Source organism: Pecten maximus, chromosome 12, assembly GCF_902652985.1.
Source record: "Pecten maximus chromosome 12, xPecMax1.1, whole genome shotgun sequence".
NCBI lineage: Eukaryota > Metazoa > Mollusca > Bivalvia > Pectinida > Pectinidae > Pecten > Pecten maximus.
In genome coordinates, this window is record NC_047026.1 from 32155834 (window position 1) to 32300012 (window position 144179).

Genomic DNA, 144179 nt, shown 5'->3' on the forward strand with positions numbered 1-144179 from the left:
AGACTCTAGAAAATGACACAAAACTCCAGAATCAGTCCAGAATCGGTCCAGAATCAGTCCAGAATCAAGTTTGCTGAAACTAACAGTGTATTAACACAATATCAATTGTTTAAATATAAGATATTTTAAGTGTGACAATGGGGGCAAAATTATGCATTTCTATGAAATTTCTTTAAATAAGGTTCTGGATGAAAAGGATTTTTTGATTCAATAGATGTAACTTAATTCTCACCAGCAGTGATTATAACTAGTAAGTGCTTATGTATATAATAATGTGTGATTGATTGTAAAGAGTCTATAAATCATCAAAGCAGTGTCTAGAAAATCTGTATATAGATCATAACAATAAATTTGTACCATTAAAGAATTTTTAATAAAATATTTTGATATCTATAAAAATGGTTTTGTTTATTGATCTCTGTTGAATTACCTTGATATGTTGTAAATTATTGACAGACTTTGTAATAACACATATAAATAGGTAATAATAGGGTTTAGTTAGTAATAATGATGGTATGGTCCAATATAAGTACCAGATCCAAACAGACATTTGCTGGATGTGTATTACTAGAAGTAGATGATTTGTCATGAAGTAATAAGCTAGTAGAGACAATGAATTGTCAAATTTTCGAGGCAATCTGACCCCTTTATGAAGATATAGCTATTGAACATGAAAAAAATTATGTAAGTTAAGTAGATAGACAACGAACAGTATCTTTGTTTATGTTAATTTCAGCAGATAATTTATTTGATCTAATGTAATTAATAAGAAAACATCATTGGTGTACAAATATTTATAAATAGCTAAATAAAAGGTCTAAAAAGTTACAGCACAAGTTAAAACGATAGCTAATATGTATATAAATATAACTTTGAAGTTCTCCAATGCAAATATATAATGGACAATGCCCTACAACACCATTTCCATGTTCTTACAATGTACATCACCAGAAGAATACTGAAAACAGGTATTTAAATTTCGACAAATGTATTGACATAGATAAAAGTCAATAGGATTAGACATCAGGCATAGCTTATTTAAGTCTTCTCCTTAGTAACATTTAAGGGGAAGTAACTCCTTGAAGTAGTCGGGACTTATTCAGTGTTGTGTAAGGGACTAACCCTTTGACTAGGGGTACTTAATTTGAAATACTAGATTATTATGTTATCAGTGAATGATACAAAGCAATATTGATACTCATATAAATATACTGTTAAATATAAATATTTGGTGATATTGAATTTATCCCCTCAACAGATACAGGCCACACAGTCCATATGCATACCACTGATGAGAATCAAAAGCCAATTTCAGCAAATAGATATATATTTTTTAAGTAAGGTTACACCAACTCTGTTTTCTATTTGTCAAACAATTTTGAAACCGCTTTAGTAGATTACATTTAACACAATATGATTCTAACTTGTAGAGTAGTCCATTATGCCAAACTCTATCAAAAGCCTTGCTTATGTCACAGAATATAAATCTGATTTCTTTATTTTGATCTAGGCAATTAACAATGGTATGGTAAATATATAATAATTGATTTACAGTTGAATCTTTAGGTGTAAAGCCAGGCTGATGTTTTGTTATAATCTTAAATGTAATCATGTAATTATAAAGATATTTAAAAATGATTTTTCTAACATTTTACTAAAACATGAAGTGACAGAGATAGGTCTGTAATTTGACACCTCATTAACTAATCCTTTACCCATATAAATAGCATTAATATTAGTCATCTTCCAGCTGAGGGGAATTGTACAAGTTTTGAGTGTTTTATTAAATAGAAGAGTTAGAGGAACTATGATAGATGGGTGTTAAGTTGTTTGATTATTCTGGGAATCATATCATCAGGTCCAGCAGATGCATTCAGAAGATATAACTGATCTTTTACATCCTGTTGGGTTATAACAATATCATTAATAGAATGAGGGTAATCGTTAGTAGTTTCAGGTATAGGCTCAGTATTTTCAGAAGTAGTAGATATTGATATAAAGTATTTACTGTATACTTGGTAATTTTAGCCCCTGAGGTTATTTTCACCCTTAAGCAACACAAATCATATTCGCCCTAAATGGTTTTACCTTGTTTGTAAAATCGATAAATTCTGTTCGTAATTCTCAATACAGTTGCACTCGGAAGCTGAATCTCTAAATACTGTATACCTGGTAATTTTCGCCCCTGTTTCATTTTTGCCATTTTTGCCCTTTGAAGATCAGGTGAATTTAAGATGAAGGGGAAAATTTCAAGCTAAATTGAAGGATTTATAAACCATAGTACATGGGCCAGGTGTAGTCGGATCACAAACATACCCTCTTACTTTTCAATTGTGAAATCATGTAATAGGCTAAGCATATTCAATTAAAAAAATATATAGACATACATATTAAGTCATTTTAGAAATTCAGTCTTTTTTTTTAAATTATGGAGTCCGGTCAGGATAAAAATGAAATACAGAGTGGCATCAAATTCCTGCCATGGAAAAGACTAATTTTATGAGTTCACCGTCGCTTAATTGTGACTTCCATTCATGTACATATGAACAAGAGAAAACACTGGTCAGTCATTAGTCACGGCGCGGTGAACTTACAATTGATCGTGTTTGTTTAAAATCACCCATGCATACCCGATACTACATGTACTTGAATCAGTAGGGACTAAAAAGAAGGAGAAGGATATTTCTTGAAACCCATTTAGGGCGAATTTAAAACGGGGCAAATATATTTTGTGTCGCTCAAGGGCGAAAATAACCAGGTATACAGTATTTAGACATTAAGCTTTGTCAAATAGATGTTTAATAAAAGAGTTATTGTGTTTCAGTGGGGGGATAGATGTACTTTGTTTGTACCATGTTCTGGAGTAAAGATGAAAACTTAAGATTTTTTTTATATTCTGGTTTGCAAAGATGATGAAAAATCGCTGGAATTCATACTTACTTGCTGTAAACATACTTTTTCAGATTCCTTAAAAATGGGTTATTTGAATATCATGAGAAAATTATCAAAAGATTATAATCATCAGCATTATTTTGTTTAATTTACAATAATATCCAGATTGTGATGCTTGGCTATTTTTCACAAGTGCAGTCTTTTGAGCACTTAACTTACACCAGTTTATTATTTTATCATGTTAAAGACAAAAATTACCTCAATTCCCAACAAGTTTGGATAAAAATGCGCCTGGAGAATTGAGAATTTTTTGTATGAAAAAATTTGCACAAACTATGGATATCCTTTGAACATTGAGTAAAAAAAAACCTTACAATAGCTGAAGTTGTATTTTCATGTAGAACTTGTGATTTTCTGAATTCGTAGCCGGCCATGGAATCGTGCTTCATCATTCTGTAGGTTTTATCCTGTTGGACCTTGGCACCTCTTTATTACTGAAATTTACATCAGAACCTTTCTATATAAAATGACACATGGTGTATATCTGTATAGACTTGTGTTTATGGTGATGTACACGGTAATATGTGTTAAGGGGTGGTGTATATCTGTATACATAGACTTGTGTTTATGGTGATGTACATGGTAATATGTGTTAAGGGGTGGTGTAAATACTGTAAATCTAGATAAAACATGTCTTCCCGACAGAAGATGCAGAGTGGTGACAGTGGTGTTAGTAGAGCCAGAAATACCTGTATAGTTCACGGTCTGATGTGATGACGCAGGCTACCAGCCAAGAATTTAATCTGTCAGGTATGGGAAGGGAGATAACTCATTATACTGGAGTAGATGTTAACATTGTCAGGAAGCTGACTTTTTATGGTAGACAGTGTTATACATAAAAGTTGTATTTAAAGGATAAAGGAATCTATTTAAAACAGAAAAAAATTAATCTATACCATTACCCTCCACTTGTCTTTTGTCTGGCATTGTGCATCATCCGTCGTAAGCAATTTACATTTTCAACTTCTTCTCCGAGAGTTACCAACAGTCCCAGAGACCTAATATTGGGTCTGTAGCATGTTCGGTTGAAGGGCTACCAAATTTGTTTGTATCGATGACCTTGACCTTCATTCAAGGTCACAGGGGTCAAATATGCTAAAATCTTTAAAGGATTTTTTCTTAATAACCAACATGCCCAGAGACCCAATATTAGGTCTGTAGCATGCTTGGATGAAGGGCTACTAGGTTTGTTCAAATTGATGACCTTGACCTTAATTCAATGTCATAGGGGTCAAATATGCTAAAATCTTTAAACAACTTCTTCTTGATAACTAAGATGCCCAGAGACCTGATATTGGGTTTGTAGCATTCATGGGTAAAGGGCTATAATGATTGTTCGAATGAATGACCTTAAACTTCATTCTAGGTCCCAGGGGTCAAATATGCTAAAACTCAAAACTCAGGTGGCTGTTAATGGCCTATGAGCTCTTGTTGATAAACAAATTCTCTTCAATTCCTGTTTATCAATGCAATTTGCACACAAGCAGTAGATGCATTTTATTTTCATAAATATGTGTTATACCTGTATTTTACAGATTTCTTTAAATGAGTATTGCTGCTTTTAGCGAATCCTTCGGCGGCCTTTAAGTGAACAACTACACTGTGTCTGTGGTGTGGCATCCATCGGCTGACGACTGCTGATCAACAGATGTCATAAAACACGAAGATGTTACATGTTAAGAGACAGAAGTTTTACGGTGCAGGCAGCTACCATCTCAATGTTTAGCTAACAACTGTTTGGGTCTGGAACATCTTTTGTATGTAAATGTAAATAAGATGTCCATACTCATGGAAATCATACAAAGACATTTTCATAACAACATCCCTGTAAGTTTGGTTAGCAATGTAGATATTAATACAGACATGTACTCATGTTATAGTAGGGCATATTAAAATGGTACACAGGAAGGAAAGTTCTCATCAATGTTTTATTGTAATGGACAGCTCCACATGAAGTTACAAGATAAATGACTCGTAAACTTATGTAAGAACACATGTTACCAGAGATGTAGCCATCACACGGTGAGATACACTACACATTAATCAGTGTGACTCCGTGGTGATCAGGTGAGTGGCTTTACATGGTGATCAGATGAGTGGCTCTATCTACATGGTGATCAGATGAGTGGCTCTATCTACATGGTGATCAGATGAGTGGCTCTATCTACATGGTGATCAGATGAGTGGCTCTACATGGTGATCAGATGAGTGGCTCTACATGGTGATCAGGTGAGTGGCTTTACATGGTGATCAGGTGAGTGGCTTTACATGGTGATCAGATGAGTGGCTCTACATGGTGATCAGATGAGTGTCTCTATCTAAATGGTGATCAGATGAGTGGCTCTATCTAAATGGTGATCAGATGAGTGGCTCTACATGGTAATCATATGAGTGGCTCTACATGGTAATCAGGTGAGTGGCTCTACATGGTGATCAGGTGAGTGGCTCTATCTACATGGTGATCAGATGAGTGGCTCTACATGGTGATCAGATGAGTGGCTTTACATGGTGATCAGGTGAGTGGCTCTATCTACATGGTGATCAGATGAGTGGCTCTATCTACATGGTGATCAGATGAGTGGCTCTACATGGTGATCAGATGAGTGGCTTTACATGGTGATCAGATGAGTGGCTTTACATGGTGATCAGGTGAGTGGCTCTATATGGTAATCAGATGAGTGGCTCTATCTACATGGTGATCAGATGAGTGGCTCTATGTGGTGATCAGGTGAGCGGCTCTATCTACATGCTGATCAGATGATTGGCTCTACATGGTGATCAGATGATTGGCTCTACATGGTGATCAGATGAGTGGCTCTACATGGTGATCAGGTGAGTGGCTTTATCTACATGGTGATCAGATGAGTGGCTCTATCTACATGGTGATCAGATGAGTGGCTCTACATGGTGATCAGATGAGTGTATCTATCTACGTGGTGATCAGGTGAGTGGCTCTACATGGTAATCAGATGAGTGGCTCTATCTACATGGTAATCAGATGAGTGGCTCTATCTACATGGTGATCAGATGAGTGGCTCTACATGGTGATGAGATGAGTGGCTCTATCTACATGGTGATCAGATGAGTGACTCTACGTGGTGATCAGGTGAGTGGCTCTATCTACATGGTGATCAGATGAGTGGCTCTATCTACATGGTGATCAGATGAGTGGCTCTACATGGTGATCAGATGAGTGGCTCTATCTACATGGTGATCAGATGAGTGGCTCTATCTACATGGTGATCAGGTGAGTGGCTCTATCTACATGGTGATCAGATGAGTGGCTCTACATGGTGATCAGGTGAGTGGCTCTATCTACATGGTGATCAGATGAGTGGCTCTAGGTGGTGATAAGATGAGTGGCTCTACGTGGTGATCAGATGAGTGACTCTACATGGTGATCAGATGAGTGGCTTTACATGGTGATCAGATGAGTGGCTCTACATGGTGATCAGATGAGTGGCTTTACATGGTGATCAGGTGAGTGGCTCTATCTACATGGTGATCAGATGAGTGTATCTATCTACGTGGTGATCAGATGAGTGTATCTATCTACGTGGTGATCAGATGAGTGGCTCTACATGGTGATCAGATTAGTGGCTCTATGTGGTGATCATATGAGTGGCTCTATCTAAATGGTGATCAGATGAGTGGCTCTATCTACATGGTGATCAGATGAGTGGCTCTACATGGTGATCAGATTAGTGGCTCTATGTGGTGATCATATGAGTGGCTCTATCTACATGGTGATCAGGTGAGTGGCTCTATCTACATGGTTATCAGATGAGTGGCTCTACGTGGTGATCAGGTGAGTGGCTCTATCTACATGGTGATCAGATGAGTGGCTCTATCTACATGGTGATCAGGTGAGTGGCTCTACATGGTGATCAGGTGAGTGGCTCTACATGGTGATCAGGTGAGTGGCTCTACGTGGTAATCAGATGAGTGGCTCTACATGGTGATCAGATGAGTGGCTCTATCTACATGGTGATCAGATGAGTGGCTCTATCTACATGGTGATCAGGTGAGTGGCTCTATCTACATGGTGATCAGATGAGTGGCAGTGGCTCTATCTACATGGTGATCAGGTGAGTGGCTCTACATGGTGATCAGATGAGTGGCTCTATCTAAATGGTGATCAGATGAGTGGCTCTATCTACAAGGTGATCAGATGAGCAGCTCTACATGGTAATCATATGAGTGGCTCTACATGGTGATCAGATGAGTGGCTCTACATGGTGATCAGATGAGTGGCTCTACATGGTGATCAGATGAGTGGATCTACATGGTGATCAGATGAGTGGCTTTACATGGTGATCAGATGAGCAGCTCTACATGGTAATCATATGAGTGGCTCTACATGGTGATCAGATGAGTGGCTCTATCTACATGGTGATCAGATGAGTGGCTTTACATGGTGATCAGATGAGTGGCTTTACATGGTGATCAGGTGAGTGGCTCTACATGGTAATCAGATGAGTGGCTCTATCTACATGGTGATCAGATGAGTGGCTCTATGTGGTGATCAGGTGAGCGGCTCTATCTACATGCTGATCAGATGATTGGCTCTACATGGTGATCAGATGATTGGCTCTACATGGTGATCAGATGAGTGGCTCTACATGGTGATCAGGTGAGTGGCTTTATCTACATGGTGATCAGATGAGTGGCTCTATCTACATGGTGATCAGATGAGTGGCTCTACATGGTGATCAGATGAGTGTATCTATCTACGTGGTGATCAGGTGAGTGGCTCTACATGGTAATCAGATGAGTGGCTCTATCTACATGGTAATCAGATGAGTGGCTCTATCTACATGGTGATCAGATGAGTGGCTCTACATGGTGATGAGATGAGTGGCTCTATCTACATGGTGATCAGATGAGTGACTCTACGTGGTGATCAGGTGAGTGGCTCTATCTACATGGTGATCAGATGAGTGGCTCTATCTACATGGTGATCAGATGAGTGGCTCTACATGGTGATCAGATGAGTGGCTCTATCTACATGGTGATCAGATGAGTGGCTCTATCTACATGGTGATCAGGTGAGTGGCTCTATCTACATGGTGATCAGATGAGTGGCTCTACATGGTGATCAGGTGAGTGGCTCTATCTACATGGTGATCAGATGAGTGGCTCTAGGTGGTGATAAGATGAGTGGCTCTACGTGGTGATCAGATGAGTGACTCTACATGGTGATCAGATGAGTGGCTTTACATGGTGATCAGATGAGTGGCTCTACATGGTGATCAGATGAGTGGCTTTACATGGTGATCAGGTGAGTGGCTCTATCTACATGGTGATCAGATGAGTGTATCTATCTACGTGGTGATCAGATGAGTGTATCTATCTACGTGGTGATCAGATGAGTGGCTCTACATGGTGATCAGATTAGTGGCTCTATGTGGTGATCATATGAGTGGCTCTATCTAAATGGTGATCAGATGAGTGGCTCTATCTACATGGTGATCAGATGAGTGGCTCTACATGGTGATCAGATTAGTGGCTCTATGTGGTGATCATATGAGTGGCTCTATCTACATGGTGATCAGGTGAGTGGCTCTATCTACATGGTTATCAGATGAGTGGCTCTACGTGGTGATCAGGTGAGTGGCTCTATCTACATGGTGATCAGATGAGTGGCTCTATCTACATGGTGATCAGGTGAGTGGCTCTACATGGTGATCAGGTGAGTGGCTCTACATGGTGATCAGGTGAGTGGCTCTACGTGGTAATCAGATGAGTGGCTCTACATGGTGATCAGATGAGTGGCTCTATCTACATGGTGATCAGATGAGTGGCTCTATCTACATGGTGATCAGGTGAGTGGCTCTATCTACATGGTGATCAGATGAGTGGCAGTGGCTCTATCTACATGGTGATCAGATGAGTGGCTTTACATGGTGATCAGATGAGTGGCTCTATCTACATGGTGATCAGATGAGTGGCTCTACATGGTGATCAGATGGGTGGCTCTACATGGTGATCAGATTAGTGGCTCTATCTACATGTTGATCAGATGAGTGGCTCTATCTACATGGTGATCAGGTGAGTGGCTCTACATGGTGATCAGATTAGTGGCTCTACATGGTGATCAGATGAGTGGCTCTATCTACATGGTGATCAGGTGAGTGGCTCTACATGGTGATCAGGTGAGTGGCTCTACATGGTGATCAGGTGAGTGGCTCTACATGGTGATCAGATTAGTGGCTCTACATGGTGATCAGATGAGTGACTCTACATGGTGATCAGATGAGTGGCTCTATCTACATGGTGATCAGATGAGTGGCTCTACATGGTGATCAGGTGAGCGGCTCTATCTACATGGTGATCAGATGAGTGGCTCTACATGGTGATCAGATTAGTGGCTCTATGTGGTGATCATATGAGTGGCTCTATCTACATGGTGATCAGATGAGTGGCTCTATCTACATGGTGATCAGATGAGTGGCTCTACATGGTGATCAGATGAGTGTATCTATCTACATGGTGATCAGATGAGTGGCTCTATCTACATGGTGATCAGGTGAGTGGCTCTACATGGTGATCAGATGAGTGGCTCTATCTACATGGTGATCAGATGAGTGGCTCTATCTACATGGTGATCAGGTGAGTGCCTCTACATGGTGATCAGATGAGTGGCTCTATCTACATGGTGATCAGGTGAGTGGCTCTACATGGTGATCAGATGAGTGGCTCTATCTACAAGGTGATCAGGTGAGTGGCTCTACATGGTGATCAGATGAGTGGCTCTACGTGGTGATCAGATGAGTGGCTCTACATGGTGATCAGGTGAGTGGATCTACATGGTGATCAGATGAGTGGCTCTACGTGGTGATCAGATGAGTGGCTCTACATGGTGATCAAGTGAGTGGCTCTACATGGTGATCAGGTGAGTGGCTCTATCTACATGGTGATCAGATGAGTGGCTCTACATGGTGATCAGGTGAGCGGCTCTATCTACATGGTGATCAGATGAGTGGCTCTACATGGTGATCAGATGAGTGGCTCTATCTACATGGTGATCATATGAGTGACTATGTGGTGATCAGATGAGTGGCTTTACATGGTGATCAGATGAGTGGCTCTATCTACGTTGTGATCAGGTGAGTGGCTCTACATGGTGATCAGATGAGTGGCTCTATCTACATGGTGATCATATGAGTGACTCTATGTGGTGATCAGATGAGTGGCTCTACATGGTGATCATATGAGTGGCTCTACATGGTGATCAGATGAGTGGCTCTATCTACATGGTGATCAGGTGAGTGGCTCTATCTACATGGTGATCAGGTGAGTGGCTCTACATGGTGATCATATGAGTGGCTCTATCTACATGGTGATCAGGTGAGTGGCTCTATCTACGTGGTGATCAGATGTGCTATGTTATATGGAATTTATCCAATTTAATATATTATTGTTATGCCACAAGCCTTTACTCTAGTGGTATATCACTCTGATCCTTTAATAGCCCCCTCTCAGTAAATGGGGGAGGGGGGGGGGGGGACTATAAGTATCCTCTTTCTCCATCTTGTACAGACATATGTAACACCAAAGCTTGTACAGACATATGTAACACCAAAGCTTGTACAGACATATGTAACACCAAAGCTTGTCAACGCTCTAGTGGCTTCATTCCTTGAGGACCAAAATATCTCAAACAAGTTCGAGTTTCAGGATTCAGGAAGTTCAAGGTCAGTGTTACTATTTTTAGCCAGATTTGGCTTTATCCAGTATTCTTGTTAAATCATTGAATTTATTTAATACATTCCATATAACACAGTCATGACATGAACATTTTGTATTCTAGAATTAAGACTAGCAAATTTTGACTCTGATGGTATGTGTTTCTCTACATCAATAATCATACAATTATTGTGATCTCATAGATAGTCTATGATGTCACAATAGTGTTATTACACATTACATATGGTGAATGACATAGCTGTATGACATGTTAGATATGACATAGCTGTATAACATGTTAGATATGACATAGCTGTATAACATGTTAGATATGACATAGCTGTATGACATGTTAGATATGACATAGCTGTATGCCATGTTAGATATGACATAGCTGTATGGCATGTTAGATATGACATAGCTGTATGACATGTTAGATATGACATAGCTGTATGACATGTTAGATATGACATAGCTGTATGGCATGTTAGATATGACATAGCTGTATGACATGTTAGATATGACATAGCTGTATGACATGTTAGATATGACATAGCTGTATGACATGTAAGATATGACATAGCTGTATACCATGTTAGATATGACATAGCTGTATGATATGTTAGATATGACATAGCTGTATACCATGTTAGATATGACATAGCTGTATACCATGTTAGATATGACATAGCTGTATGACATGTTAGATATGACATAGCTGTATAACATTTAAGATATGACATAGCTGTATGACATGTTAGATATGACATAGCTGTATAACATTTAAGATATGACATAGCTGTATACCATGTTAGATATGACATAGCTGTATGGCATGTTAGATATGACATAGCTGTATGACATGTTAGATATGACATAGCTGTATAACATGATATATATGACATAGCTGTATGACATGTTAGATATGACATAGCTGTATGGCATGTTAGATATGACATAGCTGTATAACATTTAAGATATGACATAGCTGTATGACATGTTAGATATGACATAGCTGTATGACATGTTAGATATGACATAGCTGTATAACATGATATATATGACATAGCTGTATACCATGTTAGATATGACATAGCTGTATGACATGTTAGATATGACATAGCTGTATAACATGTTAGATATGACATAGCTGTATGACATGATATATATGACATAGCTGTATACCATGTTAGATATGACATAGCTGTATGACATGTAAGTTATGACATGTTATGTATGACATAGCTGTATACCATGTTAGATATGACATAGCTGTATAACATGTTAGATATGACATAGCTGTATGACATGTTAGATATGACATAGCTGTATGACATGTAAGTTATGACATAGCTGTATGACATGTTAGATATGACATAGCTGTATGGCATGTTAGATATGACATAGCTGTATGACATGTTAGATATGACATACAGAAAATGTAGCTGTATGACATGATAGAACATGAGAGTTGTATGGTTAATAGAATGTTACATGGGTGTGTTCTGTAGGATATTTTAACCCCAATGTAAGAGTTGTATAGGTAATAGAATGTTACATGGGTGTGTTCTGTAGGATATTTTAACCCCAGTGTAAGAGTTTGGCTGACTTTAGGATATCCCTGTTAACTCATTATTTATCAGAATAACAAACAAAGGATAGAAATGTGTATTGTGCTGATAAACAGGTGTGATGACTAATTTGTGTACCACAAACATTGTACTGGACGACTAATTTGTGTACCACAAACATTGTACTGGACGACTAATTTGTTTACTATAAACATTGTACTGGACGACTAATTTGTGTACCACAAACATTGTACTGGACGACTAATTTGTGTACCACAAACATTGTACTGGACGACTAATTTGTGTACTATAAACATTGTACTGGAGACTAATTTGTGTACTATAAACATTGTACTGGATGACTAATTTGTGTACCACAAACATTGTACTGGACGACTAATTTATGTACCACAAACATTGTACTGGACGACTAATTTATGTACTAGTATAAACATTGTACTGGACGACTAATTTGTGTACTATAAACATTGTACTGGACGACTAATTTGTGTACCGCAAACATTGTACTGGACGATTAATTTGTGTACCACAAACATTGTACTGGACGACTAATTTGTGTACCACAAACATTGTACTGGACGATTAATTTGTGTACTATAAAACATTGTACTGGACGACTAATTTGTGTACCACAAACATTGTACTGGACGACTAATTTGTGTACCACAAACATTGTACTGGACGATTAATTTGTGTACCACAAACATTGTACTGGACGACTAATTTGTGTACCACAAACATTGTACTGGACGACTAATTTGTTTACTATAAACATTGTACTGGACAACTAATTTGTGTACTATAAACATTGTACTGGACAACTAATTTGTGTACCACAAACATTGTACTGGACGATTAATTTGTGTACTATAAAACATTGTACTGGACGACTAATTTGTGTACCACAAACATTGTACTGGACGACTAATTTGTGTACCACAAACATTGTACTGAAATGTAGGAATTCTAATAATCCGGTATCTTGGTCATAAACAACATTTGTTGATCAAATCCTCCATAGTTCTAATGAGTTATCCAGGTGTTCTAGTACTATAGGTCCTGGAAATAAAGACATTAAATATCTGAATGTACTGGATCAGAGTTAAAATCTAACAAAGAATGTATACAGGATCAGGTTTTATAGATAAAACTTTATTTACGACCTAAAAAATCATTTATTTTTCATTAAATCTGCAATAGTTCTTATTACAAAATATAGCAGGTGTTAAACTGATGTTAATTAGAGCTGACGAACTAAAAAATATAATATCAGAATAAAAATCTTAATCAAAGCAATTATACATGTCTATATAGTTGTAGATAATATCCACGTTTGACATCAGAAATCTGAGGTCAATAAACCTCAATATCAAGTGTCTATTTAAAAAAAAAAAAAAAATTTTTTTTTTGAATAAGTCTGACTGTAAGGGGAAAAAACAATGTTTTTGGGGTTAACTCTATAGAAATGTGCTGTTCAATTGTTACTTATTGTTTTTTACATTACAGCATTGTACAATGTATAAAATCGTTATCATTCACACGCATTATGTAACATTGTGATTTTGTCTTCTCAGTTAAACAGACCTATCACGATTAACATCAGATTAACAGACCTATCACAATTAACATCAGATTAACAGAATACGTGACCAGATCATGTGATACTCCTGATAACATTGTATCAAATTCGATAAGTGCTGCACCAGTTTGTAACAGCTGAAATCTGGACGTGTGCCTATGTCCTGTCAAAAGGGTGAGAAAAAATATATTCTGGTCAATTGATTCAAAGCCTTTAGTGTTTGGAGACAAAAGGCTTAAATAGAAAAAAGCAATTAATATCAATTTTGTGCAACTCATTTGAATATTGTACTTAATTGTCCACTAGGTATACTCACAGAAGATTACTCAGCATTCATAAACTGAATGTGTAATTAGTTTTCAAAATCTTATATTGCAATAATTTATCTGTTGTTGATAATGAAAAAAACCCACATATAGTATTATTTTCATCTCTTTTAAATTTGAAAATATAAAAAGACAAAGAAAAAAATATAATACAATAATGTTTTATTTAAATGTTACACATCAAAATGCATTTAAAATATAATAGAATTACATCAGATGACTCGTCGGGTGGTGTCCTGCCACATCCACCTGACGAGACACTACCCTATATCAAAAGCAATATTGAGATACATTGTCTTTTTAAATGTTACTTTTTCTTCAACTTTTATCCTAACTAGGCTTTTTACCTGTCTCAATTAAAACAATGGAATCAGGTAAGCAGATAATTAACACAGGTACAAGCAGATTAATTGCTCGTTAAGACACACCTGAACCATGCTAATTAGGTGTCAGGTAAAACAATAGGCAGGTAATAATGAGATATGTAGTAAAGAATGTAGATGGTTATTTGCCAGCTGAGGTGAAAGATCAAATAATGTACTCAACAAAAATGCAAAATCACTATTTTAAATTGCTGACACAATTTTCAAAAAAAAGAACATGTAATTACACTCTAATTATCGGTCAAATTACGTTTTTAATGCTTGATTTTACCACTTGAGTGACAACTGGATTTAATTGGAAATCATATTCAAACATTGATAATTTCTATAATATTTTCAAAATCATATCAGCAGATTCCTTATTAAATTTCCCAACAGTTTTAATGATACATTGTATACATTGTGTATATCCTAGCTGTACCTGTTATACGTCATCTCAATACAGAGAATAGCTGGTATACGTCATCTCAATACAGAGAGTAGCTGTTATACGTCATCTCAATACAGAGAGTAGCTGTTATACGTCATCTCAATACAGAGAATAGCTGGTATACGTCATCTCAATACAGAGAATAGCTGGTATACGTCATCTCAATACAGAGAGTAGCTGGTATACGTCATCTCAATACAGAGAATAGCTGTTATACGTCATCTCAATACAGAGAGTACCTGTTATAATTATACGTCATCTCAATACAGAGAATAGCTGTTATACGTCATCTCAATACAGAGAGTACCTGTTATACGTCATCTCAATACAGAGAATAGCTGGTATACGTCATCTCAATACAGAGAATAGCTGGTATACGTCATCTCAATACAGAGAATAGCTGGTATACGTCATCTCAATACAGAGAATAGCTGGTATACGTCATCTCAATACAGAGAGTAGCTGGTATACGTCATCTCAATACAGAGAATAGCTGTTATACGTCATCTCAATACAGAGAATACCTGTTATACGTCATCTCAATACAGAGAATAGCTGGTATACGTCATCTCAATACAGAGAATAGCTGGTATACGTCATCTCAATACAGAGAATACCTGTTATACGTCATCTCAATACAGAGAATAGCTGGTATACGTCATCTCAATACAGAGAATAGCTGTTATATAACACCCCATACAGAGAACACCTGTTATATAACACCCCATACAGAGAACACCTGTTATATAACACCCCATACAGAGAACACCTGTTATATAACACCTCCATACAGAGAACACCTGTTATATAACACCTTCATACAGAGAACACCTGTTATATAACACCTCCATATAGAGAACACCTGTTATATAACACCCCATACAGAGAACACCTGCTTTATAACACCTTCATACAGAGAACACCTGCTATATAACACCTTCTTACAGAGAACACCTGTTATATAACACCTTCATACAGAGAACACCTGTTATATAACACCTCCATACAGAGAACAACTGCTTTATAACACTTTCATACAGAGAACACCTGTTATATAACACCTCCATACAGAGAACACCTGTTATATAACACCTCCATACAGAGAACACCTACTATATAACACGTCCATACAGAGAACACCTGTTATATAACACCTCCTTATAGAGAACACCTGTTATATAACACCTCCTTATAGAGAACACCTGTTATATAACACCTCCTTATAGAGAACACCTGTTCCAAACAGTCCAGCAGAATTAGCAGTTAAGAATATTTTATATTATATATTATAGTATGGGCTTGCCAAAGGATCTTTAAATGTGATTTTACAACAAGAGATAATAGAGGGATCTTGGTGTCTATTATTGCTGGATGTACATGTGTATTGGTTTACAGAATTTGACAGTAGTTTTCTTCTTCTGATCAGTCCTAAAATTAAACATGCAGAATAATAGGAAAAGATAACAGTAACAAACGCAAAAAATCAAAAATCTTTCAAAATCCAAAACTGTTGGTACATTTCATTTAATGAAAATAGAGTTTGATCAAGAACAACAAGGAACCAATAAGGAGTTTATGGAAATTGATTTAGGTCCTTGAAGACCTTTTTGAGAAATAGCGATAACAAACTTTTTATGTCCAAATTCAAAAAGGCCACCCATCAGGCATTTTTTTTATGACCAGTCCCAACATTAAACATGCACTCTAGAGACCAAGGGAAACTTATACCAGAGATATAAGAAAGATTAATTCAGTACTTTCAGTGAAATAGCGACAACAAATTTCAATTGTCGAAATTCAAGATGGCCAATAGATGATCCGATTAAGTCTCAAAATTGACCATGCACAACTACAGACCAACAGGAATCCATACAGGGAATTTAGAAAATATCCTTTTGGTAACTGTCGAAATCAAAGATGGTCATCTGTTCATCAGTTGTTTTCCCTTGTATCAGACCCAAAATTGTATGTTCACAATCAGGGCCCAATTAACCTTCACCCAAAGTTCAAGTAAATTTGTCTTTCTGGTACTTCTCAAGAAAAAGTAATCATATAGCAAAATTTAACTGAAAAAATCCAAGATGGCTGCCTGTTGCCCATTTTCTTTTCCTATAATCAATCTAAAAATTAAATTGGCACAACAATAGACAAAGGGGAGCTTGTGTATGAAGTTTGAACCTTCTAGTTCTTCTTAGAAATAGTGATTATAAGGTGGACCACAGACCGAAGACAGGGCCATTTGAACACTGTGCTGCCCACCATCTGATAATGGTGAGCTAGATATTCCCTAGGGAAATTCCAAAATGTTAGCAAGTACCCTGGTATGCATTATTTTCAATTACTCTTTTTGATTTTCAGTAATATCGGTATATGTGTACTCTACACAGACAAAATCAATGTGTCAAGTACCCTTTATAGTCGATAAAGTTTATCATTCAGGATAGAACTAATCAAAAACAAACCTATCAAATTTCATAAAATATATCAGTTTTCTTTCACAATATTTGAATTAAATACCTGTTGATTTTTGTAGTCTTATCTTTGAAATTTGACACTGAAACTCCTCAACTATGTGATTTAACGAGAATCTTTTTTTATTATGAAATTTTTGGCACAATGAACAATAATAATGATGACAAGTTATTTTTGCGGTCAATGAGAACAAAAATAACTATTGAATTTTGCGACACAATTTGTGATGTGATATGTTGATACAATCAGGTGAAGGCATTAGACTGAGCAATCCTTATTTCAAACAGCAGAAACTGTTTGGGTAGGATCTATGGTGATGTAACAAAGGGTTCTATTGGTGGGATCTACAGGTCACCTAACATGGACAGACAGTATAACTCAATAAATAATCGCGTAAATTTTGGCTGTAGATCGTAATTATAAACTATTCATGTCTGATTATGGTATGATTAATATAATAAATCAATAACAATTATCAAATCTATATTATTACTTATCTTATCGATGAAGTGATCTGGTCTGTCTGCTCAACATATCATGATCTTATAGATAACTCGTAGCAAAAGGTAGCGACTCCATTTTAACCGAGATCACTGTTTTGTGAAGTTGACTGTCTGCTAGAAGCGTGACATCAAAAGGCAGACAATGCGCTATCAGAATAGTTCATGCCACTTTAACTAATCCATGTCACATATAGAATACCCAGTTACAATATCGCCTCTGGTCGCAGTCCAAAATCTTGTTTAAGAAATACCACAATTGTATTGTAAAATGACATGGGAAAAACTCTGTTTAATGTTAGCTCGCAAAAAAACTTCAAAAAGTTTTTAAATATTTTTTTGGGGTTAAATTTTTATTTTTTTCATTCAAACTGGTTCCAAAGTGTCTGTGAGATTTATTTTGAAACTCCAGATGATCAGATCATATACCTGTACAATACAGGTGTAGGAAAGTTCGTTAAGGACATTAACCGTGGCCCAGGTGTAACAAGTGCAGTCACCTCAGTCAAATATCAACCCCTCCAATATTGGGGTGAATCTTGTCAAAGCCACAGCTGTAAAACTTTCAATATTGATGAGCATCTCTGATGTCTATCAGATGTGACACTTGGAACCGACAAAGGTGAGCTCAGCTACTGTATACCATGAAACATTCATTGTGTATAAAATTGTGTATAAAAAGCTAATAAATGTAACAAATATTATTGTATGTATTATTGTTACATCATTGTTGCATGGGCTAACTACAAACGTTTGTATCCACGAAATTTGAAAGCACCAAACCTTGAGAGAAAGTATACGAAAACATTTCACGTTACACAGAATCAGTAGATAGTGGCCACTCCACATTTGTGGATATTTTACGTAATGTCCCTCCTCGTGCCAATCCTTACTGCTGTTCTGAGAATTCGTGAGAATTTGGACCATATTGTTAAAACAAACCTTTACAGAAACTCTAGATTTTACATTAAGGAAAACATTACTGTACTTTAGCTAAAGATCACATGAAAAAGTTACAACTAGAAATTGTACCGACACTCTGGGATATTAAATATGTTAAAAATAAACTAACAGTGATTTTCAAGTCCAACATCTATAAATTGCCTGCAAATTCCTTTATTCATGTCTTGTGGATTTAGTGCCAATTAAACAGGTTTGGAAGTCCTAGTAACCACCTGTTGATAAAACCAGAGTCTTTCTGGTACAGCAAGTCTTCTATTCTCTAATTTTCCATTTATCGTCCTCCTTGACATGCCAGTCAGTCCCATTCAGATCCTTGATTTTATGCATAAGTTGAAAATTTAACTGCCAATTCTTCTGTTAATGTAAATAGCTGATTTTTATCTATGTTTTCATTAAAAATTGGTATCATCATCGAAAATACACAAACTTGATGAATGTCAAAAATTAATTTTTATTTAAGCAATGAACAGTGGTTTTAATGTTGTTATAGTCGATATGGCAGCTAGATGTATGGTGGGCAAATGGCATGGGAACCCATTAGGATTTCCATATGCTACATTTGCCCACCATACATCTTGCTGCCATATTGACTATAACAACATTAAAACCACTGTTCAATACTTATATTTACATTGTCTTACCATTTCCGTCAACTTTAAAAAAAACTGAACCAACAAAAAAAAAATCCCGCCTTTTTTAATGTCACATGACCCACTGGGTGTTATAGCCTGAGGCACTGGGTGTTATAGGCGTATGGTGGCAACTGCCTCTGAGCATTGTGTCAATGGGGAAATGTGGAGCAAATGTAAATATAGATCTGTAACACTGACCCATATATCCTGCACCATAATGTACATGGTGTACATGAAGTTTATCTGGGGACATAATATATAAAAGCTGTTATCATTTGGATATTTTAAAAGTGCTATATCTCTGACAATTAAGATTTATCTCCAATTTAAATAATTCATTTAAATTAATTGTATCGTGTAGGAATTCATTTGATTTCCACCTCTATATCCTTTTGTTTTAAATACATGTAATTCATTTTAAATTTAAATTTAAATGCCCCCCCCCCCCCCCCCCCCCCTAATAGGTATCTGGCTTAAAAGATCATTTATTTTCCTTGCTGGTGTTAATAAGATATATTTCTATACCTTGTGTGAGCCATTACATGTAATTTTGTAACAAAAGCCATGTGTCAGACTGTTGTCAGTGCAGTACCTTTGAAATTTATAGAACCGACTTCCAAAATACCGGTTGAAAGTGAAAATAAAATAAAATTTCTGGTCTTCTTTTGACCAATTCTCTGAAGGAATAAACAACGAGAAAACAGTTTCATCATTTTTACACGTGTTCTTTATTATTTGATATCACTGGCATTCGCTTCATTTGCACTTTCATTTAAAATGTCATCAATTGTAACAAATGAATGTATCACTGACAGCATACATCACTGGTATCCTTGATAACAGGTTATTTTAATATGACGTCATTGATGAAAATCGATAAGTGATGACATTTCATATACCAATGACAATAATATTCCGTTATCAATGATAACAGAGATTATGATGATATTCTGTATTGTAGCGATAACAGGTGATGATTTCGTAAATAACCGATGACATTTACAAATATAACAATAAAGAAGGAAACTTAACATATGACATGACTCAACAATGTGGTGCTTAATCAAAATCAACTTAAACAAAAACAATATCTACACTTCTGTAAAGTGTGACTTTATCCCAAATCCTCAGCTTGACAATATTTACCCTTCCCAAAGTATGACGTCATCCCAAATCCCCAGACTGACAATATCTACTCTTCCCTAATTATGACGTCATCCCAAATCCCCAGACTGACAATATCTACCCTTCCCTAATTATGACGTCATCCCAAATCCCCAGACTGACAATATCTACCCTTCCCTAAGTATGACATCTTATATTCCATGTCTAGCAATTTTCCCCCTACCTCAAAGTCACAAATTCCCAGGTAAGCAAACAATGTATTTAATTTTGAAAATGACTTTTTAAATAAGCAGAAAAAATGTTTATGAATAACATTCAGTGTTTTGTTTTTCATGTTTATGGTCTAAACAATGTGAAAATTAACTTTTTGGTTTCCCTTATATATTTTTGCAGAGACTTAATATTTTGACACAATATTACAGATTTTAAGAAAAAAAGCTACCTTTCTTTACAAAATCAATATGGAACAATGACAGAAAATACATACATGGTTAGCATGGACACTAAAGTTGTGACTATATGTTTAATGCTGTGATTTCTAATTTTACTGGCAGTTTGAAGCATACACATGATAGGGAGCATTAGAGAACATTCTGGTTTACACTTCAACTACCATATCACCTACATATAACTCACGCAATAAACATTGCGCAAAATTCTAAAAAATATACAAATAAACTTTGTATATAACATGAGGTAGATTTATATCGATGTATCTGTCTAAACTGAAAAATTGAATGGTGATGTATGTATTGTTGAATTGAATATTACCTAATTAATTTTGGACACCACTCCCCCACCCTTCCCTCTCTGGAAAAATATATTACATTGCCTATACATATATGTGTTTGTAGTATCAGTCTTTTTGTTGCATCATAAACATTACACGGGGTAGTGTTCATTTTAATTTGTGTTAATATAGGCTCCAAATACATGTACAGTTAAAATTTTTGAATTCACAGAAATAATGATTCTAACTACATTTTTTTCTGTATTAGGAAATGAGATTTCTACTTTACCTACAAACTCAGAATATACATGTTCAGCTATAGTTTATCTATAAACATGCAATGGAAATTTCAAAATATACATAAATATTTCAAAATAAAATTTCATAATTAACAGTTAGAAATTTCAAAATATACAACAAATATTTCAAAATATAAAATGAAAATTTCCTTCATAATTTGCATATGAACATTTGAAAATATGCCCTGGATTACAAATGAAGCAGTTTTCCCAATTCCTAGTATTTCAACATTGATGCTTATTGCATAAGAATGTAATAAGGATGGTACAGGATTTTCTAGATATTCTTCAGACATTCCCGCCATGTTGTTCCTATGGTTACGATGTGATTATGATTGCAATTACACATGTATTCCTGTTTCTCAAATTTTGTCCCTGGAGTTTGTTCAATGTAGCAGAAGAATATATGTTCATTTCATATGGATAAAAAAAAATATTTTCATTTTGGATTCATAAAAAGTTAGATTTAGAAAAACACAAACATCATTTTCTCCCACAAAATTTCAAATATCAAAAAATAAGACATAATTGAACTGCTTCCATACCTGTTTTCTTAAAGTGTCACCTGTAACCTAACACTTGAGAGAATGGTCTACATCAATCATTACCTCACAACCAGATACAGTATATACACATAAATATCGTTATAATTACACAATAATCATTTGTCTGCATACAATACACATACAACATTTAAAGACTGATACATATATTATTACTTGTCATAGCCTCACATCACCACACTCTTTTGTTCCCTAGCAATATTTCAAAGGACAACAACATAGTTTCATCATATTTAACCTCAAACACTAGTAAGTTTTAGACATTCTTTAAGTCTACACATTTAAAGATACACAGTACATTGTACATGTATATAAAATAAAAATAATTCTATGTACTGAAACAAAATTTATGGTGAAATTCAGGAAGTTTGTTCTCCCTTGACTGACAAGAGTTATGGGACTTGTTTGTAGATGTATATAAATAAAAGATTATTTACAAGCTTTTTACAGACTAAGAACACTGCTATATTTACACACAGCCCTTCATATATTGTCTTTGAATATCTCTTATGAACACTATATCTGATAGGTACTGTCACAGACAGGTACCACTTCAGTCCGTGGCTATACCACTCTATACCCTACAGCACGGCAGATCTACCATTAATGGAGGTTACACATGGAGACAAAGTACTTGGTTAGAAGTTCTGAGCCACAGGTAACATGGCCACCAGAGATCACTTTACTTTCTCGCAAAGCAGGTATCCGTGGCAACCAGAGGCCACTTTACTTTCTCGCAAAGCAGGTATCCGTGGCAACCAGAGGCCACTTTACTTTCTCACAAAGCAGGTTTCCGTGGCAACCACAGGCCAGTTTATTTCTCACAACGAAGGTCTCTGTAGTTTTCCACAGTTTCTGCCATTATTATCATTTTCCATTTACATGTCATGGCTTAAAGCTTCCTGTCAGCTCTTTGGATTTCTTTGATAGGCAGAGATCACCAAACATTGTAGGTAATCTTCTTCGGGTTTAACAGAAAATCACAACTGTTGAATTTTCACACTCATGAAAAAGTGTTTTTAGCATTACAGGTATTTGTTAACATTGTTTTTCATATCAACAAAAAATCCAGCTATTTTCTGTTTCTGCACATGAACGGTGGAGTACATCTTATCAACATTTACTTGTTTATGGATCCATGACGTTTATGAATCCACGACGTCCCATGTCATATCACTGTGTGTTTATGTCATAACGATCACATCTTCAATGTCATGATACACTGTCCATTTTAGAGATTCATAATAGTTGACTGCGGTGTACAACACCAACCACAAAGAGTCAAGAATACAAGTACGGACATGTCATCACGATGGTGGGTTGTGTCCTTTGGCAGCGATTTGAGCGATTTATCACAAATGGTCACAGGAAAGCAGATCTCATCGCTCCGTTCGGTTTAGATGTGATAACTTCAAACTTTCCAATACTGAAATGAAAATCAAACATTTAGTCAACAAGAGTTATCCTTCCTGGAACAAGTTATGGCCAACTTCAACAGCTTTAAATCTTATTTAACATGTAATATAAGATATATAGCGTAACCAAGTAATACCTGACACGGTAACCAGTGTGATTAGTAATACTTACAATGTTGACATGATTAGCAATGCTTACAATGTTGACATGATTAGCAATACTTACAATGTTGACATGATTAGTAATACTTACAATGTTGACATGATTAGCAATACTTACAATGTTGACATGATTAGTAATACTTACAATGTTGACATGATTAGCAATACTTACAATGTTGACATGATTAGTCATACTTACAATGTTGACATGATTAGTAATACTTACAATGTTGACATGATCTTCCGTGGTGTGTTGGCCCACATTTGCACTTTCCTTTACGACAGCGACCACCGTTTAGACAGGGAGTTTTACAGATGTGTTTAAGCTTGCGCCGACATCCCTTGCCTGTGAACCCTGGCATACATTGACACTTCTCTGGCTTGATGCACACTGCTCGTGCTCCACAACTCTTACTGCAAACAGCTGTAAAACACACAACCCATTATAGTGGGGCAATATTTCAATCACTGACGTTAAAGAGGAAATTCATCAGAAAAAAATAACTCTTTAAATTAGATTAAGTCTAAAATTAAAACAATAATATAGCGTGGCTATTATGAGAATCTTTATAAAACATAATATGTAAGAACATTTAGTAAGAAATTTTGTTTACAGACCAAATGTACTTACGATTCTGACACATGGCGCCTTTGTATCCCTGTGGACACCGACATGTGTTGTGACCAACACATTTACCGCTGTTGACACATGTTGGAGTACAGGTCGCCGATGGTAACGGCTTCTCTGTTGACAAAAGTAAGATCCCGTAAAACAACACATCAAAATGAGTCATGATATTTACAAACACTGGTGGTAGGTTTTAGAAGTCTACTATAATTCTCTGTTGAATTACTTAGTGATATACCAAATGTGTGATCAACAATCCACATTATATCCCACAAAATCTATATAAGTTAAACCTTTAACAGACTTTAAATAATTTGGTATAAATTGATGTAGGACTTACGTGCTGGTGATTGGCTGGCTGACTTTTTACAGCAGAGGACCCCCGATGTGACTCCCTCTCTATAGGAGCATCCCTTGGTCTTGTCTTTCACCTTGAACACATCTATTCGACCTTGAGATAAGCACGATTGTTTAGAGTATCGTAGTTTTCCGCATTTCCTCCCGAACCCTGCCATGTTTCCCTTTTTACATCTGTGAAAATGAAGGTAAAGAAAAATGAGAATAAAAGTTATTAAAAGACTTCCATGTATATAAATCTCAATTAACACTCATTTTCATGCAAACATCACATCCATATTGTACCAGAGACTTAAACACAATGAGGTCTAGAATTTGAAATGTAATAAAAGGGGTACTACACTACACAAGCATTTAAAACTAACGTCAAAATTTCCAACATGGACTTCAAATTGTAATGAAACAATGAATATTACCTGCGGCAGGTGCCTTGACGACTGGCAGCATTGTAAGCGTAACACCCGTTAACATCAAATACGTCCATCCAAGACAGGTCCCGGAGAATCTCCGAGTCAGTTGGACTACACACTTTCCAGCCTTTCCTACATAGACTCCGGCCTTTCCTGACATGCCCCGCCCACTTTCCAGCACAGGCATGAACATACTCGTGGGTTTGTAATCCTTCCGTGGAACCATCGCGACAGCCCGACAGGTGCTCTGTAACCATACAGGAACAGAATTTATATTCATGTCTTAACAATCGTGATATACCATAATACTATGATCACACTCTGAGGAATGATTTAAAATCAATAAAAGTTTTTCGGTAAGTCCGCCTTAAGTAGATTTAACTTACTTTTTGGCCTTTTCAACTAAAATGTGATCAGGTGTTGGCCATAGGACTGGTCAGACTTACCTCGAATGACCACTATAGAGCTGGCCATATCAATTCCCTCACTGTTGATGACCTCACAACTGTACAGGCCAGAGTCCGACCTTCTCGCCATGGTTACCAGAAGGTCACCTGAACAGGTTAAAGGTCGAAATGAGTACAAGGCATAACATTGATATCAGAATTAAGGAATTATGAATTACTAAATGTAATTTTTCCATTAGAAAACACTCAGTTTTAAACAAAAGCAGCCAAATGATGACTGTTATCTAATCTTCTAGAGGACTGGCATTGATATGGAGCTGTTTGAAGTAGACAATTGTTTATACCTATAGATATAATACTGTTGGTGATTATACTGTTATAACCACAGGTGCTTGACGTGGTGCTATGTAACAAGATTAACATAAAACCTTTAACAAAACATAAAGTACTTCCTGTAGAGGTGCCAACGTTCGCCTAATTTGTATATCACAATGGTTAGTTTGAGCATGGAAATCATACACAACATACGATGTGTAACTGGCTGAAGTGTGAAGAACACAATTTCTTTGATGAAAGAATAATCGAAATAATTGCTTCTAATAATATCTTAACTTTTTGAAAGACATTTTCAAAGTGGAGAATGATGAGCAGACTGGGTCTATCACCACATCAGATAGGATTGGTGTGTTTGAGGAGGTGATGTGGCTATTAGATATAAGTGGCAGGCTTCTGTAAAGCATTCTTTTCTGTTATACATGCTAAACATGATAAAATATCCCATACAATGTGTAACCGAGATCACAGACAATATGTTACCAGGTTTAACCTATGGTATTCAAGTATAAATCTTTTGAAAATTTTTACTTTTTTTTTCAAACTGAATCACAATGGACAATTTTCTTTTGAAATTTACTTTTAAAAATCAACTAAATACTCCAATTAGGACATTTCAGCTGATTCAGTCAAAATATGATGGCTGCCAGATTAAACATTTAATGGACACATGGAACATGCAGAGTATGTGTAAAGCACACTCCTGTTAAGTGCTTCCTGCTCGTTAATCATGAAACAGACACCATATATCCCATAACAGTATAATCACAGACAGCCTACATCCCAATAATGCTATAATCTGCTATCCTGTGCTATCCTGGTTTCTATCCGACTTGTATGGTGATGTAATGGTCGATCCTCTCTAGTTGACCTCACTACATGTAAAGCCCTCCACACAAGCCCCAATGAAGAATTTATATCGCACTACCGACCTGCACTTGAAACAGGCATTTATCTCCTCATGATTGATGGAATGTGCACCAAAATTTCACAGCTTCTGATATATATAGCTTTTATAGCTACAATGTTCCGACCTTCAACCTTAAAGCTAAAATCATATTCTTTCTTTCCTGATCAATTGATAATTCAGTAACTTCCGTTAGATGAGTGTGCATGCTTTATATATCACAGGCTACAATGTACAGTGTGTCTTTTTTTTATTGACAAAATTTTAATTCAATTATGGTTTATTACAAGGTGATTCCCTCCTATCATGTTGATAACCCTGTTAAGTTTACCTTTCCTACAGAAACTAGAAAATGTCTAAGACAAGAATACCCAGGACCTCAAGCTCCTATGCAAAAAATTACATCATGTTCCGAAGGGATCAAATGTGACCTTTGACCCTTTCACCTTGACCACAGAATATGATCATGCAGTTGTAGAACTTTATATTATTCTACTGTGGTAATGTATTGACTGACCAGCAGTGTACATGTTTACTGTCATATTTTACCTGAGGTGAGAAGCTGGATGCGTTTGCTGCCCTTAGTGATCTGTGTCCCATCCTTGTACCATTGGGTGCGAGGGGGCGGGGTTCCACGGGCCTGGCAGGTCAACAAGAAGATCTGACCAGTGGTCACTTGCATCACCGGCCGTGGTCGAACAAGGATCCTTGGTTTCTCCACTAAAACACAACCATTAATCTTTATAGAGTTTATAGTCTATACAAAGTTCATCACAACGTAAAGTTACTTTTCACACACTGGTAATCAGAAGGGACACAATCAAAGTCTGGGAAACAGAAGTTTTTTTTGTTTGTTTTTTTGTCGTTATTATGATCTCTCAATAAAAAATTTGCTCAACTCAGATACCAGGTAAATAATTTATTTTTGTTCATATATTTGTTTCTTCTCTTTAAAACAAAGACTAGACGTTTCCCTTGTGAGGAGAAAACCTGCATGCTACATCCGGAGTAAAATTAAGTACAGGACTATAAACAGCTGTGAAGATTATGAACTATAAGAGTATTGTTATATTAATTTTATAACTTTAGGATGTGGGTTAACCATTCTTAACCTCTCTGTTCATCCCCAATATGGCTACCTGTTCTTCATGAATTAACATAAAAGGCATGTACTTCTCTGTTAAATTACAAGCATCTTCTTCCTGCATTAAATATTTCATGATTCTCCTTTGCAGAAGAATGTCAAAGATTCAATGCCTTACATTTTTTAATACATTTTTGCCATTGCTATTTAAATCAGGCATTCTTCAGAATCTTTTAAAAAATATTTTGACCAAATCAGACAATCATCGGAAGACAAAGGCAACTTAAAATACAATGTTGTCTTCAGGTAAAACATCCATTGACTCTTTATCAACAATTTGGTCCTGTATATTTTACATACTTCCAACTCACTACAAGTCAGTAACTGTATTTTGTCTAATGGTTATTACCTTATCGGTAATCTTTCAGGTTAATAAGTATCCCTTGCTGTGTGTCAAGGTTAATAAGTATCCCTTGCTGTGTGTTAAGGTTAATAAGTATCCCTTGCTGTATGTCAAGGTTAATAAGTATCCCTTACTGTGTGTTAAGGTTAATAAGTATCCCTTACTGTATGTCAAGGTTAATAAGTATCCCTTACTGTATGTCAAGGTTAATAAGTATCCCCTGCTGTGTGTCAAGGTTAATAAGTATCCCTTGCTGTGTGTCAAGGTTAATAAGTATCCCTTACTGTATGTCAAGGTTAATAAGTATCCCCTGCTGTGTGTCAAGGTTAATAAGTATCCCTTGCTGTGTGTCAAGGTTAATAAGTATCCCTTACTGTGTTTCAAGGTTAATAAGTATCCCCTGCTGTGTGTCAAGGTTAATAAGTATCCCTTACTGTATGTTAGGGTTAATAAGTATCCCTGACTGTGTGTCAAGGTTAATAAGTATTTCTTACATTGTTAATAACTAGTACAGCAGGCAGAAAACCGTAGTGTTTACCTGCTTTGAACTCACTTGGCTTGCGACAACACAATACTCCAGACATGGTAGGACGATAGTGACATGCAGTGTTGAAGTGGGCATCAACGCAACAACTCGCATCAATCCGACCTCCGGAGATGCACGATGTCTGACCAAAGTTTTGGTGAGGGCAGCCCACTCCAATTCCAGCTAAGTCGTCCTGTAAATTCAAGGTTTCCGATAAATAAACTTTTCTTAGTTTTAATCTAATGACTCAGAGTGAAATCATGTATTGTACAAAGTATACCACATAGAGTATATAACATATGTTGAATATTGACTAGGTGATCCTATTTAAGTAGAGTATTATCTCAAACGTTATCAGAAGCAAAACAATGTCAGGGCTTAGATATTAAATCAGTAGTTGAGGGTTTCGGCAAGATTGTTGTGTGGGAAGGATGCCATTCTCAGGAAAAGCTTTTGTCTCAGTGTGTATCAGTCTTCAGGAAAAAATTGTATTCCAACTCTGCCCTTTAAAAGGCAAACTGTATCATAAAACAGTGATGGGGCCATTAAAATCCTGAACCATTTAGATGTAGGTGAAGGAATGGGGTCAGATCACCTACAAACTGATTACCTGTAAACGGTCACAAATAATGAACGCCACATTAAACATATTTCTCAACCAGGTTCTAAACTCGTAAAGACAGTGTTTTATGATGCGATAGGCTACCAACAAGTGAATGACAAAGATTTCAATACAATTCAATGATCATAAACAGAAATCTTTATTGAATTCTCAGGAAAATTATCTTTATTCTCACGAATAGTTAAACTACCAAAGATTTGAAATGTCTGGGGCCGTTATACCTCACATTAAGTTTGAAATCTCATCGACACCAACTGAAGAATTTGTACAATTACCAGTAGGTGATTGGTTCTCTGTTTATTATAGCAGACATTGCCTACACAATTATAGTCTTACAAAAGAAAAGGCAAGAGATGGTATCCCAAACACCTATATCCATACCAACCAACAGGTGAAATACCATTTATACAGGTAGAAAGTTTACAGGTAAACTCTCTCCATACCAGGTAATGTGTTAGAAGACAAAGCCAAATCAACCATAAACAAAAAAATGTCAAATGAAATTTTAATTTACTGAATCTTGTACTGAACATAAATAAAGCCCCATTAAACTGAAAAGGACCCAGCTTATTATCATACGAAATTATATCAAATGCAAGTGCTGAATAATTTATAAATTCTAGGGCATTGCTTCTTTTTTCCTGTTTACGATCTGAAAATTATGTATTTCTGATATTTTAGATATTCTGTGCTGACAATTGAAGTTCCACCATATAAATTTTAATTTACACTTTCATAAAGCCCCCTATCCAGTATATGATGGTATATGTTACACTGAGATTTCTTTGGTAAACTTTTTAGCCTGAGACTGTGACCATAAATCTCTACATGATTAAGCGGTTTCTTTGTTACAGATAATATCCTTTTTTTGTAATAACTGCCATGGTTTTTCTGCTGCCAATAATTTCAGAAGCTGTTTGAGTACAGGGACCCCTGTGTGGGGTGGAGTATAGCTTTTACATTGTTAATCTAATCCAGCAGGACAAACACAGTTTAACTCCATTTTGTTAGACATCTTCTTCTGGGGAGTGCAAACAGAGACCCGTAAAAATCGTAGATAATTGTTGGGGGACGGATGTTGTAAGTAGGTACACATGTGGACGAATCAGGAACAATGTTAGATATTTCTTCTAGGTGTCGTGTATGTTGTTGGCCATGTATCGAGTGTGCGTTTGTACGCCAACATAGCGTACCTGTGAGGTTGGTAATCAGGTGGTTTACAGGTGTATAGACTTATTACTACCTACATTAGTGTCCATTAATCTGACATAACCCAGACATTGTCATACAGGTACAAACCTACCAGGCATTGTTATAGATACAAACCAAAATGCAACCAGGCACTGTCATACAGATACAAACCAACCAGGCACTGTCATACAGATACAAACCAACCAGACACTGTCATACAGATACAAACCAACCAGACACTGTCATACAGATACAAACCAACCAGGCACTGTCATACAGATACAAACCAACCAGGCACTGTCATACAGATACAAACCAACCAGACACTGTCATACAGATACAAACCAACCAGGCACTGTCATACAGATACAAACCAACCAGGCACTGTCATACAGATACAAACCAACCAGACACTGTCATACAGATACAAACCAACCAGGCACTGTCATACAGATACAAACCAACCAGGCACTGTCATACAGATACAAACCAACCAGGCACTGTCGTACAGATACAAACCAGCCAGGCACTGTCGTACAGATACAAACCAACCAGGCACTGTCGTACAGATACAAACCAACCAGGCACTGTCGTACAGATACAAACCAGCCAGGCACTGTCGTACAGATACAAACCAACCAGGCACTGTCGTACAGATACAAACCAGCCAGGCACTGTCGTACAGATACAAACCAGCCAGGCACTGTCGTACAGATACAAACCAACCAGGCACTGTCGTACAGATACAAACCAGCCAGGCACTGTCGTACAGATACAAACCAGCCAGGCACTGTCGTACAGATACAAACCAACCAGGCACTGTCGTACAGATACAAACCAGCCAGGCACTGTCGTACAGATACAAACCAGCCAGGCACTGTCGTACAGATACAAACCAGCCAGGCACTGTCGTACAGATACAAACCAGCCAGGCACTGTCGTACAGATACAAACCAGCCAGGCACTGTCGTACAGATACAAACCAGCCAGGCACTGTCGTACAGATACAAACCAGCCAGGCACTGTCGTACAGATACAAACCAACCAGGCACTGTCGTACAGATACAAACCAGCCAGGCACTGTCGTACAGATACAAACCAGCCAGGCACTGTCGTACAGATACAAACCAACCAGGCACTGTCGTACAGATACAAACCAGCCAGGCACTGTCGTACAGATACAAACCAGCCAGGCACTGTCGTACAGATACAAACCAGCCAGGCACTGTCGTACAGATACAAACCAGCCAGGCACTGTCGTACAGATACAAACCAACCAGGCACTGTCGTACAGATACAAACCAGCCAGGCACTGTCGTACAGATACAAAACTATTACATTCCAGTCTTATGATACACAGGTACCACACTGATTAAAATTGAGAAATGTCAATCAATCAAGATTATCAGATGAAACACAATCAGAAATATATCATTAAGTGTAGATATTTGATACAGACACCCAAATATTTCAGCTTATCTGCAATAACAACTCTTTCAGTTTCTTTACTGTAAACATTTACCCCCAGTAGATATTTGGGTTTCTGTACTGTTTACTCCCCAGTAGATATTTGAGTTTCTTTACTGTTTACTCCCAAGTAGATATTTGGGTTTCTGTACTGTTTACTCCCCAGTAGATATTTGAGTTTATTTACTGTTTACTCCCCAGTAGATATTTGAGTTTCTTTACTGTTTACTCCCCAGTAGACTTTGGGTTTCTTTACTGTTTACTCCTCAGTAGATATTTGAGTTTCTGTACTGTTTACTCCTCAGTAGATATTTGAGTTTATTTACTGTTTACTCCCAGTAGATATTTGGGTTTCTTTACTGTTTACTCCCCAGTAGACATTTGGGTTTCTTTACTGTTTACTCCCCAGTAGATATTTGGGTTTATTTACTGCTTACTCCCCAGTAGATATTTGAGTTTATTTACTGCTTACTCCCCAGTAGATATTTGGGTTTCTTTACTGTTTACTCCCCAGTAGATATTTGAGTTTATTTACTGTTTACTCCCCAGTAGATATTTGGGTTTCTGTACTGTTTACTCCCCAGTAGACATCTGAGTTTATTTACTGTTTACTCCCCAGTAGATATTTGGGTTTATTTACTGCTTACTCCCCAGTAGATATTTGGGTTTCTGTACTGTTTACTCCCCCAGTAGATATTTGGGTTTCTGTACTGTTTACTCCCCAGTAGACATCTGAGTTTATTTACTGTTTACTCCCCAGTAGATATTTGGGTTTATTTACTGCTTACTCCCCAGTAGATATTTGGGTTTCTGTACTGTTTACTCCCCAGTAGACATTTGAGTTTCTGTACTGTTTACTCCCCAGTAGACATTTGGGTTTATTTACTGTTTACTCCCAGTAGATATTTGAGTTTCTTTACTGTTTACTCCCCAGTAGATATTTGAGTTTATTTACTGCTTACTCCCCAGTAGATATTTGAGTTTATTTACTGCTTACTCCCCAGTAGATATTTGGGTTTCTTTACTGTTTACTCCCCAGTAGATATTTGAGTTTATTTACTGTTTACTCCCCCAGTAGATATTTGAGTTTATTTACTCCCCAGTAGATATTTGAGTTTATTTACTCCCCAGGATATTTGAGTTTCTGTACTGTTAACTCCCCAGTAGATATTTGGGTTTCTGTACTGTTTACTCCCCAGTAGATATCTGAGTTTATTTACTGTTTACTCCCCAGTAGACATCTGAGTTTATTTACTGTTTACTCCCCAGTAGATATTTGAGTTTATTTACTGTTTACCCCCAGTAGACATGAGTAAGATCACAGGTTACAGGTATTTACTGTTTACTCCCAGTAGACATGAGTAAGATCACAGGTTACAGGTATTTACTGTTTACCCCCAGTAGACATGAGTAAGATCACAGGTTACAGGTACATCATTCACAGAACATGTGGCTTCCTTGAACACCAGACTATAAACTAAAAAGCCAGGAAATATTAAATCATAAATCATTTTATTGTGATCCATCTCGCTGCCGTTAATTCTCCATTACAGCTGATGATGGAAGATTAAGACTATCTATGGCAAGGAAAGACCCGCCACTGGTGAGCATGCCAATACCTACGACAAAAACATGTACTTTTGGCAAACAGTGGTATGTTCCCTTCAGATGACTACAAACAAGTAGTAGACAGTGACTATATATATACTAGTTAGCTTTCAATGATATTTTACATCATCATTCAATGAAAAATGAGTCTTATATAATCCAAAGTGCATTTTTGTATAATTTCTATTTATTTAACCAACAAGTCTTCACTTTTATGAAAAATATACAGTCTTTGTATACATTAGATTTGTGTGGATACCTTTTACATTAAGCCAGTAGAATATGCGAGGAAAGGATATGTAGATAACTGTTAAATACGGGGAATGGCCTATCTGATGTGGACGGAACACATGACGCGGGTAACTCTGTGTTGTAGACTTTCCCCTCGTGTGGCCGAGTCACTGGGTATGAAATTAAGGAATATCTTTCACAAGACTGCTTCTTTATAAATGAGATAATTAAGGTACAGATTCCTTAAACCTACTGTCCTTTCAAAGTGTCTGGTGTCGCAAGTACAACGACAGGAAAATGATGTGTGATCTTTATTGACTATTATACATGAAGTAGAAAATGTTTTCATTCTACTTTATAAATATCTTAAACCTTAACTTATAAAAGTCCTCCATATTTCTGTAGTGATATATTTCTCCAGAACATGAAGGGACATTCAATATGTTATAATAATTGAGAATTACAAACAAAATTTGCTGATATGTGTAAGGAAGAGAAGATATTCTAAAAATCTGACCTATGACATAAAGTAATTGAATTTGTATCATTACAGTCGTGATAACTAACTGAACATTGTTCTCTGTTGATCTGGATCCATCAGCTCCTACCGAGTGATGACAGGTCTAGTTAGTATATACAATACATACCAGCTCAGTGATTTATGTAACACCTAACCACTACGACCTTATGTCAGGTTTAACATGTCATTAGTCCACCAGCTTTTGTCTTTACAACTTTGAAGTTTTTTATCCATTGTATCGACCAATGTCCCCTGCCGGAGGTGTTGGCTACTGTTATTGTTTATGTACCATGGAGCTGAATACAAAATTCTGCCATGTAATAGCGATACAGCATATTATATTTTAATTGTGTGTATTAATTATTACTCAGTCAACACAATTTGAACAGCTATATATATCCGCTGATAAAGATAACATATTTTTACACATAATGAGATCTAAAGATACAAGGATTACTTGAGGAAAATATAACAGAAATCGTGTTGGCGCTATGTCGAAAACTTCGCCGATCTTCTATCTGTGGGGTAAATAAACAGGGAGATAAGACCTTATATAGAGGCATTTGTTCCATTCAATGTTAGATAACACTGGTTAGTTATTTACAGGTGTTAACAAACAGTCCGGGGGCATCCATACAAGCATTCTCTTAAACTCATTACGTACACTTCTACCGCCATGTTTTCTATAGATTTTATTTTGAAAATTTCTTTAAAATTTTTGTTCATTTTTCTATGCATGAAGGATACAAATTAAAACGACAAGACAGTATAAAGACAACATAGGTGTGAATAAGTCAATTTAACAAACAAATAGTTTGCGGTAGGAGGTAAGAACTGAGAGGTGGGGGTGGTAAATAATTGAGGTGTATGATGAGGTAATATCGTAGCTGATAAACCCACTTCCATGACACTTCAGCAATGTTCTGTACAACTTTTGTCCAAATTTCTAAACCTTTGAGAAGATTCGGATGCCAGGGGGTGTGTAACACATTATCAACGTGTCAGGGTTTTGTTTACTTAAAAACTTAATATCATACACCTCAGTATATTACACAAGGCCAATCTTTCTCTGCAGGAGTTGTAGTAATCAATGACAGTCAATAATCGATCATCACGCCTTCCTTATAATTCTCCACAAACATTCACAAGGAAAAAATGACTTAACAACAAAAAACTGACACTTATCGTGGAAATATGGACACTTCACTTGGGAATTCGGACATTGCAAAATTTATTATGGAATTTGGCCACAGAATTTGCATTGTCACAAAGTAAAACAAATCTTGTAAAATTTACAGATGCTTTTAGCTATAAAGCCCATGTTATATATCTTTTCTTTTGTGAATGTTTTACAGTAAACTATTTAAAGACAAGAAGAAATTTACCCTCAATTAAAATAAACACTATCATTTACTGTTCAGCAGTACTAAAACCTGGTAAAAGGCAGTATAATTTATATAACTATTGACGGGTGATGTATCATACGGTACAACCATAAAAAGTAAAAATTTCTTCTCCAATCTCAGAAATGAAAGAAAAAATTCTATACCAAACTGTTTTATTTATATATAGTAATATGTCATATCTATAAATTTTAAATCGTTTTAATGGATTGCTCTTGGTGTATACTGTTTTTTGAAGTGTTGAGTTAATTTTCGGTAACCTATATCCCTGTCAGACCATTCCTTAACAAAGACCTAGTTATATAGACATCAAAAGGTCTGTAATTACAGGAACAGTCAAGTTAGCGAGAATGAAAGTATGCACACGACGGGCCAGAGTCGTTACCCCCGACCTACAGGTATGCAGCAGTTGATACACCTGCCCACCAGGTTGTAAGTTGAACATAAGATTTTAAAAGATCTATCAAAATAAGTAATTCCCCTGATAATAATGAACTGGAAATTTTCTGTCTTCATCAATGAAACAGTGTTAAATCAAACCCACATCTGGTCAGCTGTGTAACAATGAAATCAGTATCCAAGTTTCTGAACAAACAAGATGATATTTCTAAGCAAAAAACCATTTCCTTATAGCAAACAACTTTAACGTTATAAAGGTCCCTCTTCATACTCTACAGATAGTATACTAAACTGTTGGGCTACAGATTTACGAGGTTTGATATTGTCGTAATAGCTGAATAGGACATTTCAATGAGTTTGGAGTTTCGTATTGGTGTAAAAGCTAATGAAGATACTATAATGAGTTTGAGGTTGGTTTGATAGGTAATTTCCATGCCTTTATGAGTTTGGGGAGAATCAATATTGGTGTAATAGCTAATTTAGATATTGTAATGAGTTTGAGGTTTGGTATTGGTGTAATATCGTTATTACTTACACTTTCCATGTCATTGTCACATTCACGACATCTTCCGCCATCGTTGGCAGCATTATAGGCGAAGCAGCCGTGCACTGACACAGCCTCTTCCCATCGAACACCGCGTAGACGTCCTGCATCCTGCCATGAACACACACCCCAACCTGGGGCACACAACTCGCTACTGTTTCTGATGTGGCCCTGCCACTGTCCACGACACGTGGCCATGTCATTGTGGCCAAAAATATATCCAAATGAACCATCTGAACATCCTGAATCTGAAAAAGGTAATAAAATGGTCTCAGGAAAAATTTTACTTACAAAAAAAAAAGATACATTAGCATAAAATATTTGCGTAATTATCTCTAATAAGCTTCAATTAAATTAGATATTATACTGATATGGTACTGTATCTTGCTAAAACAGTATTCCAAAATCTACAGAAAAATACATTTTCATAAAAAAGTACCTAAATATCTACAAAAATTAAATACTTTTCCATGAAATACACTATTTATTTAAAAAGAACAACAGGAAAGATAGTTAACAATTTTTGGCTAAGTCATCAGTGACACAGTTTGTGAGAAGTTTTGACTATGAAGTCACCAGAGGTAATCTGTATGTATTGTGTATAGAGTGATAATACGCTGACAATGAGCTTCTAAAACTACAAATAACTCAAATATCTGTATCATAACAATATAAGGCCTGGGCAGAAGGGTGTAAACTTGAGAACCAAATTTTATATGAATTGATCTACACAACAGTTATCACATTACGAGGGCTACAGGTACAAGTTTTTGTTAGAGTACAGATACCCACATACCAGGTAGTCATAGCGTTTCTAGTTGCCTTAGTCTATAAATCTTACACTGTCAGGGTGATCTGGTCTGTAACCACACCCATCCAGCTGATACATCCACCCTCACAGTTGTCAGTTACTGTAGCAGGACTCACAGAGGGAGACATGCTCATAGCTACCGATTATACCCGAGAGGTGAAGATATGCGACTGGCGAAGGACTACCCCATAACCCTAATTAACAGGTGTGCAGGGTTAAATTTACCTTACTGACCACTAACTTACTGTACACTCTGTAAGTACCTACAGACTCGTGACCACTCGCGAAAACTTAACAATGACCACTAAGGGCCTTATATGTCCCCGCCAATATTACTCACATAGGCATCGATAGTTATTATAATAAGCATCTAGATATTTGATTAATATACATCTGTGGCAGGTTGAATGTTATTGAAAATATAATGAATGATCTTATTATCATTTCAATGAGGAGATCCTACAATTCATATTCCTTGTTGTCCTATTCGCTCCCTCCCTGGTTATCTGACCTGTGTACGTCCAGGTGAGTGGTGGCCAGGCATTTTTACCTGTACAATATGTCGTTACAGGTGGCGTTACAGGTAAGAAGTTGATGCCCTGTTGAGGGTATCAACTGTCCCTAACTTAGCATGTCGCTTGTCTTTACACAATCTTATACATACAAAAACACCTGAATGTGGTTTTGTTCTTACAACTCTCCTGTTCTCCGGTAACATACCATCCCCCACTATAACACACTACATAAGGTCGTCTAAATTCAGCTGCTAAATCGGGATACTTGTGGTTTAAAAACACTTCCTATGTTTCTATTTTTTGTAATTCTAATTCAAGTCAGCCTCGTAGGGAATTAAATACTTTGTCTGTTACCTAATTATGGGTTGATTGTAACATTGTTTTTACCTAATCACTAAACAATACCGATATGTCTTATAACTGTGTTGATTTCTTTCCTTCTCTAATCAATAAAATCCAGTGGCACACTTGTAACATATAATGAAAACATCCAATATTTAATTATCACGCACCTGTTTCACAGTATAGGTGAAAGCTACAGCATAAAGTACACCCGCTATTTCTGGATTATATAATGAAGTTCTCTGTATGTCAGGACAGGTACCAGCTTTACTGTAAAGTCAGGACAGGTACCAGCTTTACTGTAAAGTCAGGACACGTACCAGATTTACTGTAAAGTCAGGACACGTACCAGCTTTACTGTAAAGTCAGGACATGTACCATCTTTACTGTAAAGTCAGCTAGGACACGTACCAGCTTTACTGTAAAGTCAGGACACACACCAGATTTACCATAAAGTCAGGACACGTACCAGCTTTACTGTAAAGTCAGGACACGTACCAGCTTTACTGTAAAGTCAGGACACATACCAGCTTTACTGTAAAGTCCGGACACGTACCATCTTTACAGTAAGATTTTATATTGTTGTGATATATAGAGCTAAAATGGCATTCTGTTTAAATCAATAAGTCACTAGAGTAATGGCCAATGACAATAACAATGACATTTTGAATCAATTCTGGTAAAATGTCAGCACGTACAGATACAAACTGATGATATCAAGCCTTAAAAAAGTACTTTAATATCTCTTTGTTATAGTCTGATTATGAAACAAAAAATAATCTCATTAAAAAAGGGCTTTTTGACTATAAAACATCTGTTATGTCTGTGTGAACTGTTGTGTGTCTGTGCATTGATGGTTTGGACTAATGACAAAAGTCATTTCCTCTCCTCGGCACCGAAACACTGAGCACTGTTTAATATTGGTCCTCATTAATAAACCAGATATGTTATTGTGGTTTAACAGTTGGTATTGTGAGATTTTCAATCATCTCTCAATTTGAAGATATAAACATGTTGTTTTCCTGAGTATGTGGTAGATTTATCCTGTGTTATGTGTACTGCTATGGTAAGAGGTCTTGGCTGCCTGATCACACAGATTTTGTCTGGGTACACCCACCATTAAAGGCACTTCCATCACTGGCAAACAAGAGTGCTTATATATTTTTTCCATGTTTATTGTAAAACATATATGCAGTTGATAATTATGGTAAATATTTTGGCCTGGTTACTTTTTCTTATACTGTACCTTTTCTCCATGACTGCAGTGGCTGGACAGTGGCCAGAAGACTAAGAAATACTGCTGACCATGTGAGGAGATAGCATCGACCACAGAATCCCATGTTTATTCTCGTACCGTCTTCCATCATTTCTCCGAAATGTTACCACACCTGAAACAAACCATGGAATATCTTCCATTATTGAGGGATTATTAATCCAAATTAACTCTACCACGTCAGAGACAACAAGAAGCTCTGTATGTTACTTGAAGATATTTTCCTATATTCTTACACTTAAACTTCATGAGAAATCTTATGAAAAACTGACCATATCATCCGTATAACTTACATAATTTTATGTTTTTTCTGGAGACATGATTTTGTAATTTATAGTAGTAAAACTTTCTCTAGCATACATTTTAGTTTATGACTCTACAGTCTGAGGTAGCTTAGAGCATCTGAGTGTTAGTTGTTAGTAAAATTATATTTCTGAACGTGACCATTGAATAAAGATAACAAAAGGTCACATCTACTAGACGACATAATTTATTACTATGTACTGGTGATTCTGTGTGATATTATGTCTAGATTAGCCGGCCAGTCAATTAACAACAAACATTTATTAATTAAGCATAAATTCTTATAGTATTGATGTGTAGTGATCGGATTACCTGTCGGATACCTGTCGGCCTAATTAGATCAGATGCACCTGTTAATTGGTAACCTGTACACCTGTGTATTACCTATGTAACATAAGAACTTCAGCACCAAGTGTTTGTGGCACTGATAAGAGATCTGATAAACATCTCCGCCTCGCTATCAATACTGATCAAACCAACCCTGGTATTAATGCTTCTAAGCTTCCTTGCAGGGAGTAATTGAGATTTAAAGAATTAAGACATTATCTGTAATTAATGATGGACACATTGTCACATAAGTTTGTTGATAAGTGAAAATCCCTAAATTTGCTAATAACATGACAAGTTTTATTAGACGCAATCTCCACTTCGTTAAGATAATTTATGATGTTTAACAGTGTACCTGGGTATACGTAGCTACAGGAAAGTATTTCGAAACTGGACAAAACAGGAGTATCTAAGGTAATGTGTTAGATTTATAATCTCCATAGCCTAAACTTGCATGGATGTCAACCCTCGGGTTCTCTGCACCGATCCCTGCCCTCCCGGGGCGACAGCAAATCCTCACCCTGTGGAGTTAAGCTGTTACCTTTCCTCGGGAGATCACAGATACACCTGAATACAAGTGTTACATTTTTACCCTCAAGTATTGTTCAGGGTTTAAATGTGACACAAATTTCACAGTTTTAAGACTGAAGTACGTGCTGATGGACAGTAATAATGATGTATATATCGGCTCAGTGTGGGCCTCCTAGTAATATCACTAAATCCTTCACACCACTCCAGGGAGGGAGCTTGTCGATCGTTCTCAACCCTCTGGGAGGGAGGTTGGTAGGTACAACTGTCTTCTGATTCCAAGGTTAGCTAACGATGTAATGCAGTTAATAGTGTCACTCTCACTTTGTATATTACAAAACAGCATTAAATATAAATCATTGTGATATATATAGACTTGTACTCCAGACTTTGTGATAAAGAGAACCTGTTTAAGTTGATACTATCACTTTTTAAAACATAGTTACCTTGAATAGCAATTAATTATATTTACTAACAATGCTACAAATTGCTGACAAATGGAGGTACACGGACCTGGCAGATAGATTAGGTTTTCTCCCATTCTGTGAGTTGTAAATCTCCCTGGGTTTTATCTTTAAGTTTAGGTGAGGTAAACGTTGACAATAGTGGGGAATTATCTGTAAAAGACAGCCTAATACCAGGATTAAGTAGCAAATCTAAATAATGGTCACACCAACCACCCAAGAATTTTGAAATCGTGACAAATGTCAAATTCTTAAGTAAGGCATTGACCTTTCCTCAAAAGTAGTTAGACAGAACATTAAACCTAAGTCTATGGTATGCTGGATTTATCATTAGAATCACTTAAATTAAGTTAATAGCATGCTGGGCAAATCATTAAAACTCAAATCTATTATGTGCTTAATTTATCATTAAAACCATTAAAACTAAGTAATAGTATGCTGGGCATTTAAATTAAAACTAAGCAATAGTAAGATGGGCAAATCATTATTACTAATTAAAGTCTATGATATGCTGAATTTATTATTAAAACCATTAAAACTAAGTTATGGTATGCTGGGCAAATCCTCAAAACTACATGTATCAATAATTGTATGCCATCAAATGATTAAAACAAATTAAGTCAATGGTATGCTGAATTTATGATTTAACCCATTAAAACAAAGATTTGATAGGATATGTACTGGTAGGACAAATAATTAAACCATGATAATATTCTGACTAAATAACACAAAATATAGACTAAAACTCGGTCAGTAGTACTTTTAACTCGTTTTTAAAAGTAATTCTCAAAAAACAGTTCACATACAACTACATGTATATGATAAGTAAAAACTATGTATGGATGGTTGTAGCCATTCACATAATTTCTTATAATGCAATAAGTTATAATAATCTTTTGAAATGTCAGATCAGATCTGCTTTTAAAACCGTTTCTTTATTTTACAAAACAGGAAACACTTGAGTAGCTTCAACAAAACATAAATAATTTCCCTGACCTTGTAATGTTTGAACAAGCTGCTAGTTATATAGACCGATCCTTGATGCCATAATACACTGGGGTTTGATTTATAGTTTAAATTTTAATTTTATAGATGAAAGACTTATAATTGAAATTTCAACTCTTGTAATTAAAATATCAAACACAAATCTCAACTATTGAATGGACTACTCATCTTTTTTGTTTTATCTCAATATCCTTATACAAACTATAACTTTATGACACTGTATAACATGTTTTTTCTTTATGAAGTTGACCAACATGTCAATAAGAATGTAGAGATATTGGACCAGCAGAGTGGGAATTTTATCAGAAACCATGTTTACCTCACAGTAGTTCCACTCAGAGATATAATTAAGATTTTATCTATTATATTGTGTACACAGAAATCAAGAAAAGTCATAAATCTAATCTCTTTTAGTTTCTGTTTTCAGGATTTTTATTTTATATAAATAAAATGATTCCAGAGATTGGCATACTTTTTGTTGTTTAGAAAAAAGTCACAGTAAATCTGATTTTTTTGCTTTAAAAATTATACTTAATTAAAAATATTAGAATATTAAAACCCTATTAACAGTGAAGTTTAATTGACTAAGTGTTCTTCAGTAGATCTATAAATATCTATAATTTAGTGTTGAGGTCTGCCAGCCACAATGTACCACATCTTTTACACTAAGAGTGGAATACCTAAAGCCTTATTGGGATCGTAGACGAGATGTTGGTTTTGTACTGGAAAGATTAACAATGGCCTCATGATGTGGCTAATTCCACATGAAAGAGAAAATTCTTATGAATTTAAAAATTTAGTTTACTTATTTGATGAAAGGCTGTGTTATCTGATGGAGTGTGTTATAGACACCCACAGCAGACAAACACTTCTAACCTAAGTCAATATGTAGCCGTCAATTAGCTCATATCAACCAGATATGACCATCAAAATAAACAAATTCAAATTCAAGTCACAGTTACAAAATAAAGAGTTAAAAGTTATACAACACCTTCACAAAAAAACATGTGCAAAATATTTAATAAGAAAAGTCCTCGATGCCTATCTGGGTCTGGTAGGATTATGTAACTCAATCTACCCGCACCATACATCTCCAGCAATCCAACATAGTCTCTTCTCAATATAATTTGGTAAAATTCTACGATAAAACTTCTCCGTATAACATTCCAGAATCCTGAACATCAGTTATGACCAGTTTCATTTATATAATTTTGACATATAACATAAGAATTTGATCACACAAGTCATTGTTAAGGTTCCACACATTATTTGAGGTGTTTTTGTTCGCTACACACATTTTTTTTTTCCACAACACCCAAATTGAATTTAACATGTACATATATATTTGTTATGAAATAAATTGTTATTTCATTATTTTTTATTGTTATTGAAACATTTGACTGTTTTAATGTGCTTGATAAATTTCAATTTTCCTGTAATGATAAATATACATCTATAAACTGCATCAAGACTTTAAGGATTACAAAGAACAGCTGTGTAGAATGTAAAGCAGGGTCACAGATATAAACAATGATATTCTATATCACCACCTCGCCTGGCTCAGATCTTACCTTTTACTATAAAGCTGTAAGTTGTTGAGATAAATTCCACGGTTTCTGTAGAAAACTTGTAAGATTATGGCAATCTATTTACAGGTGTACAACTGACTGGTACAGTATCTTTTTTACATCCCAAAACACAATCCATTATAAAGTCTTATAATCCACAGAGAAAATGATCAACACCATTTCCATCAACGAATTGTGAAGAAATGTTGAGACAAAAAAGAAGTGAAATTTATGTAGAAAGTAATTTTTTTCACACCTTCATTATATCAACGTAAGTTTGATAATAAAGAAATTATTTCTTTTTTAGTAAATCCTGTATTATTTTTGAACAAATGTTATAAAAAATATCCTCAAGAATATTTGCACTTTTTTTCCGTAGCTCTGTATGCTGTATAGTTAGGTGTAGTAAATGCCTTCTATATACACTGTAATACCACACACTTGTTGCCTGTCCTACAGTCCTGGTAGGTATAGTAAGCTCTGGGGTATACCTTTAGCACTATAACAGGCAGCCAGTATGAATGAGCCAGTTGCTCTGTAGTAATACTGCCCTACTATAGGAGGGCTATCATTGGCGTAGACACTTCTAACACTCTAGTGGGTATAGCTGTAATACACAGGCCTACAGTAGTACTACTAGTCAGGTGTGTAGGAGACAGGTATGGCCTACCTATGTCACAGAGCACTGTGTATGTCCCGCACAGATAACAATCACAGAGACATGCAATGCCCGTGTCCAGCTATCTGTCCCTGTCCTACCCTAATAATGGAACAACAATCACTGATCGCACGCCTTATTAACCATTTACCATTCAGAACTCTTGTTAATCGGAGATAGATATGTACCGGTGAGCATACAACAAACCTCAAAACCGACTTGATAGTGTTACCGTACCTTTAATGAAGGATATACAGACATGGGGACAATCAGCGTCGGATCGTCGTGGAGCCACTGCCACAATCACATGACACCTTACATTGAGGTGTTTACGTTTTGTCAAATTTACGATGCTATCATTAAGAAAACAACACGTTTAACAAGTACACTTAATTGTTGTCTTTAAAAAAATAATTAAAGTCATTATTTGCTGTGTCATTACCGAGCATATCGTGAAGGTCTTAACGCAAGAGGGGAAAAAAAGCTTGGAATTCCTCAAAATCGGAAAATCTTCAAGGTGTACTCGTCATATCTGCCCGTGATCACGTCAAATCATTGTTCAAACAAATCGTTAAGAAAAGTTGGAAATTCTTGCCAAGCATCCAATCATTTACCACCCTGATCTATCGCGACAGGACGAACCATGGCGGGACAACTGTGAATGCTTTAATTTGAGTTCCTCAGGTGATTTCACAGAACACTTGTACACCTTTACACATGACTGAAGGACTTAAACTAGAAATTAATTTCAGCAATCATTCATCTTAGATCTTTGCTTAATCGGAATTCATGTATTTCTTAAACTTCGAGGTTAAACTTTCTCATTTTTATGGATGAATTGAGGAATATTTTGCCCACATTTGACAAAAAATTTCAAGGACAAACACAAACATTCCCTACGTAACTATAGTAAACTCCCCCCCCCCCCCCCCCCCCCCCCCCCCTCCCCAGGGGGAAATGCAAGACCTAAAAGACCTTAATACCTTTCTATCTGTGAAGAGTATTTGATTCTACCATATCTGGGAGTTGAAAAGATGATTTTTTGAAATTTTATTCAATTTGACCCTTTTTGACTCCTCCCCTCAGGCCATTGGGGGATGGGGACCAAACAATTCACAACTTTCGTTGACATTTGGCTATGGAAGCTTCCTGCCAAATTTCATTTAATTTGGTTCAAAGGTCTTGGAGAAGAAGTCGAAAATGTAAATTGTTTATGGACGGACGTCAGATGATGTTTATGATGGACAAAAGGCGATTGGAATAGGTCACTTGAGGCTTCTCCTCAGGTAACCTGAAAAAAACCTACAATATCATATAGGAACAAAACCTACAATATCATATAGGAACAAAGTCTACAATATCATATAGGAACAAAACCTACAATATCATATAGGAACAAACCTACAATATCATATAGGAACAAAACCTACAATATCATATAGGAACAAAGTCTACAATATCATATAGGAACAAAACCTACAATATCATATAGGAACAAAACCTACAATATCATATAGGAACAAAACCTACAATATCATATAGGAACAAAACCTACAATATCATATAGGAACAAAACCTACAATATCATATAGGAACAAACCTACAATATCATATAGGAACAAAACCTACAATATCATATAGGAACAAAACCTACAATGTCATATAGGAACAAAACCTACAATATCATATAGGAAATAAGTCTAAAATATCATAAAGGAACAAAACCTACAATATCATATAGGAACAAAACCTACAATATCATATAGGAACAAAGTCTACAATATCATATAGGAACAAAACCTACAATATCATATAGGAAATAAGTCTACAATATCATATAGGAACAAAGTCTACAATATCATATAGGAAATAAGTCTACAATATCATATAGGAACAAAACCTACAATATCATATAGGAAATAAGTCTACAATATCATATAGGAACAAAATCTACAATATCATATAGGAAATAAGTCTACAATATCATATAGGAACAAAACCTACAATATCATATAGGAAATAAGTCTACAATATCATATAGGAACAAAACCTACAATATCATATAGGAAATAAGTCTACAATATCATATAGGAACAAAACCTACAATATCATATAGGAACAAAACCTACAATATCATATAGGAAAATAAGTCTACAATATCATATAGGAACAAAACCTACATTATTATATAATGTGTATTTATTCATATTCTCATTGGCTAAATCGCTTACACGTGACTTTTGATAAATAGCGATATTAACTGGTTTCCAAAGCAAAACCAGTTAATATCAAAAAACCAGTTAATAACACCGCGCTAAAAATAGATTATGAAAAACCAGTTAATAACACCTCCGCTAAAAATAGATTCTGGAAATACCCTACCGGAAGTTACGTAATACCATAGCAACGCATAGGAAATGGCTGCGTCTGCTGTTTCGCCGGCTTCGAGTCCTAAAAAAATGCGGTTTGCGTCTCTAAACGATGAGAACATTAACAAGTTAATGACAGAAAAGGATTCCATAAACACAAGAAGAGCGACAGACTCGGCTGTAAAAATGTTTAAGGAATATTTAAAAGAAAAGAACGTGGCAGAGGACGTTGAGACTTTGGACAGCACCGAACTTGATAAACTCCTGGGAAAGTTTTATTTGGAGGCCCGAAACAAAAACGGGGAATTGTATAAAAAGGCGTCTTTGACGGCCTTTCGGCATGGCCTAAACAGACATTTTAAAGACCATGATATTGTCAATGGACAAGATTTTAAATCTTCACGGGAGGCCTTTATTGCCATGTCGTCCGAACTGAAACGTCAAGGCCTTGGAGGTGTTGACCACCACCCACCAATTGAAAAAGCCGACTTACAAAAACTGTATGCCTCGTTTGATATAACGGACGCAGCATCCTTACAACAGAAAGTGTTTGTTGACATTTTGTTGTATTTTGGAAGGCGTGGCAGAGAAAATGCTCGTCAGTTGAAAGTGTCAGATTTTTCTTGTTCAACTGACAGTGAAGGCCATGTTTACATCTATCATGAGAAAGATGAACAGACAAAAAATCACCGACATGACACAAATACTGCTGATGGACGAATGTATGTAGTACCAGGTAAGAATTGTATTAGTTTAAATAACTTTCACTGTTGTTGAATTATTTGAATTTTAAAGCGCAAATAAGATACAAACTTCTTAAAAGACCAGTACGTTGTATAAGGTTATTCAGTTTTGACTACGACTCAGTGTTTTTGTTGGTTACTTTCTTTCAGATGCTGATGAGCGCTGTCCAGTGAAAACTTTTGTACGGTACAAAAGGATGTTGCCTGTCGGATATGATTGTTTATTTCCAAAAGTTCGTAAAACACCAAATAAAGATGGTTGTTATTTTGACTTAGTCCCAATGGGTCACAACAAACTTGGAGGAATGATGGCGTATCTAAGTGAAAAGGCGGGTTTGTCCAGGAAATATACCAATCATTGCTTACGTGCGACATCAGTACATTTATTAGATTGCGCCCATATTCCAACTCGTCACATAATGACAGTCACCGGTCATAAGGCTGAAAGTAGCCTTAAAACCTATACCGGATACACTGATGGAGAATCAAAAAGGAAAATGTCCAACACAATCAGCAAAAGTCTTGGCATTGCAGGGAATAGTGGGGCAAGCGATACTTGTGGTTTTCAGGATACAGATCTTGGAAATTTTGAGTTGAAACCTTTGTCAAATTCACAGATGGATAATTTAATAGCCAATTTTGATGACGACGAGTTTGATAACATTATAAGTTCTCTTCCGGATCTAGATGTGTGTATGTCAGAATCTACCATTCAAACTTCATCGAACAACAATGTTTCTGCTCTTTCCAATGTACAAGCTTCTGTTCACAATTTCCCCCACTTTCCAACAATAAATGCACAGACGTGCAATGTTGTTATTAACTACAATATGTACAAGAATTAAATTACACTTACCACTCTGCTATTGTCATGTCATGAACTGATATGATTTGTAATTAATCGTGAAATAAAATGTTGACTGTTTTCTTGAGTTGAGTACGTTTATCATTTCATCATATATACTTTGATTATATAATAAAACAGTTATGGACTTTTTACTTGGTTAATATGCTCTGATATTAACCAGAATGTAACCATATTGACCTCGGCTTCGCCTCGGTCAATATTAGTTCCATTCTGGTTAATATCAGAGCATATTAACCAAGTAAAAAGTCCATAATTGTATAATATTATATAGGAAATAAGTCTACAATATCATATAGGAACAAAACCTACAATATCATATAGGAAATAAGTCTACAATATCATATAGGAACAAAACCTACAATATCATATAGGAAATAAGTCTACAATATCATATAGGAACAAAACCTACAATATCATATAGGAAATAAGTCTACAATATCATATAGGAACAAAACCTACAATATCATATAGGAACAAAACCTACAATATCATATAGGAACAAATTAAGTCTACAATATCATATAGGAACAAAACCTACAATATACAATATATATAATGGACCAATGATAAAGTTTTTTTTTTTACCTGAATGAGATGTTGGGGGACACCTGTTTGAGTTGTTTATGTGGCTAACGAGTGATACAGTGGAGGGACTGACATATATAATTATTATAAAGACCGTATAGGGGGATGACTTTATAGTATCTTATTATAGGAAATATCCACACACCCGTCACCATTACGCTGTCTAATTATGTTTTATATCCCAGCCATAAAACCACCTCTGATCATTTTCCATAGTTGACTTTGATTGCAGACCTTTTGTGGCGAATCATCATCCATAGTGGAAGGTCAAGAACGTAAGCGGTCCAGGTGGGACTTAGTTACAAACCCTATATTACCTGTATGTTCTTTTAACCTTCATGTAAAACTTAGAAACGGATGATCATACAACCTACTGATGTATTTGTTTTACCTGTACATGTGATAACATGGTCGAGCGATGATTACAGGTGTGTTTCTTTCATCACCATCCATGTAATAGCTTATAGGTCTTATTTGGAAATAAAACTCTGTACCTGTGCATGTCTTGGACTAGTATGCAACATATCAGTCTTGCACTAATTACAGGTATTACATGTGGAACGTTCGTTTCACCTGCATCCATGTTATAATGAGTAGACCTGTAGATAGCACGGCATATCATTTCTTGTATACATGTATATTACAGTACAATCTTAATAAGAAATGTTCCAGGTGAGATGAATTATGATCACAGATAATTTACTCTGGACAGATACTGACACCTGGGATGGAACAAAAGCCAGGTAAGAATGACATTCAACAAAATACAGGTGTTACGCTGGGTATATCGCTAGCAATGAAAGATGATTTTAATTTGAATATAAAACAAATATCATATGCCGGTGCATGTCTATATTTCCACCATACTATTATACAGCCTTGATTTACGACGCAAAGCTTTCATTTGTCATATTATGATAGAAAAACATGTTCTCAACCATCCGTATCAAAAATAGCACAATAAATATACCCCACTACAGTGATTTCAATATTTACCCCAAAGATATGATGTAATTTATATTCAAATCAACATCACATGAAGCAATCAAAAATTAATATCCTGGAATGTTTTGCTACTAGACAGCATCACCACAAACCTTGGTATCAGTCGATCTATTTAGCAGCCATTGATAGCCAGAATCATAAATAACAGACTCTGTGTTAAAATTACCGCTAAATGAACGCTAAATAAACGTGTTCTTGTGAATCATTTAGAGGTTACATAGGTTTCTGCAAAATAAAAAGAACAACTGTCAAAACAGGAAACTTTTGATGGATAGGAACATGTGATGGGAGCATTATCAACAGTTGTATAAAGATAGGTATTCCTGGACAGGTAACCTGCTGATGGAACACTGGATACCTGAAATAACACAGAAGGTCTGTCCTCATACCCAAACCACAACGGCCCTCTCCAGTCCTCTCCTCATACCCAAACCACAACGGCCCTCTCCAGTCCTCTCCTCATACCCAAACCAACCCACAAGGTCTGTCCTCATACCCAAACCACAACGGCCCTCTCCAGTCCTCTCCTCATACCCAAACCACAACGGCCCTCTCCAGTCCTCTCCTCATACCCAAACCACAACGGCCCTCTCCAGTCCTCTCCTCATACCCAAACCAACCCACAAGGTCTGTCCTCATACCCAAACCACAACGGCCCTCTCCAGTCCTCTCCTCATACCCAAACCAACCCACAAGGTCTGTCCTCATACCCAAACCAACCCACAAAGGTCTGTCCTCATACCCAAACCAACCCACAAGGTCTGTCCTCATACCCAAACCACAACGGCCCTCTCCAGTCCTCTCCTCATCATACCCAAAACAACCCACAAAGGTCTGTCCTCATACCCAAACCAACACACCAGTCCTCTCCTCATACCCAAACCAACATACCAGTCCTCTCCTCATCATACCCAAACCAACATACCAGTCCTCTCCTCATACCCAAACCAACACACCAGTCCTCTCCTCATACCCAAACCAACACACCAGTCCTCTCCTCATCATACCCAAACTAACACACCAGTCCTCTCCTCATACCCAAACCAACACACCAGTCCTCTCCTCATTATACCCAAACCAACACACTCGTCCTCTCCTCATCATACCCAAACCAACACACCAGTCCTCTCCTCATACCCAAACCAACACACCAGTCCTCTCCTCATCATACCCAAACCAACATACCAGTCCTCTCCTCATCATACCCAAACCAACACACCAGTCCTCTCCTCATACCCAAACCAACACACCCGTCCTCTCATCATACCCAAACCAACATACCAGTCCTCTCCTCATCATACCCAAACCAACACACCCGTCCTCTCCTCATCATACCCAAACCAACACACCAGTCCTCTCCTCATACCCAAACCAACATACCAGTCCTCTCCTCATCATACCCAAACCAACACACCAGTCCTCTCCTCATCATACCCAAACCAACACACCAGTCCTCTCCTCATACCCAAACCAACACACCAGTCCTCTCCTCATCATACCCAAACCAACACACCCGTCCTCTCCTCATCATACCCAAACCAACATACCAGTCCTCTCCTCATCATACCCAAACCAACATACCAGTCCTCTCATCATACCCAAACCAACACACCAGTCCTCTCCTCATACCCAAACCAACACACCAGTCCTCTCCTCATACCCAAACCAACACACCAGTCCTCTCCTCATACCCAAACCAACACACCAGTCCTCTCCTCATACCCAAACCAACACACCAGTCCTCTCCTCATCATACCCAAACCAACATACCAGTCCTCTCCTCATACCCAAACCAACACACCAGTCCTCTCATCATACCCAAACCAACATACCAGTCCTCTCCTCATCATACCCAAACCAACACACCAGTCCTCTCCTCATCATACCCAAACCAGCACACCAGTCCTCTCCTCATCATACCCAAACCAACACACCAGTCCTCTCCTCATACACAAACCAACACACCAGTCCTCTCATCATACAAAAACCAACACACCAGTCCTCTCCTCATCATACCCAAACCAACACACCAGTCCTCTCATCATACAAAAACCAACACACCAGTCCTCTCCTCATCATACCCAAACCAACACACCAGTCCTCTCCTCATACCCAAACCAACACACCAGTCCTCTCCTCATCATACCCAAACCAACACACAAGTCCTCTCCTCATCATACCCAAACCAACACACCAGTCCTCTCCTCATCATACCCAAACCAACATACCAGTCCTCTCCTCATCATACCCAAACCAACACACCAGTCCTCTCCTCATCATACCCAAACCAACATACCAGTCCTCTCCTCATACCCAAACCAACACACCAGTCCTCTCCTCATACCCAAACCAACACACCAGTCCTCTCCTCATCATACCCAAACCAACACACCAGTCCTCTCCTCATACCCAAACCAACACACCAGTCCTCTCCTCATCATACCCAAACCAACACACCAGTCCTCTCATCATACCCAAACCAACACACCAGTCCTCTCCTCATACCCAAACCAACACACCAGTCCTCTCCTCATCATACCCAAACCAACACACCAGTCATCTCATCATACTCAAATCAACACACCCGTCCTCTCCTCATCATACCCAAACCAACATACCAGTCCTCTCATCATACCCAAACCAACATACCAGTCCTCTCCTCATCATACCCAAACTAACATACCAGTCCTCTCATCATACCCAAACCAACATACCAGTCCTCTCCTCATCATACCCAAACCAACATACCAGTCCTCTCATCATACCCAAACCAACACACCAGTCCTCTCCTCATACCCAAACCAACACACCCAGTCCTCTCCTCATACCCAAACCAACATACCAGTCCTCTCATCATACCCAAACCAACATACCAGTCCTCTCATCATACCCAAACCAACACACCAGTCCTCCCTCCTCATACCCAAACAACACACCAGTCCTCTCCTCATACCCAACCACACACCAGTCCTCTCCTCATACCCAAACCAACATACCAGTCCTCTCATCATACCCAAACCAACACACAAGTCCTCTCCTCATCATACCCAAACCAACACACCAGTCCTCTCCTCATCATACCCAAACCAACATACCAGTCCTCTCCTCATCATACCCAAACCAACATACCAGTCCTCTCATCATACCCAAACCAACATACCAGTCCTCTCCTCATCATACCCAAACCAACATACCAGTCCTCTCATCATACAAAAACCAACATACCAGTCCTCTCCTCATACCCAAACCAACATACCAGTCCTCTCATCATACCCAAACCAACATACCAGTCCTCTCCTCATACCCAAACCAACACACCAGTCCTCTCCTCATCATACCCAAACCAACATACCAGTCCTCTCCTCATCATACCCAAACCAACATACCAGTCCTCTCATCATACCCAAACCAACATACCAGTCCTCTCCTCATCATACCCAAACCAACATACCAGTCCTCTCATCATACCCAAACCAACATACCAGTCCTCTCCTCATCATACCCAAACCAACATACCAGTCCTCTCCTCATACCCAAACCAACATACCAGTCCTCTCCTCATCATACCCAAACCAACATACCAGTCCTCTCCTCATACCCAAACCAACACACCAGTCCTCTCCTCATACCCAAACCAACACACCAGTCCTCTCCTCATACCCAAACCAACATACCAGTCCTCTCATCATACCCAAACCAACATACCAGTCCTCTCCTCATCATACCCAAACCAACATACCAGTCCTCTCATCATACCCAAACCAACACACCAGTCCTCTCCTCATCATACCCAAACCAACATACCAGTCCTCTCCTCATACCCAAACCAACATACCAGTCCTCTCCTCATCATACCCAAACCAACATACCAGTCCTCTCATCATACCCAAACCAACACACTAGTCCTCTCCTCATCAAACCCAAACCAACATACCAGTCCTCTCCTCATACCCAAACCAACACACCAGTCCTCTCCTCATCATACCCAAACCAACATACCAGTCCTCTCATCATACCCAAACCAACACACCAGTCCTCTCCTCATACCCAAACCAACACACCAGTCCTCTCATCATACCCAAACCAACATACCAGTCCTCTCCTCATACCCAAACCAACACACCAGTCCTCTCCTCATCATACCCAAACCAACATACCAGTCCTCTCCTCATACCCAAACCAACACACCCGTCCTCTCCTCATACCCAAACCAACACACCAGTCCTCTCCTCATACCCAAACCAACATACCAGTCCTCTCCTCATCATACCCAAACCAACACACCCGTCCTCTCCTCATCATACCCAAACCAACATACCAGTCCTCTCCTCATACCCAAACCAACATACCAGTCCTCTCCTCATCATACCCAAACCAACATACCAGTCCTCTCCTCATACCCAAACCAACATACCAGTCCTCTCCTCATACCCAAACCAACACACCAGTCCTCTCCTCATACCCAAACCAACACACCAGTCCTCTCCTCATCATACCCAAACCAACACACCAGTCCTCTCCTCATCATACCCAAACTAACACACCAGTCCTCTCCTCATACCCAAACCAACACACCAGTCCTCTCCTCATACCCAAACCAACACACCAGTCCTCTCCTCATACCCAAACCAACACACCAGTCCTCTCCTCATCATACCCAAACCAACACACCAGTCCTCTCCTCATCATACCCAAACTAACACACCAGTCCTCTCCTCATACCCAAACCAACATACCAGTCCTCTCCTCATACCCAAACCAACATACCAGTCCTCTCCTCATACCCAAACCAACATACCAGTCCTCTCCTCATCATACCCAAACCAACATACCAGTCCTCTCCTCATACCCAAACCAACATACCAGTCCTCTCCTCATACCCAAACCAACACACCAGTCCTCTCCTCATACCCAAACCAACATACCAGTCCTCTCCTCATACCCAAACCAACACACCAGTCCTCTCCTCATACCCAAACCAACATACCAGTCCTCTCCTCATCATACCCAAACTAACACACCAGTCCTCTCCTAATACCCAAACCAACATACCAGTCCTCTCCTCATACCCAAACCAACACACCAGTCCTCTCCTCATACCCAAACCAACACACCAGTCCTCTCCTCATACCCAAACCAACACACCAGTCCTCTCCTCATCATACCCAAACCAACACACCAGTCCTCTCATCATCATACCCAAACCAACACACCAGTCCTCTCATCATCATACCCAAACCAACACACCAGTCCTCTCATCATCATACCCAAACCAACACACCCGTCCTCTCCTCATCATACCCAAACCAACATACCAGTCCTCTCCTCATACCCAAACCAACACACCAGTCCTCTCCTCATACCCAAACCAACACACCAGTCCTCTCCTCATACCCAAACCAACACACCCGTCCTCTCATCATACCCAAACCAACATACCAGTCCTCTCCTCATCATACCCAAACCAACACACCCGTCCTCTCCTCATACCCAAACCAACACACCAGTCCTCTCCTCATCATACCCAAACCAACACACCAGTCCTCTCCTCATACCCAAACCAACACACCCGTCCTCTCCTCATCATACCCAAACCAGCACACCAGTCCTCTCCTCATCATACCCAAACCAACACACCAGTCCTCTCCTCATACCCAAACCAACATACCAGTAGCCCTAGACTCCTCATCATACCGTGACATAGAAATTACACAGTCAAAGATGAGAATAATGGTGACTCCTTTGCTCATGAATTCCTTGATAAAATGATCGAGAGAAAAAGATGAGCAACTGATTTAAAAATTATGGATTTGAGAATGTAATAAAAAAAATCACAAAAAATTTAATCATAAAAGTTTAAAACACTTTTTAAACAAATTTAAATTTTGCTTTTGATATAATTCTATACATGAATAGACTGATTTCCCCTGAGTGTGGTGATAAGCTGTCTGTGAATCTCGGCACTGGTGTGACAGGTCTAACACTGTTGTGATAATGTACTGGTACATGTATACATTTAGGAGCATTAAATAGGCAGGCTTATCTGCACACTCTTCAGGGTTGAGGCTTCACAAGCAACTTTTGAAATGTAGGTGTGAACTGGTTCCATTTTTTTCCCCTCACTTGATCTCTGTGTGTAACCTTAATCCTAAACGTTTGATAGTTGTTTTTTTTTTTATTCCTAGACATTTTATAATAAAGAACAAATATTTGTTGTTTTTCTTTTGTTCTCTTTAGAAATACTAATATATATAAGACAATGCCATCTTTGGCTGGTATAAAAGCCCTATGCTGTTTAAACAAAAAATGTCATATGGTATATCTCCTGAACTTGGATAACCTCCCCCTGATCTTTGCTTATTCTTTACTTCAAATGACGAGTTATCCTAATAAATCAGGCAACTCTGTGTATACTTTGTTTGTGCGCTTTTTTAAATTAAAAAAAAAAAGAAAAAAAATCACAAATATTATTGCAATGATATTATGGATATTTATACCTTTGTAACATTTTTCTAAAGTTTTTTTTTCCTATTGAAAGTGAAGGTTGTTTACTGAAGCCGCTGGATAATGTGCCCTACACATGTTTTCGTTCTCCGACATTTGGCATGATGCGTTCCAGTGTTGTATTTCTTTTTAAAAAAAGTACTTTCCGTGGAATAAATAATTATCAGTTTCAAGAACATTGTACCAATGCATCATCTTTTTTGACAATAGATAAACATCTAGTACGGATGAGGACATAATCTACGCGTATGGTGCCAGTATTGTTAGCTTGTTAGCCCTATTATACTGCTATGCCTCCAATAAACTTTATTTAAATAAAAAAAATATAATAAAAAAAAAATAGCAAATGAATTTGTTGTTTAAATGATACAAACAGAACATAATTGAGTTAGTGACAGTTAATAATCCACTGATTTCAAAGTAAATTTTTAAGAACTTTAAGCTGACAATACAATACAAGGGCCCAATGGGCCCAAATCGCTCACCTGCAATGCAGTGATCTTTTCATATATGGATCCTGCAGTTATTTGAAAGCATGCTACAGGACCAATATAATGTCTCTCTGCACTTTGGCTTTTCACTAAAAGTCATTTAAAGATTTAAGCATACTTGATCGACGTGACCTTGAATGAAGGTCAAGGTCATTCATTTGAACAAACTTGGTAGCCCTTCACCCCAGCATGCTACAGACCCAATATCAACTCCCTGGGACTCTTGGTTATTGAGAAGAAGTTGTTTAAAGATTTTAGCCTTTTTGACCCCTGTGACCTTGAATGAAGGTCAAGGTCATTCATTTGAACAAACTTGGTAGCCCTTTACCCCAGCATGCTACAGACCCAATATCAACTCTCTGGGACTCTTGGTTATTGAGAAGAAGTCGTTTAAAGATTTTAGCCTTTTTGACCCCTGTGACCTTGAATGAAGGTCAAGGTCATTCATTTGAACAAACTTGGTAGCCCTTCACCCCAGCATGCTACAGGCCAAATATTAGGTCTCTGGGACTCTTGGTTATTGAGAAGAAGTCGTTTAAAGATTTCAGCCTTTTTGACTCCTGTGACCTTGAATGAAAGTCAAGGTCATTCATTTGAACAAACTTGGTAGCCCTTTATCCCAGCATGCTACAGACCAAATATCAACTCCCTGGGACTCTTGGTTATTGAGAAGAAGTCGTTTGAAGATTTTAGCCTTTTTGACTCCTGTGACCTTGAATGAAAGTCAAGGTCATTCATTTGAACAAACTTGGGAGCCCTTCACCCCAGCATGCTACAGGCCAAATATTAGGCCTCTGGGACTCTTGGTTATTGAGAAGAAGTCGTTTAAAGATTTTAGCCTTTTTGACTCCTGTGACCTTGAATGACGGTCAAGGTCATTCATTTGAACAAACTTGGTAGCCCTTCACCCCAGCATGCTACAGACCCAATATCAACTCCCTGGGACTCTTGGTTATTGAGAAGAAGTCGTTTGAAGATTTTAGCCTTTTTTGACTCCTGTGACCTTGAATGAAAGTCAAGGTCATTCATTTGAACAAACTTGGGAGCCCTTCACCCCAGCATGCTACAGGCCAAATATTAGGCCTCTGGGACTCTTGGTTATTGAGAAGAAGTCGTTTAAAGATTTTAGCCTTTTTGACTCCTGTGACCTTGAATGAAAGTCAAGGTCATTCATTTGAACAAACTTGGGAGCCCTTCACCCCAGCATGCTACAGGCCAAATATTAGGCCTCTGGGACTCTTGGTTATTGAGAAGAAGTCGTTTAAAGATTTTAGCCTTTTTGACTCCTGTGACCTTGAATGACGGTCAAGGTCATTCATTTGAACAAACTTGGTAGCCCTTCACCCCAGCATGCTACAGACCCAATATCAACTCCCTGGGACTCTTGGTTATTGAGAAGAAGTCGTTTAAAGATTTTAGCCTTTTTGACCCCTGTGACCTTGAATGAAAGTCAAGGTCATTCATTTGAACAAACTTGGTAGCCCTTCACCCGAGCATGCTACAGACCCAATATCAACTCCCTGGGACTCTTGGTTATTGAGAAGAAGTCGTTTAAAGATTTTAGCCTTTTTGACTCCTGTGACCTTGAATGAAAGTCAAGGTCATTCATTTGAACAAACTTGGTAGCCCTTCACCCCAGCATGCTACAGACCCAATATCAAGTCCCTGGGACTCTTGGTTATTGAGAAGAAGTCGTTTAAAGATTTTAGCCTTTTTGACTCCTGTGACCTTGAATGAAAGTCAAGGTCATTCATTTGAACAAACTTGGGAGCCCTTCACCCCAGCATGCTACAGACCCAATATCAAGTCCCTGGGTCTTTTGGCTATTTAGAAGAAGTCGTCTAATTTTTTTTTAGCCTTTTTGACTCCTGTGACCTTGAATGAAAGTCAAGGTCATTCATTTGAACAAACTTGGTAGCCCTTTACCCCAGCATGCTACAGACCCAATATCAACTCCCTGGGACTGTTGGTTGTTGAGAAGAAGTCGTTTGAAGATTTTAGCCTTTTTGACTCCTGTGACCTTGAATGAAGGTCAAGGTCATTCATTTGAACAAACTTGGTAGCCCTTCACCCCAGCATGCTACAGGCCCAATATTAGGTCTCTAGGCCTTTTGGTTATTGAGAAGAAGTTGCTTGAATGGAAAGTTGACGCCGGACGGACGGCCGGACGGCCGGACGGACGACGGACGGACGACGGACGCCGCGCCACGGCATAAGCTCACTTGCCCTTCGGGCAGGTGAGCTAATAACCAGGTGTTTTTTAGTTATGATATACACAACATAAACATATCACAATAAACACACTTTTCTGGTTTTGTAATATATTCTGTACTTTTGTACATTCATTTTGAACAGTTAAAAATGTTCAACCATTAATTTTGACAATATCTTGATTTTTTCCAGTTATATTATTATCGCTCTGCCTATATCTCTAAAACAGAAACTGCTCATGGACAAATAAAACATATCCTAAAGTACAATATCTATATACAGTCACTTAGCCCCTATTTTTATGCTGTCCCTATTCTTAATTTATGTTGTCATATAACCTGTTTCATTTGGAAATAATTACAGCTAATAAAATATATCATTTCATGATCAATCAAAATTTGAACCCATTATGGACTTTTAAATTTAATAATACTAAAATTGAAATAGAATTGTAAGGTACAACAGTAGCAGTGGTTGTCATTCAGATCCAAAACGATGTCATTATTCGGCAACTCGTCTGTGTATGTACAGCGGCTACGCAGTATGAGGTTCGAGGTGCAGTACATTAACTACAGAATGCATTATACCCAGCTATTTATAAATCTTAAAATAAAATAAATTATTTTTTTCCAAATCTGTATTAATGCTTTTAAAGAATCTCACAAATAAAATCCATGATTCTTATTGTAAAGTTACAGTTATATATTTTTCTGAGAATGTTCCATGTGGATCATTAGAAGCCTTTTTTTGGTAATGATTGTCTCCAAGATAATAATTGCCATGATAACATGTACAGCTAAGTGCCACCAGAAGTTACACAGACAAAAGTCCAGTTGGACCTGTATTGTTCAATTGTTTTTTCTTCTGTCAAATCTATTCAAAAAGTTTCTGTATTTCTGATAAGGTGAGATCGCGTGTGGTAGCCATTTTCATTTTGTTTCCTATGAAAATCGCCTGGCTAAGGTTAATGGTGATCTTAAGTAAAATAAAGCCTTCTTCTCCTAATCAGTAAATACATTTAGACAATCTCATTAGCACAATAAAGTCCCTCCAAATCTCAAATTAAAATCCTTCACCAATATGGTCTGTTTATCCATCTCTCCTCTCCAAATTTCGGAAACAACAGAAATTCTTTTTCATGGTCTCGATCCATTCATTTACCTAAAATTGACTTGTTCATTGAATCCCAAGCATCCATGAATAATCAAGGCCAAACACAATCAATTTCCATAGAGCTGTGCTGGAAAAGTAGACTTTTAAAACAAAATCTGATGATAGTAACTGGTTCAAGGCCTTTGAGGGCAGGGATATCAAGTATATAGAAACCTGACTGGTACAAGTCTGTAGGTGGTTTGTGAGGAGTGAGCTGTTTGGAGATACACAAAGTTGGTGGGAGGGGGTGGGGAGGAGGTGGGGAGGAGGTGGGAGAGGGCTTGTCAGTGGTTGTGGAGATGATTACAAACCCTGGCCACTATCTATATACACACAGACACCAAAAATGTGTGATCACTCGCAACAATCAACACTTATTTATGATGTACCTGGTGTAACCTTTCCGATTGTCACATCCATTTAACATAGTGTTTCTATTACAGAGCCTCTCTCCCTCCCCACGATCTCCTCACCTATACAACTCTCCCCCCTCACCCCACCTATACAACTCTCCCCACTCACCCCGTCAGTATCCCCTACCTTGTAAGCCCCATCCCTCCCCCATTCCACACCGACACATTCAGATCCTCATTTGAGTGCCTGTGCCACCTTTACTAAGTCACAAACATTACCCCATTTCACACTCGTTAATCAACCTGTCTTGTCCCAATACTGTTCCATCAGGAGTGTCCTCAGCCCCTGCCAATACCCCCTCTACCCCTCATTCCATCACAGGTGTCCTCAATCTCTAACTCCTGTCATACACCAGCATTCCTCTCAATGCTGTCCTGAGTCATTTCTTTCTTACATACAAATCTCTAAATGCCACAAGAATAACTGGGAACATCATCCTCTGATTTCTGACAGTATAATGTAACATAGATTTACCAGATTATAGGACTGAACACTGTTGGCCAGCTACCTCACATGGTTAGAATGTCTGTCTATAGGTCCAGGTTTGAGTCTCAGTCTGGTCTTTGCATTTTCCTCTCCTGTTAAATTTATTTTTAAAAGGTGTAAGTCACATTCAGGCACCCCGATTCCTGACTGATTATCTGCTCTCTATGATATCCTCAAATTTGTGCTACACTTCTTTTCAAGATTTTTATAACTTTTTACACTTAAACCAGCCCACACCTAATCCAGCCTACACCTCAACCAGCCCACACCTAAACCAGCACACACCTCAACCAGCCCACACCTCAACCAGCCCACACCTAAACCAGCCCACACCTAAACCAACCCACACCTAAACCAGCCCACACCTAAACCAACCCACACCTAAACCAGCCCACACCTCAACCAGCCCACACCTACACCAGCCCACACCTTAACCAGCCCACACCTAAACCAGCACACACCTAAACCAGCCCACACCTTAACCAGCCCACACCTAAACCAGCCCACACCTAAACCAGCCCACACCTTAACCAGCACACACCTGCACCAGCCCACACCTTAACCATCCTAGTACACCTTATTCACACAATCCATAATAACACCAACATGATTTAATGAGATAAATACAAACTATGATCCGCTGAAAATTTACTATACAGCTAACTGTTTACTAAAAGTTGGCGTTCCTTCAAAATGAAGTTACAAACTCTTAACTAATTTGTACAGAAGGAAACACCAACGCTCCAATGACACCCGAGCTGAACTCTATCGTATGGTTTAGAGATATGTACTATGTAACATTTATTTGAAATCACGTTTACATTAAAAATTAATTCATATTTTGGGAGAAAGAATACAGTCGATGACGTTCAAACCTAATTTGACCAATAAACTTTTCTAAAGTCTATTATAAAGTTGTATGTAGTATCCCCTTATAAACCACAGTATACAGAAACTCTACACAGTCTCCAATTATCTTCATACGCAAACTTATAAACATGTACGTGGTATTCAATTATACAAAATCAAATTACATTTAAAGATGTACTGAAGTATCTTATGACTGGTTGTTTTAGCAGGTTACAGTTGATCATCCTGAACTATTGACGAGAAACATCATACATATGTCTCCGGAACCGAGGAGACAGGGTTCATGGAAATGTAATAAGCTGATGTTGTTTGGATGTATGAGAATAACTCTGAGATGATTGTAACTGCCCGCAAAGCTTGCAGAGCACTTACCAAACATGGTGATCTCCTTCACATATCAAGTGAGAGTGAAGTAGTGTCAAATCCAAACGGTCACAAGAGAAAGTTCAGCTTTAAAAACACAAGTCATTGGAGAAAGTGTGGCTTTAAAAACAGTCATTATATAGTCAATATACTTCATAATTTTGTCAACAATGACTGAAAGTATATGCTAATTAAAAAGATCTGGTTTCAACATATGGAAATCTAGACACAGCAGATTAAATGCCATTGTGTCCTGTTTAAACATATCATTGTCAACAGTTTGTTATAATATGGTCAACAATGACCTGAAATTTTTAGTCTCAAAATTTTGAATAAGGTCACTTCAATATGGAGCAGATTCTGACACACATCGATAACCAAACAGAATGTTACAGGGCCCAACTTGACTGACCAGTACAGCCCCTAATTTATACACTACACTATCTATCCCTAGACTGACCAGTACAGCCCCTAATTTATACACTACATTATCTATCCCTAGACTGGCCAGTACAGCCCCTAATTTATACACTACATTATCTTCCCTAGACTGACCAGTACAGCCCCTAATTTATACACATTATCTATCATTAGACTGACCAGTACAGCTAGCCCCTAATTTATACACTACATTATCTATCCCTAGACTGACCAGTACAGCCCCTAATTTATACACTACATTATCTATCCCTAGACTGGCCAGTACAGCCCCTAATTTATATACTACATTATCTATCCCTAGACTGACCAGTACAGCCCCTAATTTATACACTACATTATCTATCCCTAGACTGTCCAGTACAGCCCCTAATTTACACACTACATTATCTACCATAGACTGACCAGTACAGCTAGCCCCTAATTATATACACTACATTATCTATCCCTAGACTGGCCAGGACAGCCCCTAATTTATACACTACATTATCTACCCTAGACTGACCAGTACAGCCCCTAATTATATACACTACATTATCTATCCCTAGACTGACCAGTACAGCCCCTAATTTATACACTACATTATCTATCCCTAGACTGGCCAGTACAGCCCCTAATTTATACACTACAGTATCTACCCTAGACTGGCCAGAACAGCCCCTAATTTATACACTACATTATCTACCCTAGACTGACCATTACAGCTCCTAATTTATACACTACATTATCTACCCTAGACTGACCAGTACAGCCCCTATTTATACACTACATTATCTACCCTAGACTGACCAGTACAGCCCCTAATTTATACACTACATTATCTATCCCTAGACTGACCAGTACAGCCCCTAATTATATACACTACATTATCTATCCCTAGACTGTCCAGTACAGCCCCTAATTTACACACTACATTATCTACCATAGACTGACCAGTACAGCTAGCCCCTAATTATATACACTACATTATCTATCCCTAGACTGGCCAGGACAGCCCCTAATTTATACACTACATTATCTACCCTAGACTGACCAGTACAGCCCCTAATTATATACACTACATTATCTATCCCTAGACTGACCAGTACAGCCCCTAATTTATACACTACATTATCTATCCCTAGACTGGCCAGTACAGCCCCTAATTTATACACTACAGTATCTACCCTAGACTGGCCAGAACAGCCCCTAATTTATACACTACATTATCTACCCTAGACTGACCAGTACAGCTCCTAATTTATACACTACATTATCTACCCTAGACTGACCAGTACAGCCCCTAATTTATACACTACATTATCTACCCTAGACTGACCAGTACAGCCCCTAATTTATACACTACATTATCTATCCCTAGACTGACCAGTACAGCCCCTAATTTATACACTACATTATCTATCCCTAGACTGGCCAGTACAGCCCCTAATTTACACACTACATTATCTACCCTAGACTGGCCAGTACTGCCCCTAATTTATACACAACATTATCTATCCCTAGACTGGCCAGTACAGCCCCTAATTTATACACTACATTATCTATCCCTAGACTGGCCAGTACAGCCCCTAATTTACACACTACATTATCTACCCTAGACTGGCCAGTACTGCCCCTAATTTATACACAACATTATCTATCCCTAGACTGGCACTGAGTACAGCCCCTTATTATATACACAACATCATCTATCCCTAGACTGGCCAGTACTGCCCCTAATTTATACACAACATTATCTATCCATAGACTGGCAGAGTACAGCCCCTAATTATATACACTTCATTATCTTCCTTAGTATCAAAATTCAGACAAGACACCAAAATAACAAGGCATTGCGGAACCATATTAATCCCCTTGAAGCAAACTCTGAGGATGACATGAGTTATGAATTGAACAGACTGACACAAGTGGAATATGATATGTTTTATCAACAACAAATTGATACTCAACTGCATTTGTATTTGAACTCCTGGTGTGGAAGAAAAGATGTGAACATATATGGTGACATCAATGAAAGTGATATCATGTAGTACTCAGATAATTTATCCAACAATTTATCAGGACTCCATGCTGCATTTCAAGTATTGTCAAAAACTGATATAAAAATGAAAATTTTGCATTTCAGTGGTTGTTTAAAATAATCTACATTAGCTTACTAACCCAACTTTGTATACTGCACTGTGTTTTCATATCCTTTGTAGAAAAACTTGATGTAAGTAACTTTTCAATAAAGAGGAAAAACCAAAGTGTGAAAACCGGGGTGCTGCACTCAGCCTTGAGGTGGTCTTGATGTGTCTGAAGTTTGATGAAATTATCATGCATGGTTTGAAAGTTATGCTCTGAACAAGGTAAATATTGTTTTTTTTTCAAAAAGGAGAATAGCTCTGTGAAAACGGAAGCAAGAGTTAAGGTTCTTGCACACTGCACTTCGCCTCAATGTGGTCTTGATGTGTATTAAGTTTGATGAAATCATCATGCATGGTTTGAAAGTTATGCTCTGAACAAGGTAAATATTGTTTTTTTTCAAAAAGGAGAATAGCTCTGTGAAAACGGAAGCAAGAGTTAAGGTTCTTGCACACTGCACTTCGCCTCAATGTGGTCTTGTTGTGTATGAAGTTTGATGAAATTATCATGCATGGTTTGAAAGTTATGCTCCTGACAACCCCTGCGAAACGATTATGAATAATTCATGAACATTCATGAATAGTTCATGAATATTCTTGATTTGTTCATGAACATTTTCATGAAATTCATGAACTTAAAACTTCATGAATATTTTTTTGAAATTATGTTCATGAACATTCATGAATTATATCAAAAAGTTTTGGATTCATGAAATCATCATAGTTCATGAATGTTCATGAACATTTCCATACATGATAATTCATGAATCCTTCATGAATATTCATGAACTTAAAAATATGATGAATACTCATGAATGAAATATTCATGAACATTCATGAACCCTTTATGAATATTCATGAACTTAAAACTATGATGAATACTCATGAATGAAATATTCATGAACATTCATGAACCCTTCATGAATATTCATGAACTTAAAACTATGATGAATACTCATGAATGAAATCTTCATGAACATTCATGAACCCTTCATGAATATTCATGAACTTAAAACTATGATGAATGTTCATGAATGAAATATTTCATGAACATTCATTAATCCTGAAATCAAGATTTTCATTCATAAAATCATCATGTTTCATGAATATTCATGAACTATTCTATTCATGATAATTCATGATTAATTCATGAGTTATGAACTTATTTAGAAAATGAATTTGCATGCATTTTACCACTTAATTTCATCAAAATTTGTCATGAACTGTATCACTATGCATGTTTGACAATATCCTTGTAGTCCTTCCATTAAAAATTGCATTCAAATGGATCCATCACTTGTTTCAAAATTCATAACTGCTTGAAATGAGTATATTTACACAATTATTTGGATGGAAAATCCTTTAAATATTCTTCAGATAAGAGTGATTTATTTTCATTATTGCATTAATTCCCATTGCACATTATGATGTGTGTTTGAACAATTTAGTTAAATGGGCAATGCAATTTAAGAAATGCCAAAGCTATTTGAATATTATGTGCACTATGTAAATTTAGGTCACATGCATGGTGATTGATTTTAAGTTAATTCTTACCTATAAACAGGTTGACATATTTCCAGAGTTGAATATTTCATTTCCTGGTAGTGTTGTATTGATCATGAGACAGGTATGAAAGATAAATACTTGCCTTCATTTGTAAAATAACATGCTATTCATCTCTGTGAGAAAAGCCTCATGGCTGCCATGTATTGGAACTCTCCTGCTAGAAGTTTTTGGGCGGGAAAATTTGGCGGGAAATTTGAAGTTTTCTTATTGTTTCCTTATTCTTCTTTAAGCCAACATCAAAATTGTAATATAGACATGGAATTAAATTTAAAACTTTTTAGATATTAAGTTTGTTATTCAATTTAAAATGTAAGGTATTTTTTAATTCAAGAAAATGTTCAATTTTAAGGTCAAATTCTCATTCATTAAAGTTCTTCAAAATTCATTACTATTTTATTCATTTTGATGAATTTTAATGAATATCATCAATGCATGAAAATTCATGAATAGTTCATAATTACATAATATTCTCCTTCATTAAAGTTCTTCAAAATTCATTATCAACTGTTCTTACTATTTCATTCATTTTGATGAATTTTAATGAATATCATCTATGCATGAAAGTTCATGAATAGTTCATAATCACATATGATGAACTATCATGAATCTTAATGAATTTGTAAAATTATTCATAAAAGTTCATGAAGAGTTCATGAGAGGTATTTGATGAATATTCATGAACATTTTTTCATGAATCAAAAACTTACAGTATTCTTGAAAGTTCATGAATGATTCATGAACATTCATGAACTCATGAATATCATCTCGCAGGGGAAGGTAAATATATTTTTTTAAAGGGAAATAACTCTGTAAAAACAGAAGCAAGAGTTATGGTTCTTGCACACTGCCTTGACTTGGTCTTGTTGTGTATGAAGTGTGATGAAATTATCTTGCATGGTTTGAAAGTTATGCTCCGGATAAGGTAGACATTATCTTTAAAGGGGAATAACCTCGTAAATACGGAAGCAAGAGTTACGGTTCTTGCACTCTGCCTTGAGGTGGTCTTGATGTGTATGAAGTTTGATGAAATCGTTATGCATGGTTTGAAAGTTTTGCTCCGGACAAATATATTACGTTCGCCTGTACGTACGTACGTACGTGTACATCCCTATATCCCCTCGGCAGCTCGTCGTGCGAGGGGATAATAAAGCTCGAGCTAAATATTCTAGAGACAGCAGACCAGTCTAAATGTATGTGTATAGAGAATAACTATGTATATAGAGAATAATTGTATGTGTACAGAGAATAACTGTATGTGTACAGAGAATAATTGTATGTGTATAGAGAATAACTGTATGTATAGAGAATAACTGTATGTGTATAGAGAATAACTATGTGTATAGAGAATAACTGTATGTGTATAGAGAACAAGAGGCCCAATGGGCCTGTATCGCTCACCTGGCTCTACAGCAACTTTGAAGTTGATTGAGGTCATTTCTAAAGATACTATGTTGATTACCTCTTTATTCAAATATCATTGTAAGCTAGTTTTATTCATATTAAAAATTTTCTAGTCCTTCATTCCAGCATTCTATTGGCCTAATATCAGGTCTTGGAGGCTCTTGGCTATCGCAGAATTATTGTTTACAGATTTAAGCCGATTTCAACCCTGTTACCTTGAATGTAGGTCAAGGTCATTTATTTGAACAAAATTGGTAGCCCTTCACCCCAGCATGCTACAGGCCCAATATCAAGTCCTTGGGCCTCTTGGTTATTGAGAAGAAGTTGTTTGAAGATTAAAGCCTATTTGAACCATGTGACCTTGAATGAAGGCCAAGGTCATTTATTTGAACAAACTTTGTAGCCCTTCACCCCAGCATGCTACAGGCCCAATATCAAGTCACTGGGCCTCTTGGTTATTGAGAAGAAGTCGTTTGAAAATTATAGCCTATCTGACCCATGTGACCTTGAATGAAGGTCAAGGTCATTTATTTGAACAAACTTTGTAGCCCTTCACCCCAGCATGCTACAGGCCCAATATCAAGTCCCTGGGCCTCTTGGTTATTTAGAAGAAGTCGTTTGAAGATTATAGCCTATTTGACCCATGTGACCTTGAATGAAGGTCAATGTCATTTATTTGAACAAACTTTGTAGCCCTTCACCCCAGCATGCTACATGCCCAATATCAAGTCCCTGGGCCTTTTGGTTATTGAGAAGAAGTTGTTTGAATGAAAAAGTTGGCGCCGGACGGCCGGACGGCCGGACGGACGACGGACGCCGCACCACGGCATAAGCTCACTTGCCCTTCGGGCAGGTGAGCTAATAACTGTATGTGTACAGAGAATAACTGCATGTGTATAGAGAATAACTGAATGTGTATAGAGAATAACTGAATGTGTACAGAGAATAACTGCATGTGTATAGAGAATAACTGTATGTGTATAGAGAATAACTGCATGTGTATAGAGAATAACTATGTGTGTAGAGAATAACTGTATGTGTACAGAGAATAACTGTATGTGTACAGAGAATAACTGCATGTGTATAGAGAATAACTGAATGTGTATAGAGAATAACTGAATGTGTATAGAGAATAACTGCATGTGTATAGAGAATAACTGAATGTGTATAGAGAATAACTGTATGTGTACAGAGAATAACTGCATGTGTACAGAGAATAACTGTATGTGTATAGAGAATAACTGCATGTGTATAGAGAATAACTATGTGTGTAGAGAATAACTGTATGTGAACAGAGAATAACTATATGTGTACAGACAATAACTGTATGTGTATAGACAATAACTGTATGTGTATAGAGAATAACTGTATGTGTATAGAGAATAACTGTATGTGTATAGAGAATAACTGTATATAGAGAATAACTGTATGTGTATAGAGAATAACTGTATGTGTATAGAGAATAACTATGTGTATAGAGAATAACTGTATGTGTATAGAGAATAACTGTATATAGAGAATAACTGTATGTTTATAGAGAATAACTATGTATATAGAGAATAACTGTATGTGTATAGAGAATAACTGTATATAGAGAATAACTGTATGTGTATAGAGAATAATGCATGTGTATAGAGAATAACTGTATGTGTATAGAGAATAACTGTATATAGAGAATAACTGTATGTGTATAGAGAATAACTGTATGTGTATAGAGAATAACTGTATGTGTATAGAGAATAACTATATGTGTACAGAGAATAACTGTATGTGTATAGAGAATAACTATGTGTGTAGAGAATAACTGTATGTGTACAGAGAATAACTGTATGTGTACAGAGAATAACTATGTGTATAGAGAATACCTGTATGTGTACAGAGAATAACTGTATGTGTACAGAGAATAATTGTATGTGTATAGAGAATAATTGTATGTGTATAGAGAATAACTATGTGTACAGAGAATAACTGTATGTGTGTAGAGAATAACTTTTTGTGTATAGAGAATAACTGCATGTGTATAGAGAATAACTGTATGTGTACAGAGAATAACTGTATGTGTATAGAGAATAACTGTATGTGTATAGAGAATAACTGTATGTGTATAGAGAATAACTATGTGTATAGAGAATAACTGTATGTGTGTAGAGAATAACTGTATGTGTATAGAGAATAACTCTATGTGTATAGAGATTATAACTGTATGTGCAGATGACTTATCAAAGTTCAAGGCAATGTATTACTACTTTAATGGTTTACATTTATTTTTATTCAAAATAATTTTAAGAAAAAAATTAGGTACAAGTTTTTGCAGCTCCTTTAATACCATCTCCAAGGTCATGAAACTGTAAAGTTATAGTATAAGCTCACAGATCACGCCTCAAATCTATTGAAAAACTAAGTCAGTAAAAAACGCCTAACTCCTGTATATTATACAGTGGCATCTGCCTAACTGTGTACCCTTCACTTCCCACATGTATTTATACATCTGCAGATTTGTGGCGATCTGTCCTCCAGCAGTTGATCAACAGGAGGGACTGAATAGGACCCAAGGGAACTCCAGGATTTATCACAGACAATACATCAACACCAGTACTGTAATAATTCTCACCATTGCTTCATCTTTTTTTTCTATGGTCTTCCCTTTTTTTTTAAAGGTAAGTATCAAAAACACATTGACACATACAAAGTGTTTTGTAATGATAAAAACTTACAAAATGAAACAAGACAGATTTCATTTCTAAAGTAGAAACATTTACATCTAAAATCTGATAAACTTTGATTTGAAGAAAAAACCAACACATATTCGGGAGGGGGTGGGGAGGCTCCAAATGAATAGGCAGGCCATTGATACTGAACAGAGAATGACACATCTACATATACCCAACATATTTATAGATATTCATAAAACTGTCATGGATAAAATGCAAGAATTTTTTTCACCAGAATACATCAACATTCTCCCCTTTTATTACAAACAACAATACTACAGTTTGAATTCTGTACTTATTTATTTTTTATTTGGTGTATGTTTTACTCTGTCAAGGCATCATTAACAACACTTCTGACATCATTTCTGATAAAAAAGTTGATCTATTTTGAACTCTTCAAGTTCCAATATCTATAAAAATCAAATACCCTTGTAGGACAGTTTTAAAGGTTCTCAGCTTTCCCGTTCCAGTGGTATAAAAATATTATCTTTTTTTAGTGCTTTGAGACTCAAGTTGGCCAGCAGGAGAACCACTCGATAGGAACTTAACAGGATTCTCTTGGTAAGGCAGGCAATGTTGTCATAAGTTGTTAAGATATTCCGTAAAAGTTTGATACAAATTAAAATTCAGGTTTTACAAATCAGGTGAAGAAAATGGTGCACTTTTATCCCTGGTCGAACGTTAAATATCGTAATATCTGTAAGCATCTACATACATTTGACAGCTTCATCTAAACGTTTAATAAGGAGTTAATATTTCCATGCTTATTGCAACGGAAGAGGATTTCTTTTACACAGTAAAAATAGATTAAAAGAATTAAATACTCATCAAAAATTATCAATTGGCATCAGGCCCATCCTACTTTAAAAGTAGATTTTTTATTTCATAACACTCTGATTAAAAAAGGTATGTTTGATGATTGTAGCAATTCAATGTTTTGACAAAATGAGCTGAACACAAACCCTCATGGAAAAAGTAACCAATCAACAAAGTTTTAAGAAGAATATTATATCATTGTAGATCACAGAATCTCTTGATGCTGTCGTGGTAGACGTTTCCTAGGTACCTACCTTGATAGTATATAAGACACACCTGTTGTGGTCCTGTCCTAGGTACCTACCTTGATAGTATATAAGACACACCTGTCGTGGTTGTGTCCTAGGTACCTACCTTGATAGTATATAAGACAGACCTGTCGTGGTTGTGTCCTAGGTACCTACCTTGATAGTATATAAGACACACCTGTCCTAGGTACCTACCTTGATAGTATATAAGACACACCTGTTGTGGCCCTATCCTAGGTACCTACCTTGATAGTATATAAGACAGACCTGTTGTGGTTGTGTCCTAGGTACCTACCTTGATAGTATATAAGACACACCTGTCCTAGGTACCTACCTTGATAGTATATAAGACAGACCTGTCCTAGGTACCTACCTTGATAGTATATAAGACACACCTGTTGTGGTCCTGTCCTAGGTACCTACCTTGATAGTATATAAGACAGACCTGTTGTTCTGTGAGGTGTCACCAGCTACTACAATGCTGTTCATGGGGCAATAAATGCAGTAAACAAACAAACAGGTCATCATTTAGAACTAAACTTTCAGAACCTGAATCATGTGATGAGATATCCATGCAGGTTTTGTGGTTTTCCTATCCGTAGTAGTTGTCAAGAAACTTGAACTTGTATATTAATCTTTGTGCTGTCGTTGTTAGATAAATTAAACATCTTTATCTTACTACATGATGGCTGACTTCTCTGTCCATGTTGGCTTTCCGTAAATGTTTTGTTGGCAATTGTCTGACAGGAAGCTGATAAACGCATCATCAAACATTTGTGACAGTGTGGACTAATACCATAAATGCATAATCGACAAAGTTACGATACAAAATCAATGTTTCATCATAATCTTCCATGACATATCACTAAAGCCGCGGGATTGAGTAAGCACTCAAATATTTAGGATATGGATATGGAAAATGATGACAATGAAACTTTGACTTTTCACCAATGTAAACTACACTCGAACATAAATGTCACAATACAGAAACAAATTGGCTCAGATTTGTCACCGAGGTATTTAGGTAAAATGTCGGGGTGGACAGACCAATGAGGGGGACTATGAGGTCATGTTGTGTGGCTATTACCGAGGTGGTTAGAGGTAAGTAGCTCTCTGTTACCACCTTGGCAACTGTACTGAAAATCATATACCATAAGGTCACGCTGGTTGACGTAGGTGGCCTGTCAGGCTTGTCAGTGGTAAGTGGTTAAAATCTGACAAAGTCATTCTCCTTTCTCCAAACTTAAACCAAAAATGTGCCAATAACAAAAACATGTAAAGGTGAAGTTGGTCTACCTTTTACTTAATATCTTTCATGATGTAAAATTCTATGTCTAACATTTAAACTGAAGAAAGCTTTGGGTAGGACAATCACAGATGTCATCCCAAGGTCGAGATTCCTAAAACATATTCTCAAGAAAGGGGAATTGACAATTCCAAGTGTCCAGCTCCTTACACCCTGAACTGAACTGTTGTAAGATAGATCTTGTGTCCAATCATGTACTGTTTCTACACGTATTTCAATAAAATGTTAATATGGCCAAGTCGGTATGCCTACACATTAGTATGGTCGAAAACTCCCTAACTGACATTTGATCAGAAAATATAAGTATGCCTTCTCATAACCCACACTCCTTCCTCTCAATTAAACCCAATCAATGAGCCTGGTGCACTACAACTACTAGACATACCTGCCAGTACAACACAACACCAAGGGTAATTAAATATACAACGTAGACAGAAGTCTCCGACCAGCTGTCCAGCACGGGAAGTGACTGTTACCGGACAGGCCAAATTTCACCCACACACCACAAAAATGAGTCTCCATGACCACACTTAAGTAGTTTTTATTTATTTTTGCATGCAACACTTTATATTTTTTGACTTAAGTAGCTGTGGACACGATATGGTTCACCAAGAACTAACATCAACTACATCTCTCAAATTACTATTTATAAACATGTTGTAAACGCCCATAAAAACATATCTAAAATATCAGTTTTTGTATTTTTCTTTTCTTTTTTTTTATATACAGTGTATATATAGAATGCCTTTCACTGAATTTCTTCTCCAGGCTAGATGACAAGGCATCAACTTTGAATCCTTACTTTAACTTCCCAGTATCATCACCTGCTGCTGATTTTGATCATTGGAACTCTTCACAGTAGGAGGTAGATAAGGTGATTAGTAGCATTACTCCTTAACTGTACTAGTGTTGCAGTAACCCCTGGGAGGGTGCTGACTTCACCAATATAACACTGATTACCACACAATAGGACACACCTGATAAGGGGCTCCCCCAGGGTGGAGAGGAGTCACTGAGCTCCCTGTCCATCCCTTTCAGAGAAACTTGGACAAGGATGTGGGGGGAGGGGGTAGAGGTTCCAAATTTGCCACTTGTGTACAAAGTCATCCTATTAGCCCCAGCATACGTTACCACTTATCAACCCTGTTTAATGTTACACCAAGTCAAGTGCCTCAGTTCTAAATTATGAGTGTTTTATGCTTTTAGCAATAAAATTTAAAATGTCAAAAATTCAGGGAATCATTCTGGGATATTTTCATCTTTGAGTTTTTCCTATTTTACTGCATATAATACATGTAAATCAATTTGTAAAGGAAACATCTTTGAAGAAAAAAGACGTTTTCATTAAATAATAACAAACATTGTGGGAAAGCATTTCTTGAATCAAGAAATCTGTCTAAAAAATGGAATTTATCACCATAGTATCAGCTGCCTCGACGACAGAGGAAGACAAAGACGGGAGCGAATGAGAGTCTTTCTTCAATACTGGCCTTGTTTTCAATATTATCTTTACTACTGGTGGAATTTAAAATGATGATGATTGTGATCTCTGCATCTATTAATATGATAATTGGTTGTATACCAGGTAGTGTATTACTGTAGACAGATTCCCTCGGGGAGAGGATGCCTACATCATTAAACATCATCCAAGGCTGCTGTACCACAATTTTGATAGCTAAATTTCAGTAATTCCATACCCACTTTTTATTACAACAACAGGACGTCCATGAATGGAATATATACAAAATTAGAAAAATCTTATTTTTTCTTGGTTGAATGTTATAGTTGTATAATTTTTCCTTTAACATAAAAAATAAACAACTTTGATAACATAACATTCACATCTATCATGATTCCTTGACATCTACCACATGTAGTATATATCCATGATTAGGTAATCAAATTCTGCACCAAAATTTTTTGATAATGTCTTAAAAAAATGTGTATCAAGTAGCCAAGGGGTCTGTTGTAATCTAAATTAAATTTTTCAATAGTGGAGCCAGATAGACAGTGAATCCATTTTTACATCCAGCATTAAGTTTTCTATAATGAATGTCTGGTCGATTTTAAAAACAGATGTCTCAATTGCCTCATAAAAACTCAGTTATATGTGATACTTTGCATATTTATAAGTTTTCCATATCTGTTACAATCCGTATTGTTTTTGCCATCCCTGCAAGCCTGCAGATATTAATGTTCTGGCTGGTATGTGGAGTTCTGAAAACAATGACCTTCATGAGACCCTGTCATTGATATAAGGAGACAAGTCATTAATGAGACTCTGTCATTGATATAAGGAGACAAGTCATTACTGAGACCCTGTCATTGATATAAGGAGACAAGTCATTACTGAGACCCTGTCATTGATATAAGGAGACAAGTCATTAATGAGACTCTGTCATTGATATAAGGAGAAAACTCTTTTTCATAGCAGGACAAAAACCTTACATTTTACGCATGGTTTTGAGATGTAGACTGGAGATTTATTGTACAGACCCTGACCATTAGACAATTTAAAATGTTCAATCTAACCAATTTACAATACCTAATTCACTAAAATACCCTGGTGGTTCTAGAGTTGTTACCATGTATCTGCTTTTCATTCCTCTGATCTGCATGCAACATGAGTTTTGACCATGTCTCCTGATTCGGTGGTGTTGGTGACCTAGAGGTTAGGTACATAGAGGATATCTAACAGTGTCTTCAGTAATACCAAATACATTTCACTCGTGTGGCTAATATTTTGATATTTTTCACTCGTGCTGCGCACTCGTGAAAAATATCAAAATATTAGCCCCACTCGTGAAATATATTTGGTATAACTGAAGACACTGTTAGATATTCTGTTTATTACATTTTTTATCAACGAAAAACCTACCCCGTATGCTAACTAGGCCTAACGTAAACAAAAAACTAGTTCCCCCATGTCTAGTTGCTGACATATATGTCGGGCTTTCTGCTTGGTCAATTATTTTGGTATTTTCTAATCATTAATTTGATTGGTCAAATCAGCAAAAGTGATATTTTTCACTAGTGAAAAATATGATATTTTTCAATATCACTTTTATAGAATGAATAATTTTTGATATTTCACTGGTAAAAATGTAATAAATTGGTTTATTTTGTTTAATGTTTAATTTTGATTTAATTAACAGCCAGGGTTAGGTACAGCTTACACACAATCATGAATTATACCAATAGTATCTTAAAAACTGCAGAATTAATTTTTTTTTTATAATTTTCTAAATTTTCTTACTAATATCATTATATCTTCAAATCAATACCAACCATTTCAACTTGTTGTTTGTAGGAAAACTTACAAAAACAAATGGCTTCCAACACTGTAGACATTCAACCAAAGATTGATTTTAACACTGTATACCATGAACCAAAGATTGCTTCCAATACTGCAAGCCATTCTATCAAAGGTTGTGTTGAACAGTGTATACAATCAACCAAAGAGCTTCCAACACTGGTTAGCTCCTAACAATGGACAGCTTCCAACACTGGTTAACTCCTAACAATGGACAGCTTCCAACACTAGTTAGCTCCTAACAATGGACAGCTTCTGACACTGGTTAGCTCCTAACAATGGACAGCTTCCAACACTGGTCAGCTCCTAACAATGGACAGCTTCCAACACTAGGTAACTCCTAACAATGGACAGCTTCCAACACTGGTTAGCTCCTAACAATGGACAGCTTCCAACACTAGTTAGCTCCTAACAATGGACAGCTTCCAACACTAGTCAGCTCCTAACAATGGACAAATTCCAACACTGGTTAGCTCCTAACAACAGACAGCTTCCAACACTGTTTAGCTCCTAACAATAGACAGCTTCCAACACTAATTAGCTCCTAACAATGGACAGCTTCTAACACTAGTTAGCTCCTAACAATGGACAGCTAGCTCCCAGCACTGGTTAGCTTCTAACAACAGACAGCTTCCAACACTGTTTAGCTCCTAACAATAGACAGCTTCCAACACTAATTAGCTCCTAACAATGGACAGCTTCTAACACTAGTTAGCTCCTAACAATGGACATCCTCCAACACTAGTTAGCTCCTAACAATGGACAGCTTCCAACACTGGTTAGCTCCTAACAATGGACAGCTAGCTCCCAACACTGGTTAGCTTCTAACAATGGACAGCTTCCAACACTAGTTAGCTCCTAACAATAGACAGCTTCCAACACTGGTTAACTCCTAACAATAGACAGCTTCCAACACTAGTTAGCTCCTAACAATAGAAAGCTTCCAACACTGGTTAGCTCCTAACAATAGATAGCTTCCAACACTAGTTAGCTCCTAACAATAGACAGCTTCCAACACTAGTTAGCTCCTAACAATGGACAGCTCCCAACACTGGTTATCTTCTAACAATAGACAGCTTCCAACACTAGTTAGCTCCTAACAATGGACAGCTTCCAACACTAGTTAGCTCCTAACAATGGACAGCTTCCAACACTGGTTAGCTCCTAACAATGGACAGCTTCTGACACTAGTTATCTTTTAACAATGGACAGCTAGCTCCCAACACTAGTTAGCTCCTAACAATGGACAGCTTCCAAAACTGGTTAGCTTCTAACAATGGACAGCTTCCAACACTGGTTAGCTCCTAACAATGGACAGCTTCTGACACTGGTTAGCTCCTAACAATGGACAGCTTCTGACACTGGTTAGCTCCTAACAATGGACAGCTTCCAACACTGGTCAGCTCCTAACAATGGACAGCTTCCAACACTAGGTAGCTCCTAACAATGGACAGCTTCCAACACTGGTTAGCTCCTAACAATGGACAGCTTCCAACACTAGTTAGCTCCTAACAATGGACAGCTTCCAACACTAGTCAGCTCCTAACAATGGACAAATTCCAACACTGGTTAGCTCCTAACAACAGACAGCTTCCAACACTGTTTAGCTCCTAACAATAGACAGCTTCCAACACTAATTAGCTCCTAACAATGGACAGCTTCTAACACTAGTTAGCTCCTAACAATGGACAGCTAGCTCCCAACACTGGTTAGCTCCTAACAATAGACAGCTTCCAACACTGGTTAGCTCCTAACAACAGACAGCTTCCAACACTGTTTAGCTCCTAACAATAGACAGCTTCCAACACTAATTAGCTTCTAACAATGGACATCTTCCAACACTAGTTAGCTCCTGACAATGGACAGCTTCCAACACTGGTTAGCTCCTAACAATGGACAGCTAGCTCCCAACACTGGTTAGCTTCTAACAATGGACAGCTTCCAACACTAGTTAGCTCCTAACAATAGACAGCTTCTGACACTGGTTAGCTCCTAACAATGGACAGCTTCCAACACTGGTCAGCTCCTAACAATGGACAGCTTCCAACACTAGGTAACTCCTAACAATGGACAGCTTCCAACACTGGTTAGCTCCTAACAATGGACAGCTTCCAACACTAGTTAGCTCCTAACAATGGACAGCTTCCAACACTAGTCAGCTCCTAACAATGGACAAATTCCAACACTGGTTAGCTCCTAACAACAGACAGCTTCCAACACTGTTTAGCTCCTAACAATAGACAGCTTCCAACACTAATTAGCTCCTAACAATGGACATCTTCCAACACTAGTTAGCTCCTAACAATGGACAGCTTCCAACACTGGTTAGCTCCTAACAATGGACAGCTAGCTCCCAACACTGGTTAGCTTCTAACAATGGACAGCTTCCAACACTAGTTAGCTCCTAACAATAGACAGCTTCCAACACTGGTTAACTCCTAACAATAGACAGCTTCCAACACTAGTTAGCTCCTAACAATAGAAAGCTTCCAACACTGGTTAGCTCCTAACAATAGATAGCTTCCAACACTAGTTAGCTCCTAACAATAGACAGCTTCCAACACTAGTTAGCTCCTAACAATGGACAGCTCCCAACACTGGTTATCTTCTAACAATAGACAGCTTCCAACACTAGTTAGCTCCTAACAATGGACAGCTTCCAACACTAGTTAGCTCCTAACAATAGACAGCTTCCAACACTGGTTAACTCCTAACAATAGATAGCTTCCAACACTAGTTAGCTCCTAACAATGGACAGCTTCCAACACTAGTTAGCTCCTAACAATGGACAGCTTCCAACACTGGTTAGCTCCTAACAATGGACAGCTTCTGACACTAGTTATCTTTTAACAATGGACAGCTAGCTCCCAACACTAGTTAGCTCCTAACAATGGACAGCTTCCAAAACTGGTTAGCTTCTAACAATGGACAGCTTCCAACACTGGTTAGCTCCTAACAATGGACAGCTTCTGACACTGGTTAGCTCCTAACAATGGACAGCTTCTGACACTGGTTAGCTCCTAACAATGGACAGCTTCCAACACTGGTCAGCTCCTAACAATGGACAGCTTCCAACACTAGGTAGCTCCTAACAATGGACAGCTTCCAACACTGGTTAGCTCCTAACAATGGACAGCTTCCAACACTAGTTAGCTCCTAACAATGGACAGCTTCCAACACTAGTCAGCTCCTAACAATGGACAAATTCCAACACTGGTTAGCTCCTAACAACAGACAGCTTCCAACACTGTTTAGCTCCTAACAATAGACAGCTTCCAACACTAATTAGCTCCTAACAATGGACATCTTCCAACACTAGTTAGCTCCTGACAATGGACAGCTTCCAACACTGGTTAGCTCCTAACAATAGACAGCTAGCTCCCAACACTGGTTAGCTTCTAACAATGGACAGCTTCCAACACTAGTTAGCTCCTAACAATAGACAGCTTCCAACACTGGTTAACTCCTAACAATAGACAGCTTCCAACACTAGTTAGCTCCTAACAATAGACAGCTTCCAACACTGGTTAGCTCCTAACAATAGACAGCTTCCAACACTGGTTAGCTCCTAACAATGGACAGCCTCTGACACTAGTTATCTTCTAACAATGGACAGTTAGCTTCAACACTAGGTAGCTCCTAACAATGGACAGTTTCCAACACTGGTTAGCTCCTAACAATGGACAGCTTCCAACACTGGTAAGCTCCTAATAATAGACAGCTTCCAACACTAGTTAGCTCCTAACAAAGACAGCTTCCAACACTGGTTAGCTCCTAACAATAGACAGCTTCCAACACTAGTTAGCTCCTAACAATGGACAGCTTCTGACACTGGTAAGCTCCTAACAATGGGCAGCCTCTGACACTAGGTAGCTCCTAACAATGGGCAGCTTCTGACACTAGGTAGCTCCTAACAATGGACAGCTTCCAACACTGGTTAGCTCCTAACAATGGACAGCCTCTGACACTAGTTATCTTCTAACAATGGACAGCTAGCTTCAACACTGGTTAGCTCCTAACAATGGACAGCTTCCAACACTGGTAAGCTCCTAACAATAGACAGCTTCCAACACTAGTAAGCTCCTAACAATAGACAGCTTCCAATACTGGTTTGCTCCTAACAATAGACAGCTTCCAATACTGGTTTGCTCCTTACAATAGACAGCTTCCAACACTAGTTAGCTCCTAACAATGGACAGCTTCGGACACTGGTAAGCTCCTAACAATGGGCAGCCTCTGACACTAGCTATCTTCTAACAATGGACAGCTCCCAACACTGGTTATCTTCTAACAATAGACAGCTTCCAACACTAGTTAGCTCCTAACAATGGACAGCTTCCAACACTGGTTAGCTCTTAACAATGGACAGCTTCCAACACTGGTTAGCTCCTAACAATGGACAGCTTCCAACACTGGTAAGCTCCTAACAATAGACAGCTTCCAACACTAGTTAGCTCCTAACAATGGACAGCTTCCAACACTGGTTAGCTCCTAACAATAGACAGCTTCCAACACTAGTTAGCTCCTAACAATGGACAGCTTCTGACACTGGTAAGCTCCTAACAATGGGCAGCCTCTGACACTAGTTAGCTCCTAACAATAGACAGCTTCCAACACTAGTTAGCTCCTAACAATAGACAGCTCCCAACACTGGTTATCTTCTAACAATAGACAGCTTCCAACACTAGTTAGCTCCTAACAATGGACAGCTTCCAACACTAGTTAGCTCCTAACAATAGACAGCTTCCAACACTGGTTAGTGTCTTACAATGGACAGCTTCCAACACTGGTTAGCTCCTAACAATGGACAGCTTCCAACACTGGTTAGCTCCTAACAATGGACAGCTTCCAACACTAGTTAGCTCCTAACAATGGACAGCTTCCAACACTGGTTAGCTCCTAACAATAGACAGCTTCCAACACTGGTTAGCTCCTAACAATGGACAGCTTCCAACCCTAGTTAGCTCCTAACAATGGACAGCTTTCAAAACTGGTTAGCTCCTAACAATAGACAGCCTCTGACACTGGTTAGCTCCTAACAATGGACAGCTTCCAACACTGGTTATCTTCTAACAACCGACACTGGGACAGGTATGACACAGCAAACCTAAGGTTTCCAATAAGTCAGCTAGTGTCATTCAACCAATGCAAATTAAATTTAAAACCTCTGAAATTTATTATTTTGGATTTGTAATGAAAAAGTCAAAATTTGAAAAGAACAATAACTTAAATTCCTTCATGCATACCTAAGTCCCAAACCATTTACCACTTATCTCAATCCGAGTTGTCGTCAAGTGGGGTCACTTGGTGCAAATTTGAAACTATATTAGAAAAAAAGTAAAGATGGTCTGGCCATCATAACATTCATGCATTATTCATTTCTACAGTTATGAGTTTAATATCAAATTTCCTCACACAATATCATATTGTGCCCCATGACATCATGAGAGACCTAGTGTTGTTTTGTCAGAGAATATCATCACTTAAAAATTATATTCATGTAATATTTTGCAATGTACAACATCAAAAAGATGGTGAAAGGGAGATAGGATGGTAACATAAATAGTTAATGTATATAAAATCACAAGAACAAGTGGATTCTGGTTGAGGGGGATGTGACAAGCTATGGTATTTATATATACCTTCAAAATCAACAGTTCTGAGTGAAACTTGATACAATCACACAACAGCATTTAAAATGTTTAATAAATAATTCATATTTTACAGAAGATCATCTGTGGAGATTTAAAACTATAAAATGTCATTTCATCAGTTATGCACATCAAAATTGAGAGTTACCTGAATGAATGTGAGCAAATCACCAATACATAATGCATTCCAAGTATATATTGTAATATAAGTGTATTCAAGTACCATGTTGGTGATAGTTGAGCAACTGACCTAGAAGTTGGCTAGAGGTTTGGAAGCAAATCCCCCCACCCCCCTTGGGTCAAAATTATGTCGGTTCCCTGGGATTTTCATTGGATCAAATTTGTAGATGATAATTGGTACAGGTCTATTAATGAAACAATTATGAAAACAGTGGATCTATATTAAAAACCAAGCTACCCATGTACTCTTTTATGAAAATAGACACTAATTAACTGATATGAAACAATTTTTTTTTAATTTTCTATTAACATTACTCAAAACTGTTTCTAAATCATTGTGCTGAATGTCTGTCATGGTATCTACTACATACCAACAACATTTTACTAACAAACAGCTTTAGTTACAGGGAATTTTAGCTATTCGTAAACTTATAACCATGAGCTTCACACAAAAGAATTCTGAATTTTAATAAGACTTGAATAAAAACTGTACAACTATATGGAACTTCAGGATCACCAATAGAAAACAGGATCGTCTCAAGTTTTTTCTGTAATAAAATGCAATTTTGTTGTTGTGTGGTGAATATATATGTGTAGAATTTGTCAACACCTTACACAACTATACATCCTCTCTTTCAGTCCATTTAACAAAGTACTGGCCATGAATACAAAGCAAGCTAAAGCGTCACAATTTCCACAAGGTTCTTCCTAGTGAATGGGGCATTCCTTAGAGGTCTTTGAGGAAATCATACGCATGGCAAACTCTTTTAACAAGGAGATAGTAAAATCAGGATATAGCATACAGCGACAACGAAAAGACAGGTTAAGTTCATATTCTCGTCATGATCGGTCCTCGGAGGATGATTGGTGGTGGGACGGTCCATGCTTGTCCGTGTGGAAGACCTGGGCATGCATATCCTTCCATTGTGGTAGAACCACTGTAGGGGATAGGGACGGATTGTATACCATGTTGATGAGCACAAAACAAACATGATTGAACCCACATTACTGTCATGAACTGCTCACAGTGACTTATCATATACTATATAATACAACATCTATGTATAAAAACAGTGCTATACAACATGTTAAATGTAGAAACTAGGATTTGAAACTAGAAAATAACGAGGTAGTTACAAGGATCAAAGTTAGCAATGTGTGGTTAAATGGTATTTTGACATATAACCCTATGAACTTGGTGTTATTTAGACATATCTGAACTTTGACCTTGACCTTGGCACAATAGTGACAAGAGTCAAAGTTTAAACATTATGTGATTGAGTGGTATTTTGACATCTGACCCTATAACCTTGGTGTTATTCAGCCAGATTTGAACTTTGACCTTGACTATTGAATGTGAAGGGGCCGCGGTGGCCGAGTGGTTAAGGTGTACCGACACGTTATCACTAGCCCTCCACCTCTGGATTGCGAGTTCGAAACCTACGTGGGGCAGTTGCCAGGTACTGACCGTAGGCCAGTGGTTTTTCTCCGGGTACTCCGGCTTTCCTCCACCTCCAAAACCTGGCACGTCCTTAAATGACCCTGGCTGTTAATAGGACATTAAACAAAAACAAACCAAAACCAAACTATTGAATGTGAAGTTAATCTAGATAAGTGAAGCTCTGCCAGGCTCAATGACTGAATTAGCCATATTCAGACAAAGAAGTTTCCAATTTGTAAGTTATAGAGATTTTTTAATCTTTGAAATTTTTACATGATTTTATGATAGCAGATTCCCTTTCTCCAGGTGAAGACACCATTTGATCTGATTCCTTTTGCTCCATAGTGGGTGTTCAGAAAACACCACATGTACACCCATTGTTTTTCATCTTCTCTATTTATCTACAAGTTTACTTACCCCTCCCATTGATCGGGAAGCATAATCACGATTCAACTACGCTTGTTTATCCTTCACATAAGAGCCTTCTTTATGTAAACAGAGTTGACCTTCTGGTCTTACAGTCGATACTGTATTTATCCTGATGAGATTAATATGGTTACCGGGTAATGGAAAGTGTTAAAAAAAGTCAGAAATCCAGATCTTTTGTTCTGTATACTTCAACATCTTCATTTTCAGCCTTCCAGTATGTTTCATATCAGACACACATTTGTTGATTATAGTGTCTAAGTCGTTTACGCCTTCAGAGTATGTAACATGAATATAATTACCTTAATATCAACGCCATGTTTTTATTTATTTCCCTGTATTACTTGTCAGCTAAACCTAACCCCTGTACTGGTGTTAATAAGAATTTAGAGGGTACTGCACCCAAACAACTGCTAAATACCTTTTCATATTTCTCATCACACAAATATGAAAATGCCTTTTAAAAGAGTTTTGAAATTATTTCATTTTGCCAATTAGCATACTTCACACACATCTTACAAGCAACACTAATTATCTCCTTCTTAGATTTTCAAAATTCAAATAAATATCAAAGAAATATTTGACTTTATAATTCCACCCACATCAGCTTAATCAGTTACTACATATTTTGTTTGTTTTTGTTTGTTTTAAGGTCTTCCAATGAAACATTTTTCACATAGTTCCTTTAATCTAGTGAGAACTCTAAATAAACAGTCTAAGCTTGTAATATCATTATTTTTAACTTGCTGGACAAAGTCCGGGAGAGCTCAATAAATTGCTATACATGTGTGTTCCTCATCAAAAGACTTTTCCATTGGTACTACATTCGAGGACCTGCTGACCTTGACCGGGACCTGCTGACCTTGACCTTGACCACTGACCTACATTTATAAAACTTTAACCTTGGCAACAGTATGTTAGTTGTATGAGACAGGGCTTTCATATTTGATATGTGTGTTCCTTGTGACAGGACTTTTCCATTGGTACTACATTAGTGGACCTCCTGACCTTGACCGTGACCTTTGACCTAACAACTTCTGAATTTCTACCCATTTAGCAAGCTATGTTGTCTTCTGACAACTCTTGCAATCTATTAAATTGTTTTTGATTTTTATAATCATTGTTTACTTTTAGTTTTGTATTGTTTAACATCCTATCAACAGCTATGACCATTTAAGGATGCCCCCTCCCCCCTAACATCCTATCAACAGCTATGACCATTTAAGGATGCCCCCCTCCCCCCTAACATCCTATCAACAGCTATGACCATTTAAGGATGCCCCCCTCCCCCCTAACATCCTATCAACAGCTATGACCATTTAAGGATGCCCCCTCCCCCTAACATCCTATCAACAGCTATGACCATTTAAGGATGCCCCCTCCCCTCTAACATCCTATCAACAGCTATGACCATTTAAGGATGCCCCCTCCCCCTAACATCCTATCAACAGCTATGACCATTTAAGGATGCCCCCTCCCCCTAACATCCTATCAACAGCTATGACCATTTAAGGATGCCCCCTCCCCCTAACATCCTATCAACAGCTATGACCATTTAAGGATGCCCCCCTCCCCTCTAACATCCTATCAACAGTTATGACCATTTAAGGATGCCCCCTCCCCTCTAACATCCTATCAACAGCTATGACCATTTAAGGATGCCCCCCTCCCCTCTAACATCCTATCAACAGCTATGACCATTTAAGGATGCCCCCTCCCCTCTAACATCCTATCAACAGCTATGACCATTTAAGGATGGCTTCCCCTGTGTGCAAGATGCATGGGTGTTGTGAGTCCATGTGTTTTGGGAGGCTGATGATGATGACACTGTTAAATGAACAAAGAAACCACTCCTACATGTCTGTTGTTTACACCTGGATTCACAGGACTTTCACAGAAATTTCAGAACTAGAGGTTCAGAGAATGGAGTCGAGGTCATTGGAGTCAGAGTTGAATGACACTGCATCAGAATCAAATCTCAACCAGTTCCTGCTGGTCATATAATGTACAACAGATACCATCAGGTAAAAGGACTAACTTTTATTGGCAGTTTTCCCAGGAACATTAATTTGTCAAATGTAAAAGACCCATCTACTCATCCTAAACACTAATCTAATGTAATAAACAGAATGATAGTAATTCTACACAGCTGGACTTGCTGTCCTTACATGTCTGTAATCATCTACTCATCATCAGTGATATAGATGGTCCGCTTTACCAATAACAGCTTGGAAACGATGACATCATTATAATTAGTATCTAGTGTAAACTTTACTTATTTTACAATAATTGCCAAACAAAATATATCAACTTATATTAATCACACTTGTTGGCCCAAATGGAAGCTAATTAGGCATCTTACTGTGTGAAAAACCCAGAGTACCTGGAGAAAAATCAGTATCTGGAGAAAACCCGGAGTACCTGGAGAAAACCCGGAGTACCTGGAGGAAACCTACGTTGTTAGGCAGGTGACCCATCAAATCCCAATCATGTTTGATTGGGATTCAAACCAAAGCTGCCAGTGTGAAAGGCAAGTGTGTTAACCATTGTGCCAGCCAACCACCAGCCCACCACCAATTAATTGTCTGCTAAAGGGCGTATCTCACTGGCCTGGAGACTAACTGGCGACCTACTGGCGACTCGAGTCTCCGCTAGTCGCGGCGTCGTCTCCTGGAGACTAACCGAGTCTCCGTGGAGTCGCGGGAGAATCGAACATGTTCGATTTTTTAGGAGACTTTTTTTAGTCTCCAGTAGGTCTCCAGCAAGTCTCGGCGACATCTCCGAGACGTCCCTGCAACGTCGCCGCAACTGATGGAGATTGATTTTGTCTGCGACTAGAGAGACGTTTTCGCGACGTTGCGGAGACGTCTATGCGACGTCCCCCGCAACGTGTCCGCGACGCTGCTTGACGTATTTCAGAGACCACGTGACACACCCCAAGCTCACATCGCCGATACTGCCGCGACTAAAGAGACGTCTCAGCGACATTTCCGCGACATCCCGGCGACTTTTCGTGCAAATTGATCGTCAACTTCTCGGAAGTCGCCTTGATGTCGTCTTGGTGAGAGTGCACAACATTTTTTTCTCCCGAGTCGCCGCACAGTCGCGACGACTATCAGTCAGGGCAATCGCGGTGACGTCTCCGCCAGTGAGATACGCCTTTAACCCAACATACATGTGTATGTAGTTGTCATAGCATAATTAACTTAAAGTATATGTTCAAAGTAAATGTGAGAATCATATAACTTGCTGATGATCATCCTACTAAATACATTAGGACCTGAATTTTATAATGTTATAGAGATACCATACTAAATTTGGTTTATTGGTTTATTTTGTTTAAAGTCCTATTAACTGCCAGGGTCATTTAAGGACGCGACAGGTTTCGGAGGTGGAGGAAAGCCGAAGTAGTTAGAGGAAAACCACCAGGCAACTGCCCTACAGTTGCCTTTTACAATAATAAAATACTATAAAGAGGCCAGTTAATAGTCTGTAATTAGTTTATATACAGGTCTCAATTAGAGGATATAGAACTCCTGAGCACATTATAAGATCATGATAACTAGCACATAATTAACTAATCATATATCATCATAGTTATCATAGTTATCATAATTAACTAATAATATTTCATCATAGTTATCATAATTAACTAATAACATGTATTCATCATAGTTATCATAATTAACTAATAACATGTATTCATCATAGTTATCATAATTAACTAATAACATGTATTCATCATAGTTATCATAATTAACTAATAACATGTATTCATCATAGTTATCATAATTAACTAATAACATATATTCATCATAGTTATAATAATTAACTAATAATATTTCATCATATTTAAATTAACTACATGTAATAACATGTATTCATCATAGTTATCATAATTAACTAATAACATATATTCATCATAGTTATCATAATTAACTAATAACATATATTCATCATAGTTATCATAATTAACTAATAACATATATTCATCATAGTTATCATAATTAACTAATAACATATATTCATCATAGTCATGTGATACAAACATTTCCTAGGAATTGGTTCAAAATGTAAGCAGCATTGTAGGAATAGTAGAGAATCCAATGTTAGGAGTATAGGTATATAGACCTATATAGTCCTGAGGATTTATATACCTACATGAGGGGGAGGCTAGGAGGATTGGGAATGTAAGATTGGGGTAATAACCAGTATCACTGTCTGGAGAGCTTTATATCAGCGTTCTTATCACTCTACCTTGGTGGTCAGTATCAGCCATTAACACATCGCCTTGTCTTACCGTGGGGCTTAGACATTCCAACACAGAAATGGTATTGCTCACCATAATGCTCAAAAATATAGGAAAAGCTCATTGGATCTACCAAAAAGCTTTCATTAAGTTCATCTCCATGAGGAGACCTCACTTTGTGGTATAAAGATCACTCCTAGTTTTATAGTTTTACTGTTAATACCACCGTTTATCTCTCTATGTAGCATGTATCCTTCCTCATTAACCAGTGGTGTCCTCAGTCCCCATCATTTCCTAGTCTCTATTGTTGTCGATGTCCCCTTTCTCCAATCTGTCCCTTTTCACTGATATTTGACCCTTTCTACCCATTTTCAGCAATGTTCTTCACTTCCCATCCCTCCACCTTCTGTAAGTGAGATCTCCATTGACTTCCCATCCCTCCATCTTCTGTAAGTGAGATCTCTATTGACTTCCCATCCCTCCATCTTCTGTAAGTGAGATCTCCATTCACTTCCCATCCCTCCATCCTCTGTAAGTGAGATCTCCATTGACTTCCAATCCCTCCACCTTCTGTAAGTGAGATCTCTATTGACTTCCCATCCCTCCATCTTCTGTAAGTGAGATCTCCATTCACTTCCCATCCCTCCATCCTCTGTAAGTGAGATATCCATTGACTTCCCATCCCTCCATCTTCTGTAAGTGAGATATCCATTGACTTCCCATCCCTCCATCTTCTGTAAGTGAGATATCCATTGACTTCCCATCCCTCCATCTTCTGTAAATGAGATCTCTATTGACTTCCCATCCCTCCACGTTCTGTGAGCAAGATCTCCATTCACTTCCATCCCTCCATCTTCTGTGAGCAAGATCTCCATTGACTTCCCATCCCTCCATCTTCTGTAAGTGAGATCCCCATTGACTTCCCATCCCTCCACCTTCTGTAAGTGAGATCTCTATTGACTTCCCATCCCTCCACCTTCTGTAAGTGAGATCTCCATTGACTTCCCATCCCTCCATCTTCTGTAAGTGAGATCTCTATTAACTTCCCATCCCTCCACCTTCTGTAGGTGAGATCTCCATTGACTTGTTATCCCTCCACGTTCTGTAGGTGAGATCTCCATTGACTTGTTATCCCTCCACCTTCTGTAAGTGAGATCTCCATTAACTTGTTATCCCTCCACCTTCTGTAGGTGAGATCTCCATTAACTTGTTATCCCTCCACCTTCTGTAGGTGAGATATCCATTGACTTGTTATCCCTCCATCTTCTGTAAGTGAGATCTCCATTGACTTCCAATCCCTCCACCTTCTGTAAGTGAGATCTCCATTGACTTGTTATCCCTCCACCTTCTGTAAGTGAGATCTCCATTGACTTGTTATCCCTCCACATTCTGTAAGTGAGATCTCCATTGACTTGTTATCCCTCCACCTTCTGTAAGTGAGATCTCCATTAACTTGTTATCCCTCCACATTCTGTAAGTGAGATCTCCATTAACTTGTTATCCCTCCACCTTCTGTAAGTGAGATCTCCATTGACTTGTTATCCCTCCATCTTCTGTAAGTGAGATCTCCATTGACTTCCAATCCCTCCACCTTCTGTAAGTGAGATCTCTATTGACTTCCCATCCCTCTATCTTCTGTGAGTGAGATCTCCATTGACTTGTTATCCCTCCATCTTCTGTGAGTGAGATCTCCATTAACTTCCCATCCCTCCATCTTCTGTGAGTGAGATCTCCATTGACTTCCAATCCCTCCATCTTCTGTAAGTGAGATCTCCATTGACTTCCAATCCCTCCACCTTCTGTGAGTGAGATCTCCATTGACTTCCCATCCCTCCACCTTCTGTAAGTGAGATCTCCATTGACTTGTTATCCCTCCATCTTCTGTGAGTGAGATCTCCATTAACTTCCCATCCCTCCATCTTCTGTAAGTGAGATCTCTATTAACTTCCCATCCCTCCACCTTCTGTAGGTGAGATCTCCATTGACTTGTTATCCCTCCACGTTCTGTAGGTGAGATCTCCATTGACTTGTTATCCCTCCATCTTCTGTAAGTGAGATCTCCATTAACTTGTTATCCCTCCACCTTCTGTAAGTGAGATCTCCATTGACTTCCCATCCCTCCATCTTCTGTAAGTGAGATCTCCATTGACTTCCCATCCCTCCATCTTCTGTAAGTGAGATCTCCATTGACTTCCCATCCCTCCATCTTCTGTAAGTGAGATCTCCATTAACTTGTTATCCCTCCATCTTCTGTAAGTGAGATCTATATTGACTTGTTATCCCTCCATCTTCTGTAAGTGAGATCTCCATTGACTTGTTATCCCTCCACGTTCTGTAGGTGAGATCTCCATTGACTTGTTATCCCTCCACGTTCTGTAAGTGAGATCTCCATTGACTTGTTATCCCTCCACGTTCTGTAGGTGAGATCTCCATTGACTTCCCATCCCTCCACCTTCTGTAAGTGAGATCTCCATTGACTTGTTATCCCTCCACGTTCTGTAGGTGAGATCTCCATTGACTTGTTATCCCTCCACGTTCTGTAGGTGAGATCTCCATTGACTTCCCATCCCTCCATCTTCTGTAAGTGAGATCTCCATTGACTTCCCATCCCTCCATCTTCTGTAAGTGAGATCTCCATTGACTTCCCATCCCTCCATCTTCTGTAAGTGAGATCTCCATTAACTTGTTATCCCTCCATCTTCTGTAAGTGAGATCTATATTGACTTGTTATCCCTCCATCTTCTGTAAGTGAGATCTCCATTGACTTGTTATCCCTCCACGTTCTGTAGGTGAGATCTCCATTGACTTGTTATCCCTCCACGTTCTGTAAGTGAGATCTCCATTGACTTGTTATCCCTCCACGTTCTGTAGGTGAGATCTCCATTGACTTGTTATCCCTCCACGTTCTGTAGGTGAGATCTCCATTGACTTCCCATCCCTCCATCTTCTGTAAGTGAGATCTCCATTAACTTGTTATCCCTCCATCTTCTGTAAGTGAGATCTATATTGACTTGTTATCCCTCCATCTTCTGTAAGTGAGATCTCCATTGACTTGTTATCCCTCCACGTTCTGTAGGTGAGATCTCCATTGACTTGTTATCCCTCCACGTTCTGTAGGTGAGATCTCCATTGACTTCCCATCCCTCCACCTTCTGTAAGTGAGATCTCCATTGACTTGTTATCCCTCCACCTTCTGTAGGTGAGATCTCCATTGACTTGTTATCCCTCCACGTTCTGTAGGTGAGATATCCATTGACTTGTTATCCCTCCACCTTCTGTAAGTGAGATCTCCATTGACTTGTTATCCCTCCACGTTCTGTAGGTGAGATCTCCATTGACTTGTTATCCCTCCACCTTCTGTAAGTGAGATCTCCATTGACTTGTTATCCCTCCACGTTCTGTAGGTGAGATATCCATTGACTTGTTATCCCTCCACCTTCTGTAAGTGAGATCTCCATTGACTTGTTATCCCTCTACATTCTGTAGGTGAGATCTCCATATTTCCACCATCATGTTGGTGTCTCATTAAGCTGGTATTCACCATTACCATCTTTATTATTTATAGAAAAATCTGTGTTTACATTATCAACACCTGATCCTTGTGTTTTAACCCATCTTATGAGAGAGGTCAATCATATTGGTACTCAGCTATCAAGGCATCTTTAGAGAGTGACAAAGCAGATGTAGACTATGGTTTTAGTTAAATCATAAAGAGAGAAACAAACAAATTTATTAGTGACTATTTAAATTAAAAATGAAATAAATTTGAATAAGTCTGGTACTAAAATTCAAATTTACTATTAGTTCAGAATATGTTAAAAACTTATATTACTGAAAAATTTACATGCACCAGATGTCCAAACTTCAAACCCACAAATTCTGGGAAGTCTGCCATGATGAATTTGAAATAAATCTTAATTAAAGACTGGAATCTTGATAAACGTCCAATAGAACCATCTGGGAGGTAACACTACCAGATACATCTACATGTCATTTCCATCACCAGGTTTTAATATCCCACTAGAAAACATGTAAAATTGCCACAGTTCTGGGATATCAAAGACTCTTCAGATTAAACACATACCACCATCATAGATTTGGTTTCCGTCATTTTCTGAAGGATTTCTCCATTTACAGTAGGTCCGATACCAAGTGACTTAGTTATTAGCGAAGGTCAACTGACATGATATATAAAGCTAAGAAACACTTCAACATCACAACAAAAAATGTCGGCACTAATAACTGTAAGTAACTCACAACAGAACTTCTTAACATATATGTCAGATAAACTCATCTCAAGTACCCATCAACTCATTTTTTTCTCTATTTTTTCCTCATCTGGTTAAGAATGAGGTTAAAAAAACTGAAAGAGGCAAGAAACTAAAAATTTTGTACATGATTTTGTTGATAGAATCTCTTGGCTTTACACATACTTAATGATATATAAATCCTTAGGAATTATGCTGTAACTGTGTGTGCCACAAAATATATTTGACTAATCAAAGACCAAAAGATGAGGGCTAATTTCTCAGTTTTTGTGATGATGTCTTGTGCACTTTTATCTGAATCAATGTATGTTCTTCTAGTTAGGAGTTCCACCTGAAAAACCTCATTGCTCAGAAATATCTTTCAGAACTTTGTTTTTGCAATTTTATTGAAGTCAACCTTACATCTGGTAGGAAAATATAGCCCAGCATTCTTTCAATGTCATACATCAAATTAAAACATGTACCTTACAATATCACCGTCTGTAAACCATATCTCAACCAGCAAAAATGAAATATGTCTCAAAAGATCAGACTTCATCTTCTGTCAACCAAAGTCATATATCTTAAAATTTGGAAAACCATGTATGCATTTCCCCCAAAATTATTTGTAAACTATACATTAAAAGAAAAAAATATTATTCTACTAACAAACAAAGTTAGTTCTGGTACAATATAAAGTGGAACTAGAAAATGTCTGTAAGACATAATGCCCCCTCTGCCACTTGAGACCCCAAAACTTCAGAAGTTCCTGAGGTTAGCTTGTTACATCGCATTGGGACAGGACGGGATAGGACTGGACGGACGGAACGGGACGTACATGGGGAACACAATATGCCTCCCATTTCATAGCAGGGCATATAAATGGGCAGGATAATAGTACATCTGACCAGAACTTTAAGTGTATACTAATTATCTTAATTGGATAAGTATCTACTCACTGATTGGTCAGTGTTTCAAAGCTATCTGCTCTGTGATTGGTCAGTCTACTATCAGTGAATGGCCAATGATTTATGTCTGAATGTTATCTGCTCAGTGATTGGTCAGTGTTTCAAAGCTGTATCTGCTTGGGATTGGTCAGTATTTTATGCCTAGAAGTTATCTGCCCAATGATTGGTCAATGTTTATGCCTAGAAGTTATCTGCCCAATTATTGGCCAATGTTTATGCCTAGAAGTTATCTGCCCAATGATTGATCAATGTTTATGCCTAGAAGTTATCTGCCCAATGATTGATCAATGTTTATGCCTAGAAGTTATCTGCCCAATGGTTGATCAATGTTTATGCCTAGAAGTTATCTGCCCAATGATTGGTCAATGTTTATGCCTAGAGATTATCTCTGTGATTGGCCAGTAATTTATGTCTGGAAGTTATCTGCGTAGTAAAATAACTGTCCAGTGATTGGTCTACTTCTTAACAAATGGAACACATGGAACCAATCAAATGACATATCATTCAATTTTGTCAGGAATAACAATGCTATATCAATGAAGTTATAAAATGTGTGTGAAAAACTTGACTGGGAGTGGAAAACATGAAAATGAAGCAATGCTTACTCACTGGGAGTTTTCTGGCAGTATGTCAACTGACGAGCATTATGTGTAAGTACACCCAAATCAGATCATCAAAGTCACTTGTCCGTACCTCTCATTAACCGTGAGGTGTTCTCTATGTTGGTTGGAGCTGACAGGTTGTTGTAATCATCAAATTACAGTTAACTGTCTGACGTTTTAGTAGCGGACAATAATACACCTGTAATGTTTTATATCAACATTAAACAAACACTATGATAATTACATAATAGCTCTTTCCTAGTCTGGTGTTCAGTTAAAACATGTACCTATCAAAATCTCCTCAAAAGTAAAACCGGGCTACCTGACTAACGATCTGACTCAGGACCATTAAGATACAGATCTACCTTGACATTGTTAATTCATTTAGCAAAACTTTTCTGAGAAATTCCCAAAATGTGTTGTCAGGAAAATGTGGGAGGGGGCTCTTCAGAGGCCTGTACATGGATTGGGATGTGTAGTACGGATATATATCTACGTACTTGTTTAGGCACTTAGCCATTTTGTAGAATATGTATGAGAAATTTTGCCAAATTGCAATGATATTGAAGTAAATAACTGTATATATACATTACTGTTAATAAGAATTCCTTTCAATGTGAGACTACTTACATTATGTATAACATACTACTGCCTCCACACCAATTTACATTGATTACCTAACAGACCCTGCCACTCCAGCCCTTTAAGTTTATAAAAGACTAAATTCTGCACTGGGATACCATAACTGCACAGGTCTTGACCTAAATGCCAAATTTGTATGCATATTATGTTGCCTTTCATTTTTAATGTTTTATAATGAAGTTGTTGTCCATCCCACTTATAAGATAATTCAAAGATCCGCTGTTATAAAATTGATTTGAAGACACAATGCAGGAGGATGTTTAGAGGCCCACAGGTCTGTTGTCTATACCTGGTGTACTTCATCACACTGACCTCCTCCACATCATCTTCTCTTTAATGTTGTAAATATTCTTAAAATTTGTACAACATTTGTACTTTTTACCACTCATGTAGTAAATATTCTTCAACATTGCAACTAATCAAATTCCATCTTAAAAAGCTATATTTCATTGAAGTTAAAACAATTTACACCAGCCCTGACATCTCATCTGGCCATCAAAGTTTAAGAGTATTTACACCAGCCCTAACATCACATTTAGCTATCGAGGGTGAAGAGTATTTACTACACCTCAGGGTACCACACCCTTAGAAACATTTACACCAGCCCTAACATCACATTTAGCTATCGAGGGTTAAGAGTATTTACTACACCTCAGGGTACCACACCCTTAGAAACATTTACACCAGCCCTAACATCACATTTAGCTATCGAGGGTGAAGAGTATTTACTACACCTCAGAGTACCACACCCTTAGAAACATTTACACCAGCCCTAACATCACATTTAGCTATCGAGGGTTAAGAGTATTTACTACACCTCAGGGTACCACACCCTTAGAAACATTTACACCAGCCCTAACATCACATTTAGCTATCGAGGGTTAAGAGTATTTACTACACCTCAGAGTACCACACCCTTATCAACATTTACACCAGCCCTAACATCACATTTAGCTATCGAGGGTTAAGAGTATTTACTACACCTCAGAGTACCACACCCTTAGAAACATTTACACCAGCCCTAACATCACATTTAGCTATCGAGGGTGAAGAGTATTTCCTACACCTCAGGGTACCACACCCTTAGAAACATTTACACCAGCCCTAACATCACATTTAGCTATCGAGGGTGAAGAGTATTTACTACACCTCAGAGTACCACACCCTTATCAACATTTACACCAGCCCTAACATCACATTTAGCTATCGAGGGTTAAGAGTATTTACTACACCTCAGAGTACCACACCCTTAGAAACATTTACACCAGCCCTAACATCACATTTAGCTATCGAGGGTGAAGAGTATTTACTACACCTCAGGGTACCACACCCTTAGAAACATTTACACCAGCCCTAACATCACATTTAGCTATCGAGGGTTAAGAGTATTACTACACCTCAGGGTACCACACCCTTAGAAACATTTACACCAGCCCTAACATCACATTTAGCTATCAAGGATTAAGAGTATTTACTACACCTCAGGGTACCACACCCTTAGAAACATTTACACCAGCCCTAACATCACATCTGGCTGCCTTGTTAATTACTAGAGAAATGTATAACACCAATTGGGTGGCCCTTTCCAACAACCTCTGATACATATGGTACTTTCCTGACCCAAACTCTCACAAATTTGTGCAAGAAATTCTGAAGAAAACATTTAGTATATGTTGATGAAAGTCATTAATGAGCTACATACCTGGTATATAATATCATAACTTACTGAGCTACATACCCGGTATATAATATCATAACTTACTGAGCTACATACCTGGTATATAATATCATAACTTACTGAGCTACATACCTGGTATATAATATCATAACTTACTGAGCTACATACCTGGTATATAATATCATAACTTACTGAGCTACATACCTGGTATATAATATCATAACTTACTGAGCTACATACCTAGTATATAATATCATAACTTACTGAGCTACATACCTGGTATATAATATCATAACTTACTGAGCTACATACCCGGTATATAATATCATAACTTACTGAGCTACATACCCGGTATATAATATCATAGCTTACTGAGCTACATACCTGGTATATAATATCATAACTTACTGAGCTACATACCTGGTATATAATATCATAACTTACTGAGCTACATACCCGGTATATAATATCATAACTTACTGAGCTACATACCCAATATATAATATCATAACTTACTGAGCTACATTCCTGGTATATAATATCATAACTTACTGGGCTACATACCTGGTAAATAATATCATAACTTACTGAGCTACATACCCGGTATATAATATCATAACTTACAGAGCTACATACCCGGTATATAATATCATAACTTACTGAGCTACATACCTGGTATATAATATCATAACTTACTGAGCTACATACCTGGTATATAATATCATAACTTACTGAGCTACATACCTAGTATATAATATCATAACTTACTGAGCTACATACCTAGTATATAATATCATAACTTACTGAGCTACATACCCGATATATAATATCATAACATACTGAGCTACATACCTAGTTTATACACAACACAACAAACAGAATGAAAGGTCAAAAATTTATTGAATGGAACCAAAACTTGTTCAGGCTCATATTGATGATCTAAAATGTTTGGCTTTCTCAGGGGCTGCTCATTCTTACAACTAAATTATACAATTAAAATTGACTCACTACCAAAAAGATACACTAGTATATTACATCATAACTTAGCTGTGTTCTTACACAAACCAGGATATGGTGAAGTCCTAGTGCTGCCTTAATCCCCTATAAAATATCAGTCTATTGTATGCGTTAATCTGGGTTCAACACACTCATTCACACTGATATCCACGAAGTAGATCCCTTACATAACCAACATGGGTTCCTTGAAGGACAATGTCCCAGAACTATTAGTGAGACAATGAGGAGTTCTAAATTCCTCCGTCAATCTCTATCCTGTATGATGGGAATGGTTTGTATTTCTTCAGGAAGCAGATCTGATCATAAGATCCCACACTGTCCTGCAATATTATGGTTATGTCCTTGAAAATGTGGAGGGACACTCGAGGAGGGACACTCGTGGAAGGACTCTCATGCAGGGACTCTTGTGAAGGGACACTTGTGGAGGGACTCTTGTGGAGGGACTCTTGTGAAGGGACTCTTGTGAAGGGACTCTTGTGGAGGGACTCTTGTGGAGGGACTCTCGTTGATGGACACTCGTGGAGGGACACTCGTGAAGGACACTCATGGAGGGACTCGCATGGAGGGACACTGGTGGAAGGACACTCTTCGAGTGACTCTAGTGGAGAGACTCATGGAGGGACACTTGTGGAGGGGCTCTCATGGAGGGACACTCGTGGAGGGACACTTGTAAATGGACTCTCATGGAGGGACACTCGTGAAAGGACACTCGTGGAGGAACTCTCGTGGATGGACTCATGGAGGGACACTTGTGGAGGGACTCTCATGGAGGGACTCTCGTGGATGGACTCTCTCATGGAGGGACTCTCATGGAGGGACACTTGTGGAGGGACTTTCGTGGAGGGACTCTCATGGAGGGACACTCATGGAGGGACACTCGTGGAGGGATTCTCATGGAGGGACACTCATTGAGGGACACTTGTGGAGGGACTCTCATGGAGGGACACTGGTGGAGGGACTCTCATGGAGGGACACTCGTGGAGGGACACTCGTGGAGGGACTCCCATATATTGTTCAGTGAAGTAGCCACCATCGTAATCTCACCTCAAAATGACCTTGGATATTCACAGGATGATAAACCCAAATAACCTACCAAGATACATGGTCCAAGAAGATATGCTGTAAAGTTGTTACTGTCACACAGTCAAATCAGTGTATTATAATGTAATAACTACCAAACACTACCTACTGAGCTGTCCAGTCAATGACCATCAACCCAGTAAGATCTGGACAGAACATGCTCTAGAGAATGGGTAATGGGCAGCATCACTGGTGCACTAAGCAGTAAACAGGACTCAATTTCTTTGCCAAATATTCAGAGGATAAAACAACTTTGGGGAAGATTTATAGTTAATTTGTGAAAGAAAATGTCAGTGATATTTCTGTGGGATTAACTGTTCAGTAATTACCTAAATCATTTCAATGTCATGTATGAGGACACAATGTCCGAGGCAGAACATAGTGTATGTCACCACCGACTGACGACAGGGTGACGAGAATGTTGTTTGTGACACATTTACCTGTACTGTTAGTTTGTCTCCTTGTCTTGACCTCCAATCAGATCTAAATCATATCTTGATCTGTGTTCCCCTTCTTTCGACGTTGCAATGCAGGTTATGATACAGGAGCGCAGAATAAGATATGATTTTAATCTGACTGTCATAGTCCCCTGAAAGTGCCTTCACCTTTCACTAAAAGACATGATATCTTACCATAACATACATCACTTTTTGATAACAGTTCAAACTAAAGAAATCAGTCAAACATATCACAAAAAATACAGTAAAATTAAAGGGATACAAATATATCATCAATTAAAGGGAGACAATCTATCAAATTCAGGGGAGACAAATCTATCAAATCCAGGGGAGACAAATCTATCATAAATCAAGGGAGACAAATCTATCATAAATCAAGGGAGACAAATCTATCAAATCATAAAGGCAGACAAATCTTTCATAAACCAAGGGAGACAAATCTATCAAATTATAAAGGGAGACAAATCTATCATAAATCAAGGGGCGGCAAATCTATCAAATTAAAGGGAGACAAATCTATCATAAATCAAGGGAGACAAATCTATCATAAATCAAGAGAGACAAATCTATCATAAATCAAGGGAGACAACTCTATCATAAATCAAGGGGAGACAAATATATCAAAAATCAAGGGAGACAAATTTATCAAATCATAAAGGGAGACAAATCTATCATAAATCAAAAGAGACAAATCTATCATAAATCAAGGGGCGGCAAATCTATCAAATTAAAGGGAGACAAATCTATCATAAATCAAGGGAGACAAATCTATCATAAATCAAGGGAGACAAATCTATCATAAATCAAGGGGAGACAAATATATCATAAATCAAGGGAGACAAATTTATCAAATCATAATGGGAGACAAATCTATCATAAATCAAAAGAGACAAATCTATCATAAATCAAGGGGCGGCAAATCTATCAAATAAAAGGGAGACAAATCTATCATTAATCAAAGGGAGACAAATATATTATAAATCAAATCAAGAAAGAATTAGTTATTTAGAAGCAATGCAGGCGACATTGGTTTTTCGTTAAGGAAAATGTTCTATATTCCTGTTGTTTACCAGATTGTACTTTTATTTTGCGGATTTGTATTTATCAGACAATGAGCCCAAACCAGGTAGTTGTTAATCCATATCAACTGTTATTCAGTATTACCAACACATGCCATTTCCATGTTCTGCAATAAGCCCACCACTTGACACAGAGGAAGAGGTGACATGTTGTAGTCCTGGGCTTATTACAGGATAAATACAGTATAATAGAGCTTCATTGTAGAAAGACAGCTGTGAGTAAAATTGATCTTACTTCTTCAAATTTCATTTTGGCAGACTTATACATGTTAACCATGTCTTCTCTGTGTTTACCAGTTCTGGCTTCCACTCATGTTTTCTTACACACACTTTAAAAATAGGATTTATTTGAGGAAATGAAATCTGTTTTTGTTGTATTTTGATCTGAATATCTGTGGTTTGGTATTCATTCATGTTTTGGTACACAAACTTTTCAATTCAAGCGAGGGTTCTTTGATTAAAATGAATCTGGTTTTGTTTATTTAACAATCAAAGTGTGTAACAAAGTAAAAGTTGGGCTGTAATGACGTCGGCCAATAAAAACAGACAAAAAATTTTGGAAATGGTATCTTTACTACCCAAACCAACACAAAGGTTTCTACTGTGAGGCCTTGAAGACCACTCCCAACAAACAGGAAGCAATTTTTAAATTCTTCTTCTTATAGTGTTTCCATCCATTGAAAACAACGATCATCAGAAAAGTGACTAATTGCATGGTAACAGTTGTGTTAAATCTCAGATGTCACAGATATGTTAGAAATAAAAGAAATTACAATAGAATAATTTTATCTCAAGAACATTCATGCTAAGAGAGATGAGTCAAACTTTGACAGGGTTAAGTGAGAAACAACAGAGTCACTGAGTGACTATACCTATAACACATCATTATTGACCGAAAATGAAGTCATAGGATTTTAACACTAATTCAGTCAAATCCTCCTATAGCAATACTTCATCCCATCACAGCAGGAGACAATTGAGTTAACTGTTCTGTCTTGATATTTTGTAGTTAATAACAATTTGACACTGAATCACCCATATTTTCCACACAATTATCAGTTTCTAAGTGGCAATTCCTGTTTTGGAAATAGGGAGGGATATATCGTGGTCCAAACAGTGTCACCTGACCTTTAAGATGCTACAGATGACTGATAACAAGCTCTGTCCAATCAACATCTATTTAACATCCTTATAGCCAATCAACACATGTTTAACATCCTTATAGCCAATCGATTCCAACAAATTGAACAATTACCACTGGTAATCTGAATCTCCCTTTCCTCCTTCATAAAGTGTTTTCAATCACTAACGACTTGAACCAATGTGCCCTCTACTATAAACTACTTGAGGAGTCCATCTCTCTTAAGGTTTCAGGCTGTTTGGCGTGTCAATTCTGTAGCTGCCAGAGTGAGCCATCAGACTAATTTGCCTATAGACACGAACCTCGTCAGAATTTACCTGTAGACAAGAACCTCGTCAGACTTTACCTGTAGACAAGAACCTCGTCAGACTTTACCTGTAGACCAGTACCTCATCAGACTTTACCTGTAGACCAGTACATTGTCAGACTTTACCTGTAGACCAGTACATTGTCAGACTTTACCTGTAGACCAGTACCTCGTCAGACTTTACCTGTAGACCAGTACCTCGTCAGACTTTACCTGTAGACCAGTACCTCGTCAGACTTTACCTGTAGACCAGTACCTCGTCAGACTTTACCTGTAGACCAGTACATTGTCAGACTTTACCTGTAGACCAGTACATTGTCACACTTTACCTGTAGACCAGAACCTCGTCAGTCTTTACCTGTAGACCAGTACCTCGTCAGACTTTACCTGTAGACCAGTACATTGTCAGACTTTACCTGAAGACCAGTACCTTGTCAGACTTTACCTGTAGACCAGTACCTCGTCAGACTTTACCTGTAGACCAGTACCTCTTCAGAGCTTACCTGTAGACCAGTACATTGTCAGACTTTACCTGTAGACCAGTACATTGTCAGACTTTACCTGTAGACCAGTACATCGTCAGACTTTGCCTGTAGACCAGCACTTTGTCAGACTTTACCTGTAGACCAGTGCCTCGTCAGAGTTTACCTGTAGACCAGTACATTGTCAGACTTTACCTGTAGATAAGAACCTCGTCAGACTTTGCCTGTAGACCAGTACCTCGTCAGACTTTACCTGTAGACCAGTACCTCGTCAGACTTTACCTGTAGACCAGAACATTGTCAGACTTTACCTGTAGACCAGAACAAAGTCAGACTTTACTTGTAGACCAGTACCTTGTCAGACTTTACCTGTAGACCAGTACATTGTCAGACTTTACCTGTAGACAAGAACCTCGTCAGACTTTGCCTGTAGACCAGTACCTTGTCAGACTTTACCTGTAGACCAGTACCTTGTCAGACTTTACCTGTAGACCAGTACCTCGTCAGTTTACCTGTAGACCAGTACCTTGTCAGACTTTACCTGTAGACCAGTACCTCGTCAGTTTACCTGTAGACCAGTACCTCGTCAGACTTTACCTGTAGTCTACATGGTCAAAACTAAATGACTTTGCCTGCATGAATGGTGATCGAAGACAAGGGTGATATCCACTGTGCCACCTGATTAATTGTTTTCACAGCAGGAATTAATCAAATGTTAAACGATTGATTTAGCTACACTTGTCATTCAGTTTTTGTTGACATAAGTATGACAGCATTGTGATGGAGTCTTACAAAACTTCAAGACTCAAACAAAAGAATAAAACATATTGTCAGTTAATCCATACAGATGTATACTTACTACTAAATAATGACTTGAGAACTGTAGAGCTCTACAGTATACTAACCATACTCTTAAACCAAATGGAACATAACAAAGGTAAACAAATTATTTTAATATAAAGAAAATAAAGAGTTTTATATATTGTGGATAAAAAGACAGTTTTATTGCCTTTGCAGAATGATATATCACACATTCTTGTACAAAGAAGCAAAAGCAATGAAGGTTATAAAAAAATGGTTGTATTATAATGCCTGATTACCTTTCTCCAACAAATGACCTTTAACACAATACCACTGGAACAATGACCACTGATTCACAATGCTACTGCACAAATGACCACTACCGTAACAATAACACTGGACACGAAGTACCACAATTCCACTGGACCGCGAAATCTAAATTGTTAGATCGCATAAATCATCTAATGTGACTTTGTAAGAAATTTAAAGCACTTTTCTTATTTCATGAATATTATTACTTTTTTACTCGCTGAAAATTAATTCCAAATAATAAATTTATAAAGCGTGAACATTATTGCGGAGATAAATCAGAAGGGATATCTACTATTCATGTTAATATGCAAGCTCCCTTTTTGTGCAGTTTTCCGCTAAATAAAAATTCTAAAGCATGTTCTCTTTGAACTTTTATCCGCAATATGTTATCAGGTCAAATAACAAGCTATTAAAAAACTGTACAACATGGCAAACATTTCAGTGAGACTCAAAGCATGGTAGGCTTGACGTTTAGACTACTATATCAGGATGATTTTTTACATTTATTACGCTGGCTCTTCTGCATTTTATATCCATTCAGCCTGATGATGGTACCATATCAAAATAGAAAGTGTAATTCATTACAGAGTCAGGACAATCAGACAGCAGCCAATTATATCAGCAGTAATTTACAATGATTATGATCATAATAAACAAATTTATTTACTTTGAACTGTAAGGTATAATGCTGCATCAGAATTCTAGCTGCAATATATACAGTTTAACTTTAAGACATATCAGCTTGATAGGTGTAAGTCTATAGGCCTGAGCTTCCCGATTATCTCTAATGCAGACATAAAAATGAATATAATTAATAACGACCTCTGATACAATTAACTTTGGTGAAAATCTTGTTTTAATGTAAATATCTAAACTTTAAAGCTGACTGTCCTTTGGTATGACTGCTTCAAAATCACTTTATTTCAGATTGTCATTCATATGTCTATATGAATGTCATTCACTGTGTATACCTGTTCGCAGTTTCATGTAAAGAGGCTTTTTTACCTGTTTTAAAAGAAGATACTAGATTAGCGTTGTCTATATAAGGGTAGACCTGGAGTTACCAGGATCTAAGAGCCTGTCTGAAGTGGATACTGGGCCAACAAAAAGAAATGTAAGGCCTTACACCATATAACTAAACACTTACATGACCTAGGACGCTCTCACCTTTCAATGGTGTATCTACTTGAGTCTGACACAGACAAAACTCACCAATACATTGACAGATTTTGAATCAGTATGTTAAATTTATTTAGGCTTTCAAGTGTTCTAGTGTTAAATCAATTAAAGAGAAGTAAATTTTGGCTATTTGCTGTGAACACGATAAACTTGGTAGCATAATGTGATATCAATGTTCCTAGAGTAACTAGCTTCACTGACTCCGAAAAGAGTAAGCTCCCCTACACATATACCCCCACTGATTCAGGAAAGAGTTAGCTCCCCTACACATATACCCCCAATGACTCAGGAAAGAGTTAGCTCCCCTACACATATACCCCCCACTGACTCAGGAAAGAGTTAGCTCCCCTACACATATACCCCCACTGATTCAGAAAAGAGTTAGCTCCCCTACACATATACCCCCACTGACTCAGAAAAGAATTAGCTCCCAACATTCCATACATACCCCCCACTGACTGAATGTGACCCTGATTGTTGGTTGTTTTAGTGAGGTGAATGTGACCCTGACTATTGGTGGTTTTGGTGAGGTGAATGTGACCCTGACTGTTGGTGGTTTTGGTGAGGTGAATGTGACCCTGACTGTTGGTGGTTTTGGTGAGGTGAATGTGACTCTAACTGTTGGTTGTTTTGGTGAGGTGAATGTGACCCTGACTGTTGGTTGTTTTGGTGAGGTGAATGTGACCCTAACTGTTGGTGGTTTTGGTGAGGTGAATGTGACCCTGACTGTTGGTTGTTTTGGTGAGGTGAATGTGACCCTGACTGTTGGTGGTGTTGGTGAGGTGAATGTGACTCTAACTGTTGGTGGTTTTGGTGAGGTGAATGTGACTCTAACTGTTGGTTGTTTTGGTGAGGTGAATGTGACTCTAACTGTTGGTGGTTTTGGTGAGGTGAATGTGACTCTAACTGTTGGTGGTTTTGGTGAGGTGAATGTGACCCTGACTGTTGGTGGTTTTGGTGAGGTGAATGTGACCCTGACTGTTGGTGGTTTTGGTGAGGTGAATGTGACTCTAACTGTTGGTTGTTTTGGTGAGGTGAATGTGACCCTAACTGTTGGTGGTTTTGGTGAGGTGAATGTGACCCTGACTGTTGGTTGTTTTGGTGAAGTGAATGTGACCCTGACTGTTGGTGGTTTTGGTGAGGTGAATGTGACTCTAACTGTTGGTTGTTTTGGTGAGGTGAATGTGACTCTAACATTGGCTGTTTTGGTGAGGTGAATGTGACCCTAACATTGGTGATTTTGGTGAGGTGAATGTGACTCTAACTGTTGGTGGTTTTGGTGAGGTGAATGTGACTCTAACTATTGGTTGTTTTGGTGAGGTGAATGTGACCCTGACTGTTGGTGGTGTTGGTGAGGTGAATGTGACTCTAACTGTTGGTGGTTTTGGTGAGGTGAATGTGACCCTGACTGTTGGTTATTTTGGTGAGGTGAATGTGACCCCAACTGTTGGTGGTTTTGGTGAGGTGAATGTGACTCTAACTGTTGGTGGTTTTGGTGAGGTGAATGTGACCTCAACTGTTGGTGGTTTTGGTGAGGTGAATGTGACCCTAACTATTGGTTGTTTTGGTGAGGTGAATGTGACTCTAACTGTTGGTGGTTTTGGTGAGGTGAATGTGACCCCAACTGTTGGTGGTTTTGGTGAGGTGAATGTGACTCTAACTGTTGGTTATTTTGGTGAGGTGAATGTGACCCTAACTGTTGGTGGTTTTGGTGAGGTGAATGTGACTCTAACTGTTGGTTATTTTGGTGAGGTGAATGTGACCTCAACTGTTGGTGGTTTTGGTGAGGTGAATGTGACTCTAACTGTTGGTGGTTTTGGTGAGGTGAATGTGACCCCAACTGTTGACCATTATGGTGAGAGCCCCTGCCCTCAATTATTCCCCCTTTTTCTATTTTTGCAGAATCACCAATTCTAAAATAGTAGCTGAAAAGTTGTTCACAAATAAGTCCTCACAATTTTAATTAATAAAACTTTAACGCTAGGACAAAGTTTAATGACAAGAATTAGAATCCGTTAAGTTCTGATACTGAAACTGCATAATGTTTACCTTATAGATTGTGCTTCTGTTGAAATGACAAATACATATCAGTATAACTATAGGGTATTTATATCTCAGCTGCTTATTTTAATCCTATGTAATTGATAAAAACTGTTACCTTTGATACAATAACAGATTATGGGTGGAGAACTTTTCCATATAGTGAAATGACAAATGGCCATCAATTTAACACAGACGAAAGTCAAACAGGAGGAAAACCTGCGTTATTTTTGGGTCTGTGTGCAGAAACTCACTAGATGACCTAAGATAGCTATCATTTTTATGAGTAGGCAGAAAATAAATTACTATCAAAATCTTCATCTTAAAGGGAAACCTAAGCTGTACCATTAAGCTATTAGTGAATCTGTTTTGGGGAACATGATTCAGGTGAAGTAAACAGAGAGGTGTGATGGCCGTAACTACTCCTGTGGGGATGAGGACAGACCGAAGGAAGGTGATATAACAGGGCAGTCACACTCATGATTAGTCAGCTTGAATCTTCAGTTTGATGGCGGTAACTACTCCTGTGGGGATGAGGACAGAACCAAGGAAGGTGATATAACAGGGCAGTCACACTCATGATTAGTCAGCTTGTATCTTCAGTTTCAAACACAAATTTTTCAGACATATACATTAACAATTTCACAGCCAAAATGTTCAGATAAATATATTAACAAATTCACAAAGTCTCAATGGAAAAAAATATTATATACAACACTGTTTATTGACCTAATGGCAACAAAATACATAAAAGTAACAGAATATATTAAGATGATTTAACAAATAACATAATTTTGAACAATCAATAACCAGTCTAATTCATCACAGCCTTATCAGCTTACAGATTCAAGTAGAAATTTGAAATATATTAATTCATACGAGGTTTACACATTTAAGGTTAAAAAAGTTTGTGCGTATGACATGGCCAAACATTGATATCGTGGATAGTTACTAATTTAATTCACATTGAAAACAAATATAGAACAGTTGGACAAATTCTGACTTCCTGCTCAATAATTAGCATTGATAGTTCTACATAAATTTTTGAATAATTTCAGTGTAGGTGTATGAAATGATTTAATTTGTTGGTAAAATTCTATTTGTTATTAAGCTGTGTCTGCTGTAGTATATACAGTCAGACCTGTAATCTACTGACAATCTTCTACACCTGATATAGGTGTACACAGTCCTGACGAGCTCTTAACATCTATCATTATATACACAAAAATACAGGTATCATCAGCCTCTCTTTAATTCCTGCTGTAGGACTGCCAACTTGTAATGATAAATACAGGTATGGGTGTCTGTGTAAAACTCCACTGGGTTATTTCTCTGATACAACCAACATCTGGAACAGTCCGTCCTGTCATTATGTCACGGGGAAAAACTAAATCTCCCACAAATCTCTCTCTAGACATCCACCCTTAACTTCAAATTGTATACTTTATAATAATACGGAGGAGTAACATATCATGTCTTAAGTTATCATGAAATCACAAAGTACCACAGAATCACAAAGTATTACTGGAAAATTATACAGCATCTAAAATCAAACAATTAAGAAATTGCTCATTTCTGAAAGATGCATTGGGATATAGTGTATACTAACTATACCTTCTTATTATAATGATTGGAAAAAATCTGCATGTACTTTTGTAAAACATTCAAAAGTAATGAAATACAAAAGATTTAATTTTGAAGTACGATATTTTATTGGCAAACATGCTACACCATTACCATTTTGCACTTTTCCTTAAAATGGAGGTGTTTTTAGATTTGAGAACAGGTTTTACCGAACACATAACCCATATAACCTGCCATTACAGGGTAGAGCAGGCCTTTATCTCACAGTAGATGTGCTGCTGGTTTTTATGTACCTGTGTATTTTTACTTACATGTTTTTTGTAAATCTGTCAGGTCTATGTTTTGTCTAGACATTTAATCCTCCCAAAAATGTCAACACACCATTAGTCACAAAACCTACTGCTAAACTAGTCATCAACAATATTAACGATAATTTATATTAATAATTTTTTTTAGCAGTTTCTTGTTTGAAAAATTATATAGTACTTTTGATATCAAAAAGAAATTCTATGCAAAAAGTTTACGTTTAAGATATGGTTACGTGGAACCCGAGTACAAGTATAGCTCGACTGCGGTAATGACATCCTACATGATATGCCGCGATGTCTCTTGGAGCACGACCACCATCTTATGATGTTTGGACATGTACCTAAAACATTAATCTCCATCTGTACTTGAAAATATTTACACTTTTTAACACAACAGTGTACACTGCAAATTAACCTGTTTTCATTAAGTATACAGATAAATCAGGAGCATATATCCAGACTAGAGCCTACCTGGTATGTGGTCCCGATTTCATAATGCTTTCTAACTTTTGCAACTTAAAGCTTCCACATAATAATAGTTGGTGAAATTTTGTTTGAAAAAGGTACACTATTTTAGGTACACTGGTGTTTTTTATACTGGTGTCTGTTGTAGAAATTACTTCAAACATCTTACATGCTTTTGAAAGGAAATAGCTTTGAGAAGGAGTTGACTCCTGTTTGGGCTTTGAGAACGATTTGACTCGATCCCGTTTGGGTTTTGATAATGAGTTGACTCCTCTGTGGGTTTTGATAATGAGTTGACTCCTGTTTGAACTTTGAGAATGAGTTGACTCCTGTTTGAGCTTTGAGAATGAGTTGACTCCTCTGTGGGTTTTGATAATGAGTTGACTCCTGTTTGAACTTTGAGAATGAGTTGACTCCTGTTTGAACTTTGAGAATGAGTTGACTCCTATTTGAACTTTGAGAATGAGTTGACTCCTGTTTGAACTTTGAGAATGAGTTGACTCCTGTTTGAACTTTGAGAATGAGTTGACTCCTGTTTGAACTTTGAGAATGAGTTGACTCCTGTTTGAACTTTGAGAATGAGTTGACTCCTGTTTGAGCTTTGAGAATGAGTTGACTCCTCTGTGGGTTTTGATAATGAGTTGACTCCTGTTTGAACTTTGAGAATGAGTTGACTCCTGTTTGAACTTTGAGAATGAGTTGACTCCTATTTGAACTTTGAGAATGAGTTGACTCCTGTTTGAACTTTGAGAATGAGTTGACTCCTGTTTGAACTTTGAGAATGAGTTGACTCCTGTTTGAACTTTGAGAATGAGTTGACTACTGTTTGAGCTTTGAGAATGAGTTGACTCCTGTTTGAGCTTTGAGAATGAGTTGACTCCTGTTTTGCTTTGAGAATGAGATGACTCCTGTTTGGGTTTGAGAATGAGATGACTCCTGTTTGAGCTTTGAGAAGGAATTGCCTCCTGTTTGTCTCTAAACTATCTATTTGTCTTATCCAAACTATATAGAAGAGAGTAATTGACATGGAATAATTTCACTTTGAAAAAAACAAGTGTTTTCTTAATGCTGAAAAGATGGCTCTAACTGAACTAGTGTGGATTGACCATTTGTGACTTAGGTAGCTCAGCTAGTTATAGAGACTGCACCTCAAGAGTTCAGACCTCCCTGGTTTGAGTCCTGGTCTAGTGGTTGTATTTTTCTGTACTATTACATTGTGCATCACTAAATATACTCCTAGATGATGGAATAGGGGCTTGTGTGTGTCTTCAGGTTCAAAACTGGTCTGGGCTACATGCTGCTTGCTAGGTATAGTAGATAGTTCAAATAATTACAGGATCTAGCTGTTTTGGGTTTGAATCCTAGTCTGGTCATTTCATTTTTCCTTTCCTATTACTATGTTTGAAAGAGACTATAGTAATATACTTTTAAACTTTACCTAAATTTTGACACTGGCCTGTTTGATGTTTGGAACAGACTATAGTGATATACTTTTAAACTTTACCTAAATTTTGATAATGATCTGTTTGATGTTTGGAACAGACTATAGTGATATACTTTTAAACTTTACCTAAATTTTGACAATGGCCTGTTTGATGTTTGGAACAGACTATAGTGATCAACATAATGAACTTTACTTTGATGCCTAATTATATCTACATCCCTACTCTTGTTGTTAGATTACTGGCCAGTGGTCAATTATCTTACCCTCTAGAGAGTTACACTTATACCTATCTAACTGACCATTCATTAATATTTAATTATTTTGACCAGCATAGGTCATCAGTTACAAATAGGTCAGTCCATGTAAATGTGTTTACATATATATATACACCACCGAGGGAATTAGTTTAGGTATATTATACCAGTACAGGGAAAGGCTTTTATTACAAGGTCTTCAGTTACAGCAACATTCCAAGAAATTCCAGTTCTATCATAGCCTAAATCATCCATGGAATTAAGATACATCAAATAAAAACATAACAGCTGCTTAATTTTGTTTTCAAAGAAAACTTAATAAGGAAATTTAAAGTTACAAGTTGACAAAGCTTTTTGGAAATTGGGTGCAGGTCGAGATGACTGTTCAAAAGCTCTGGTCAGGCCTTGGTCATCTGGTCAATCACATCTAAGTGGGTGGTCAGCTAGCACCAAGTAAACCCCAGTAATTAAACATCAATATAGGATGATATAGAGTCTTCAGTTGTAACATGTCTTAATTTCTTATTTTTCAATTCAGAAATTTCTCTTTAATGGACTGCAAAGAACACACGAGTTCCAAAACGATTTTGGGAAATGGGAGAATTAATAATCAAGATTACCAATTAATCTACGAAATATATAATGTTATTTCATTAGAAACTGTTTCATGGTTATTTTTGCAAAGACACTTTGATAAAAATATTTTTCGAATTTTCATGAATGAATTATCAATGCAAATCATTTTGCCATATTCTGTACACCATATGTGGATGTGAGAAATATAATCTTTAACTCAAAATCATATTTCAAGAAATACTGTTAAGTATTTAATCATTTAAAAGAAGCAAGGTGCTTGTCAAGATGCTTATGGGTAGGGGGCGAAGGTGCATTCAAATCCCCCCCCCCCCCCCCCCCCCCCCCCCCCCCCCGCATGGCTAATTAACCAATCTACAACATATCTTGGTTGAACATTTATTCCTGCACCCTATCAATAATTTCCAATGATCCTGGAAAAGGGTTTAACCTTAGAGCTGCATGTATCAAGCTTTTCCTCGAGGCAACTTCTGGTCTAAACATATAACAGTGTGATTAAGAGTTAAAACAGACATGTTAGATATTTTGGTCAGTACTTTAACCTTGGCTCTTAGACTGCTTCATTTGTAGGTGTATGACTACATGTATAACTATGTAACATGTTTTACCAGGGTTGTAACCTGACAATTCACAAACTAACATATGGTTATGTTGATTTTTATAAATTACACAATTTTTCTTTGTCAAACTGACAAAATAATACCAACCACACGTAACTGTTATAAGTTAATGTGTTATAATGACCAGAGGAAAAGTACAACATCACCTCAGACCACTGAGGTCACCGTAGGGGTCACAGCTGGACAGGACATTAATAGGGATCAAGTTTACTCATCTCCCAAACCTCGGGTCATTATAAACACCTAGTTTGTGTACACAGAAGATAAACGGTTATCTGAATGACTTTGTTTTCATATATTTCAACCCTATTAAAGGGAAGAGTCCCTTTCTAAATATTTTATCTGTATCCAGTATGTAAATACCAGTCACATGGATATGAGATTAAAAAGGAATTTCCAGTGTTATCACAATAAAACAGACATTTAGGTCTGAAGCCACAACAGGGGTTGGAGACACCTTACAGTGTAAGGACCATACACCCAAACTTGTTTGTGTGTCAACAGAATCATAAGGGTAAAAACAAGATCATTTTTATCCCATTTGACCTCTATTGTTGACCTTGACCTTTGACATCTTAGTAAAATTACCCCAACGACATCTCCAAAAGCTTTTATTCACCTCAGGATATGGAAGGCAGAGTTTTAATAAAGCAATGCAATTTAGAACGAAAAAAAAAGAATTGTTTGTGGAGATTTGCTTAACTACAGAAGCTGATCCTTCCATCAGCTGTTAAGATGCCTACGTATTGTACACAACATAAACCAATCTGCGCCTGTCAGTGTGTGTCAGTACCAAGGCCTTTACTACCTTTACTGAGGAGTGTGTCAGTACTTACCTTACTGTATCATCCTGACAAATGTTATCACACCAAGCAACAAAAGTTTCATGGCCCAGCATTAAACAAACATTAACTTATTTTCACCAGAACTACATTTCCAGCGCATTACGTTTGTAGATAAGGAATCGGACATATATTTCCTCGATAAAAACAAAGTTGATTATTTATGGATGTCTTGAGGATAATCGGGTGATATACTTAATGGTCTTGATACCTTAACCATTTTTGAAAATTTCAAATTTCACCAATCAATTTTGTCGCATAATGTGATGACACTTACGCTGAATCAATTATATCATACTCACCTTCCACACCCCTCTATAGCACACCCCTCTATACCCCCCACCCCACCCCCTCTATACCCCCACCCCCTCTATACTACCCCAACCCCCTCTATACCACACCCCTCTATACCACCCCCTCTATACCACCCCAACCCCCTCTATACCACACTCCTCTATACCACACTCCTCTATACCACCCCCCTCTATACCACCCCCCTCTATACCACCCCAACCCCCTCTATACCACCCCAACCCCCTCTATACCACCCCACCCCCCTCTATATCCCCACCCCCCCATCATTAATCCTTCTATACCTAACCCATCACCACCCCTCTATACCACACCCTTCTATACCCCCACCCCCTCTATGCCCCACCCCTCTATACCCTAATCACCACCCCTCAATACCCCACCCCCTCTATACCCCCATCCCCTCTATACCACACCCCTCTATACCCCCCACCCCCTCTATACCCCTACCCCCTCTATACCCACCCATCACCACCCTTCTATACCCCTACCCCCTCTATACCCACCCATCACCACCCTTCTATACCCCCATCACCAACCCTCTATACCCCCATCACCACCCCCCAATACCCCATCCCTCTATACCCCACCCCTCTAAACCCCCATCACCACCCCTCTATACCCCCATCACTACCCCTCTATACCCCACACCTCTTTACCCCCATCACCACCCCTCTATACCCCACCCACTTATACCCCCATCACTACCCCTCTATACCCCACCCTCTATACCCCCATCACCACCCCTCTATACCCCCATCACTACCCCTCTATACCCCTACCCTCTATACCCCCATCACTACCCCTCTATACCCCTACCCTCTATACCCCACCCCTCTTTACCCCCATCACCACCCCTCTATACCCCACCCCTTATACCCCCATCACCACCCCTCTTTACCCCATCACCACCCCTCTATACCCCCATTACCACCCCTCTATACCCGCATCACCACCCCTCTATACCCCCATCACCACCCTTCTTTACCCCAACCATCTATACCTACGCATCACCCCCTATTCTCATCCATCCACACCCCTCTATTCTCATCCATCCACACCCCTCTATACCTACCCACCCCTCTATACCTACCCATCACCCCTCTATTCCTACCCATCACCACCCCTCTATTCTCATCCATCCACATCCCTCTATACCCCCATTCCTCTATATAAACCCCATCCCTCTATACCCCACCCCTCTATACCCCATTCCTCTATATAAACCCCATCCCTCTATACCCCACCCCTCTATACCCCCATTCCTCTATATAAACCCCATCCCTCTATACCCCACCCCTCTATACCCCATTCCTCTATATAAACCCCATCCCTATATACCCATCCCCAATCCTCACAAGGTTATTTTAATTCCTTTATTCAATTTAGAGTCAATATATTGAATAGTGTAGACCCTATGACTTAAAATAATAGGTTTTAGGATGTTCTGGAAAAGAATACAATTGATTACTAATTGACATCAATATTTACACATTTTCGGTAGGTTTCGATGTCAATGTTAATTAACTTGCAATCAGGGAGATGAAAATATCCAAAGGCATGTTTTTCAAGATCACCTCTATAAGGCTTTGACATGCTCTGTAAAAATTGTTTGCCACATGGAGTTTTTTTTTTATTTATCCTTCAGCCATATTAATTTATTAACCTTGAACAATGACTCAATCATGACAAGTGTACTCATATTGAACACACAAATCTGGATCCTTATACCACAGAAAATGATCTTCTAGATCCTCATACCACAGAAAATGATCTACTTTTAAAAGTATTGTTTCTTTACCTTTTTTATTCTTACAAAAATCATCTGTCTAAAATTCAAACTGATTTCCTCAACCAGTACCTCCAAGGCTGAAGTCTAGCTGATTGAATGTGGAAGGGATTAGAGATTTTCTAAAGATAAATATGGCATTCTTCCATAAAGTTATGGTTAATATTTTATTTAGTATATAAACATAATTATCTCTGGTGAATGGAAATTAAATCCAGGTCTCGTGTCAGTAATCACATCTTTACACAAATCAGGTGAATCACCTGAGGATCAAACACTGATCCGACCGCGACTGAAAACAAAGTTCAGCAGTGTGTTATACCAAGGCGGTTATATCAAACGCTTGGTGTGGAATTCTTTGCTTATTTGACCACTTCATCAAAGGACTACATAAATTCCTCGTCTCTCGGCCTTTATAAGGTTGTTTGTTAGGTTTTGGTCAGTTTCAACCTTATAAAGGTAAATTAGTGGACAAGTTCTTGTCTTCCTTCCTTGGCAATTTCATAATTTCAATTCAAATGTCATAGATTTTGAGCTGTATACTGATAAATAAATTGATATTCATAGCTATCCAAATAAAAGTCGAAATTGAAAGCCCAATTTTTGTTCTTTCCCTTGATCTAATGATCAGAAAACACATGAAAACTCCATCTCTAGAATAATACCATCCATTTGCTAGATTTGTTAAGGAAAGCAAGAAAGCACTGCAAAGTGAATGACAAAGTTTGGACAAATTAACAAAAGTTTCAGATAAAAAAGAGGACATAAGACAGAGTTGTCTTCCCCTGTTCATGACCTTGAGAAATGCTAAATAATCTGAAATTAATATCTAATTCAGAAAAATCACACAGAATATCTGATAAAGCTATATAGTAATTCCTGGATTCATAGAGGAGTTGACAATACTGTTCTGATCAGAGTCAACAAGACTGTAGTGGGCACCACTGACCTTTATTTACCGCTGACTGACCTTACTTAGCTGACGTGTGATAAACAATATGTACCTGGCCGGGTGATTACAGGTGACGAGAGTACCAGAGATAGCTTATTATCTCTGTCCTCGAATTCCTGATGGCCCTGTCATAATTCTGAGATAACAAGGTCAGGTACTGATTGTTCCTGTCACGATCCCCATCATGTTAAACCTCCCAGTTTTATGTTCAATTCTATCTGTATCTAAATTTGTTTTATTCTTCACACCTTTCCTTCCAATATTGGGTTTCTGAGAAAAATAACCCAAAGAAGATTGTCAATAACGTTCTGGATGGTGATTAATTTCCTTGCTCATCTTGGTGGTCTTATCCAAAAAACTTAAATTATTGAATTAAAAGCAATTACAGATTATCAATTCAAATCTACTATCATGTCAAATGCCAACACATCAAATTTGACATGCCCGTTATGTATATTAGTTTGGGCAGCATGTCATTGTTTGTCTGGACAATGTCCTCTACTCCCTCATACTGACCAGTGTATATCTTGTTAGTCCAGACAATGTCTTACTCTCCAATATACTGATCTATGGCCTTTAACAGTCTCTGGGAATCAATTTACAGAGTTCTAACCATGGGAAACAAACCAGCAGTGGAAATTCACTTAGAGGCATTTTAATGTTTTAATGTAATCAATTAATACACATTCTTATCTTGAGAAACAATTAAAAAAAATTCTAACTTTAGGAAACAATTAAAAGACATTCAAGAATCAGTGGAACATTTCAGACATCACAGTCTCTTAGAATAAACGGATAGACATTCTGATATCTGGGAATAATTAAAGAGACATTCTAATCTCGTGGAATCAATTAAAACACATACTAAACCCTCAGAATCAGTTTACCGACATGATCTATTTGTAGGAAATGTATAAAGCTAAATTACATAGATGATGTTTTAAAACATATTATTTTACTATATTTTTACAGGACTTACTTTTTGACAAAACAATTTAATGCAAGTGTTTTACAGAAAATCAGATATTTTTTTAATCCCAGAACCTGTAAAATCTGTTAACTACTAATTAATATTTGATTATTGATGCCTTTTTGTCTGATTAGGACAGCCTGGGCTTACCTGTATAGGGTCGCCTAGTTCAGGGTCTCAGCTACAAGTGGAGTTTGTGATCAAATGATCACACGATCTGTGTTACAGAGACCAAACTCCAAACACATCAAACACAGCCTTAGATTCCACCCAACAAATGTTACATGGTAAAAGATTACACGGTATATACTCTTTGTCAACTATCACAGAGGCAAAAATACTGCAAATTAACCAATTTTCATTATGCTTAGAAATTTCTGATAATAAAAAATTAGCTTCTTCAGTATATATTTTGACATAATTACAATCCCAATCTATGATCTATACCTTCCTTTTAACGGTGAATGATGTATGGGACATTGTCCAGAGCTGCTTATACTATGGCAAATAAGCTCTGTAAATATGAAAGGGACAATTGGCAGTTTCCTTTTTCACAAAACCACATCTTGGTCTTTCGATTTTTCTCTTATCCACTATACACTACTGTTATGATATTTGTTATGTTAATGCTTCTCGGTAACATCTATCATCATTACTTTTATTTCTTTTATGGCAATTACCAAACAAGTTTTATCAACCTGTATATTAATGAATCTTGTGGAGTCATTTGGAAGGAAGCAGGAGGAAAGTGAAACTTAAGTACCCAAATAAAACCCCAATGTTGGTCAGGTGACCTGATACCTTTTCATGTTTGACCTGGGACATTTGTTGTAAGCTTTTCGGCATAGCCATATAATATTCTTTTGGCCCCGGATATGACGCGACAGGTTGCGTTACTGGTCAAGATGAAGTATGTGATTGGTCAATGTAGCGGTAAAAGCAAAATGCAGATATGCAGTTAAAAACGAAACAAAGTTTGAAGATTGAATGCAAGCTAAATTAAAGTTGATGTATCTTTTCAAATGACACATTAATAAAATTATATTCCTGATTCAAATGCAGTCTTATTATCACCAAAAATGATTCAAACTGATATAATTTTGTTATCTGTGCTGAAACGCATTAATTCATTAATTTATTTCACCAGCATTTTACATAATTATAACCACCATCATTAAAACTATGCCGTTTATCTTTTCGAAAGATATTTCTTGTTAAAAATACTGATGAAGAGTTCTTTAACATCTTGTTGTATTTATATGAATTTAGAGGAAATAACATGACTTTAACAGGAGAAGACTTGTCGTTATGTGTACAGTAGAAGACATTGAGTCTCGCCACACTACGTTTTGATATACCTTGCGGCCATAATAAAACTTGAGAATCCCATCAGAATTGTACAAATGTTGTAACCCATAAGTTAATGAACAGAAATTTTTTGTCAATCAATTAAGTATCATTGAAATCCTGGGACAATACAAAAAGCTTCTAAGATCATGTAAGTTGACTGATGGAAGGTTGAGCTGTATAAATATATTCTGTAGGAATTATTTTAGTGCCATGGCAGTTGAAAAAACCAAAATTGCTCTACAGTTGCCATTTAATTTTCACCCAAGGCTATTTTTCGCCCTTGAGCAACACAAAACATTCCAAAATTCCATTCCGAATTCTCGATACAGTTGGGATTTATCAAGTTTCCCAATTGTTTTACCAGCTGGGGTGTGAAACGTAATCAGGTGTGACATAAAGAATGTTTACCTGTGTATAGATTTAATTTTAGCCCCTTATGATTCAAATAGTATCAAGTATATACATGGGTGATTGTTGACGGCGCCATGACTAATCACTGACCAGTGTTTTCTCTTGTCCACTTGTACATCAATGGCATGTTCGATTTTAACAAAATATTGGAGTTAAAGATGTCTATTTAAAGTTCTTCATTAAAACAACCAAACTCGTCAATTCTAATTAATACAGAAAATCAAGCTTATCTAAAGGCAAATGATAAAATTACAAAACGGTTTTAACAGTGGTTGAGAAAAGAGGATTGTACAATAACTACAGCTCCGAAATTTGCGCTAAAATAGCAACAACGTATTAATTCATAAATTTAGAAATGGTAATAAAATTGTAAATATATAACATGTGTTGCTTGTGATTGTATAGAATAAAATACAATTGAAAAGTAAGAGGGTTTGTTTTGGATCTGACTATAGTTGGTCTGTGTACGAAGGTTTATAAATCCTTCAATTCAGCTTGAAAATTTTTGCCTTCACCTTATATTTGCCTTATCTTCAAAGGGCGAAAATTAAACGGGGCAAATATTACCAGGTATACAGTATATTTGAGGAAGATATGTTCTGTTCATGAAACATACAAGGTACAGCAAACCACTGAGTATCTATGATAAGGCAAAATGAATTTCCCGTTTTCCCTATAGAAACCTCAGATGTCTTGAGCTACGTCAGCTTGTTTACAATCTCATCACTGGGGACAAGAATGTGACCAATTAACAAAACAACCAGTTTAAGTCATTTTCACTTGTCATAAAAAGAAACATTTATGAAGAATTGCTACATATAGATCATAGCCCCTGGAGCCTGAGTATTCGTCCTGACCAGCAGTGTCCATACATAAAACCTCTCCTCTCATAAGTCATCATTACAGTACAAGCAGTGTGTACCAATGAAACTACAATAAAAACCTGGTGGAGGTCAGTCTGCTTCAAGAACTGTCACTGGTCATTATCTATGATACACTGACCACCTAGGAAGGAACATCAGTCATGGATAAGATGGCTGAAAAATCTTGTTCTGAAACTAGAAACATGCCGTGTAGCAGCTTTACACAGCTGTAGGAGGTTGGCTTTCTTCTCATATCTTATCATCGGGGTACATTATCAAAAACCTGTCACATTTTTATATTATGTACACCGCTATAGATTTACACTGCCTTTATATCACTTTTACATGCAAAGCTGGGTAAGATGCTGATCACAACATTATCAAATATTTCCAGCACGATTCCTCAGGTAACACTGTCATCCCAGTCATGCATTCCCAATTTGAAGAAATTGCAAAAAATTAATGTAAAATAAATGGAAACGTTCAGATTTCTACTAAAAATAGATAATAAAGTTGAATATGAAACACCCTGTATAGAGTATTTAGTTAAATTAATATGTGTAAAAGTTTCTAATATCATAGTGGTAAAGATAAACAACCAGATTTATCATCAAATACACAAGAGTTGTATATATTCTGTTATCAATACAAAAGATCCATTTTGTTCCTGTATTCATTCATTTGTATTTATGTTAATAAAACTTAATTTCCCATGCTATATATAGATATACACTGCAGACACACTTACTATACCCGCTATTACCTACCTTACAAACGAAACTTCCACAGCTTGAAGAACAAATCAAGTACATCCATATCCAGAAATTTAAACACTTTTTTTCTTTCTCTGTTCAACTGACAATTTTTCTGCTCAATTACAAATGTTTAATGTTGGAGAATGTCAGTGTTAGCCATTCTGGTCCAGAGGTTCTGAGATAGCACCAAAATATGGCCTTAGTGTTCAATATTAGGCTATTGTATGTACCTATAGCAGTCCCCACTGTTGAGGATAGCAACACAGTTTTACTGGGGGAGTGAGCACTGTATCTGGGGAAGGGATGAAGCCTCCATGATGTAAGAGAGGGTGACGATAATCATGTCTACTGAGTATTGTCAAAACAATACATGTCCCCTACCCTCCTCACAAGGTATTCCACTGTAATGATTATAAAGACGGTGCTTTTTGGTGTAAATTTGGGAAAATGAAAAGTATTAAATTAGCTTGTATTTACTGATTCTAAAATAATAATATAAAAAATTGCATGGTCTTTTATCATTGCAAATGTAGGAAGTTTGATAAAAAATCCCCTAAGGAGTAAAGCTGCTAGAGCGTTGGTGATGGAAAGGAAATTGTGGAAGGGTTGATGGAAGGTGAGAATGTGTGGGGGCATTAGGAAAGATGTATAAGAAAGTGCAGGCATGAAAGAAGGTGACTCAGGGATCTGTGGGCTAGATGGAAGGTGATTCAGGGATCTGTGGGCATGATGGAAGGTGATTCAGGGATCTGTGGGCATGATGGACGGTGATTCAGGGATCTGTGGGCTAGATGGAAGGTGATTCAGGGATCTGTGGGCTAGATGGAAGGTGATTCAGGGATCTGTGGGCAAGATGGAAGGTGATTCAGGGATTTGTGGGTTAGATGGAAGGTGATTCAGGGATCTGTGGGCTAGATGGAAGGTGATTCAGGGATTTGTGGGCTAGATGGAAGGTGATTCAGGGATCTGTGGGCATGATTGAAGGTGATTCAGGGATATGTGGGCATGATAGAAGGTGATTCAGGGATCTGTTGGCTAGATGGAAGGTGATTCAGGGATCTGTGGGTTAGATGGAAGGTGATTCAGGGATCTGTGGGCTAGATGGAAGGTGATTCAGGGATCTGTGGGCTAGATGGAAGGTGATTCAGGGATCTGAGGGCTAGATGGAAGGTGATTCAGGGATCTGTGGGCTAGATGGAAGGTGATTCAGGGATCTGTGGGTTAGATGGAAGGTGATTCAGGGATCTGTGGGCTAGATGGAAGGTGATTCAGGGATCTGTGGGCTAGATGGAAGGTGATTCAGGGATATGTGGGCTAGATGGAAGGTGATTCAGGGATCTGTGGGCTAGATGGAAGGTGATTCAGGGATCTGTGGGCTAGATGGAAGGTGATTCAGGGATCTGAGGGTTAGATGGACGGTGATTCAGGGATCTGTGGGCTAGATGGAAGGTGATTCAGGGATATGTGGGCTAGATGGAAGGTGATTCAGGGATCTGTGGGTTAGATGGAAGGTGATTCAGGGATATGTGGGCTAGATGGAGGTGATTCAGGGATCTGTGGGCTAGATGGAAGGTGATTCAGGGATGTGTGGGCTAGATGGGAGGTGATTCAGGGATGTGTGGGCATGATGGAAGATGATTCGGGGATCTGTGGGTTAGATGGAAGGTGATTCAGGGATATGTGGGCATGATAGAAGGTGATTCAGGGATCTGTGGGCATGATAGAAGGTGATTCTGGGATCTGTGGGCATGATAGAAGGTGATTCAGGGATCTGTGGGCATGATAGAAGGTGATTCAGGGATCTTTGGGTATGATGGAAGGTGATTCAGGGATCTGTGGGTTAGATGGAAGGTGATTCAGGGATCTGTGGGCATGATGGAAGGTGATTCAGGGATATGTGGGCATGATAGAAGGTGATTCAGGGATATGTGGGCATGATAGAAGGTGATTCAGGGATCTGTGGGCATGATAGAAGGTGATTCAGGGATCTGTGGGTTAGATGGAAGGTACACAGATGTGTGTGGACATGATGGAATGTGAATATAGATGTGTCAGTATGATGGAATGTGAGGAAAGATACAAGGAGATGATCGAGGATGGTGAAGATCAACAAGGCCAGGATTAGTAGAGGATTGAGAGAACAATATAATGGGTTTACTCTCGAAGAATTCGGATGTAGAATTGGAAATTTTGTAGGTTCTACCACTTTCTATCAGACATTCAATAGAGTTTCAATTTTATTTATTTTATTCTTTAGAGGTTGGGTAAACAGGATTTATTAATACAACTCATATCAACATATTTTGATCAGTGCAGCTCCTGTGCAGTGATTGATGAGGCTGCTGACAGGCCCCCAGATAGGGTCAGATAAGACCCACTATAGTCCAGAAGCATCTCCACTTAGCCTCGTTATCACCCCCTCAAATAATTAACGGTCAACAAATTGTCTGTTGATAATGGACAGATTGCATGTTGTGTGGTTTTGGTGATTTTGTGGAGGTTTTGATGTATTTGTTTGTCACTCTCTGTTACATAAACTTATTATTAACATTGACACTGTATTTTAGATAAACTCTTCCCTAGTATCCCACCTCCCTCCTTCTCTACAGAATAGGCAATTAATTTACTACAAGTATATTCCCATGGAATTTCCAAAATAAAGTACATAACATTGCTCTCTTAAAACCAAAATAGAAACAATATCTAATAGGTTTAATTCCTACTGACATAAAGGAAGATAAAATGAATCATTCACATTCATCTTCGTACATGTATGGAAATCCATTACTCCAGACTGCAGTACAGGAATGAGTTTACCGTAATCTCTAATAAACACCCCTCTAACAGTTGTATGAAAAGTCAATTAAAAGTTACTGTATACACATACTGAAGTGTGATGTCAATATGTTAATGATAATTACATCAATATAGAACAAGTTAGCAGGATATCGTTTGTCAACATAGTTTGGATTACATTTACCACTATCATGTTACATAATGTTTCAGAAAATTACAAATGTCAATTTAATTTTGAAACTTATTTAAGGAAATGTGATATAAGAAGTTACAGAGCATGATAAATTGTAATTATATAATTTAAACACCAATTGTAGTGGATGCACTTTGGGCCAATTAAAGTAGTTTGTTACACCCATTAGTTAGAATGTGAGGAAGCTCAGTATATTTACTAGGTAGAGCATGGTATGTGTACTTTCACAAGACATTTTCCAGAGAACAGCTTACAAAATACCTAGATTTGTTAAAAAGTAAAAAACACAAGTTTTGTGTCCATTTCCAAGCGGCTGTAGACTGGCAGACTGGTACGGCTGGACATATACAACAAGTAATGTACTTTAGTGGACGCCATCTTATCACATGTAAAGTAGTCTCATTTCTCATTTTTTTAAAAAAACAACATCAGAAATTCCTTCTCATTTCCTTGTGATACCCTAATGTTTTTGCTATCCTAAAATGTATATGTACCTACTTCTGCCCTTTACATTTTATTCTTTTAAATGAAAGTACAAACTATTTTAAAATGAATTTATTCCAGCATATGCTGCACAATATTTCTTTTGATTTTCATTCATCACTATGTGATTCATTTCTCCACTCTCCCCGTTATAATCATATCATACACCACGACCTAATTTACAATGTCGCCAACCAAGGTCAGTACAGATCATAGATATGAATGTTACTATCCATTTCAATATAATTTTTATTTAATAAAACTTATTAGATATTGATTGGTAAAACAATAAAATCTTGTTCTCAGTATGTAAGTACTTTAATTTAACAAGACTATACAGTCAATTACTGCCCCCGCTGGATGTTAAGGTCAAAGGTCAAAATGTAGGTTATTGCCACCTACTTTTGATACATGACACACCACCTCACCAATTACATAAAAATGAACTCATGTCCCATGTATTAAGTTCCAATGACAAGTAGTGTAACAAAGCCAGAACAAACATTTTCTTAGATCTAGGTCAAAGGTCAAAATGCAGGTCACAGTGACCTACTTTGGGAACATGACACAATGCCTCACCTAGGAGTAACATATGTGCCAAGTATGAAATTCCAATAACAAGTTTATAACATAAGTGAGAGTCTGGACAAGCTAAATGAACGGACAAACAGAAGGAAGGACAGACCCAATACAATACTATAGTAACCCCTGGCTTCTGATGGGGACTACAATAGTAATTTTGTAAGTGAAAAAGTTCTAATAGTAATTTTTATCTTATCTCAGCTGCAAAAGGTTTCTTGATATCAGCTGATTTGTTTAGAAGTTATTTCTTAATTCTTTAACTGCTTCATAAGGACATTTTAACTTTATTTTAACTTATATCAAACCCCTGTATGAACAGATATATGTGTTTTATTGGATTACACACAGTGACGTCATCAGTACGATATTGTCAAAGATGTAAATTTTATGACAAGTTAGATGTACTTTGAGTGTACATACCGTGTGCAGGAGAGTGCATTTTCAAACATGTCTTTATCACAAACAAGATTTACATGTCAGAGACATGGGCACTCCATCATGATACAGAATATAAAAGCAGAAGTAATTTTTTATCAACTGATAAGGAATTGATGTGATGGATAACTCAAGTTTTAAGATGGAGGTCAGATAAAACACAACTTCCAATATCATAAAAAAATCTTACTTTTTTTCCAAAGATTTATCCGGTATTCTCTGGCAATCAAATATAATTACAAAACATCTTCTCACAAAGAACTAGTGGGTTGGAAATTTATTAAAATTTTATATTCATTTTGAACATTAAGAATTGATCATGTTATATCAATGTATGTAGATGAAGTAGAGGCTGAACATTACCTGATAAGGAAACGGAACAAGATTACAATTTAACCTTCCAAATACCTATCATACCATCTGACTATACATAAATGATAGTTTTAAAGTTCACCAGAAGTACATGAAGTGTTATTGTATACAGTAATGATGCCGGGGTGTTTAAATATTCCCTGTAACACTTGAAGGATGACAAGATATCCACTTCACCATCCGTACATTAATTGAGACAATGGAGGTGTAATCATGGGATCCTGAATCAATGTTAAAATTAACTCAGATCATTGTAGATACACAGCGTCAGATCAAACATCACAACTTGTCATTAACCTAAGTACAATCAAAATTGGCGAAAAATTTTGTGCATCATTCAAGTAAAGAATCTATAGTGCATGAAATTCTCATAAATTATTTCCAGCTGATCGTTGATGGGATGTAAATCGTGGACCCCGTTGATGTCAGGCTTTTGTTCTTCAGTATGAGTTAGATACACATCGGGACTGCCCCACTGTCTGTATAGTTGTCCCTAATAAAGGGATACAGATAACATCGGATGACATGGGAACAATCCCTCCAATGTCCTTCCATCAATAATTCAAGGAAGCATGTCTGTGACTGCAATCACAAGTATTCCCAATTACTATACTGTAATGCAATCAGCTCTCTTACCATTTACGGTAGACTTTCTGGATTTTTGAAGGCCTTATTTTCTTTATTCATGATAACATATATCTTGTATATCCTAATGGAAAGTCATTTGATTATTCAATTAATAACTATATTCTAACATAAACTATCAGGATTAAGCCTGTTTATAATAACTACAAGTAGAAAGATTTGTAAGTCTGGGTAAATTAGCCAATAGATTCATTGTAAGAATTCTGTAGGTGAATAGAATTATAATTTATTCATTTATTGCTTTTACAATTATTAAACATTACTTCACTTCATATTTCATTACAGATGTCTTTCCCAATACATCTATCAGGCACATTTATTTCACTTTAACTATACCTCTATATTTTCTGTACATATATTAATCACATTTACTTCATTATAACTATTTCTATATTTTCTGTACATATATTAATCACATTTTCTTCATTATTACTATTTCTATATTTTCTGTACATATATCAATCACATTTACTTCATTATCACTATTTCTATATATTTTCTGTACATATATTTATCACATTTATTTCATTATCACTATTTCTATATATTTTCTGTACATATATTTATCACATTTATTTCATTATCACTATTTCTATATTTTCCGTACATATATTAATCACATTTACTTCATCGTCCACCTAAGGAGTCAGCATATGGTGTAACAACTACAAACTGACTTTTGAAGCTCTCCAATGTGGGAGGTCAGAAGGACATGCTCACCTGTCTCTGCCAGTATCTTGACCTCAAATGGAATAACATACATATATTGTACATTACCCAGGTGTAAAAATAACAACAAAATCTTGAGATCCCAAGGTTCATTATGTGGAAACCTAAAACAATGATAACTAAAACAGGAGAGCATCGTCTCAAATTGTACGAGTGAGCTAGTCTATCCTTCATGATTTCCAGCTGACTACAGGAAACAGTAGACAAAATTACAATGTATATTAACTTTCAGGTTTCAAGATAAATTATTTTTAAGATTTATTTTTGATAATTTCTTAGTGTGGCCTTGGTTAGAAATAATAACAAAAATAAAAATCTGACAACTCCTCAGTTATCTTACTGTCTGTCCAGCAACTTGGATCTTAAAAAATATCTCTAAAGTGATAAGGTGTTTAGCACTATTGTAATGGTTCCATAACAGTGCCTAAGAGCCCTACCCAGGGAATGTCAGTGCCCTACCCCTTGGGCTGTATATAAATCTGGTCTAATGATTGTTACATGACTCCTGTAAGACACAGGAGCTGTTATATTCACAAGTAAGCATTGTAACTGTCAGCTAGGTGTGAGTGGACACTGGTCAAGGAGCTTACTGATTTAGAGATACAATGGTATCCGATTTGTCACTGATTTACTGTTATTGGTCCTCAGTAAGCTCGGTATACAGCAACTACTGCCAAGGTGTGAGCCGTCCCTGATTTACTCAGATAATAATGGTCAGTTACTCCTCTGGACAGACCCATCCATGGTCAAAGTGTGATGGGCAGTAAACTGATTTAGGGTCATGATGACACCCTTAATCTGTCCACTATTGAGATAAGTCAATCTGCTTGCCACCAGTACCTGTTGGTATACAAAGGGGAGATAACTTTATCCTCTTTTCATTGGCACCAAAAGGGGAGATAATTCAATATCCTAGCCATTTTACACCAATGGGAGATGACTTTTTGCTGGCCAGTGATACCTGAGGGTACGCAAATGGGAGATAATTTAATCTTAATTGTGCCCAATGATATATGCATCGACTATATAGAGTAACAGAAACAAGAGGCCCAATGGGCCTGTATCGCTCACCTGGCTCTACAGCAACTTTGAAGTTGATTGAAGTCATTTCTAAAGATACTATGTTGATTACCTCTTTATTCAAATATCATTGTAAGCTAGTTTTATTCATATTAAAAATTTTCTAGTCCTTCATTCCAGCATTCTATTGGCCTAATATCAGGTCTTGGAGGCTCTTGGCTATCGCAAAATTATTGTTTACAGATTTGAGCCGATTTCACCCCTGTGACCTTGAATGTAGGTCAAGGTCATTTATTTGAACAAAATTGGTAGTGCTTCACCCCAGCATGCTACAGGCCTAATATCAAGTCCCTGGGCCTCTTGGTTATTGAGAAGAAGTCGTATGAAGATTATAGCCTATTTGACCCCTGTGACCTTGAATGAAGGTCAAGGTCAATTATTTGAACAAACTTTGTAGCCCTTCACCCCAGCATGCTACAGGCCCAATATCAAGTCGCTGGGCCTCTTGGTTATTGAGAAGAAGTCGTTTGAAGATTATAGCCTATTTGACCCATGTGACCTTGAATGAAGGTCAAGGTCAATTATTTAAACAAACTTTGTAGCCCTTCACCCCAGCATGCTACAGGCCCAATATCAAGTCCCTGGGCCTCTTGGTTATTGAGAAGAAGTCGTTTGAAGATTATAGCCTATTTGACCCATGTGACCTTGAATGTAGGTCAAGGTCATTTATTTGAACAAACTTTGTAGCCCTTTACCCCAGCATGCTACAGGCCCAATATCAAGTCCATGGGCCTCTTGGTTATTGAGAAGAAGTCGTTTGAAGATTATAGCCTATTTGACCCGTGTGACCTTGAATGAAGGTCAAGGTCATTTATTTGAACAAACTTTGTAGCCCTTCACCCCAGCATGCTACAGGCCCAATATCAAGTCCCTGGGCCTCTTGGTTATTGAGAAGAAGTCGTTTGAAGATTATAGCCTATTTGACTCATATGACCTTGAATGAAGGTCAAGGTCATTTATTTGAACAAACTTTGTAGCCCTTCACCCCAGCATGCTACAGGCCAAATATCAAGTCCATGGGCCTCTTGGTTATTGAGAAGAAGTCGTTTGAAGATTATAGCCTATTTGACCCATTTGACCTTGAATGAAGGTCAAGGTCATTTATTTGAACAAACTTTGTAGCCCTTCACCCCAGCATGCTTCAGGCCCAATATAAAGTCCCTGGGCCTCTTGGTTATTGAGAAGAAGTCGTTTGAAGATTATAGCCTATTTGACTCATATGACCTTGAATGAAGGTCAAGGTCATTTATTTGAACAAACTTTGTAGCCCTTCACCCCAGCATGCTACAAGCCCAATATCAAGTCCCTGGGCCTCTTGGTTATTGAGAAGAAGTCGTTTGAAGATTATAGCCTATTTGACTCATATGACCTTGAATGAAGGTCAAGGCCATTTATTTGAACAAACTTTGTAGCCCTTCACCCCAGCATGCTACAGGCCCAATATCAAGTCCCTGGGCCTCTTGGTTATTGAGAAGAAGTTGTTTGAATGAAAAAGTTGACGCCGGACGGCCGGACGGCCGGACGGCCAGACGGACGGCCGGACGGACGGACGGACGACGGACGCCGCACCACGGCATAAGCTCACTTGCCCTTCGGGCAGGTGAGCTAAAAATCAGGACCTATATAATAGAATTATCTTAATTACGTAGCATACAGCATAATATATTGTACTTTCAAAAACTACAATACAACTTTAGTTCTGTATTATACAAATTATTTGTTCCCTTCATTAACACAAAAGTTGTACACTCCTTCATTAATAATTAAGGTGTACACTCCTAAACGGTTATGGACAATAGTCTAAAAGTGAGATATTGTTGCTCTGGTCACAGCTGAATGCTTTATGGTCAAGACTGCCCAGTAGATTAGTCTGGCCTGACTAGGAGCCAGACTGACCCAAGGGCAGTTTGTACCATGGCTGTTCTTCCTACATAGTGCTCATAAACAATTCAAGGATTCCACAATGACAGTAAAAAAACTGCACATTTGATTTATAGAATATAAACCCAATTGTCTGTTTGTAGTAGTATACATTTACACAGTAAAAAAAATACCTGATGTCAGTTAGTTATAAGGACACAAATTACATGTTGACAGTGAGAGTTATTGTTGTTCCAAGCCTATAGAAATCCAGCCATTTCCACCACATTTAGTTATCTAAGGGGACTGAGCTTCATTCATGACTTATTTTTGTGAAATTTCTAATGTTTTACAGTTATATGATAAAAATTTAATTTCAGGTATATCTCAAAGTCACTCAACCCAAATCTGAATCGCACAAAGAAATCTGGTAAGAAACAGTCGACTCTCTGTTAAACTGATAGATATATGATAGAATACTGGTTCATTGGAGTGTTTTTCTGTACCACAAGTTGCCAGCCCCAGCTGTTTGATACTCCATGATGGACAGTTCCAACCCTATACCTGATCTATCCATTAAACACCTAATGAAGCCTAGGTTTACATATCTCCATCCATCCTGCCTTTACACTACCCTGTAGATGTCTTAGAAATATGAATAAAAATATTACAATAATGAAAGGAATGGTAAGAAAGATTTGTTTCAAAGTTTCTTTTGTCAAGTAGTATATATAATAGCAATCAAGCTTTTATTTAAATGGACCATCACAAAATGATTTTCAGTAGGCCAAGATAACAAGCTTTCAGATGGAGCATCAGTTTGGTTTTCAGTAGGCCCAGATAGCAAGCTTTTAGACGAAGCATCACAAAACGATTTCTCGTAAGATTCTATAGAAAGCTGATGGAGCATCAAAAGGTATATCACCTAGTGGCTTTCAGTAAGCTTATATAGCAGAATGTCTATAATATACAGGTTCTCTTTGGACCAATGTTTCCATGAGGTTCTATGTGGGCTCTTTGTTAAAGGCCTAAACTGGATGTTCTTGGTACATGTATCACAGATACACCAGTCTCCTATACCACATACATACAATTACATCATCAGACATTTGTTGATTCTTATTTCACCATCATGATTTGTGGATATCTACCATCTTACTGATATCTACACTACCTGTGGTAATTTGTCAGGCTTCATGTTGTTGGGAACAGAAGAGATTTCGGCCCACAAAAGACATGTGAAAGGAAATCACAATTGACTAACAATCAACAGATTTATTTAACAGCGACACCCACTTAACGCTATATATATTAACAATTTGCAGTTTTTATTCCGACACCATTTATCAAGGCATTGAAAAATGTAGCGGAATTAAATTGGCAGATTCAATTTCATCGTACTTTTATTATGTACAGCGAAATTGAAAGAGAAAATTAAAGAGACAAGATTTTCAATTAGTTGAGCGTTACAAACACACAATAACAGCATTTCACTTTCGTTTAAATGTACAACTGAACGTTATTTACTCTGTGTAGATCTGATCCTTTGTAATGATTTTTTCCCAAACTCTGTCACTGCTGTATCATCAATGTAAAAGAGAAACCTTAATCACAGATCTACCAACTTAAGAGTAAAAAACCATTGAATTAATGTTGAAGTAATGATGGGCGTTAACTTGTACCATAATCCAAAGCTTGAAAGAGGATTCTAATTGTCTATCATTTTACAGTTCCTTTTTACATTGCAGTTTCAATTGTTGCCTTTAGTGTGTAGAATTCAAGGTAAAAGTTTAAGGAGGTTTTGTTAACCTTGGGATAATTTTTATACTGTTCCTGATATTTAAATTGTGATTGGTTATTTTGTTTGAATTCTCTCCCAAAACTAACTCATTTTTTTCAAGTACTTCTTATTGAGGAACAATGGCATCCACAGTCAGGGGTAATACTATTCTATTGGAGAACTGATTCCAAAGATATTCCCCTATAGAAGATGGAATACAATTATCACAGCCAATTGTGACTCTGACCTTTTGACCTCTGAAAAAAATTTGACCAAAGTTATACCTCGACCTTTAATTGTTTACTTAAACGGCCTTCAGACTGGAACATTAAATTTGGTTTCATCTGTAAAATTGACGTGCTACTGGTGAGATAAAATCAAATATTCCTAATATGATATTAAATCATGTTACAATACAATTGCAAAAGTAACAAGCATTCTGAGAGTATTGCTAAAACAATAGATGTCCCCTACAAGCCCCCCAATACTTAGAATGCATACAAGAGGCCCAGGGGCCTTAACGGTCATCCGACTCTAAATTAAAACCCTTATATTATTGTAGTATGTATTCTCTCTAGCAAGTATATAGTGGCACTGTTGGCCATGGTGGCCATCTTGGATTTCTGACCGACCCAATAAATAACAACACTTGGTCAGGACCATCTCAGGATCATTTCTGGCAAGTTTCAGCTTAATCTTGAGAAGAAGATTGAAATGTGAAAAGTTTACGGACGGCGCACGGCGGACGGAGCACGATGGCTATAGGTCATCGTGACCCTTCGGGTCAGATGACCTAATAATAAACCACACAACAATATCTAAAGGAAAACCTGGGAGTTCATTAAAATCATCAAATAGGAGTTAATATCAATACTTTGGAGAGGAACCAGTCTGTGTGTTTGGAGAGGAACCAGTCTGTGTGTTTTGAGAGGAACCAGTCTGTGTCTTTGGAGAGGAACCAGTCTGTGTCTTTGGAGAGGAACCAGTCTGTGTCTTTGGAGAGGAACCAGTCTGTGTGTTTGGAGAGGAACCAGTCTGTGTCTTTGGAGAGGAACCAGTCTGTGTGTTTGGAGAGGAACCAGTCTGTGTGTTTGGAGAGGAACCAGTCTGTGTGTTTGGAGAGGAACCAGTCTGTGTGTTTGGAGAGGAACCAGTCTGTGTGTTTGGAGAGGAACCAGTCTGTGTCTTTGGAGAGGAACCAGTCTGTGTCTTTGGAGAGGAACCAGTCTGTGTGTTTGGAGAGGAACCAGTCTGTGTCTTTAGAGAGGAACCAGTCTGTGTCTTTGGAGAGGAACCAGTCTGTGTGTTTGGAGAGGAACCAGTCTGTGTCTTTGGAGAGGAACCAGTCTGTGTCTTTGGAGAGGAACCAGTCTGTGTGTTTGGAGAGGAACCAGTCTGTGTGTTTGGAGAGGAACCAGTCTGTGTGTTTGGAGAGGAACCAGTCTGTGTGTTTGGAGAGGAACCAGTCTGTGTGTTTGGAGAGGAACCAGTCTGTGTGTTTGGAGAGGAACCAGTCTGTGTGTTTGGAGAGGAACCAGTCTGTGTGTTTGGAGAGGAACCAGTCTGTGTCTTTGGAGAGGAACCAGTCTGTGTCTTTGGAGAGGAACCAGTCTGTGTCTTTGGAGAGGAACCAGTCTGTGTCTTTGGAGAGGAACCAGTCTGTGTCTTTGGAGAGGAACCAGTCTGTGTCTTTGGAGAGGAACCAGTCTGTGTCTTTGGAGAGGAACCAGTCTGTGTCTTTGGAGAGGAACCAGTCTGTGTCTTTGGAGAGGAACCAGTCTGTGTCTTTGGAGAGGAACCAGTCTGTGTCTTTGGAGAGGAACCAGTCTGTGTGTTTGGAGAGGAACCAGTCTGTGTCTTTGGAGAGGAACCAGTCTGTGTCTTTGGAGAGGAACCAGTCTGTGTCTTTGGAGAGGAACCAGTCTGTGTCTTTGGAGAGGAACCAGTCTGTGTCTTTGGAGAGGAACCAGTCTGTGTGTTTGGAGAGGAACCAGTCTGTGTCTTTGGAGAGGAACCAGTCTGTGTGTTTGGAGAGGAACCAGTCTGTGTGTTTGGAGAGGAACCAGTCTGTGTCTTTGGAGAGGAACCAGTCTGTGTGTTTGGAGAGGAACCAGTCTGTGTGTTTGGAGAGGAACCAGTCTGTGTGTTTGGAGAGGAACCAGTCTGTGTGTTTGGAGAGGAACCAGTCTGTGTCTTTGGAGAGGAACCAGTCTGTGTGTTTGGAGAGGAACCAGTCTGTGTGTTTGGAGAGGAACCAGTCTGTGTGTTTGGAGAGGAACCAGTCTGTGTGTTTGGAGAGGAACCAGTCTGTGTCTTTGGAGAGGAACCAGTCTGTGTGTTTGGAGAGGAACCAGTCTGTGTCTTTGGAGAGGAACCAGTCTGTGTCTTTGGAGAGGAACCAGTCTGTGTCTTTGGAGAGGAACCAGTCTGTGTGTTTGGAGAGGAACCAGTCTGTGTCTTTGGAGAGGAACCAGTCTGTGTCTTTGGAGAGGAACCAGTCTGTGTGTTTGGAGAGGAACCAGTCTGTGTGTTTGGAGAGGAACCAGTCTGTGTCTTTGGAGAGGAACCAGTCTGTGTGTTTGGAGAGGAACCAGTCTGTGTCTTTGGAGAGGAACCAGTCTGTGTGTTTGGAGAGGAACCAGTCTGTGTCTTTGGAGAGGAACCAGTCTGTGTGTTTGGAGAGGAACCAGTCTGTGTGTTTGGAGAGGAACCAGTCTGTGTGTTTGGAGAGGAACCAGTCTGTGTCTTTGGAGAGGAACCAGTCTGTGTGTTTGGAGAGGAACCAGTCTGTGTGTTTGGAGAGGAACCAGTCTGTGTGTTTGGAGAGGAACCAGTCTGTGTCTTTGGAGAGGAACCAGTCTGTGTGTTTGGAGAGGAACCAGTCTGTGTCTTTGGAGAGGAACCAGTCTGTGTGTTTGGAGAGGAACCAGTCTGTGTCTTTGGAGAGGAACCAGTCTGTGTGTTTGGAGAGGAACCAGTCTGTGTGTTTGGAGAGGAACCAGTCTGTGTGTTTGGAGAGGAACCAGTCTGTGTCTTTGGAGAGGAACCAGTCTGTGTGTTTGGAGAGGAACCAGTCTGTGTGTTTGGAGAGGAACCAGTCTGTGTGTTTGGAGAGGAACCAGTCTGTGTCTTTGGAGAGGAACCAGTCTGTGTCTTTGGAGAGGAACCAGTCTGTGTCTTTGGAGAGGAACCAGTCTGTGTGTTTGGAGAGGAACCAGTCTGTGTCTTTGGAGAGGAACCAGTCTGTGTCTTTGGAGAGGAACCAGTCTGTGTCTTTGGAGAGGAACCAGTCTGTGTCTTTGGAGAGGAACCAGTCTGTGTCTTTGGAGAGGAACCAGTCTGTGTGTTTGGAGAGGAACCAGTCTGTGTGTTTGGAGAGGAACCAGTCTGTGTGTTTGGAGAGGAACCAGTCTGTGTGTTTGGAGAGGAACCAGTCTGTGTGTTTGGAGAGGAACCAGTCTGTGTGTTTGGAGAGGAACCAGTCTGTGTGTTTGGAGAGGAACCAGTCTGTGTGTTTGGAGAGGAACCAGTCTGTGTGTTTGGAGAGGAACCAGTCTGTGTGTTTGGAGAGGAACCAGTCTGTGTCTTTGGAGAGGAACCAGTCTGTGTCTTTGGAGAGGAACCAGTCTGTGTGTTTGGAGAGGAACCAGTCTGTGTCTTTGGAGAGGAACCAGTCTGTGTCTTTGGAGAGGAACCAGTCTGTGTCTTTGGAGAGGAACCAGTCTGTGTGTTTGGAGAGGAACCAGTCTGTGTCTTTGGAGAGGAACCAGTCTGTGTGTTTGGAGAGGAACCAGTCTGTGTGTTTGGAGAGGAACCAGTCTGTGTGTTTGGAGAGGAACCAGTCTGTGTCTTTGGAGAGGAACCAGTCTGTGTGTTTGGAGAGGAACCAGTCCTGTGTCTTTGGAGAGGAACCAGTCTGTGTGTTTGGAGAGGAACCAGTCTGTGTGTTTGGAGAGGAACCAGTCTGTGTCTTTGGAGAGGAACCAGTCTGTGTCTTTGGAGAGGAACCAGTCTGTGTCTTTGGAGAGGAACCAGTCTGTGTGTTTGGAGAGGAACCAGTCTGTGTGTTTGGAGAGGAACCAGTCTGTGTGTTTGGAGAGGAACCAGTCTGTGTGTTTGGAGAGGAACCAGTCTGTGTCTTTGGAGAGGAACCAGTCTGTGTGTTTGGAGAGGAACCAGTCTGTGTGTTTGGAGAGGAACCAGTCTGTGTGTTTGGAGAGGAACCAGTCTGTGTCTTTGGAGAGGAACCAGTCTGTGTGTTTGGAGAGGAACCAGTCTGTGTCTTTGGAGAGGAACCAGTCTGTGTGTTTGGAGAGGAACCAGTCTGTGTGTTTGGAGAGGAACCAGTCTGTGTGTTTGGAGAGGAACCAGTCTGTGTCTTTGGAGAGGAACCAGTCTGTGTGTTTGGAGAGGAACCAGTCTGTGTGTTTGGAGAGGAACCAGTCTGTGTGTTTGGAGAGGAACCAGTCTGTGTCTTTGGAGAGGAACCAGTCTGTGTGTTTGGAGAGGAACCAGTCTGTGTCTTTGGAGAGGAACCAGTCTGTGTGTTTGGAGAGGAACCAGTCTGTGTGTTTGGAGAGGAACCAGTCTGTGTCTTTGGAGAGGAACCAGTCTGTGTCTTTGGAGAGGAACCAGTCTGTGTCTTTGGAGAGGAACCAGTCTGTGTGTTTGGAGAGGAACCAGTCTGTGTGTTTGGAGAGGAACCAGTCTGTGTGTTTGGAGAGGAACCAGTCTGTGTCTTTGGAGAGGAACCAGTCTGTGTCTTTGGAGAGGAACCAGTCTGTGTGTTTGGAGAGGAACCAGTCTGTGTGTTTGGAGAGGAACCAGTCTGTGTGTTTGGAGAGGAACCAGTCTGTGTCTTTGGAGAGGAACCAGTCTGTGTCTTTGGAGAGGAACCAGTCTGTGTCTTTGGAGAGGAACCAGTCTGTGTGTTTGGAGAGGAACCAGTCTGTGTGTTTGGAGAGGAACCAGTCTGTGTCTTTGGAGAGGAACCAGTCTGTGTCTTTGGAGAGGAACCAGTCTGTGTGTTTGGAGAGGAACCAGTCTGTGTCTTTGGAGAGGAACCAGTCTGTGTGTTTGGAGAGGAACCAGTCTGTGTCTTTGGAGAGGAACCAGTCTGTGTGTTTGGAGAGGAACCAGTCTGTGTCTTTGGAGAGGAACCAGTCTGTGTGTTTGGAGAGGAACCAGTCTGTGTTTGGAGAGGAACCAGTCTGTGTGTTTGGAGAGGAACCAGTCTGTGTCTTTGGAGAGGAACCAGTCTGTGTGTTTGGAGAGGAACCAGTCTGTGTGTTTGGAGAGGAACCAGTCTGTGTGTTTGGAGAGGAACCAGTCTGTGTGTTTGGAGAGGAACCAGTCTGTGTGTTTGGAGAGGAACCAGTCTGTGTGTTTGGAGAGGAACCAGTCTGTGTCTTTGGAGAGGAACCAGTCTGTGTCTTTGGAGAGGAACCAGTCTGTGTCTTTGGAGAGGAACCAGTCTGTGTCTTTGGAGAGGAACCAGTCTGTGTCTTTGGAGAGGAACCAGTCTGTGTCTTTGGAGAGGAACCAGTCTGTGTCTTTGGAGAGGAACCAGTCTGTGTCTTTGGAGAGGAACCAGTCTGTGTCTTTGGAGAGGAACCAGTCTGTGTCTTTGGAGAGGAACCAGTCTGTGTCTTTGGAGAGGAACCAGTCTGTGTCTTTGGAGAGGAACCAGTCTGTGTCTTTGGAGAGGAACCAGTCTGTGTGTTTGGAGAGGAACCAGTCTGTGTGTTTGGAGAGGAACCAGTCTGTGTCTTTGGAGAGGAACCAGTCTGTGTCTTTGGAGAGGAACCAGTCTGTGTCTTTGGAGAGGAACCAGTCTGTGTCTTTGGAGAGGAACCAGTCTGTGTGTTTGGAGAGGAACCAGTCTGTGTGTTTGGAGAGGAACCAGTCTGTGTCTTTGGAGAGGAACCAGTCTGTGTCTTTGGAGAGGAACCAGTCTGTGTCTTTGGAGAGGAACCAGTCTGTGTCTTTGGAGAGGAACCAGTCTGTGTCTTTGGAGAGGAACCAGTCTGTGTGTTTGGAGAGGAACCAGTCTGTGTCTTTGGAGAGGAACCAGTCTGTGTCTTTGGAGAGGAACCAGTCTGTGTCTTTGGAGAGGAACCAGTCTGTGTGTTTGGAGAGGAACCAGTCTGTGTCTTTGGAGAGGAACCAGTCTGTGTCTTTGGAGAGGAACCATTCTGTGTCTTTGGAGAGGAACCATTCTGTGTCTTTGGAGAGGAACCAGTCTGTGTGTTTGGAGAGGAACCAGTCTGTGTGTTTGGAGAGGAACCAGTCTGTGTCTTTGGAGAGGAACCAGTCTGTGTCTTTGGAGAGGAACCAGTCTGTGTCTTTGGAGAGGAACCAGTCTGTGTCTTTGGAGAGGAACCAGTCTGTGTCTTTGGAGAGGAACCAGTCTGTGTCTTTGGAGAGGAACCAGTCTGTGTCTTTGGAGAGGAACCAGTCTGTGTCTTTGGAGAGGAACCATTCTGTGTGTTTGGAGAGGAACCAGTCTGTGTCTTTGGAGAGGAACCAGTCTGTGTCTTTGGAGAGGAACCAGTCTGTGTCTTTGGAGAGGAACCAGTCTGTATCTTTGGAGAGGAACCAGTCTGTGTCTTTGGAGAGGAACCAGTCTGTGTGTTTGGAGAGGAACCAGTCTGTGTCTTTGGAGAGGAACCAGTCTGTGTCTTTGGAGAGGAACCAGTCTGTGTGTTTGGAGAGGAACCAGTCTGTGTGTTTGGAGAGGGACCAGTCTGTGTCTTTAGAGAGGAACCAGTCTGTGTGTTCACAGTTGATATAAGACTTTTCTGAGGGTTTTATTAATAGTTTTCCTTGAGTATAACAGACATGAGTGATCATGGAGGTTAACACTGTATGTGGTGTTATAGTGTAATGGAGGTTAACACTGTAGGTGGTGTAATAGTGTAATGGAGGTTAACACTGTAGGTGGTGTAATAGTGTAATGGAGGTTAACACTGTAGGTGGTGTAATAGTGTAATGGAGGTTAATACTGTAGGTGGTGTAATAGTGTAATGGAGGTTAACACTGTAGGTGGTGTAATAGTGTAATGGAGGTTAACACTGTAGGTGGTGTAATAGTGTAATGGAGGTTAACACTGTAGGTGGTGTAATAGTGTAATGGAGGTTAACACTGTAGGTGGTGTAATAGTGTAATGGAGGTTAACACTGTAGGTGGTGTAATAGTGTAATGGAGGTTAACACTGTAGGTGGTGTAATGGAGGTTAACACTGTAGGTGGTGTAATAGTGTAATGGAGGTTAACACTGTAGGTGGTGTAATAGTGTAATGGAGGTTAACACTGTAGGTGGTGTAATAGTGTAATGGAGGTTAATACTGTAGGTGGTGTAATAGTGTAATGGAGGTTAACACTGTAGGCGGTGTAATGGAGGTTAACACTGTAGGTGGTGTAATAGTGTAATGGAGGTTAACACTGTAGGTGGTGTAATGGAGGTTAACACTGTAGGTGGTGTAATGGAGGTTAACACTGTATGTGGTGTAATAGTGTAATGGAGGTTAACACTGTAGGTGGTGTAATAGTGTAATGGAGGTTAACACTGTAGGTGGTGTAATGGAGGTTAACACTGTAGGTGGTGTAATAGTGTAATGGAGGTTAACACTGTAGGCGGTGTAATAGTGAAACAGTCTGTAGTTGCCCTTTAAGGATATCAAAAATCAGCTTTTACTTGCTGACACCCAATAACAGCACATAAACTGCAGTTTATTTAGTTCACACGAAGTTTTTATCGTGGTGTGATAGGATCTAGATAGATCGATTTGCTATTAGATGTTGACAGTGTATCGCTGGTTTTTATTCATCTCCTTCTTTATACCAACATAAATGTTATCAAATCCACGCATTACATATTTCACAGCTCTCATTTTTTATGAATGAAATATCAAAAGTTTTGTATTTTAGGAATAGTGTATCCCATATCAAACATAGCACATATTTCTTTTCAAATTTCATAATGCATAAACACAGTCAAACTTCTGAAATGTAAAAGTATGAGATCGCTATCAATTTTATATGATTTTTTTTTTATTTAAATCTCAGTATATTTTATGATGTATCCGGTAACAGAAGGGATAATCAAAGTCATACAATCATGAAATGAAATTCTGCAAGTGCACAATGCAGTAAATTGAATAGATTGATGGCCAAGATAAACATTCTGAGCTCAGTTAGATCCTCAGCACTCTTACACTGACAGAGACATGTGAAGTTACCAATGTATCATCATATGGGGACTATTCATTCTCACTGACCATGAAATGTCTTTAATTCAAGCAAACACATATAAAAGAATGCTTAAATTATATCTGAATGTATTAAATTAAAGAAAACTCACTTTGTGATGTTTTTTCCACATTTAAAAAACTTTTACATTATGAAAATTAATATATATAATTTATTTATATATGAATTCTAAACAAATTTTTCTTCACATTATGCCATTTCAGTCAAAACTTCTATGCAATGGTGCACATAAAAATTTGGCACAAGAAATTGATAAATAGAAACGCCAGACAAATGTTTAAAAATTAAAATGTTCATGAATATATCTGGCGACACACGACGTGCAATATAGGATTATAATGCACTCCGTCCTATGAAGTAAATGCTCAGACTTCCCATCACAACAGGTGCCGAGGATGATGTCTTTTATCGTATGGTTTATCTATATGGGAGTCAGCAGGAGCTTCCTAATCCACCCTCAAATATTAACTTTGACAACCTAACACTATTTTGTAATAATTCTTCTTACCGTACGGCATACAAAATTTTATTCCTACATATTTGGCACAAAATAAATATATACAGTTTTGGCAAGTTCACAAATATTTCAGTCAAAGCAAACACAAAATAAAATATTTTTCTTTACTAAAGTTCTGTTTGAATATGTAAATGTAAAAAAAAAAAAAAAAAAGGCATTGCAAGCAATACAATCCCCTCACATGCCAAGAGGCCCTTGTCCTTGACGTAAGCACCATGAAACATGAACTCATTCAAGGTATTCTCATACTTGACCATTACATGAAATCTGATAAAAATATGTTTAAAAATTAGAAAATGTCTGCAAGACATAAATGCCCCTCCCAAACCCAGGTCCCTTCACGAGAGAAGAGTGGGTTTTAACCCAGTTTGTCAAATTAACCCACCATTGACATTGATAATGTCATAAACCTTATGAAGTTTGCAAAAAACAATTCTGTCAATCATATTCATTATTACATTAAATCATTTTTCATTTACATACATCTAATATGTCCCTGATATATATAATTAACAAGAGGCCCAAGGGTCTTACTGATCATCTGACTCTAAATTAAAGACCCTTATACTATTGTAGTATGCATCCTCTGTAGCGAGTATAGTGACACTGTTGGCCATGGTGGCCATCTTGGAATTTGGATCAACCCGAAAAATAACAACACTTGATCAAGACCATCTCAGGATCATTTCTGGTAAGTTAGAGCTGAATCCAACTTGTGGAATTTGAGAAGAAGTTTGAAAGAGGTGTTGTTCAGGAAAACCATGATTGTGTAATCATGTTACAAAATGGCAACCATGGCTGCCATGTCAAAGTTTTTACGAGGCCAAAAAATAACAAGACTTTGTTGGCTTTCCTTCCTTAACATCCTCACCAATTTCCAGCTCAATGGCACCAGTGGAACTAAGAAGAAGGTAAAAATGTGTTTTTCAAGAGGGCTGCCATGGTGGCCATCTTGGATTTCTGACCGACTTGAAAAATAACAACACTTGGTCAGGACCATCTCAAGATCATTTCAGGCAAGTTTCAGCTCAATCCCACTATTGGAATTTGAGAAGAAGCTTGAAATGTGAAAAGTTTACGCACAACGTACGGCGCACGACAACGGACAAAGAATGATGACTATAAGTCATCCTGACCCTTTGGGTCTGATGACCTAAAAAGAGGCGATATTAGTATCAGAGGTATCTAATAGCTAATCCAGCCACATGAGGACAAAAGTCGAGCCACAAGAGCATGAAAGTCAAGCCACAAGAGGACGGAAGTCAAGCTAAGCCAGGTACTCGAGAGTCGAGAGCTTCACCGAGGCTAACATGACATAAGTGTTGACACCAGCCTCATTTAGTCACTGTTCAAGTTTGTTTTCCTAGCTGGGAGTCAAAGAACAGACCCAAGGTGCAACCTCCCGAGGCCCAACGTGTGAAGCTGACGGGAGTGGGTGTGAATATTTACTTTGACATAAGATGGATTGAAATAATCCTCTCGAGTTATTACGATACCTGTCTAAACCAGGTGATCAGCATTCTATATAGGTATCATAATCTGTAGCAAATCGCCGCTCATTCAAACTGGGCCATTTTACACACTTTCCATTGTGTGAGACTTTGTTGTTCCTGAGACCCACAGTCACCCTGACATCTGACCATTGTCCGATTCCTAGTCTGGTTATATCACACTTCTCTCTGATTGGCTAAATTACCAACTTTTGTTCAAATTTCCGTTTGATTTCACTCCTGTGCGTGATCACTAATTGGATTTAAACTATTGAAAGAAATAAAATTAAACCCCAAAAATGCTAATCTAAGCCTGAAAATCTTTCCCCTGTGGGCAGTCTTGATCAGCTCTTGACCACTGACTCAACAGCAATGAGAACCGTTATCACCTCAGGCCATGCAAAACAAATCCACCCAGTATCATTGTCAGTAAAAACTACTTGAACGGTCAATTATCTTGTTATTTGGAGACCTGCGTACAACCACTACATATAGTATGTACAATCAGTAGTTAATCCTGTAAGGGGCTCTTACAGTCATACAAGTATGAATGTTACAGGTATAAGCCTTTTCATTTCAAAATGAAACGTAAACATAAGTTGGAATTAAGTGTATGAAGCACACCTATGCAGTTTAGAATGATACAATAAGAATTACCACAGCTTGGTATTATGTGGATTTATATCCTAATCCAGGCTTTGATTCTCTAATCTACAATGCTGCCAATAATTTAACAAAGAACTCTTCAAAACACAGAGAAAGAAATCATTAACTTGAGGCTTGTTTTATTTTGTTCATTAATTTCTGATCAATTAATATTTTGGTCATCTGCTGAAAGGTTTGTTCATTCAAATTTCTGCTGAAAGATTTGTTTTGTTCATTAAATTTTGATGAAAGATTTGTCTTTTTCATCAAATTTTTATGAAAATTTTGTTCATTTAAGCTTCTATTGGAAGATTAATGTTTTGTTCATCAACATATTACCAAATATGATTTTGCATCGAATCAAAGATTTCTTTGACAAACAAGTTTTAAATCCCTAAACAGAATGTGGTGGACTCATGGCAGCCAGATACATCGCACCAGCCAGACAAATAAACAGAAACAGAGAGTGTGCCTAGTCAGAAAACAATTGATCACAACAAGCTCATATTCAAGAGAAAATCAACAAAGTCCTCAATTTATCTCCCTTTAAGACATGAAATTTTTTTCATCACATCACATTGATGTTTTACATATATCTATGTTTTAAAGACCACTTTTTTAACATAGACAAAACAAAGCAGTGTTGTGATAATATAACCTACATTTTAAAGACTACTTTTTTTTAACATAGACAAAACAAAACAGTGTTGAGATATTTAACAAGTCGTCCCAGAAAATATCAAGGCCTGATCAGAATTGTAACAAGTGCATGACTTTCAGGAGAATATAATATACTATGAACTCAGTATAGTCACTCGGTTACATACATATGAGTAGGTTGATGACTCTCGATCCTGAGGGGATAATAAGATATGTTGCTAGTAGATCAGTTTTAAGGCACATATATGCAGCTGGTGTTAAGCTCTATCAGCTGAAGATTTCTGGTCAGTTATTACAATACCATGTTCTAGAGTAAAGGCATCATTACCAGAGACATTCTGTCAAATTACAAAGGCATATTTTATCTGATTCCATCAGTCTTTCCAGGAGAGTCGTGAGAATTCATGTTGTCACTATCTTATCTTATATCTGTGACCATAAATAAATCAGGGTCGTTATCGGAGCTAATCAAGGGGATGCATTGATGAATTGGGTGATCAGGGCAATGTTACATCATTCTGTAGTCTAGCGACATTAATATACACTTTGATTCACCTCGATATACCTACAGATCAATATTTTCTGATCTTTCAAATGACAGATAATCTATTTAGCGACAAGTAATTCAAATTTCATCGTTAATTATTTAATTACTGCTATATGTTATAATAAAATTCTTGATCTAAAGATTTTTATCAATTTTATTTTTAGCAACACACATGTAAGAAATGATTGTACCCATGCCGTTTGATAACCTGGACATTACTGATCTGACTAAAGGTGTTTATATCTGCAATGAAATCAACAAAGCTATTTTAAGGAATCATGTACGCCGTTGTGAAGAGTCTTTGATAATTGTTGTTGATCATTATATTTAAAGCATGATGACATATTAAAATAAAATCATGTTGGAGATGTACTCTAGATATACATAAAACACTTAATCACATGACTGTGCACTTCTTACTGACGTCATACTTCATATATTACTGTCCATTTGTTAACAAATTTCCGAAGTTGATAACATTTAATATCGATATTATGTTTGAGATACCAATGTCAATGCCCGATATTGACCAACATTGATGTAATGTGTCATGACTTCAAACATTCTAACATACATATAATTGCCAAACTCTTTTACAATTTTTTTTTCTTATTCTCCTCTCACCTAGTCACTTGTAACAGTTAATTTAAAATATTTTGTATGATATAAAGTAATATGTAGTACTAGTGGCAACCATATTAGTGAGGAATTCAACATTATTTTTGAAGCATCTCCAAGATTGCTAATGAGTAGCAAAAAAATGGAAAGCTCAATAAAAATGGTTATAAGTGCTATGATGAAGTTGATAGAAAAAAAAACAAAGTCAAGGGCAGTAACTCCAACAATATTTAATCAATAACAAATGTAGAGATAACAATAAGTTGATATGTGAAAAAAAAAACTAAGCTAAGGGAAGTAACTCTGACCCATAAAATCATCCAAGAAAGCTCGCATTTGAATGTAATCAATTAAA

General features: G+C 37.9%; 4 protein-coding genes across 7 annotated transcripts in view; 2 read left to right on the forward strand and 2 right to left on the reverse strand.

Annotated features, from left to right (window-relative positions):
* LOC117339078 (melanotransferrin-like) overlaps positions 1 to 399 on the forward strand; it is a 19789-nt gene extending 19390 nt beyond the window's left edge. For both annotated transcript variants that reach the window (XM_033900453.1, XM_033900452.1), the window contains one exon: positions 1 to 399. This exon is cut by the window's left edge and continues 2092 nt beyond it. The gene's annotated coding sequence lies outside the window, so the exon portion shown is untranslated.
* A 19828-nt stretch (positions 400 to 20227) lies between these two features.
* On the reverse strand, positions 20228 to 120279 carry LOC117339265 (neurogenic locus notch homolog protein 1-like). 3 transcript variants are annotated; one of them, XM_033900751.1, is made up of 11 exons: positions 120135 to 120279; positions 39767 to 39908; positions 36844 to 37100; positions 28880 to 29060; positions 27404 to 27574; positions 25654 to 25761; positions 25214 to 25454; positions 24781 to 24971; positions 24444 to 24557; positions 24039 to 24236; positions 20228 to 23661 (listed from the first exon to the last, which is right to left on the reverse strand). In XM_033900751.1, the coding sequence occupies exons 2-11, from the start codon at positions 39885 to 39887 to the stop codon at positions 23615 to 23617; spliced, it is 1629 nt and encodes a 542-aa protein (XP_033756642.1). In that variant the 5' UTR covers positions 39888 to 39908; positions 120135 to 120279; the 3' UTR covers positions 20228 to 23614. The 3 variants fall into 3 exon arrangements, with proteins under 3 accessions (XP_033756642.1, XP_033756643.1, XP_033756641.1); XM_033900752.1 differs by lacking the exon at positions 120135 to 120279 and adding an exon at positions 43992 to 44627 and having other exon boundaries at positions 28895 to 29060; XM_033900750.1 differs by lacking the exon at positions 120135 to 120279 and adding an exon at positions 43992 to 44627.
* LOC117338997 lies at positions 47064 to 61827 on the forward strand. The gene is made up of 3 exons (XM_033900361.1): positions 47064 to 47751; positions 47909 to 48091; positions 61676 to 61827. Exons 1-3 carry the CDS (start codon positions 47064 to 47066, stop codon positions 61825 to 61827), a joined length of 1023 nt encoding a protein of 340 aa, XP_033756252.1.
* On the reverse strand, positions 105080 to 105766 carry LOC117338998 (sex-determining region Y protein-like). Its single transcript, XM_033900362.1, has one exon. The coding sequence runs from the start codon at positions 105764 to 105766 to the stop codon at positions 105080 to 105082; it is 687 nt and encodes a 228-aa protein (XP_033756253.1).
* Positions 120280 to 144179: the final 23900 nt, after the last annotated feature.

What these genes read in the sequence shown, in the direction of transcription:
- LOC117339265 (XM_033900751.1), bottom strand. Translation starts at nt 39,887, where the DNA reads ATGATGGAAGACGGTACGAGAATAAACATGGGATTCTGTGGTCGATGC. An exon ending in ACTGCAGTCATGGAGAAAAG is followed by an intron (nt 37,101 to 39,766) that starts GTACAGTATAAG and finishes TACCTTTTTCAG; the next exon opens with ATTCAGGATGTTCAGATGGT. An exon ending in GTGACAATGACATGGAAAGT is followed by an intron (nt 29,061 to 36,843) that starts GTAAGTAATAAC and finishes TTGAATTTACAG; the next exon opens with GACGACTTAGCTGGAATTGG.
- LOC117338998 (XM_033900362.1), bottom strand. Translation starts at nt 105,766, where the DNA reads ATGTTAGAGTCACATTCACCTCACCAAAACAACCAACAGTTAGAGTCA.
- LOC117338997 (XM_033900361.1), top strand. Translation starts at nt 47,064, where the DNA reads ATGGCTGCGTCTGCTGTTTCGCCGGCTTCGAGTCCTAAAAAAATGCGG. An exon ending in ACGAATGTATGTAGTACCAG is followed by an intron (nt 47,752 to 47,908) that starts GTAAGAATTGTA and finishes ACTTTCTTTCAG; the next exon opens with ATGCTGATGAGCGCTGTCCA. An exon ending in GTATCTAAGTGAAAAGGCGG is followed by an intron (nt 48,092 to 61,675) that starts GTTTGTCCAGGA and finishes CTTCTTTTCAAG; the next exon opens with ATTTTTATAACTTTTTACAC.